We start from the raw sequence: 134,591 nt of genomic DNA, 5'->3' as shown, positions 1-134,591 counted from the left end.
CCTATAATCAGGTGATTATTTAATAATACCATTACTACAAAGATCAAAGATCTTTCTTTTTTCTTTTTTTTTTTTTTTGAGGAGAAAATTGTTCACGTTTGAATCCCCAAAAATGCGAACAACAGACAAAGAAACCTGAAAGTTAACAAAAAAAAAATTATGCAAATGCTGATTGAAGGGAAAAGGTAATAATACCTTAGTAAAACAGATCTCAGTTGTTTAATTACAGCAGGGGGACCAGGGGGGAAATCATTTTATCAGTCTCAGTAACAGTAACATCATTTTGTACTCCCAGTTGTAAGGAAATGAGGATTTTGTTATTTCCAGGCCTTCATCTTTTCCACTATATTTCTGTTCTGCTTTTCTATGGAAGCAGGCCTTTTACTTGCAGACTGTTATTGACAGTTCATTGTAATAACCCTTAAACCTCTTGGTCAGCCAAACTTGATGGAGAAGTAGGGGTGTCAAAGACTTTAGGATACCCAAATATATTTCTGCCCTCCATGATGGGAGTGAGCTTTTCAACCCATCACCTTTTGCCTACAAGAATCTGTAGCCAGTTGCCTAACCCATGTGGGTACCAGTGAGGCAAATTACTCACAAATAGTTCCACGCCAGCCATAGTGCATATTACTGCTTGCTAATCCAAAATAGCCATGGACAGCAATAGACAGAACACCAAGGCTAGGAAGGGGAAGAAGAGAACACAAAATGAAAAGAGGCAAGTAATGGTAGTTTAAGTAGGATGTCAGTTCGTAGTCACCTGATCTTTCTTGCACAGCTTACTGAATGGGCTTGGTCCTTGCAAAGCATTTTATGAGACCGCGAGTCTACAAGTGTATCTGCATGCAAAAAATGTAGACCCTCAGAGGACTGCAATGCTTTATTTAGATCAGGAAAATCTTGTTTAAAGACCACTTATTCATCATAGTTTTCACACTTGGTTCTACAATAATGTCTGAATTTTAAAAAGAGAAAACATTTTCTGTTCCATTCACATCTGTGGATGACAGTACTGAGAGGAAAATGGAACTTTATGCTTACAAGCACTTTTCCAGAATTTCATTTAATCCTGTTTGGGAGACTTGTCTATCGATGTTGTAGCATTTAGTTGATTTAGATTTAGCACAGTGACTGATACGGTATTGCTTGGTAACTGTTCGGGCAGTAAAAACAATATAGTACAAAAGTAGAAACGTGTAGTAAACTAGTTTGGTGTATACAACAGCAGGAAATCCTTGTGAGTGTAACAACTACATGAAGTAGATACCATAGCAAAGAAGCCAAAACAAGGGTAAATATTTTGTGGTGATTTCCTTCTACAAAATACGTAGGTCAGTTGTACTTTCCAATGATTAAGTCAACAACATTTTTTTTTCTGAGGCTGGCAGTGACAAGTGGTTATGCAAAGAGGTGTAAGCAAAATATAAAATACACCACATGGAGTGAATGGGTTTATTTTAAAGAAGCATTTCTATGCTAGGACTTGCTAGGACTAGGAAATGCTAGGAGCATTTCTATACATAGGACTAGTCTTTACACTTTGAAATGAGTATTTTTTGTTCAATTAGTTCAGTTCTAAAAAAGTGAAGTTAGATTTACACATAAGCATGCCAAATCATCACAACATCCTTATTTCATGGAAACATTAAAAACTAAGCCATGGTATACAAATGTGTATGTCTGTACTTACATAGTCTGGGCTAGGGGTTTTACAAACTGTTGACAATAATTCTTATTCTGATTATAGGTTCTGAGAACATTGTGAACCACCAGTCTGATTTGGAAAAATAAGACCAAAATACCCATATTATCAAAACTGTGATTGCCATAGTCTCTAAATTAGGAGAATTTCTGCTGTTGGTTTGCATTGTTTCCTCCTTTTTGCAGTAGTATCAGTAAACACACTGTTAATCATGATGAATTCCTTTCTGATCATAATGAACGTGTTTTTCTCCCCATCCTCAAATATAGTGATATAATCTGCTATTACCAAAAGCACAGAAAAATCCAAGAAATCTTGTCATATTTCTTCATTGTCTCCATCTTCATGGAAATGTTATTGCTGCAATCTGAACTCAAATTTCACTGAGTTTGTAACCTCTATCAGTTTTCTTTTGAAATGAGTATTAAGACCTCTTTTACACTAATCAGATTGATTTTATCATCCAAACACAAGCCTTCCTTATAGAGCTTCAAAATGTCTTTTCTTTATAACAGTTACCTAAAATTAAAATGGTTAGTGTTAATAGATGTGGGATGTAATACTATGGAATACCTATTCCGTATGAAGAAAACAGATAGATGTTCTGAACAAATAATTCAGCACTGTAGCATTAGCTCTTCTTTGGGTTCAAATGAAATTTTACAAGTACATGCACTTTCAAATAACACTTTATCTATATTCTATAAAATTTGAACATCATGCAACTTCAAACTGAGAAATGTTTTTCCTGTCAGCTGTAGTGAGAATAATGTACAGGAAAAGGTGATGTAATGATCATATCACTTACATTATTCTCTCCCTAATGAATAATCTTCTACACTAAGGATGAGCTCACTTACTGTTATTGGAATCACATCTGTAAGCCACAGTACAGTGCTGGATCTACCAGAGTTTTGGTGCTGTAAAATCTGCCTGTAGTTAACACTTTTCATTAGAATTGCAAAACGTTATATGTACTACATATGGAGTAAATCTTCCTCATGAGGAAACCAACAGGAAAAAAAAAAAGAGAAACAAAACATTTATATGCAGCATTTGTACTTGGGATTCACACCCTTCCTAAGCACAGCTGTATCTTTCTTTGAAAACCAGTCCCAAACTATTATTAGTTTGGAACATCTAAAACATGACAAGTGTTTTCTGTTCTCATTAAAGCCAGAGCTCACATGACTGACACAGTAGTCTAAGTTTAATTTCAAAGTAAGGATAGAAAATCCTCTCTATTTCTATTCCTATTTGTAGTTTCCATGTAGACAGTGTGCTCAGTTGTGAAACTGTGTAACTTATGTAATGCGCTTTCTGTAAATGATGAATCATATTCTTATTTAAACCTGGTAGAATGAGTAAGGCTGGGAGTCAATTTCAAATTCAAGAAATAACATAATTAGAGCCACTGACTAATGTAATTCGGTGTTATAAATGCCTTGGACACACAAGTTTTTATTAATATTAATGAAGCAAGAATGGACAGAGAAGAATGTATTGTGTGCAGAAAGTCACATCTTCCCCCTTAGCTAAACAGCCAGTGATCTCAAATCCAAAGCAATGGATTTATATGCATACCCCCATGTGCATAGACATACATCCATATATAATCACTATTTACAAATTCAAGATTTAAAAACTTCTCATATTTTGAAGATCATCAGGAAGAAAATTATTTCCCTCCCATTCATCACTTTTCATGCACATTAAGGGAAGCCATGTGATCTCTCTTCTCTTACACTTTCTCCACCTTTTTTCCCCTCTGCTTTTGCTTCTCATGAGCTCCACAAATGTTGAGCTTGGATGGGACAGGCTGAGAAGCTGGAACTCTGCTGCCCAGGCCTTGTACATTCTAGCCACCTACTCCATCCCTACTTCACCCCAGCTGTGTTTTATGTTTCTTTAGCTAGCCAGCAAGTTAAGCTGACTGCAGGCTTCTGGTTTTCTGCATTATTCTTACCCTTGAATTTATTATTTCCAGACTAGTAGACAGTTCATTGCCACTATCTCCTCTGAAATTGCTTTCTTCCTTGTTCAGAATACTGTGATTTATAGAAGAAAAAAAAATAGTAGTAGAAATGAGTGAAAGCAAAGGGATTATCATGTGAATCATATAGAAAATTAAACATTTGAATATGTTGGTAAAATCTCCATATATCCTGCCTACCACGACAAAAGGAAAAGAATGCTCAGTTACAGATATAGGCTAAGTGATAAGTTTACCTGCCTGGGTATTATTAGCCCATTATTAGCTCCTTGAAAACTTCATGTCATCTATCCTATGAATATCTGCAGAAATTGGTATCACCACCAATTGGTATTAGTAGAAGCTTGTCACGTGTAGAGATTTTCACTTCCTTATTAAAATTTAAACTGGGCTGATTGCCATCCAGCAAAATTTTGTCTTCCCACCCTACCTTTAACTGAAGTTTTTCTTCCACCAGTGTAACAAAACACTTTAAACTTTAATTTTGAGGATGTGGAAGTTTATTGTAGATTTACAAGAATGGGTCTGCAGTGCTCATCTTGATACATTTCATGAACATTTTTGATGTTCTGTTTCTATCAGTTCTCTTTCTCCTAGACATCTGCCACACCCTTCCCTTTGAGAGGCATCAGCGTTGTTCCCCTGGCCCGCTTCAAGACCTGAATAATTCCAGAAAATTAAGGCATGATGTCATCTACAAGCAGAAATAAGCCATTATGTCCCTCACCACTGTATTAATCATTGAATTATTCAGCTCATTTTCAACCTTCATACACATTTGATAAAATTTCTGTCAGTTGATATTTTTGGTGGATAAATGTCAGCCAGCTAAATAAACATATTCATTCCAGAGTATGAGACAGGAAGAAGGAAAATACATTTGGTTCCTTATATTAATTTCAGTTGTCTAAGTATTTTTTCTCAGAGGTTGTGTGCAGTCTTTGCCCATGTAACCGTATTTCTGTTAACCCTAGAACAGATCAGTTTTATTCTCTGCTGTGCAATGCTAGGTGAAGCATCAGTTCCTAAACTGAGGAGCTGATGAGTAATTTTCCTTTCAGACTGCAAAACATTCAAGAGTATGTGTGCATACATACTCTTTTTTTAAATTCAAAATAGGAAGCATATTTCTTCAGGGCATTTTAAATTTCTATAATTGCAGCAATGGGCACAAGGTGCAATAAAACAGGAGTATAGAAGGTTACAGCTTGCACAAAGTGAATGAGACTTTGTTTCCCCTTTGTACAGCAGATAAAGAAAATACACAAAACTGCTTTGTCAAAAGCAGACCTTTTAGCATAAATGCACAAACTTTTACAAAAAAACACTTGTTTGATTTTCTTATTCAGTCAGAAGGAGAGTGAATATAATGGACAATAGAAATAAATTCTCTGTGAAGAAAACAGTAAAGGAAAAGAAGCCTTTCAGAGACACTGATCAGACTACCTTTTTACTCCTCAGTCCTGCTTTAGCTTTTACTACTGTGCTTCATTTCGTATCTCAAAGCTGAACTCTGTTCTACAGCAATCCTCAAAGGCTGGGGTTTCTTTCCCCCTTGATTTGAACATTTTTGCATCAATGCTTCTTCATCGATGTGATCAGAATGTGCTTCTTTGATATAGAACATCAAAGTATTTGCCATACAACCTGGAGTAATTTGTTTTGAAGACTGCTTACTGCCTGTCTCCCTCTTATGGCGTATAACCAACAGTCCGAACAAGAAGTAAAATCAGTGGAAGTGTGGTATTGCTGAAAAATAAGAGTGGTTCTTTCAAGCATAAAGATGATGGCTTTTTGTTTGTTTGTTTTTGTTTGTCTTTTTTTTTCTTCAGAAAGGATCCAGAAGAAGTAGTTTCTGAAGTAAATCTGAATGGTTTAGTTTGAAAATGAGATTGAAAACCTCGACCTCTTGTGTGATTTAAATGCTTTCTTGTTTCATTTGGTTTGACATGTCAAGAGAGACAGACACTTCTGTGTCCACATTTTAGTGCAGATAGCACACAAGATAAATCAGTATGTATATGTGAATTATCTTTACAGTTATTGTTAAAAGACAGCTACTTCCAGGTTTAATCATGGTGACTGGATATCAGTGCAGAGCAAAACTGTGTGACAATTGCAACAGAAGTAAGATTCAGCTTATTGGTGGAACACAGTTATCCAGATCAGTATTTCTCTATTCATCTTTCATTTAATCATATGTAATAGATTCTTGTTTTGTATCTTGTTCAAGGAATGGCACTTCTAGGAGCACAAAATTTGTGAGTTCATGACTTGGTCAGTAAAAAGAATAGCGCCACTCATTAGATAACTAATGAGAGGTTCATTTTTATAGCTCGTATTCTTGGAACCATGTTGTTACAACAAAATTAAAGTTTTCATTTAACTGGATAGTTTCTTCCTAATGGTTGACAATAAAAGAATGAAAACATGACACGGATTTGCTTCCTGTCATGAAGTCTGCTTTCAAGATAAAACAAAACTAATAAAACATTCTGGGAATCATGTCTCCAGTAACTCAGCAGTACTTTTTGCATAAAGTGATGAGAATTTCCCAACAAGCTCAGCTTGCAAAATACGCAGATGCATACTTCAGCATTTTGACTACATAATAAAAAATCATAAAGGAGTAACCAGTGCTGTTCCCTCTTGCTTACCAGGAGGGTATATGGTGTCCTATCACCACCTCTCCAAATGGAATAATTCCACCCCGGCAAGCAAAACTGTGAAAGCCTCCTGTTCTGGTGTGCCCACGACTTTTGACCGGTCCAGTCTGACTATGCAGTCATAATTACATACTGCTACAAGATGACTCCTTTCTCAATGTGGGACAGATTATCTTGCATACATAAAATCTGGTGGACCAGAACACGAGGGATATAGTGTCCAGCTCAATCACGTGATGATATTCACCATAAGAAAATTGAAACTCATCAGCAAGAGAGGCATAGTTTTCTCAACAACCTCTCTAAAGCATCTAAGAATTATCACAAATCATGCCATCCTTTTTTTCTCTGTTCAAAATAGCCTTCTTGACCTGACCTCAGTCATATAAGTATACAAGGAGATACAAATCAAGAGGCAAAATAGCAAATAGATAGTGAAAATTTTAACAAAAACAATGCAATCCACTGCATATAGTACTAAAAGTTAAGAAACTATCACATTTTTCAATTCAAGGCATATAAAAAAGTGTAATAATGCACAAGTAGATTTCTAAATGAAATAGCTTATTCAAACTACTTATTCAAACACACAAAACCTTGTGAATTAACATTATTTTTAAGTTCTATTTTTTTCAAGTGCTTTGAGATGCATTGTCTTTATAAAGACTAAGATGTATGGGTTCGAGAGTAAGCCTGTACATATAGCCTAATGTATAAATTTGTTCTGATTTTTAAGTGTCACTACAGGTAAACGTCTACCTGCCAACTCTGAGATCAAGCATTTCAAGTTTGATGTCAAGATACAGCTGAAAATTAGCTGTATTTTAGGTGTGTGATACACATCTAAACCTGATGCACCAAAAATAAAAATATTCATTTTAATTGCTGTTAAAATTACCTGTATTAGAGATTAGTAATCCAGTGTGCTTTTGTATTTATATCATATATTTTGATTAATGGAAATTTAAATAGTTAGATTTCAGTTACCTTTTTCATTTCATGTTCCCTATGTTATAACTCCTCACCTCTGGCTGAGAAATGATTTTGGAAGCCTTGCCCAGCCTTGGCTGGTAGGACAGAACTGAAAACCATCCTATTATCTCTAGCTGCAGAAGCTTATTGCCTAATCCCAGAGAGAGAATAAATCACATAAAACTGACAGTTAAGGACCTTCTGGACAATGTAGGAAACACTGTCAGCCTTTCCCTCTGCCCATGGGCTCCCTGCTGATGCCTGTGCCAGTGGTCTACCTCAAGATCCACACCAAATGCAGTCAGCTGGCCTCATGCTCGGGAAGGAGGTGACACAGAGAGCCCATTTATCCTGCTGCGGAGCATGTGGGCAACTCTAACTACCCAGGTGGGGTCTCCAGGCTGCTCAGAGCACCACCTGGCAGCTGTCCGGATGATGTGAACCCGGCTGGTGTTTGAAACAACTTCCTTCTTGTTCCACCATATACCCTATTGTTATGATGAGGCATCCATCATAAGCTGATGTGAAGTCCAAAGCTTGTTTGGTGTCACAGCAGTAGCAGCAAACAGTTTATGAACTTTTTTCCTGCCTTTTCTGAAGCTTGAAGGATGCTTGAATATGAAGCTGTCAATTTTCATCACAACCTTTGATAAGTACATAGATGGATAGGTTTAAGCATAAAAGATCATTTATTTTTAAAGCATCTAGGAAAGCAACTGGCTAATTATTTATCACTTTTTGGTTATCATAGTTAGCGTGGCAGCTAGTAGTCAAAGGTGGCCCCGGTGTAGTTCTGCCCCCATGTCTGATGGAACCTTGATACCAGAATGTGGACAGAAGAAATATTTTCATCACTGGGCACTAACGTCTTTTAAGAACCTTATCTTTCAGCTTTCATTTTACAAGTCAGTACTGTTTTATAGAATGCAATAACTGCAAGGAGCTCTGAAGATGCTTTCTCTTACTGTAACTTCTTCTAAGGTATGCTACATTATGTAGTACTTAAGCTTACTTGCGTAATGCCAAGTTCCCACAAATTCTAATCAATCCGATTGCTGTAGAAATAGGTATAATTAGAATAACAGGAAAAAGCATGATATAATCAGAAGAGAAATGAGTCACATTTGCTGCCCTAAGGTCTAGGCTGACCTAGTGCATGCCATTGTTCTCTCAAGGATCTTTGTTTGCTGATCAATTGTAAAACGCACCTCTTGGTACATCTGGAGTCTTCCAGCTGTGTGCAGTATGTGAAGCGTTAGTCAGCCAAAGTTGGTTGTGAAACTAGAAGGTAAGATTTTTAACTGAAATTTTTGACTGAAGAGTAACAAGAGTGCCAGTGATAAAACTGAGACTTTAAATACAGCGAATATTACAGTAGTCCTATGTGAAGCTTGAGACACAATTGCCTTCTTCAGAGAGCTGAAGTGAAGGCCAGAAATGCGGGTTTATCAACTCAGAATTTATCTGCTTGAGATCTTGCATCGAAACACAGGAAAATCTTCAGAGATATAAGTGCATTATGAGGCCCATAGGTAATAGTAGTCTCCCTGCAGACAAAGAAGGTCTTAATCTACCTGCATAAATGTTAAGGAAAAGTCCTGAAATGTTAACTTGAAACCAGAAATGTCAGCACCAAGTTTCTTCAGGCGAACTCCTAACTTTAATTTTATTCCTTGAATACAAGCTTCAGAAGTATGCTTTTCACCATGAGGCAGATCTAAGGCTAGAAGCAGCCTGTTATCAAATACAGTTCAGACATATTTCAATGAGATAGAAATCCATTAGAGTATGTACAGGGTTTACATCAAAATTCATGTAAAAGCTCTCAGGATGATATTCCAATATAGAGGATGATATTCCAATATAGTCAACTTCTGCCTCAATTTTGATGACAAATCTCATGAATTTCAACACTAACTTAATCCCAGACTGCATATACTTTCCCCTGGTGCCTCAGTAGAGTATAAACCATATATGAAATGCTCTTGCATATTTAGAGGGATAAAAGCCAGGAATTAGAATTGGTTGGCTCTACAAAGAGCAGCATTCTGACGAACTGCTGTCAAACTTCTTGTAGAGCTAAATCCTGTTACATTTCACTGCTGCTGGTGCACTTAAAAATAGACAACCAGAATCTTCCAGTGGGGTGCCAGGATCATTGACACAGACCTAAGCTCAGCCCCAGCCAGGGAGATCCTACTCTGCCCCAAGCTATGCATTTCCACAGCCTCCCTCAGGCCTGACGCTGGCAGATGAGCAGCCAGGAAATATGTCAGGTGACAAAATTAATCTGGCTAAACCCAACCTCACCAGCAGAAAGTAATCCATCTCAGAAAAGTAGTCGAAGGTAGAACCCTTTCTTTAAAAATTTAGATCATTTTAGCACAATAATGATCTCCTTGCTTGGACCGCCTATACTTAATGGATAATCGCATCCTGCCTGCTTTTTAAAGAGCAGATCTTCATATTAAACAAGCATGCTGTTTAATTATTGCAGGAATGGAAGCGTGACTAGAGCACAGAACAGACTATACAATAATTTTTTAATCTAGTCATGTGCTGGAATTTTGCAAGAAGAGGATTCTCTTGTGAAAGAGGATTTAAGATTTTAATCAGAAGGTCAAAGCTAGTGAATTTTTGTTCTGGCCACTAAAGTCTCCTAACTGGGTGGAACAGAGAGCAGTGGCTTGTGAGTAGATTCTTATTTTGAGAATGTTGTTGCTACATACATTTGTTTTACACAAAAGTTACTGCCTACAGAGTTTTTAAACTGTAAATAAGACAGCATTATGCAGGGGCCTATAAAAGCACAATTCACAGGACAAGTACTTCATTTGAACTAATGCAAAAAATAATCTGCTATATTAGGTCATAAATGAAAATGAATATATAGTCTATTGTCTCCAGCTATTCCCATCACCAGAATATGAGATACTTTGACAGAGACGAATGCAAAGAATAATCTCTCCTCAGAAAAGCTCAGGACAGCGATAGTGGGAATCTTACAAGCCAACAGTGGGAATAGACTCATCAGTATTTGTGTAGGCACGCACAGAGTCTGTCTGTGCTGAGCTTGGCTGAAGCCACTGCTATGAGTCACTCACAAATTTAAACAAGAAGTGTTGTGGAAGATTAAACAGAGACCGAGTAAGGAGTTCACAGCCTTCCCTGTGTGTATTTAAGATCCTGTTCATTTTACTACAGATTCACAAAATGAACAAAAAGGGAGCATTTAACAAGTGTACAATGTTTTGGCTTCCTCCTCATTCCTCCTTTTACTCCCTTGAGCAATTTGGGAGTATCTAAAATAATTAATTTAAAACATACTTTAAATAAGTGTTTTCTCATCAAAAACTCTCTTCAAATTTCAATGCAGTTAGATGAGCTATGTTGCTGTAATAGAGATAAAAATTTAAGCCGAATTGTTTTGAATGTTTGTTGACAAATACTTTGAATGTAAATGTCATGTCATGTTCCTTTCTGACTGAGGAAAACAAAGAATTTTGAAAGGGGAATCTTCAGATGTGTTTGTGGAAAGACAAAGTCAGACTGGGGACATTTCTGCCACCTTTATATAAAACAAACAGGTAGAAAGCGATAACAATTGATATAATAGCTGTTATTATTCTGTTATTGTACTAGAAAGTACTGGTGGTTTCTAAAGGGCATACAAACAAATGGATTGATTTTTCACCATACCTATTCTGGTGTTATATACCTCTGATGTTCAAGGCCTCTATATTCATTTTACAAAAAGAAAGGTTTTATATATATATATATATAAAAAAAGTTGTACTTTAAGATATTATGAAAAGGATCCCATCTTCTTTGCTTTTTAGGTGACTATCATGTTAAATTTGTACATAAATGCTGGATATGTTTATCAGCTGCCCCTCTAGAAATAACAAATGCAGGATATTGTTCCGTTATCTTGAAAATTATATTACATGCTAGTTAGCAGAGATGTGACACTGGCAATGTACTGCAGCATATAATTCAATCTGATTTCTTTTTTTTTTCATCTTTGTGTGCCACTCGTAAAATCCAGATGTACTGCCAAGCTCTTCAAACACATTTCCAGCCGCAACATGAGCTGAACAAGAGCCTCTCATTCCTTGACAGACTCCTCAGGCAGCTGCGTGGGTGGCTTTGGAGTTTCTTTGTGGTCTTTCATGTGGTTGAGTTGCTGATGGGCTGTTTTGTCTGCTTTGCCCTCCTGGGTATCAGTTCTCTTTGATTTTGAGGAATTTACGCATCTTTATCCATCTGAGAATGCAGTTCTGTGTAAAACTTCTGAATTATGCAAACTGTGCTTCTTCATAAGAAAAATATATCCTATAAACCCATGACCTGGATTGCAGTTAAATTGCATAAAACCTCAAATTCTGACATTGAACATCTGATTGTAATTACTTATGTATTTATATATAACAAAGTGCATTCTTAAAAAGCAGAACCTGATGATAGTTCATGGAATATCAATAGAGAAATAAAAAGTAGAAATTGAAAATTTGACTGCAAAATTTCAAGCTAAATTTTGTGACTGCTGCATCCAAACAAGTCCTGTGTAGAAGATACCATCATGTAGAAGCAATGGTACTGAACTGTAGTTTAAAACAGGTTCCCCAATAGTTCCAAAACTGGCAAAACTGTAAGAATTCTCTTATTCTCCCTTCTCTTTGATCATCTGCAACTCCTGTCTGTGCTCCCAAGAGATTAGGATCACTGTTCATTTTCTACCTGTTTGGAAAATAGTATCATATTTAATCACATTAGCTCTTATATTTGCTTGGAAAAGTGTATACTATTTCCGCATGCATAACAGCTAACACAAAGCTAGACTCCGTAGTTAATAGGTTAATGAAGAAAAGAAAATAGTTGTGGTTAGTCCTAGGCTCCTGAAAATATTTACTTCAAACTGCTAACCCATGATACTGTTAGATGTGAAGTCTTTGAGCGTTTATTGCCACCTGCTAGCCTATTACCACTTGCTACTGAGCTGCAGACAGTTCTTTTTTTTTCCCTTTAGAGTGGATATTTATTAAAGAGAAGCTTTATCGCAATAGGGTTCTTGCCATAACAATATTTGCCATACAGTAAGAACAAATAAGTGCTCATGGCATCTGCAGATAAATACAAAGAACATGAACAGTGATGACAGGAGAATATGATATTTACATTAGTGCAGATAATTAGTATGATTAAATTAGAGACAGATGGGATAAACTACAGCATGCAGACTGATAATTTTTTGACTCTGAGTTATTTTAATTCAAATGATCTTTGAAGGAAAATAGAAGAAGCCTCCAGAGTGAACAAAGCACACTGCTATTGTAGGTAGGATGACTTAATAAATCTTTTTACTACTGTCTTAACTGCTAGGCTACATTGTTCAAAGTCTTTATGATCTAGGGATACAGTAGCTCCCTGACAATATAAATGGTAGTGCTAGGCTTGTGAATATGTTTATTTCTGCCTGGGAGACTTGCTCTTGTCTACCAGCAAAACTCTATTTTGCAGGTATTTTGAAATTATGATCCCATAAAGTGTTTTATATTCCAGGTATGGTTTTTTGATGTACTGTTTAAAAAAAAGACAAATTAATAGTAAATTTAAAAAGTACTAAAGAACTGATTTTATGAATGTGTAACAAAGCTCTTCATAATAATGGCAATCCCAAAGCTCATTCAGTCCATCCATTGATTGTATCAACTGGAATTTGTTGAAACGGTTGCAACAGAAAGATGGGTTGCAGGCGTGCTATGATATGCCAGTGAAACCAAGGCTTATCCCTCTCCATCTTGCCTGACCCACCTCATATCATTGAAACATTTGTCTGGTTAGGTGAGTACAGGTGAGAGCTGGCTAGCCTAATTCTAAGGTAATGCTGGTCTGTTGGAAGGAGACAAAGATGAGGCGAGAATGGTATCCATTTCTCTTGTTCCCCGTCTGGATCGTTTAAGATCTTCAACAGTAAAGGAATGACACTCGTTTCAACAAAGGCTTATGTTCTGTCTGTATCTAATCAGAAAATAGGAATCAGCATCAGCCTGTATATCTTTACCATTATCTACTCATGGATAGATTATTGCGATATGCTATGTGGGAGCTTACTTCATATATCAACACAGCAGTGAGGAACTGGTGCAGAAATTGCTTGCACTGTGTTCGGTTAGGCTATGTCAGTCTTTAACCAAAGTCTGAATTAAAGATATGACAATCAGCAAGTATTGTTTCTCCTCTGGCTCTCAGCAAGTAGACGAGCAGAGGGGAGAAATAAAATGAATCTTGGTTCTGCCTTCTGACCAAATATATCAGCCAAAACTGTTGAACTGAGCAGAGCACATTTATTGTGATTTGCTGATTGGTAGGCATGGTTTCTTTTCCTTTCATGGAGCAATGAAGGGAACAGGGAGGAAAACTGTGCTCTAGAACTTGTACCTCTGAGTGAAAATGCCTCTCTGATGAAATAAATCAGTTTCTACTCTGCCCACCCACCTTGATAAAGGGAGGAGCCCTGAGCCACCCTCTTGGTCTGAAATAGGCAAGGCATGGATGCTCTAACAGATGCAGAAGCTGCTTCATCAGAAAATGAAAAGGAATTAGTAGAAATTTTATACTATCGTAGTTCTATCTGTATTGATGATAGCTTCACCATTTAATAGACAGACTAAAGAAAACACTTCTTCAGTAGTGGTATGTGTGCAATTGGATGTATCTGTCAAATTAGTGGCTGTATGTGATGTTCAGACACGCAGTCTGAGTCTGCATTTTTCAATTTGGTTTGTGCTTTTTTTTTCTTCTTTTTTTTTCAGGCAGATGTTGTAAATTGTCTATAAAAATATTAAAGACAGGCACAAATTGTTTCTGGTAGATTCAAGTTTGATGTGGAATCCGCACAGGCTTTAACATTTTCTACGCAGACACTGAAACTGATATGACTCAGCAAAGATCCTGAAGTGACTCGAAATGATTTTCTGCTGCCATTTGCCCACTTCTTGGCACACAGCGTCAGCCACACATCTTATTAGCTTCCCAGAAATCTGTGAAATGTTGAGCTCTGATGTTTTCTCTCAGCCACAAAGAGACATGAGTATTTTAACCATTAGTCTCCTTTAGCACAGCCAAATAAATACAGTCTGGTGAATGTAACAAGAAACTTAGCAACACAGAGTTGCAGCGCCATGGCAGTTTTAGCTCAGAACTAAAATTCCTATGATGTTTAGGATGTAACGAAAAGATAGTTAAAATTTTGCTCCCTCTTTTAAATTAACTTGCTTCATTTGCATGATAATTAATCATCGAGTTATCAAGTGTTTCTTATCGAATCTATAGAAGATAAAAGATTGTCTCTACTTATGGTAAAAGATGCAAACCATTTTAATCGATATTGAAAGTAATTGTCGGGAGGATTTTAACTGTATATGCTGACAGATAAATGCACATGAATAATGCACACAGATATGCTCTTACTGCTCTGTCAACTTTCTAGTGCATAAGCATGGATAGAGGTAATAGCAAGTCGTGGTGCAGTAAGCAGTTGCTCCCATCATCCTGAATTGCGTGTGTATACAAGTCTAATAAGCACACACAAACCCATGGTCCTCTATTCAGCAGCTACATCAGTGTGGCCATATCAGTAATCAACCAAGTTCGAGCTCTGTGATAGCGCAATGCAAATTTGTTTCCAGACTTATACCCTGCAGCACATTACGTGTGTGACAGCCAGTGATAACCTGGTACTAACCAGCAAATTCCCCTTCCCTCTGTCATCACAGTAAGTTGCTGACAGGCTTTCTTCATGGTCTCTTTGAAGTAGGAGAGAGGTAAGTCACCTCTTCTCTCTGGTAGGTGTCTCTTAAAGCTCAGGCTTTAATGACGTTGAGATTTTTACACGTGAGCACAAGGTAATGTCAGTTTCTATTCTGGGGTCAGAGAACAGGATGTAACTGGAGAGTGCCAAGTGCTTTGCCCTTTATAACCGAGGCCTGGTGCTCAGGAGAAAGGAAGTAATGCTAGTGCTGCGTAGTAAACATGGCACCCTCGCTGATACCAGTCAATTTTTTTTTTCCAAAATTGCTTGTTTGCTGCTGTTTTTATGACAATTCTTCCAGATATTCTTAGCAAAATGGACAATTTCCTTGCTATTTCATTCTGTAAGTGGGATAATTGTTGGGAGTTGACTGTGGCTAGAGATGAAGTTTACTCATGTACTTAGAGCAGGTTATCCTTTGAGAGAATGACAATAGTATACTTGCCAGATAGCTCAAATATTGTTGCTTGTAACATACCAACTAACGGACAAGCTGTAAACTACACCCTTGTGGGCTACTAAATTCCTTATTGTATGCAGCTGCTCTTATAAGTGACTGTAAAGATATGCCTCTAAGGAATTCTTTAGTAAAAGTAACGATCTTGCAAGAGGTCAGTCTTGTCTTACAGGCAGAAATCAAAAGCTTGCTTTGGTAAGACAAATAACTGGAATTCATAACACAAGGGTTACTTCCATTGAGTCAGCATTTGCCATATATATATGTCACTCAGAAGAGATGCATACGTGATCTTCGTAATAGTGTTTCTTTTAATGCATATCAAACATTGTTATATACTCAGGGACGCCTGTCAAGCCACGAAAGCCCACTTAGGAGGTACAGCTGCTAGGAAGCAGGAATGTAGCCCATCTGAATGGCTCCGAGAACCTGTGACAGGTACCCAGTGGAGAACAAGCATCATTTCGGGACCTACCCGGGTTACTGTGGTAACAGCATGAGCACAGCCTGTGCTTTGGTTATGGGATGGGGAATGTTTGCCCAGCCCCCTGCTTAACACCACTGCTGCTGTATCAAGTCCTAAAAGTACCACAAGACCACACATTTTGGTTAGTAATACCATCTCTTCCATACAGACTTTACATTTAACTATGTAAGGCAGCTGCCATGGCCATTCCAGACCATAAACGTGTGACCAGGATCATACATTATCCTCCTGAAAAACACTTGCTAAATCCTCAATACAGGCCATGTCGTAAAACAGCTAATTTAAGATCCTAAAGGCTGCTGTTGTCATGTATTTCCAGAATTGAAATGTACTTTTTTCTTTTTTTGTAGTTAGTTTGCAACTCTTAGATACCGATTTGCCAATGAGCTTCTTTATCTTGCAGCATGTCAGCAATCACAATGACTTTTAAACATATCATGGATACACGTTACTTTTCCCAGTTATCAGTCTCCTTTATTAATGATATTTTTTACATAATTGCCTAAGAACAATACGTTTGCCATCTGAAGTATTTATTACGTAAAAAAGGAATTTTCTTTATAACAAAAATAGTGAGGAATTTTCTGAAAATGGTGTCTAAATTCTGCAGTGATTGAAATGCCACGAGCTGGCTGCAAAAGAGATTTTAATATAATGTATTATTAGCAATTGTTGTTATATTTCTGTGGTTGCTTGAGACTGGAAGCAAAGTCTAGTGGCTTTTTTAATTGGTTGGAAACTGAAATGCAAGGTATTAACAAGACTGCCTCTTCTTATCCCTGCCAACAGGCAGTTTCAAAGAATGTTTATCAGTATGAAAATAGCCCTCTGTGTACATATATACAAGCCCTGCGTGACAGAGCTAAATGACTTGACAGCTATTTCTGTATTTAAATGTGTTTCTGATACCACAGTTCACTTTCAATAAATGTACAAATACGCTTTGTGTTATTCTGCGATTTATTCAGTTCAGTCAAAGGTAAGCTCTAGATAGGACTTGCATCCATGAATATTGTCTGAAGTGTTTGTTTCTCTCCCTTTTTAAAACAAACTCCCTTGTTTTGTGAATTGGCATCTTAGATAACAACATGAGTCAGAGTATAAAGTATTTTAAATGTCACTAGCTACAGTAAATCTCATACAGGCTTTTAAAACATTTTGCTGAATCAGAGAGAGAGTTCTCAGCTACGTTACGATTAATAAGCTTTTCACTCTTGACATTTCGAAGCATGCCAAGCAAAACCCACCCTTGCTCTTCTGCTTGCTCTCTTTTAGCTTGTTTGTAGGAGTTTATTGAGATGTTTTTCAGTGTATTTGTGCATCTGAAAATATTGAGGTATCTGCTTGGCTGTTGCAGGTTTCACCTTATTGCTGTGGTTTGGAAGGTTAAAGCTTAGTGTGTTTGAATATATACCCAGTAAGAGAGGAGTCTGTTCCTAGCTGTTGCATTTGTACCTACTCCTACTTTTTATGTTTCTCATCTTTTTTTCAAAACCAGTTAAGACATATGAGTGCGTATTTATGAAAAGGATGAAACTCATTAGTCATGGAACACTAGTATAAATACAGCTGTGTCCTCTGAGAAGAATACAACTTTAGGACGTCAACATATGGGTTGTTTATGACACTAATTTCTTTATTTGTTTTATCACTTCACTTTTGACTTAATCATGTGGCTTTTAAAACTTCTTGCCTACATAATGTTACAAACAATAAATGCTGTTGGTTAAAGTCTAGCACAGTTATTTTCCTGAATAAGCAGTAAGACTAGAAAATTGTACGTCCTAACTGAAACAGATAACTGTATTTATGACAAGCTCTTTAACAATATTGATATTTTAATTGATACTGATAGGATTCAAGGCTAACACATAACAGTGACTGTGCAAGTTTCTCTAGACACTTCTGTACATGGACTTTGTGACTATTGATAACAGTTTAGATCAGCCTCTCTATTTGCAGATGGACAAAACATTCCTTATGGCTGTGCACCTGTATCTGGCTGACAAATTTTCTTTTGCTGGTTTTTCTTCCTTATCTGTCTCTGACCCCCAGAAGCAGTCCAGAGGCTTTTCAAATTCCTGCAGTTCTCTGGCTCAGTTTGAGAATTATCCTAGGTTCTAGCTTGTTAACAGAACTGCTTTTTATTATTTTTTTTAAAGTTTATCTTAAAGCTCCTTACTGTTTCATATGTACATAGACACAATCACTTTTGTCTTCATTATAAAATGTTAACTGAAGTTTATCAAAGGTCAGCTAATTCTTTAGATACTTAAAACAGGAGGAGGAACACTCATGATCTTTTTTCCAGTTTGTTTGCTCTTGGTTTTACTCTGAATTTGAAGCTGATAGATTTTAAGAATGGGTTGGGCACCTTTCTTTCAAGAAGGATATAAGTTGTATTGTTTCTCTGGCAGTGGATCGAGAGGGCCTCTTAAGGCCTCTTCAAGGCCTTCTCTTTTAGGGGTTCCTGAAAATTGCAGTCAACAGTTTTTAGAACAAGACTATGTAAGAAAAGAAGGGATTCTTTTTATATTCTCCATAATTGAACCACTAAAAATATTTTTGTTTTAAATAAGCAGCAATAAAATACTGCTGACATAAATTAAAACTCTTCACACTGCTCTAGCTGCGAACTCGAGCTTTTGTGTTGAGAACTGAGAGATTTAAACCATTATCTTCCCACAGATTTTGCAGTGACCCAGACAACAATAAAACTACATATGGCTCTGAAAATCACACTCTATGCTTGCCCAAACAGTGCTGTTGGCCAGAATAGCTATTCAGGGTAATTGTGCGTATGTGTGCTGTCTTCCAAAATAAATCAATGATTTTCTGGAATTAAAATGTCACAATAGGGAGTCATTCCAGACTTAAACCATCAAAACTATTCCAGAATAGCTACACTATTCACTTTTTGCATGCAGTCCTGCAATGGTGTCCATGCTTTGCCCATGTCTTGTTGGTTTGTCTGATAAAAAGCTTCTACTTACTCGTATAAACTAAATTTTAAAACAAAGATGGGTATTAGTGGGAGCTCCCAATCACATTATGCTAACAACAGATATTAGCTGAAAGGCTAGGTCACTGAAAAACAGTGACATTCTGAAATGCTGCTTCTCTCTTAATCTTCATTCTATATAGTGACACTTTTTTTTTTCCCCTAACATCTCTCAGTTATGTATCTCAGGTTGCATGGTCATTAAACAAAAGGTGACATTGCACAAGCCAGACTGTCAACATGATATGAGCAAAAAAAACTTGCTTAAAGTTTAAAAAATACCATCTTACATTATAAAAATTCTCAGTATTTTCACAGTGTGTGATTTTAGTATATGAACTATATATATATATATATATTTTAAGTATTAACATGGAAATGGGAGGTTACCCCAATACAGAAGCTATGGAAAGCAACAAGTATGGCTTATGACACAAGCTCCGGTCTCTGATGCTGAACCTGGAACATAGTTAGGGTACCTTAAAATTAGAGCTACTCACACAAAGACAGACTAATGCATGTAGTCTAACTTCCTTTTAGAGCAACAGTAGACAGTTAAAAATGGTTTGGATATAGACAATAAAAATACAGCAAGCATACAGTGATATTTGGTTGTTAATCTTTTGAGCCAGTCTGACATCACATTCAAAACAAGCTGGAAATTTAGGTGAGCCTTGCATCAGCGTACTAGAGCATTCCAAATCGTTCATGAATGTTGCCCCATTCAGATAGTGTCAGCATATGATGTGCCAGTACAAACAGGGTCATTACATGCTGGATTTTGCAATTAATTCAGAAAACTGGTGTGCCAAGGCCAAAGGGAACCCTGTAAGATAAACCTGACTATTCATGGTCAAAACCCAGGAAAATGATGACCATGGTATTCAGGACAAATGCGGAAATGAGATGGGCTGATCTGTGGACATATTTAACTTCATGTTGAGATTTAGTTTTCCTGTTGGTTTGCATCTTGCTGTTGTTTGACAGACTGTCCAAGAATGTGCAAGATCTGAGTTGTTTTGTTTGTATTTTTTTTCCCCTCACCCATCTTGGCTGAGGCAAACTCTCAGGACAAAATCCATGAAGGAGGACCCTGTGGATTCCAAGACATTTCATACTTTTGTGCTTCAACCTTGCCCTGATGCATATCTGACAAGGATACACGCAGAGACATTTTCAGGGTCTTTGTGCATTCCCTTTCTGCATAAAACTTAATAAGAATGTAATTGCCTTGATACCACCCTCCGTTCTCAAATTTGGCTGTAGTTGCCTGACTGATACAAATGTTATTCAGGTTTGCAGAAAGATATGTGCAGAGACAGTGTGATGATAATGATTTTCTTTCCATTAGAACAAAATCTAAAGATAGAATTCAGTACTAAGACTTCAGAAGGTCAGGAACTCTGCAGCTTTCTGAGACCCATAATGGTAAAGGAAAGTATGTAATGTATTAATGCAACATACCTATCTTTTACCCTTTCTGTAAAGGAAGTTGTAGCAATATAATCACAGATGACATGAGGAGAGTGGTTCAGCCTAAAACCAGCATTCCATTACTGAGGTAAAACCAAAAAAGATGTTATTTTCAGATTGTGCCTTTAGCTCTGTACCCAAGGAGGGGAGTAATAGATTCTTGATGAAATGGGAAATACTGAAAGTCTAGCAAATAGCTGCTCATCTGGAGTATGCTCACCCCACATGCATCAAATTGATTCCTCTGTTGTAATAAAATCACAAGTTGCCCAGACCATGGGTCTACAGCTAACAAAGAGGATGTGAATGTACATGCTATGAGCGATATGTAGACATGTAGTGCCTTTCAGGAAAGCAAGGTGTCACCATCAGCGGCAAATATAGCTTACTGTATTTGAGAGAAATGGTAATTTATCATGGTCTAATTTGGGGAAAGAAAAAATAGTCTAGAATATGTCTCTAGAAAGTTGGCAATCCTAGTCCTCTTTAACCATATCGGTATCCTTTTCAAGTTATTGATCAGATTATATTAGTCCGCAGTTCTGGACGAGCTGCTTTAGAAGCTTTTTTGATCTGACAGCAAAATCATTAAAATCATCATCACAATTATTACCTTTACTAATAGTCAGAGTAGGATGATAAAATACCAGCTGGAAACAGAAGCTAGCATTTTGTAGCTTCCCAAAGCCCATGGCTGCCTAGCCTCTCTAATTTGTGAGGCCTGGAAGATGCAAGAGACTTAGTCTTTCTCCTTAGGAAGAGAACCTTGAAAATATGGCATGATTAAAAGAAAACAATCACTGAATTTGAAGACTGAAGATTTTTCTGCAAGGTAACAGGTGATTTGTAGTACTCTGGCAGAAGCTTAGCTATGTTTTTCATTCCAGAACTATATGCCATGGGATTGCAGGAAGGGCAATCTGTGAAGCCATCTATGAGAACGTTAGGCCATGACAAGCTCCCTGATAGGTACCAGGAAGAAGCATCTCAGAAACAAGACCCAGTTTGACCAGGTGGGGCAGGCAGCTCCAACAGTAATGACCTATGCGAAGTTATACATGCCAAAACATTCAAAGGACCTACCATCGCATCAAATACAGTATTACTGAGAGTGTAGAAGAACACCAAAAGGGAGTCACGAATCAGTTTATCTTCCACTTCAGCAGCTATTTTGGAGTAAGTGAGAGCAGATCTGCAAACTTTGGCTAGTACACACTGAGGAGTGAGTTGTGGCCAACATAGCTGGGCAGGCAGAAACATCCATTGCTAATGCAGTTGTGCTCATTCTGATTGTGAAAGACCAGAAGAGAAGATACGGCTAAAGGTGCAGTTTTGCAGGTGTAAGCTTTGACTGCACTTCATCCATGTTGATAGTATTGTCTCTATTGTAACAGCAAAGCCTTCTACAGATAGATCTGGCCTATGGTCTCTCCCAAGCATATGTTCTGTCAGTGAGTCTAGCCAAGTGCAGGAATGCCTGATCTCATATTTTCCCTTAAGAGATAATAAGCTAGCTAGAAAACTAGTTTTATTTCATCGTGTAGTATTGAAATCAATATTGATGTCCTCTCCTGCAAAGATTTTCTTGTTCCAGACAAGTACTCTCACTGCCGGTCCCCACGTGGTCACTGTAACTTTACCTGACAGGGGACAGCAGAAAAGTTGGCTTCTCACTTCTAAAGCACCAGCTGAGGGAAGGTACCGGTATCTGTTGTAGAACTGGAAGTACAGCAGGTAGAGGAATGCATTCTATTGCGGACAATATCAAACACTACAGGCAATTAAGATTTATAGTTAATAATCGAGAATTCAGCTGAATACGTAGGCAGCTTCTCTTCACCTTTCACTGCTGTTAGCTCAGGCCCTGGCTTGTTTGGAGACTTGTCATTTGAAAATATTATGTATGCCAGCAATTATGGCAAACTGTTCTGTCAGTAGCGTGGATCAAGTAGTCGAAATGATGCACCGTTTACTAAGTGCTTAGCTTCTCATTTTCTTGCTACGGTATATGAATAAACATCAAGTTGTGGTCTGCTCTGAAGAAAAACTTTCCCACAAATTCTTAACAGTTCTAAGCTGTGTTTGTGAAAGAGATTTAAAAATCATTGGTGGTGTGTAGCTTCAGCTCTGGGGGCACTTTGCACTTGCAAAGTGTTTATGGGTCGAGGAGACGTTTCTTCACTTCGTTTCCACTTCAGGACCCTAATGTCTCTCAGGCTTTGCTAACAAAAGGGTTTCCTTTCAGCAGCACTGTGGGAAAAACACAACTGCATTTGAATATTGTCTGTATGACAGCTTCCTCGGGCTCCACAGCTGACAGCTGTACTGATTAAGAGTTGCAGGTTCAAAAACTCTCACAGTAGGCAGGGCCCTGCTGGCTTTAATAGAAGTTACTCACATGATGACTACAAAATCAACGTGATTATTTTTCCTGTATAAAGACTTGTTTGAGAAAACAGGTCTTCAGGAAGACTTATTTAAATACAAACTAGGTATTAGATTATTATTATTTTTTAAAGTAAGCTACTGAATTCACACTAGCACAGAGTCAGAACCATTTATTCAAGGGTTGTTTTTTTTGTCACTAGAACATTAGGTAGATTAGTGAAACAAAAACATTCATAGCTCAAGGTCCTTTCTGCCTGTGGTAGCTTTTAAACAAACCCATTGCTGAGATTTTCCTTTGCGCCTTTTCTCTGGACTGATTAGCCAATGTTTGTAGTCTGCAGTTTTGTAATTTCCACTTCTTGGAAGATATGCAAATTAAGGAAACTATTATCTTGGAGCTTTGTATTATCCTGAAAAAAGCAAAAGGCTTACTGTTAAACTTATGTGTGAAAAGTCACCTTCTCATATGTAAAGAGCTCAGCCTTTTGTCTTTGTTTTGATGTGGGTGTGGATCAGCTATTTAACAAAAAGTGTCGGTAAAGTTCACACCACTTAATGCTTTGTGGAGACTTGCTTAAATACAGACCTTCTAAAATAAGATGTATTTCGGGTCTTCTCAATAAACAACATTTTCATTCCTTATATAGTTCATTGATAGTCATGTGGGAGCCTTTGCTCAATTTAAATACTGTCTACATCAAAAAGCATCCTCTCTTCTATATTTGAAAGCTTGGGTGTTTTTTCCTATCCTAATAGTTGTTCTAATAAAAAACATTACCTCTTCCTGCAAACTTTGCTTTATTATAATATAAAGCATAGCAGAAATAGAAGGAATTAAGGAGATTATTATGGAGAGGAATGATAGACGGAAAAGATCAGGATTGTTTTAGAGAGGGAGCCAAATACCTGACAGAAGTATAACAAATCAAAAAAGAAAGGCATAAAGAAAGTAAACTGAACACACCTGATTACCTCTGGCACTCTCAAAATGGCAGAACAAAGGTTTTACAATGAAACTGGAGAGGAAAAGTACAAATGTTTGTTTTTCTCTGGGGAAAAAAAAAAAACAGATATTTTTTTCCTTCTGTGTCTTTATGTAAAATGCCCTCTGTCCTTAATGCCTATTAGCTTCTGGTCTCTGTTGCAAGAATAGATGAATTTTAATATTCATCTTTTTTTTTTTTTTTGCAAATATTTTTTCAAAGGCATCAAATTTAACTTTATCCCTCAATATCATTTTTCAATTGAGTGCTGGAGAGGCCATCATCCAATCCCATGTGCTGAGTGGAGGTTTGCAGTGGGATTTAATAGGAATATGTGGTTCTAACAAGTAGCTGCCTCTCTAGGGAATGGCATATCAGACTGCACTCCAGAGTGTGAAAAGAGAAGGCATTGTCCTGGGTGCTTGCAGTCCTACCCATGTTTTCAGATACATACTTTTTGCCTTGTGTTCTATTATTTTTTAATGTAGTCTATAGGTTTTATACTAGATAATGTGTGGCAGAAGGAGTAAAGAAACAATTGATTTGCCATTTCAGAAAGCACTAAACTAGCCAAAAAATAAAAGCCTTTTGTATCTCAACTTTCGAACTTTGCAAGTGCAAGACTACGTAGGTCCTTCAGGGTGACCCACTGTCACCTGTACTGACGACTGACAGCTATTTTGCCCTGATGTTTTTTCACTGCAGCAGCCTCTAGCCTGGTGACCAGATCAAGGTTTGTGTTCCCCGTATTTATATTGCATTGGAAATGCTGTTTGTGTTATTTTAATCTTGATAGGATAGCATACAACATTTTATTTAAAATAAGAGAGAGAAAGATTTTTACAAGGAAGCCTCCATGATTAGAAAACTCCCATGAAAAAGAGTTTTCATGGTTTTCATGGAGCCATTCTGTTCAGAGTCAGATTGCATATCACTTGCCACATCTATGTAACTATATCGTTTGTACATAACGTACCTGGATAGGACATCATAATTTGTAACTAGGACATGCTTTTGGACCCAGGGAGGTCTTATTTTCCAGCGCCAGCTCTGCCACTGATTCCATGAGTAATTGAACTTTAACAGCAAGGAGTTGACAATTTAGCCTTTTTTTTTTTTTTTTTTTTGGTGGTGGTCTTTAATAGGAGGGAGAGCTAACCTTGTCTTACTCACACATTTGATACCCACGTGGCTGGTGACTTGTAGGATGAGAGTGTTGACTCCTGGGAGTATCAAAGTGTTGCCCTGTGAGGATAGCTTTCTGCAGCATGTAAAGGAATTCCATGATTTCTAGCAATTCTAGTGCTAAGGGCAGTCAGAGGATGAAAAATATTGCATATAGGGCTGGGAAAATAGGAGCATGTATTATTTTTTGTGATTTACAAATATATTTTTTTAGAAGTTAATATCCATTATTTCTAACAAGAATTATATCCATAGTTCTCTGCATTAAAATAGATTTGTAGGGGAAATGGGAGTAGTGTGTTCAGGTTTTTCATGTTTGCCAGGCTAACCCTATCTGCTTAATTGCATGCCACAGCGTCCAAACTGCAGAATTGTGTTTCTGTTTTGTTTTTTAAAACAACTAGCTTATCCTGTGGCATTTAAAATGTATCTTTGTAGAGCCCAGTATAGCAAACACTTTAACCATTTAGTAGTTATCTAGAGTAATTAACTGTTAACTGTTCTTGGGAAGTGTGATATTTTGTTAATGTTCTACAGGAATGTATAAATCGAACCAAGGGAGAAGTTTGTCATGAGTGTCACCAAGATAGCTAACACAGAGGAACAGAGGTAGATTGCAATGGAAGAGAAAAGGAAGTAAGATTAATTATTTTCCTGACATTCACCTTTATTGTCTCAAATCTTGTGGTAACATCTCTCCTCCAACCTTCAGAGAAATATTGGGGTCTGACTGCCTTGAATTTAGTGGGTTGGCACCAAAGATGTGTTCAGTGGGTAGCATTTTGTGTTAAAATGAAGGAGTCACTTCTAAGTTTTCAGAAGCAATTGCCTTTTTCAGGTAGATGATTTCCATTTGACGTAACTAAAATGGAGTTATTTTGCTAACTTAGTAAAAACTCTGTAGGAACTGAAAGTAATATTCCTGCTTCAGTCTTCTGATACTGACTGCAGCCCTGTTTACAGGATATTCCTCTGACAACAAGAACAAAAGGATTATGGCAAAGCAATACAAATCTCATAGACAGCTTTTAAGCCCCGGGACACTGTCTCGCTAAGGACAACACTGCATATGCCAAGGAGGGCACTGATCTTATGTGCATTTCAGTCTTCCACTTTTGTTGGGTCAGGGTATCACCTCCCCAGGGATGTCAGCCCAATATTTGAAGAAGCTTTAAAGAGGGAGAGGAAATAATATGCCTGTCCCAGGAGGGGAGAAAGGGGAAGTAGAGCAGAGGGAAGGGCAGCTGGCTGGGGAGAGTATAGGACAGTAGACGGCACAGTAAGTTGAAACTTACTTTTGGTCATAGAAAAAGTCCTTGCTTTCAGGTGACTAGAGATGGAGCAAATGGTGATGAGGGATCAAACATGATGTTAAAATGCTAAGTGCAGAGCTCTGTTGCTACTCTGCCTGTGATGACAGCAGGCACCCACATTGGATGGGGGTAGGCGGGAGAGGCTTGCCTGGATGAGGATGGAGGAAGGGCACAAATGTTCTTTTCAGCCTTTGTCTTTTCCCTCCTTATTTTCTCTCACTCATCCTCTGGCCCCTCTTCGCCCTACTCCAGATTTTCCTTCCTTCTGGCAGTTTTGTGAATAGCGTCACGTTCCTACCAGCCTCCTCAGGATGGCTGGAAAGGAGACAAACTGGGATAAGGGCTGCAGCTGGGGCCGAGCCACGTTCTGTCCCCACAGCGGTGCCAATGGACTGGGAGGAAACTGCTTCCTCCTGCTCCATGCTCTTCCCTCTCCTGGCCCAGGGTAAGCCAAGCTGCCGCCGTGCTCGAGGCCCAGGGTGCTTCCTCTTCTTGCAAGAGCCCCGGCCCGCCAGTTTGCACAAGGCAGCTGTGCAACGGAGCTGTGAAGAGCAAGGCTGTAGGGCAAGAGGCAGTTGTCTCAGGAGGTGTCTTTGCAAGCAGAAGATGCAGGTATTAGGGAAATGAGGGGAAGGCCCCGGAGGCAGCGCTTTGATGAGGCTCTGCGGAGTGCAGAGAACCTGCTGGAGGTGCAAGGGGCCCCTGCTGCAACATGGGGAGTAGGGATTGAAGAGCTTTGCCTGGATGGAGCCTACACGTACTTTGCTGTACACATTTACATGCAAAGACTTTGGGGCAGGGAGAAGAGAAAGTGTGTGCTGTTTCACTCAGAAAACTGGGAGACCTTTGCTAGGGCAGACAAGGAAGTGGAGCTACAAATAAACAGGAACAGAACAAAAAAACATGCTGAAAATGTGAACAATATTTTTAAAGAACAAACAGGAGATGGACAACTTTCCAAAACTGAACTGATAGTCATCTAAAGGTTATATCAGCCTGGAACTCCTCTTGTCCTCTCCTTTCAGCAACAGGTGAAGACTGTTTTGGGAACCAAGGGTGGAGGTAAAGAAATCACTGACCAGTAGCTAGCTTAACTGGAAGAAGTGGAACAATTTTCTGGCTAGCTAGGAATGTGAGAAGCAATTTTCCATGCCTTTGTTGCCCCAGAAATGATGTTTGCTCATCTTAAATTAATTTGCAATAAAACCTTTTATGTAAGCAATGCACCAGTGTGACCTCCGTCCAAAGACAGCAAGGACTTTGTCTTGTTGCAAGGTTGTTTCTCTGTGTGATACAAAGTAGTTGGGAAATACACTCCCTTTCTTGTAAGGCAAATCAGTGAACAAATGCAGCTTTTTAGAATACCCCACAAGACCTGCTTCTGTGCTATTTAAAATAGATCAAGTGGTTCACCTGCCTCAGTGGGCTACTATGCTGTGGGAGTAACAGCCAGTGGCAGGAGCAGAGGAATGCTTTATGCCAACTTTTCTGCTAAGTCCACATAGCTCCATCAATCTGAAATCTCTGTGATTTAAGATCCTAAACTACTCTTCACTAGTGGCTAGATTAGAATATTTGCAGGTTCCTCAAAATCACTCCTTCTTACTGACATCAGTTTCTTTTGAATTTGCAAATTGCTTTTCTCACAGTCACTAATCTCTTGCTAATACTGTTTTCCCCATTGACTGTGTCTATTTCTAAGCTGAAAATGCAAAAGCATCATTCACTGGATTATCAGGTTTCTTGGTAAAATTGGTATTGGCCTGTGGAATCTCCCGTTCTTTAGATATGCTTGGATAAAAGATCATCTCTGAGAAATGTGCTTATCTAATACCATGAACATGCTACTCAAGTTTGCCTTGTCAGTATTAGAAATTCAGACCATGTTAGAGTTCACAGCCCAGCAGGTAATAAATTCACCCCTGTATTATCACAGCAAAGGCAAAAGTGGTTTGGGGCAGAGGGTGTAAAGGAAAGGGGGGATCTTGAATCTTAGTGAGCTCTGTGTAGTAGAGAGCTAGTTATAGAAAACTCTCTACTTCCATCACTGTCTCAGCCATCTATTCTGCCTCAAACTTTGAATCATTTCCAATATATGCTGTATGCTCGTATTCTGTTTGTTCAGATCACTTGCCCACTAAAAGACTAGACACCACCTTTTTTATTTTTTTTTCCTGGATCAGTTTTCTACTAGATTAGCTATTTGAACTGACTCATAAGACAGGTCTGACAAGCTCTGAAGACAGAAACAGTGCAATCACCCTGCTGGGAGAAGAGCAAGGAGACTAGATGAGCAGCAATGGTGAGCTGTGAGCTGCTAGATCCTCTGTCCCCATCTTGTGTGACTTCATTTCCACTAGGGTGTTGAACATTTTTTGGAAGGTCTAACAAAGCAAAGCTATTCTGACAGCATTGGAGGCCAGAGAGAGGTTGACCCTTCTCTTTCAAGTTCTGCTCACAAAATAAGTCCTGCTCATATGGGTCATGAAAAGGCAGAAGGTTGTATTGCTTGCCTAGGTGTCTTGGTTTGTCTTGAAGATGTTTTGAGTTGCCCCAGCCTTCTTTCTTGGGAGACACAGAAAAGAGACATTGCTCAGAGATGATTGAACAGATCTATGACTTTAGCTCCTCCCTACTGCTGAAATAGTTAACGGGGTTGACATGTAAATTATCCTTACTATGCGTTTAATAAGAAGCCTCGTCTCTCCTGTCCGAATGAGTACAGTCCACCCAAGGAACCATTACACAAACGCTCCAGGACTTGCTCCCAGCTACTTGGTTGGTTAATTACATGCCTCACCTCTTCCTTATCAGACTAGGAACCCTATTTCATCATCACCAAAATGATCACAGACATAACAAGGGCAGCAACGGTTTGTGAAATAACTGCAATCCCTTCACCTAACATTCACTTTCAAAACACTGTTGGCCAACTCATTGTCGGAGCACACCATCACACTTGCTATGTGCAAATCAGTGCTATGGCTATCTGCCACTGTGCAGATTTCACATGAGACATACTATTTGGATGTGGCTTCTACACAGCTCACATACTTTCCAGTTGCACTTGTCAGCCCAGCGACCCTGGCCCAGAAGACAGCAGTACTGGGAAAGGACCTCTGACACTATTTGCAGCTCCTGTACCCATCCCAGTCAAAGGAACAGCCACCTGCCCATGGGCTCCTGCGGTACTTCTGAAGCCAGTTTAACTGGTTTGGATGTGGCACGGGCTGCTCTGCCAAAGCCAATAGTGCCTGGGGCACCCAGGACAGCCTGTTATGCCTGTTGGTAGTCTAGAGGGTGCTTTGCTCTTGCTCAGCGGCTTTTCTTTTCCATGCTGGATGGTCGTCTTAAGGTGGTCACACCTGATTCGGGTGCCATTGATTGTTTTGTGACTGTTTGGCTGAGTCTGGGCCTGTTTTAAACCTTGGTTTGTTGAAAAATACAGAATGTCTGCGTAAATAACAGGATGGATGGAGAATTTCTGTTATTTAGACACTGTTACAAACTCTGACATCAAGCTGCCCATTTTATGGCACAATGCAGGCCATTACCTCCCCCAAAATAAAAGGGGGCAGCTGGAATATTTTTACTGTGTCTGAATCCAGTTATCTACGTTGCAGTGTAGCCCCGTGAACTGGCAAAACCGAAGGGACGCGATGCCTCAGCACGAGGTCAGGACAAACAGAAAGGAGATGCTGGGAGCTCTAGCAGCTGGCAACATCTGCACAGGGAGCCACAGTCTCAGACCTCTGGCGAGCTGATGAAGTTAATTTATGTGAAGCCTTGGTCAGTAATTCAACACAAATGAAGCTGTAGGTGTAATGATGTTTTGAATCAAAACAAACTAGTTCAAAATTTAAATCAGTAAGAAGTGCTTCGAGCTATCATTCAGGAGAGGAGTACTGCTGGCGTAATGGTGTACATTTCTGAGATGCAAATCAGTGAGCCTCTCTGAAGGCCATTTGCTGGGCTTCCTGTGAAATTATACTTGGCTCCCGAGATATATGAGAAATTATGTGTGGCTCCGGAGCTTTAATGCAAAATGTATATCAGCATATTCTTAACTGCAGCTGTGCAAATTGCTTGCTGAAGCCTTGCTTACCTACGTGGCTGAGATGAGACATAGGATGTAGTTTCACAACACTTTCAGCTGACATAAGCCGGCACTGCTGCCAAAACAGTGCAAGGGTGCAGTTAGGTGATCCAGCTGAGCCTAACTAACAGGTCACTGCTGCTCAAAGGGGCTGGCTCCTCCGTGTGTCCCCCAGACCTGCCTCCCTGCTGCTGGCCGTGCACTCCTTGTACTCCTCCTGCACTGGCTGTGCTATTCCTCTGATCCTTTGGCAAGCCATCTCAGCTCCCATGCAGTCAAAATGCAACAACAGTTGCCCAGTGGTTTAAAGGGCTGAGCTGCAAGGTTGCTTGGGCACAAGGAAGAAAGTCCTGGCTCCTCGTCTGCAGGCAGGTCCAGAGAAGAGGGGAGGAAGGTGTGGGACTGATGTTTTTTTGGCAGCAGGAAGCCTTTAGCTTGGCTGCATCTTTTAGCTGCACCCAGAGCTAGCCCTGCTGCAGACCCACCTGGCTTTTGTTTTCCGTTTCCCCACCACCTCCCTCCTTGTGCCAGTGCCAGCACTTGCACAGCCAGCTGATGAGCTGTCTGGGGAGCTGAAGCCCAAGGAACAAAAACTCTGTTTAGCTTTAACCAGGGTCAGCTTTAGAGACGAGTGTGAGGGGGGCAGGAAGGAGCGGGGTATGGGAGTGGAGGGGAAAACTGGCTGTGTTTTTTTTCCAGTGGCAGTGACTGCAATAAGGTGTTAGTGAAAGTACATGCCTGGAGGCCTGGTGCTGTGGTTGAACCCTAGAAAATGAGAAGTACCGAGTTTCCAGAGTGTATTTACATGACGCTCAGAGGGGAAAAAGGAGCATTTCACGTTTTGTTCACTGACTTCTTCCAAAGGGTAACTTGACCCAGTTATCCATCCTGGGAGATCCCAGATTTCTCCTCCAAATAAAATCACTCTGTGATTTACTAAGGAGCGTGTAAATGAATCACCTTGTCAAGCAAGAAAAAAAAAATACACCGTCTTTGGCTTTTTGAAATACATCTAACCTGTTTGGTTGCTAGATATGTTTTAAAACATAATAACTGTTATTACTGCCGAGACAAACACAATACTATGCCAAAAACTAAACTGGATTCATTGTAGATTTTGCATTTTTAAATTCCAGTTACCCAGGCTGTCTGTTTTCAGTTCCAAATCATCGCAAAACAAACAGCTTTAACTTCTCAAGAAATGCTGGATTTACATGAAAGAACTTTGTAGATATTAAGAGGTTGTTGGATGTGTTTTAATGTTGGCTGCAATGGCTGAAGCTTAAAATCTTGAAGTTTAGATTACACGAGGCTAAGGATTGCAGAGGAAAAATAGAAAATCTGGACTGATGATGTTCATGTAGCCCATGCATTGGCTGGAGAGCTGAGTGCACAATCGCACTTTCTTAAAAATAACTCCAAAAAGCTACCCCACAAAGTGATGTCATTGCATGACTGAGGAGGCAGTGGAGGCCAAGAACAAGGTAGCGGGGTTGGAAAGAGGAATGGGGTGAAATCCAGGGCCCTGAAAGAAACCTCTGTGTAGCTGTGACCCGAGGGGACATCCTGGTGGGCCACAGCAGAAAGAGAGAATGAGTGGTGACATGGAGGGTGAGAGCAGAAGCAGCAGTACGCTAAGCCTGCCACCACGTGCTATGTTTAGGGACACCTCACACCAGCTACAGCCTTATTTACAAACATTTAGGTTAACTACTCTTCTGTTTGTTGTTAGAAAAAAAAGCCCTCACTTTGCCACATTACAACCTCTATGCTGCTATTTGATGAAAAGTTCACAATAAAAATGAAACCAATTACTGTAACCTTCTTCTGGTTCTGTTTTGTTGGTTTATTTCCTCTGACACTGAAAATTACATTTTATGCACATTTATAATGCCCTTTGATATCTATTTTATACAAATGTTTAGCTGGCTGCTATTGGCCAGGTTTTAATGGCACTGTTTTAATGTGCAGATATTTTTTTTCTGTCATACCTATGCTTGGATGTGAAAATAATTTCAGCTTCTGCTGCTCTTCTAGCAGGACACTGAAATTTGTTGTCTGTATGCAAGAACAGCTTCAGTGTTCTTGGGAGGAAACAAAAAAGAAGGGTCAGGAAAAAGGATGAAGAAAATTCATTTAAAATTTAAATTCACTTTAGATTTGTATTTATTTTCTGCAATATTCACATTACCACCTTCCTCTGCTCTAAATGAACTGCTACATTAATTGAATTTGTGTGCTTTCAAATTAACGCTTGGAATCACAGACTAGGTGAGTTCACAGGAATTCAAAGATTTATTTTATGAGAGTCAGAGCTGCGGCTATCATCCCAATGAGATGCAAGAATTTAAGTCCATCCAAACTGGAGACGAGTAAGCCCAAATCCTGAGTATTTGTTCTGCCTACAGACCTCATCCTTGACATCAACCTAAGCCAGGCTGGCCCTGTACATAATAGGTTTTTAGTGTGCTATAAAAAGCTTTTAGGAACAGGTCGTCTTTGGGCAAGGCCCACTCTGTTATAAAAAACAAGAAGTACTTTTCTCACTAAAGAAAGAAATATCAAGTGGCAAGCTCGTATCGTCACATTACTACTAATAAAGATGAAAATAATACTGTGTGGTATTCGAGCTAATTAGAAAATATATTCCCAGTCAGAACAGCTTACTGGTTTCCTTCAGCAAAGCTGTTAGATGACTTCAGCCTCTGTGTGCTCTGGAGAATTTAGCTGTACCATATTGTCCGCTGCCAAGCACTTCCACTCCCTGTCCTCTGCAGCACTGAGGGCATCAGCTCTGTACGCTGGCCTTTTTGTACGTTAAAAGCCTTATTTTTGGAAGGTCATGCCGGCGGAGCAATGCTGAGCACTGCTTGCCAAGCAAGGCTCTGGGACGTTGTGGCGAACGAGTTCCTATTTGCACCACTGCGGTTCCTGACTCTTTCGCAGCCCTGCGGCATGCTCTGGCCCCGGCTGAAGTTCTGCGTGTCCTCAGCAGCAGCAGGCTCGCCTGTCTGTATTTTGCAGCGCCCTTAGGCTGTCTGCTTGGGCTGAGCAAGTTCCTCCTGAGCTCTGCCAGGTCACTGAGGACCTGCATGCTTGACACATGGCTGAGACCACCCTAATTTCTGAGGGGAGGCTTTCCTGCTGATCAGACCGTCTCCAAACCAGTGGCTCCGTGAAAGTTTAATCCAGTCTTACCACTGCAGCCCTTCTCTCTTGCACTAGTGCTGACGTTTGCCCCAGCTGTTTCTTTATGCTAGTCCAGCAGAAAACAAATGCAACAGAAAATAGTTTTCTGCACGTAAGGAGTACCTTGATTACCATTCACACCTGTCACCCCTATTCTTGTTTAGCTGGTTTCTGCAGTCCCCTTCTCTACTCTTCTTCATGTATGAAAATGTTATTTGCTTGCTGTAAGGTATAAGTCATATTGGTGACTATACAGAGGGAATCATGTGGAATTTCATCCCCTTGCCTAATGACTACACACCAAAGTTGACTTTTTGTGTTTGTTTTATGCCTGCATGCATATGTGGTTGTTTGACTTTTGGTCACATATTTATGGCTGTGCGTCCTTAAATCTTTTAGTACATTAAAATTGCATCAGTCTGTGTTTCCCATTTGGAATGTCACTTTTTTTTTTTTTCAATCTAAAACCTAGTTAGATACTATAGAGACATAAAAGAATACAAAATTATTATGAATTAAAAGTTCAACTGTTTAAAATGTGGGCAAAGGCTATTGCATTTTTGTTTGCTTGAGTTTCTTTTTTATACAAGCTCAGAATATAATTTAAGAAAAACTTGCATATTCTGTAAGCATGGGGCAGTAACTTACCAATATCCCACTGACACTTGAAGATTTAGAACTGTATTATTCAAGACTGTTATACTTTAGGGATTTTAGTACTTTCTGTCGCGTGCTGCTGAAATAAGGGTATGTTACACCTATGCAATTTCATCACCTTGTCATTTAGACTGGACCACAACACAACCTGAGACGGTGCAGGCAGGGGAAATACAACATACCACTCATTTCACTAGCTTGCATGCTACATGCTGAAAAATGTTGTTACTCCTGTTGAATAACTCTGTCATGCGTATTTCTATTAAGGCTTCACAGTTTAGTCTTCGAAAGTCACTCGTGCTGAAAATAATGAAGAATCGTGAAAATGTTGTATGAGCTAAACTGTCAGAGTCTCTCTGTCCTCTCACAGTCTGCTCCCACTCTGTTGCTTTTGCTCACATGTGGTGTTGTAAAGCAATTAATATATAAAAAAAAATCATTTTGCTCATCTCAGAAGTATGAAGTTTCATAGATCTATGCCAAACGTATTGTCTCATATACTGTAGTTCTGGCTACCCATGTTTGGAAGTTTCAGAGCTCATCAGAGGGAAATAGATGCAGTTTTTTGATGACACAATGGAGCAGGCACAATGTTGGACCAATATTATACCTGTCACAGTATTATACCTGTGTCCCTTGGTAGTATCTTTGATAGCTTAAAGACCCCAAGTCCTTCAGGGAGTGTCACAAATACATATTCTGTCCCTTTGTGCTAGATTTTTATATTTATATATCTGATTTAGTTGACAGATGTGAAACAAGCACATGAAGCCAGATAACTCCCTAGTAACTACACAGCTGCAGATGTTGAAGAGAGCAAGTTATTCTGGCTAAGGTCAGTATTAATTTATGCTCAAAACTTTCCTTCCAGACATGCCATTTTTTGATGGTATAATATATCTTACTGTTATTTTGGGCTGATCCCTCCCACATTGATCAAACTGCTTCCCCATCTGTGGCCTCTTCTAGCATGAAGCTGTAAAGCATTCAGAGCCCAGTATTTGCTTTTCCTGGGTGAGAGGAATAGACTTAATGCACAGACAAAAGCGGCAGTAGGTTAAAAAAAAGTCTAGAGACAGCAAAATGTCAAGGCTTGACAATATCTTACATCTGTGACAATTTGGAAAAAGTTTTTTCTCTACCTTCATGTTGTTATTTCTGCTCATAAGGACAACACAATCTTTTCTGTTAAGAAAAAAAAAATCTAGTTTGCTTTTGTCACTGGCCAAACTCTGAATTTTCATGTATTTTTTCTTCTCTTTGATCTGTTTGAAACTCTTACCAAATTCCTACTCTGCTATGACCCCAGGTTTGGCAGAACCACAAATTCAACTCTGTGTAATATAAACAGATAGTGTAAAATACAGTGCTGCTTTATAGTTGGTTGGAATTAGCTAGTGGTCATTCACTTTGGGGTAACATGGTTGCCTAATGCTTTAAAATTTGAGGTAGATTGGTTAGCCATGCAGTTTAAGAAGCTATTTTTAAACTATAAACTGACCTCATTTAGCTTGGACAACTGCCTTTCCCATAAAGGAGAATATTAGTTTTAATTTTTTTGAAGTATATTTTAAGAGATTCTAGGTTAGCAAAGGTCACTGAGAAGCCTTAAGGCCTCTTCCAACATCCCTCTGAGTTTCATAGGAGTCTTTCCACTTTTTTCAAACATCCATGGATGACGATGAAGAACAAATAGCTGGCCTCTGATGGGAAGGCTTCAAAGATGGGATGGTACATTGTGGCTGTGTGCCTTTTTGCTATGAACTAGCCAGCAAAGTTATAGAGCTATGCTAACCTGGCACCGGTTGTAAGCCTTTCAGCAGTTCTTACTAGGTTCAGCTCAGCACCATGACAATGAAGCAGCAAGACTTCAGGTCAGCTTGGAGCATGAGTTGGAGCAAATTGTCACCTGCACAAAATATTTTCTATAGATATACCCAAGAAAGCTTGCCCTACAAACACATTTATGAATGCCAAATGAACGTGTTACTGTAGGGGTAGTATCCCAGCAAATGATCTTATTGACCCTTGGAGTAGAGCAGGAGGGATTCATGCAGACAGGAGTAGTTTTGGGTTCAGAGAAGAATTGCAAAAGAAATGCCATAACCTACTGAAGCAGGCTGGTAATAAGGCTACAGCTCTCCATGGTATTATTTTGTAGAAATGAATTGTGCCTTGAGAAAAATTTATTTCTTGGGTGCTTATTCAGTATTTATTTACTTATTTAGTATAAGTAAGGAGTGTTTGTTCAGGGCTAAACCCTATTTTACAACTTTTAATGTCATGCTGCAAGTTTAATATCATGCAACAAGAGAAATTTAAAAGAACTTAGAAGTAGCTCATCCACTTTTGTTATTACCTGCGGTTTCCTGTATTAATATTGTTTTATATAGTCAAGCTACTTCTGATGTTACATGATCAGTGAGGTTAGACATCTTCCTCTCCCTAATAACCATTCTGGGCTGTATCTAAATAATGCAGAGGTGACTAAAGCAGGACTTGGGCAGACTTCTTTCTAAAAGCATAAACCTGGAAGCAGCATACATAATCTGGGCCTCACTTCATCCAATGGAGCCCCAAAGCACGGTACAACACAGCCGTGCTCCCTTTTGACTGTGCCTGGGCCTCTCCCTTGCAGTCAGGCAGCTTCTCTGCTGCAGCTGGGAGAGGGTAAAAGACAACTTGGAGCTGCATCCGATGTCAGACCTTGAGCCAGCAGAGAGATTGCAGATGATGAGGAGAGCAGCAACAGTGGCATCTTTTCCTCAGCTTCCCACTAAGAAGTAGTCATGCCTATTCAGGGGGACTCCAGTTAGTGTGAGTTGAGGGTAGGCATCTTACTCACAGCCCTAAGTAAATACCGTTGAAGAGGAGAGGGTTTTTAGAGGTATGCCGAAGCCTCAGCATTTTCCAGCTAGATATCTCAAGACAATTCCCTGGTTAGAGTACTGATTTTTTGTTGCTGCTGTTGTTCCATGCGAAGGCACCCATGAATAAGAAGCAATAGTACTGTTGCTTTTGCTGCACTACAAGGTATGAGCCAGGTCTGCTTAGAAAGCAGGCAGAAACATAGCAAAAAATAGAAAGCTCTGCTGAAAATGCAGTGGATATAAAGCATATATCATCCTACTGAGAGGATGTCCATGCCAGAACTGACACATAACCTGCTGGTTTAAGAATGTGGGCAGGTAAAACATGGAAATGCTTATGCGTGTGTAAAATATGTCCTAATTCTTCCTTCACACAGTGCAGAAATATTGTGTCCCTCACTGAGAAGTCTCGGTATTGGCCCATGATCATGACTTATTTCACAACACAGTACTGTGGTGTTTGTGCCTGGTTTGGGATATAGCTATTTTGTTTCTGCTACTTACCACTGTTGTCTGCAGGTTTTCCTGCACACATACAAAGGTTCAGTGTTTGCATATTAGGCAATGCAACCAGATTTTTTTTCCTAATAACCACTTGCACTGGAAATAAATAAATAAATAATCATAGGAAAAACATTTGGTCTCAGGAAAAAAAAAAAAAAAGCTTGATTTTGCAAAATTCAGATTTTGGGGCCAAAATATGAGTAGGCTGTTATCTTTTATTAATTCAGGGACTTTGGTTATTTTGCTTTGTATCGTCAACACAAAAACAAAGTATTTACTTTTTTGAAATAAAAAAAATCACCCCGAGAAAGCTCTAAAGTATTAAAAAAGGAAAAAAAAAGTGTGGCTCTAAAATGGATATATCCATCACTTGCAAAGGATCTGATCTCTGTAAAAGTCACTGGAACAATTCCTATTGATTCCCACTGAATTAGAGTCAGGTCTCAGGAAACACCAGCTTTGGTTGGTTTAACTTCTTTCCCTTGATAGAAAGCTGTCCCATGGGATGGAGCAGATAGTAAGAGTCACTAAAGTAGTCAGTAAAAATGGCTTGAGTGACAAGCGTGCTCATGGTCTCCCAGTCCTCTAGACCAGGGGCCTGGCCAAAGCATGCTGTGGTTGCCCCTCAGCAAATGCACCAGTGTTTCTTCCCCCGTAGTGACAGACGAAGTGGGAGCCTGATGAATGCCCATATCTCACTCTGGTATGCGGCTTAAATGTTTGGGAGTGTTCTGGGGGCTCGAGATTGGTATAGGTATTGTGATCTTTGGAAACAATAAACTAGCAAGTTATCTCAGTGGTTTTAGTATAGTGGTAGCCCTTTGCATTCTTTGGATTTTGTTGGTTAAAGTAAAGCAACTACATATACTTGCAAGACACTCCCTAGGTCCGCCTCAATTTTACTGGTCTCTATTGCTTATGCCTGTGATTATATTCTATTCTTAGAGGCGTTACTTTGTCGATGTACACCATCCCTTAAAATCACTCTTATTTATTGCCTACAGCGTGCATGCAGTACCCATCTCTAGTAATTTGCAGCTGATCTCTGGGAAATGCTGCCAAGATTCCAGGCAGGCTTCAGGACGGTCTCCTGTACTAGCTGGGTGCAGTGTTTAGTGGCTGGCCCATTTCACAAATGCTTGCCACGTGCTGTCGGTCGTGCACCTGCTGCGGCAAGAAGCCTGAAGTGGAGCCGCAGCTGCCTTCACGAGGCAGAGCAAAGCAGCCCCAGCCCAGCAGGGAGTCAGGAGCAGGCGTTTTGTAGGAGCAAAGCCTTCAGCTTCAGCTGAAGCTGAGCTGTGATGTGCCGGGGATCTCCTGCCAGAATTAAGGTTGCCTGTTCACAGTATAGACATGTCTTTCATGTTTGAAGTTGTGTCTAAGGAAGAACCGGAGATAAGACAGGTACTGGCAACAGGAGAGAGGAGAAGGGAATTTCTACATTTATTAGTCTTGTTGTTGAAGAAAGAGGAAAGGTTTTATATCACGTCTGCCTTGCTGAAAGCAAGGCTCTGGGTTCACAAGACCTGCTGGTAACAGCGTGTAACTGTGCCTACTTTCATGCCTGCTAAGGCTAGAAGGCCAACACCGCTTTCCTTACAGCAAAGAGGAAGAAAGTTCTGTTGTTGGGGTGTTTGCTGTATGTATGCCCAAGTAGGCATGACCAACAGATGAGAATTAAGCTGTCATTTGTTCTAACCTTTCAGAAAACGTGACTAAGAGGGAACACAGCACTAACCAAACAGAGATGGGAGGAAAGCAGGGCTGAAATCCTCCCAGCTGCCCACAGCTTGGCAGATGCCTGCCTGGTAATTAAAGAACTGATCATGAATGAAAGGCAGACTAATGATGCAAAGAGAACTATGGCACTCCTACTTAGGGCAAAGCCTTTAATAGTTTTTTTCTTTTTATTTTTTACTGGTGAGCAAAGCACGGTCTCTTTAAAAGCCTTGGCCTCCCTTCCGAAGTGTTATTTCTCTGCCCCACCCCTGCATAAGCAACACCTGCGTACCTGCAGGGTGCTTTCTTCTTGATGGCTTGTACACCTTGATAATTCAGGTTGCTGGAGTGGTCTCATTAGCACAGCATAGCCATCCCTTTAGTTAACACAAGGACATTGATCTGACCTTGTCCAGATCCCAGTGATGCAGTAACTTGCTGTGCTAGTAGTCCTTTTGCTATATTTGCATTCTTGGTAGCCACTGGGCTGATGAGTTTTAATAGGAGAAGGGAGCCCTTCCCATCCAGGACATGTACAAGGAATAACAGATGGTAGCAAGAAGAGCACCAAACAGTTGTGGGTAGTTCTGTGCTGTGGGACCAACTGCAACAGGCTTCTCAGCAAACCTCTAGCGTTTCAGAGAGGTTTCTCAGTGCTGACTGGCTGCTTATGATGTATGTCAAGCTTAACTGGGGGTCTGTGCCATTGCCCTGGGTGTAGAGAAATGTATAACATGCCTTGGAATCCTGAAAGTACAGATCCTTTGGGGTCTGAGGAAACCTGATGGATTTGAAGGAGGAGAGAGGCATTTGGGAATAATTAATTAAGGAATAGTTAACTTCCAGAAAAACTGCAGAGGCTAATGTTCTTTACCTCTCAATAACGCATGTTATTGAAGTTACACGAGGGAGTAGAGTGCTGTGCTCAGGAGCAGTCGGTTTACTAACAGGCTTGGGGCTACCTTCAGCTGCTTCTGCTTGTCCCTGGTAGTGTGGAAGGCCTGTGACCTGAGCATTAGTGCTGCACACTGATGGTTTTCTGTTTCTGGTAAGACCCACCAGAACAGAGAGGGCATCCATCCTCCAACAGGTATTTTGGGTCCTCTGGCACACCCAACACGTAAGCAGTGTATTGATAGATTAAGGTCACATTTCCCTTGTTCAATGGAGGAATAGGGAACTCAAGGCCATTGTGTTTTCAGTTTCTTACACTTCTAAAATGTAATGAGGTAAATAAGATACTCCTTTGTTATGATGAGAAAATGAATGAGGTCTTCTTTATGTGGGAAGGAAGGAGAGAAAGAACAAAATGTTAGGAGTGAGAGCAGGGAAGCAAATACACAAGAGAAAAATAATCACAGAAGCAGAATAGGCACAATGGAGGCTGCAGAAAGAGGCAGGGGAGAAACAAATGTGGGGCTTACTGGGTTAGGACATCAGGAGGCAGAGAGGTGGCTGGCAGAGGAAAAATGGAGGCATGTGCTTGCCCGCCAGAAGGACCTGCACAGGTATCAGCAGGGAGGAGCTGCTCTTACCGTGCTTTACAGGATCAAAGAGCAAGTGGAATATTTCTGTGTACGTTTGTACAGTGTGTAACACATGCAATTCCAGTCCTGATTACTATGAAAAGATAGCATAGATAATTAAAAAAGCGTCACATACAGGCCCAGGTTGGAAAGACAAGACAAGGGTTGGCAAACCACTGGCTGACCTAGCCTGTCACTCCTTATTTTATTCCCATTTATTCATCACAGAGCTAATTAGTGGCATATTATGGAACTGAGGTCATTAAGACTTAGGCTTCTTTGCATCTACTCCAACTAATTTTAAAATCAACTAGAGTGTTTTGGTACACTTCCCTTTTGTGGACCATGCCTCTGTATCCCAACCCCCCTTGCCCTTTATTTTGGCATTTGCATGTGGTCACTTCCTTTAGTAGGGCTTCCTTTCAACATAACGCAATGGCTGGAGATTTCTCAGAGAAGATGTGCTGCTTTTCTTCTTTCTGTACTGCAGTCCTTGCCTGGAGCAGGTGGGAGCACTGTGCCAGTTCTGCCCCATGCATGTCACATCAAAAGGACCTCGCTTGGTGTGTGCAAATTGAAGACTGAGCTGCACTAGGAAGAACTTCAAGGATGACAGCACTGGAAAATCAAATCAGCTTTAAAGAGAAACACACAGCATTTAGCTGGCTCTGCACTGATAACAAGCATTTACAATCACTAGATCACGAGAACTGCACCATGCAGGGATAATTGCCTGTTATAAATGGCACTGTAGTAACGAGGAGACCAGTGATCTGTATTTAACAAGATTATACACCACAAATCAACGATAAGGCAGGCATTGCTTCTCTGATTCACTTTTGTCAAAGATGAATGAACACAAGGCAAGGTAAAACAAAAATCGAAACAAAGAAAGCACAAAATATGTGAATGCTTTTCAGGCTAAAAAAATACAGAAATTAATTCTTCTGTAGACTGATACAGCCAAATGCAACAGACATAGAGAGAATGGGAGGTTTATAAATTCATTTGGGCCTCAGTGATCCCTCTGTGGGCACAGCATACTGTGAAGGTGATAGGAGCCCTGACCTCTTGGAATTACCGGAGTCCTCATGGGCATTTTACTCACGAGCCACTGGTGTCATTTTGTTGTCCCAGCTAAATTTCAGTTTGGTTAATTATATTCTGACTACTTGATTCCCCAAGAAGCATGGTTGTCGCTGTCTTTAATTATTTGAAGATGAAACTTTGCATGTTTTGTTAGTGTATGATAGTTATACGTAAAATTCTACATGTATGCTCTGTTTTGCAGGCAAAGATATAGGATTGGAACCAAGGAGCTTCAAGCAAACCTAGGGATGAATGCACATTAGAACAGAATCTGTGGAAATCTGTTGAGGTAAAAGTTGCTAATTTGTAGTGTGAATGGGTGGGAAATATGAATGTAAAGGAAAGGGAATGTCTCTGTAAAGGAATAGGTTATGTAATGTGCTTAATTTTTGCACACATTGCTAGAAAGTTCTCATGATGCTTACAGTCTTACAGCAATTCAAATCTCTTGCTTTTGGATCTAATATTGAATGGCTTTAGAATGGGATTTTGAAAAGAGAGGGCTGGCAGGTTATACCAGGATCACAGAAACTGAACGAGCTCCCTTTCTCTATTACGTTGCCTCTGAAAATGCCATGTCCACAAGCAAAACCAAGAGTGATTTATTTAATTAATCACAAGGCATGACTGTAATTTTATTTCTCATCTGAAAAATGAGAAACATGGTCCCAGCAATACAATGCCTCTCAACCATGACAAACCAGGACCACTCTGGGCTACCTCAGACATCCGTGAGTGTAGCCTAAAATTGGGATAATGCCTTAGCAGTTCTCAGCTGAATCCTAAATCTGAATCCTGAACTGTTTCTTTCCCTATCTGTGTTTTCCCTGGCGTGTATCTTATCTGAACACTGACCAAGCCTGACCTATTTTGTGCAAGATTTGATGAGATCACAGTGCAAGACTGTCTAACTGCAGGCCATAAATTGTACTCCTCCATCTGGTTGCTCTCTGACAAGCGTATGCTTTGCTTAATCAGGGTTGTAGACTCCCTATCAGTGCCATCTTCTAGGTGCTGAAAGCCTTAGGAACATGACCAACTGAGCTGTAGGGGTCACCTGCTGTGCGACTGGACTTTGCAGAAGCTGGACCAACTGCGCATTGGCTGTGAGGCCACTTCCTGGTTGCAGGTTTTCAGCTGGAGTAAGGCAGTATCACTGTCTCTTGCTATTTGCAGCTATCTGGGGACTTCCCGTGGTGATATCCATACTGAATATTTGATCCTTGTCTGTAAAAGCGATACTTTTCGGCGTCCAGATAAAATGCTTTACACTGAAAACTACTTTATACCTGATTGTGTGCAGAGGCACATATGGGTACCTTAGTTTTCTATTTTTTTTTTCCCTCCCCTGTTTTAAAGAATCATTGACTGTGGACTTTTACAAAACAGCTTTCCTAAGTGTTAGTAAGCCATGTAGTCCTTTCCCTTCTCTCTGATGCTTCTGACAACAGCAGAATCTCTGGGTATGCATGGCATGATTCGGTCATGAATAAAGACCAAATAAATATAGAAAAAAATAATAAAATTACACAAAAATAAAGAGTAATAAATTGATTTGTCAGGGCTGAAAATAAGAGAACCTTTTTTGAGAGGCTGTAGTGCTCCTGTCCAATTGGGAAGAGTCATGACATTTCTCAGGGAAAGAAGAGATGAGTTTTGTGTCAAGAGATGAGCTATGAGCTGTAAACCAGCACCAGCTAAGTCTCAGTTTTGCAACTAAGTATTGAAAATGCACTTTGCATAATGGTGAGCTGCAACATGAACCTGGGGGAGAAAACCACTATTAGTTCTGTTTACTGAATGAGATGGGTCTTTTGGAAAGAATGTATACGAGCATGCAATCAAAGACAGGTGTCAGGATGCAACTCAACTGAATACTTGATTAACATTATACCAACAACATTGATTTTGATTGGTGACAGCTTTTAACTGTTTAATTTTGCGATTTTTATTTGTAGTGAGGATTTATAGATGTGACTTGTGCAATAATATATGAAGTTTAGAGAGGGTTGCTTTTAAATCTGCTCAACTTGTTTGTCATAAATGTGGCTATTTTTGGTCAAGCAAGAAAAGAATGGAATTTAAAATTGGTCTCAGTGCCCTTGACATGCAGGCAACCTTTCCAACACTTTGTGTGACTGCCAGGATGTTTGAAATTTACAAGCTAATTTCCTCCTGAAAGTGCAAACAGAAACTGATACATGTACATTTATTCTCATGGCTATCATTTATTGAGAACTCACTAAGAACTCATTGCCTTTGGATTACTAATTAAATGCTAATTTACTCACACCAGCTCACTGAATTCCTCAGTCCAATCACTCTTTCTCTTCACATTCTCTTATTCAGCAGTGAGCCCAGCTCCTGTGCTTATCATAGTTCTTCTAACACCATGTTTGCAGCTGTGCTCAGAATGAAAGAATTTTTCATTGCTTAAAAAGAAGCTCGCTATGTCTATCGCAGTTTCATAGCCACTTTAAACTGGCTGAAGCCAACAACAATATTAAAAAGATAAGTTCTGCCCTTTCTTCCACCTCAGCCCTGCCCCTGTACAGGCTCAGCACAAGGTTTTGGACAACCATACTGTGAACAAATCAGGGAACTGATTCAAATTAAAAATGAACTTGGGCCCTTGGAAAAACATTTGTTTTTCCCAGCCAGATCAGTTCCCTAGGCCTGTTCAGTTTGCAGCTGCACCAGCAATTGTGCCAGCACAAAGGGGGTGGGTGACATGGGGTTAGGGATGAGCAGCAGTTGTGCAGGAGGAAGGGGGGGCACTGTTTTACTGCTGACTTGTGCAGCCAAAAGTGACACTGAACTCTGGCAATGTGAGTTAGACTTGCCCCAGTTCAGAAAAATTGAAAAGAGGTTTCTGAATTCCTCAAGATTTATACTAAGTACCATTTATGTGGGGAATGAAAATGAGGCACAATACCTTTTTATGTTTTTAATCTCTATATAGAAAGGGCTTATTATTTTGTCACAAAATATTAACAAAACATGAAAGTAAAAGGCTGCATTTAGATGCAATATATGTGATTTTGTTAGTCTTCCAATGGTGTAATTTAGTTGTCTCCTCTTTGGGTATAAAGGAGATAGATCTCTGTCTCCAGAGAGTTACCACTGTTCACCAAGCCTTCATCCATCACCACGATCCAGTCCCACCCCAAAGCTGCTTTAGCCTATGGGCAATGGTGTAGCAAGCTGTGACACACAGCTGCTCCCACAGCACCAGTTTTTAGTGCAGCAGTCATATGGTGCAACCAAGTGAATCTACTTTCCAAAGTTTCTAAACAACCCCAGGCAAGACCCAAAGGGAAAATTTCCCTCTCTAGAAGAGCACAATCCTGGTGCAGCAGAGCAGGCAGCAGAACTGTGCTTGGTGGCAGTATGCGATTTGCTGGCAGAACTGAGCAACCCAATATTCCTCCCTTCTTCACCAGTAACATAATATTGCTGGAGCAAAGTCCTTACATCAGAGTCTACAGAGAAAAACACCAATAAAGGAGATAAGGGAGCACCCTGCTTAGTACTTTTTCTCAGCCCAAACCTTTTGGATTCATAACTTTTAATAAGGATCTTGGCAGCTTTAGCCAGCTACATTAATCTTAGGCAATTTTGGTCTGAATCCCATCATCTCAAGGGTGGAAAAGATGAATGACTGCTCAATCTGATCAAAGACTTCTCTGGCATTTTTAGACAGATTTACAGCAGAAGCTTTATTTAATGCAACAGAGGAAAATACATATAATAATCTTGGAAATTATCAGCTCCACATTTATTCTATATAAATCCCACTTAATCATGGTAGGCAGTTTAGGAAGAACTTCTAAGTTAGAGTGAAATGGGTTCTTTGTACTTTTGCATATGTGAGTGAGTCAGGAAGCAAAGGTAGGTCCCAAACAGACTTTTGACTCTACGGGGACAAACTCATGAAGGGTTCATTTTAGTAGATGGCTGGACACACTGAAGAAGGCATATAGAAAACCCTCACAACTTCCATCTTCAAGGCCTTTATAGCCTACTTCCTTTAGGTTTCTGTGCAACCTACACAGTGCCAGCTCAAAGCTTCTCTTCAGGGTAAGCGAAGTTGAATCTTGATGCTTGAGGATGTGGTAAGCTCAACCTCTGGCACAGAACAGCTGCTGAGGCACTGTGCTCCTTCTCTTTCCCTGCCCCAGCTGCCCGCAGGTGCCAGTAGAGTGCTCAGCGGGGAAAAGGGTGGAGAGGAGGGCCACTGTGTCCTCTTTAATGGGGACAGGACGTCAGGTGAGCAGCTCAGCGGCTGCCATCATTCCGACGCCCCATTCAGTTGGCCTATGGATGGCCACAGTTCATCCACGCTATGTGCACCATACCACTCCTGCTGCTGTGCAGGGATGAAATATCCTGGCCCAGCTCGGACCCAAGCACCTTTCTCGGCAGTGGAAATCATCTGCCAACTCTGTGCTACCAGGGCTAGCCAGTGCCTTGTACCCAAAGGGGTTTGGAAAACTGTACTGAGCTCTTTGCAGTTATGATGACCTCTTAAAACTACTTCTTACCTTCTCCCACATGCTGTCTTCTGCCTGAGGCATCTTTCCCAAACAGATCTGTGTAACTGCTGAACAGTCTGCATATCCACTTTTAATAATGCTGTGGTGGGAGGCTTGTTTAATACCTCACCTATTTAAAGAAGAAAAGCTGTGGAGGACAGAGGCTGATAAGTACTGTTTTTACCAGCCAGCCCAGTAAAGAAGGAAATTATGAAATCAAGTATCCTTAGAAAGCCATTATTCTTCCTGACAGAACTCCCCTCTTCTCAGAAAATACCGCTCATATTTTCCCATGCTAGGGCAACACCGTAATGGCTAAAAAGAAAATCACTCTAGTGATTTTAATGTAAATAATAAGTTATGTGTTTGATACAATTTAATTAGCCACGAAGCTCTAGTTTCTGGCACAAACCTGGTGAACATAAAGGTGAAGCAAAGTTACTGTGTTTGGTGCTAAACTGTCTCCAGAAGGCACTCGCTAGCCCTGGAACCCCTGTGAATAAGCCAGATGAAACATATGCTGCCTGGCTGAGGTTAACAAGAAATACTAAATCATAATCTGCATATAAACTCTGATTTTAGAGGATGATTGAAAGCTAATAGTGGAGGTAGCAGTTGTCATCATAGTATTTCTTAAATATTTGTTATGTGATGTAATAGAATAAAAATATGTGATATAATGAGTGTCTTAGCACTGTGCCTTCTAATAAGCTGTTTTTGAGAGGCAGATTTTAAAGGTGATTAGGCAGGTGCTTGCTGAGATTTTAAAAAGTGTCTAAGAGATTAATGTTGCCTTTGAAAATCTTATTAGAAGTTTATCTGCATAAGTGCCCCAATTCCACTGAAGTTCAGGCTTATGAGCCTTAAAACTGATGGTTTCATTTGATTTTACACCTGATCTGATGAAAAGTCAGACTGTTTCCAAAAAAAACTGTTCTTCTCCTTCATTGCTCCTAGCCCCATGTCATGTTTTCTTGCAGCAGACTGAACACTAATGTCATTGCACAGTAGGATATGAAAAAAGAAATAATGTCCTCTGTAACATCTTCAGGTAGCACAATTATCTGGCCCAATGCAGAGGAGGATCACTGTTGTAGGAGAAGCATCAAGCTATATTCCTGGCTATATGTGCCCTTGCGCTCTCTACTTTCCATTTTCCTCATGTTATTCAGAAAGGCTAGTTAGATTCTAGTGATGTTTAATTAGGGTGTATTAAAAGTAGCTGATGGAGATGGAGGTGCTGAATGTGCAGAATCCAGGTAAGAAAGATACTTGTTGATACTACTCACAGAGTAAGGGGTTTGGACAGTCGCCTGTGAGTTGCATGTCTTAAAGCAGGCAGCAGACTTGCAGTTTTGGCTTGGTTGTGTACAAAGGCAGCCCTGCCAGGAATGGCACGCTGTTTCTGCTTGTTCTCAGGTCTTCTCTCACAACTGATCAAGCCAGCTCTGACCAACCTTCTGACCAACCCTGTCCAGAACAGCCGTTCAGGTTATTAAACGTCAGCAAAAGGCCACAGCAGGCTATTTTGTTGCCCTTTATAGGTATAGGAGCATATTAATGCGATCCTCCCCAAGCCTCAGTCTAAGCAGAAAATAATTTAATTCTCTCATACTGAAGCGAACCAACCAGTCAACCCTAACAACAACAAAAGAGGTAAAAATGCGGTTCTAACAAGACACCTGACAAACTGCAGTGCTTCCCTAATTATCGTCTTGTCATATCTGCTTAGTGTGAACCATGCACTGAATAGATGCTCGGAGCCTGCTGCCCATCCCAGGCCTTCTCCACGTATTTCTCCGTGTGAAACTGGAGCGCTGAGGTGCTGCCAGGCTCTTGGGGCAGTCACTACAGCTGCACCCAGACACCTGGCCCTGATTTCAGTACAAAAAGAGTAACAGCCTCTTGTTTCTTCTGTGCATTGCTTGGAAATGTCTTCATTACACTGATAATATCTCAGTTACATTGTGCTCCTCCTGACCTTGGGCAAGCCATTTCAAATCTGTTTCTTTGGACTCCTCACACACCTGGGAGGATGGATGTGCCAAGCCAGGACTGCTGTTGTTCCTGTAATCTGCAGGGTCTCAGTCTCGCTGTGCTTTAAAATGAGGTTAATGCAGTACAAAGGGCTTCCTATGCACATGAAAACGTACTGGTGTAGGTGATTATGTGTGAGGTGATTATGTGTAGGTGAGATGTGATTATGCCAGTACAGATGTATCATGCATGATCTTTTTTCATGTAGAAAAGTCTTCCACTTCATGCTTCGCATCTCCTTCCAGGAATGACAACTGGGTGAAAGCCAAGGTATTTGTTAAAAAAACGTGTTTCAATTCACTCATACGTGCGCTGTGCTCATCTGAGTAAAGATTTCTATAGCCACAGTTGGTAGCAAAGCTCACCTTTCCTCGAGAGGGCTCCAAATGTTCAACTGGACTCACTTCAGAGCAGATGCGTGTGAATTCAGAGTTTGGCTCCATTTCAGAGGGCCGCAGGGGTGAGACCTCGTTCCCCTACACCTAATCACACAAGAAGCCTCACGCACCTTCACGGGTTTCCTCATGGACATTAGGAGTAACTGCAAAAGCACGCAGAGCCAGGATGAGGCCCGCACGTACAGCACCTCGGGCTGAAGCGGTGTGTTACTGGAAGGTGTCACTAACTCACCTTCAGCATTAAACACGGACTGAGCAGGGGCTAAGGGAGTGAATCCCTTGCGAGAACCAGAGGCAGGCCGAAACCCCGGGCAAGCAGCGTGCTGCCAATTACTCCAGCTAATTGCCAGCCTGCCGGTGCTCGCCCTTCTCCTCGAAGCCCAGCCGCAGCCCGCGGGCTCTCGGCCGCCCCGCGGGGCGAGGGGCCGAGCCGGCCCGGCCCAGCCCGGGGGCGGTCACTGGGAGAGGATCCCTTTTGCCGGTCCGTCCGTCCGTCCGTCCGTCCGAGCGGAGGCTGGGCGGCTCCGACCGCCTGACGCCAGCCAGGCCGGCTCAGCCCCGGCGCAGAGGCAGGGCGAGCGCGGGGCTGCCCGGCGGCGGCGCAGCGAGCGGGGAGCCCCCGCCCGGCCCGACCCGGCCCGGCCCCCTTCTTCCCCTCAGCCGCCAACAACTTGGCGGCCCCGAGCCTCAGCGAGCGGCTGCGCCCTCCTCGTCCTCCGTCCTTCCTCCCCGCGGGGGTCCCCGGGCAGGGCGAGGGGCCGCGGCGAGGCCCCGGGGAAGCGGCTCGGTGCCCTCTCCTCGCCGGCATGATGGCGGCCCTCCCCGCCGGGGCGCGGGCTCCAAGTTTCTGGGTAGGTGCCGCTGCCGCGGGCTGGGAGGGACGGGAGGGAAGGGGACCCCGACCCCGGCCCCGGCCCCGGCCCCCCTCGGGACAGGGCAGACTCTTGCCTTTGTGTTTTGCGGGGGAAAAAGCCCTGGGGCTCGGACGGACCGCGGCTGGCCCGCCTCGCCGTCCTTCTTCCCTGCCGTCCTTTCTTCACGATGCCCCCTCCCCTCTTTTTCCTCTTTTTTTTTTTTTTTCTTTCTAATTAACGTTTAAAATGAAAAATCTCTGCTCGGAGGTCAAGGAAAGTTCACTTTTTTTTTTTTGGCCTCCTCCGTGTTTGGATGCCCGAGATTTTCCCCTCCTCCGTCTCGTTTCTTCATGTACTCGGGCTGTACAGCCGAGTCCTCTTATCCTGAATACAGCTCCCTGAGGCTGCTGGAAACGTCCTGGTGTGGAAACACTCAGTCATGCATTCAAAAAATGGACCAAATCCTGATTTTTTTTTTTATTTTTTATTTATTCTTTATCAACTGAAATCAGTGGGAGTTGTGACTGAGGAAGGACTGCTGTGCTTGCTCTTTTGTTAGTAGATCAATCTGAAGAAGATATGGGGTCTGACCTTATACTTTGCTTTTCCAGTATACAAATGATCTTTAAGAATAAGCTGTAATTGTTATTTTGGTGTATTTTAGGAAAAAAAAACTGTGTTCGCTGCATGTAAAACAAGGTATCAGCTTTATTTGGGGAAGGAGAGGTATTGTTGGATCGAGGTGGGGAGGAGTGCAAGTAGATGTGTATTCCAGATACAAGCAAATGGAAAAGATCGCTGCCGTGAAACATGGCATTGTTTAATGGATGTCAGCGCTTAAAGATACCGCATCCCGAAACTAACGTGTTGAGAGAATAGCTCTGTTTCACACGTGTCATAACTCATACCTCACATCTCTTTTGCACGGAGGAAAGTAGTCAAAAAGAGAAAACTTTGATTCATTTTTTTCCCCCAATAGTTCTGCGTGTTTTTAAGCAGCACTCGAGAATAAGACTAAAAGCTGCAGCTAACCCAGCCCACAGAGACTGCTTCTCTCCCCAGGCGTGTGTCTGTAGCACATTCTGCTGGTCCTTCTGTGGCCGCCTGCACCTTGTCCTGTCAAACAATAGGAGCAAATCATGTGAGGGAACTTGGGGTGTCAACATTGACTTTATTTTTTTCTTTTAATTGTCTGTAATTGCTCGGTTGAATTACAGGAGATTAGTTTGTTAGTTGCAACTGATTAATGTTCATTTTATTTTTCCACTGAATCGGAGAGCAGTGCTGTGAAGCTTATTAGCGGTTCCCGTTGGATTTCAGTGTGAGATTGGAGTGCTCGCTTCTTCGCTGTGACTGGGAGATCATCAGTATGACGATGAAAGCTCTCTAGCCCTTTTTGGAGTTCTTGCCCAGGTCAGAGGGATCAAATCCTTGCAGCTTACTTCAGACTGTAAGTAGGAGCTTGAGAGAAATTTCCCTTGAGTTGGGTGATCCAGAAGCCTTCCACAGCTAGTGGAAAGGATCAGTTCCAGGCATGATCGGGTTACCCTAAGGGTAGGGATTTGTCCTTGCTTCAGTTTTGGCCCCATCAACCGCTAGGTATGTAATCAAATACATTTTTTCCTTCTCTGTCCTGTTCAGCTTTCCTTTTTGTCTACCCTTGAAGATGTGATGATCCGGTACGTTTGAGAAAAGTGACTGAATAAGCAGATGGAGATGTTTCTGTTTCTGGATAAATATTAAGTATCAAATCAGATGTTTGAAAGCTGATGAGTTTAGTTTTGGTGTTCCTCTGTAGTCTGAACACAAAGTAAGGAGTTGAATGTACACAAGAGTAATACAACGGTTCAGAAAAGTATTTACTGTGTTTTAGAGTACTGGCAATATATTTGGATTAAGTCGTGAGTTACATTGCTTGGTATAAAGATTTAAATTTCAAAAATGAAGGGGTTGTGACTTTTTTTTTTAATTGAAGCATGAATGCGCTGTATATGACATATGGCCAGTGGCGTGCTCTGTGAAGTCCAAGCTGTGTGTGTAAAATAAAAGCTTATTTGAGTAGTCTTACCAAGCCTAATGGAGGCATCATCTCAGCTTTATAAATAATGTAAGTTGTGTATAATGTGGAGTCCCCAGAGACTGCAGAGAAAGCATCATTACCAGCCTTTTCAACCTGCTGGAGATCTTAAATTGATTTACAGCACTGAACTGGTGCAAAATGATACATCAGGATGACACGGGGTCAACCTGTAAAAGTCTATGATGTGAGCCCGTTAGTTCAGTCATCATAATTAAACCGTATTATGAGGGCAGCAAAGCAAGTGTCTGTGACACGTCCCATTGTGCTTCAGATATGGGTGGTTTAAGAATCAAATACAGAGAGCACCGTATTTATTATTGAAGTTATGCAAAGAGTAGATGAAATTAAAGCTTGTGGTGCTGTGAAGAATAAATACTGAACCAATTTAGGCTGACTCTTCACCTCTTTCTTGTAGTCGTTAGCAGCTGAAATAGATGAAGGCATGTGCAGCGTGGAGGTGTGTGTGTGAAGAAGTGATTGTGAGTGAACGTCTCTGAATTTTATATATTCTTTCTCTAGTCTCAAAACCAACTAGACTTTACCTGCAGACTGCAGACAGATAGCAAATAGACAAGCAGGCAAAAAAGCTAACTTTTTTTTTCTTGTATTTTTGTCCTACTAAATGTTTTAACTGCCTGTGGAAACATTCTTGCAGATCTGAGTTCTTTTATAAGACATAGTAGCATAGTCATAACTTGAACTATATGACCAAACTTATTTTAGAACAGAGACTGTAATTTTGAGTATGGGTTGGCATAGATCACTCTACTTTTCTTAGTGGAGGCAACTGCAAGCTTCAGATTCATGTTTCTGCTCTAGATAGCTTAAAGTAGTGTGTCACAGACAGTAAAATGTTTAATGTGTTACATATTACACATCTTATGTCTTGCCACTTCTGCTGATAAAATCACTATGAAGTGTTTTGGGGAAAATCCTCCTAAAGCTCCTTTTCTTTTTTCCAGGAGTCAGTGTGGTAGTTGGAGATTTGAGGGTTTTGGGTGTGTTAGTAGTTATACCAACTTTTCATACCTGAGTTGGTGTGAACTCTGCTCTACATCTCTTGAGCTTCTCCCCTCCAAGAAAGAAACATATCTTATTTTTACTTGCTGATTTTTACTCAGGGGTAACTAGAAAGCTAATTTTGAGAGAAGCAAAGAAAAGTCACTAGTGGCGAAATAGCTGTTAGCATTCATCTTCAGTTACATCGCAACAAGATGTGCTTTAGCTGAGATGCTTTCTGAGCAGTCAGTAAAAGAACTGAAACTCGCATTTGGGTGCAGTGTCTTCTAACATGTGGGTATGGAGCTCTCTTCTGCTGTGTCAGTGCAGGTGAATTAATGGAGTGACCTAACTGAAAACAAGGCCATACAAATCTGTGAAAAAGAAAATTGGATTTCATGAAATGCTTTATGGTTAATGAAGTGGTTCTACTGATGATTTATTTTTTCTTTTTTTTTTTTTTTTTTTTTTAATTTGTGGCTTAGGTTTTGATGAGAGGCTCAGTTGTGCTTGCAGAGCAGGGAAAAGTCTACTCTCTCCTCAAAAAAAGTTGTTTCCCTCTGGTATTTACAGGCTGTTATTGTTCCACAGGCCTTACATTTATTCAAAAAACAGAATGTGTACAAGTCTTAATAAAGAAGATACACAGTTCCTAGAAATTTACCTTTGAAGTTTCTTTAACAGAAAAGTTGCATTTAAACAATAAGCACCAATTCGGCAAGCGTAGCCTGAAATGCTTGCGATTTAAAGGCTCGTCTACACAGGCATCTTACGCTGCTCCTTCATTTTGCACCAGCTGCAAAAGTGTAACTTCAGAACAGCATAGAAGATTTTCATGTTAGTGTTTTTTGCTTGGGATGGGAATCAAGTTATTTTAAAGTGGTACTTTTTTAAAAATTGATAGAGCTGTATCCACACAGACTGCTATATAACAACTATTTCCATGAGAATGTGGCTGTTCTTCAAGATTGCAAACAACAAGGGAAAATGTTAGATTAGGCCTTTTGTGAAGGGCTTTGCAGTGGGTGGGTTCAGGGGTGATGAGAAGGACACTCTGAGCTGTTAATGGCTGCCACAAAGATCTCTATCCTCCTCCGAGAACAAACGTTAATTTGCATTAGAGAAGCTTTTTTGTTTTGTGTGTATTTGAATGGGGGTGTCTTTGTTTTTTGACAGGATAGAGAAGCCAAACATTTCATAAAACAAACAGGCTAATTTCAAGGAATGCAAAATGTTTTCCAGAGTGAAGCCAGGTTGTGCAGGATCTGTTCCCACTTCAGCTTTTTGCCTGCATGTGTTGGCTTTGGAAGTGCCTCCTTGCTGAATAGGAGCAAAGCTGGAGGACGCTACTTCAAATTAGATTGGGTGAGGTAAAGTATTCGGCACACATAACACTGAGCTCTACTCAGTTGTGTAGATAGGTCAATTTTTATTATTATTTTTCCTTCTGTAGAAGGAGGGACTTCCAATGCGGAGAACTTCACAAGTACAGCAATTCTGGACACTTGCACAATGTGGTCATGCTGATATAACTCTGTAGTTGGTCTGGGCCAATGTCACTTTTATTTTGATATAGGCTACCCACATGGGAATGCGATGTTAGAATAGATGTCGCCCATCTTTCTCTTTTTGTCTTCCCCCACCCTTTTGCCTAGCATGCAGAGGAAAGGTCTGGAGTACGAGGAGGAAGACAAATTATTTTTAAACATGCCTTTATATAAGTCATTATATTTAGGCACTGTTCAAAGCAGTGTCATCCAAAGGCAACTATTATGTTGACTTGGCATGTAGGCAAATCATTAATGTGGTTCACCAGTGATTTTTTTTGAAACATTATTTCATATTTCTGTGCTTATAAAGGGAACTTTTCCCAACATGGCAACAGATACGACTGTCTAAATAGCACTTAATGGTATTCAGAAGTATTTAACATGGAAGTTTTTGTCATTACAAGCATTAAAATGCCAATCCACATCAAAGTGATATGTGACTATCAATCCAGTATTGGATAACTTGGAAATCAGATATCCATGATTTTATTTTATTTTTTTACAGTGTTAGAGACAGTGTTAGTGCTATAGACAGAATCTTGAGTGTCTTCATTCTCCTTGCTTCTGTGCCCAGAAGCTTCTGTACCCATGGGCGTAAGAGTCATGTGTGCCTAACAGCTTCAGCTGGTGGACCTTATTTCAGTGTGAAGAAATCTTGTTAGAGGGGAAACTGAAAATGTATCATTTTAATATGTACTTTGTGCAAGAGTTGAAGTTGGATTTCAGGATTTACCACGTTACGGAGTTTCTTCTGCAGCAGTTACAAGACTGTTTAAAAACTTGTCCAGGTAGGCAACAAGAAAAAAAACACATATATGCACACAGAGCTAACACTTGACACTTATGCAGCAGCTCAAAAAGGGCTTTATGAATTTAAACAAACCTTTATGTTCAGATTCCTTAGGTCGTGCAGTGACCATAGTTGGTAATACTTTTGCTTGCTTTTCTTCCTCTGTTTGTTCATATTGGGAATTAGCATTTTCTTGTTTTGTGTTTTCATGAAGCACTGATTTACTGGGGAAATTTTTCTGATAAATCACTTCTGACTTCTGGTTTCAAGTGTTTTAAGGGATTGCCAATAATAGCAGCATTCTGTCTGGTGTAACGTGCTGAAACCAGGACACGACTCTTAAAGATTCCATATTCTTACTGTGGCATATATATGGGATTATTCACACTTGATAGGTGTGCTCTATTTGCATGTGCACATATCAGTGCCTAAAATAAAATGCACTGCTGTTGGAAGTTAAATGATTTGGACCAGATAAAGGTAGAGTAAACCAATATAAAGTTGAGTAGAGTCTGCTAATTTACTAAGGTACGTGCATATAATAACTATTTGAATATAAATACTTAAAAGCTGCTTAAACACTTAAAAGCATAAAATCATTGGAGTTTTGGTTGGAGATGAAGTAAATATCTGGGGAATCAAGTTGCAACAAACTGTGGCTTTCACTGAAATGTGTTTCTGAGGGTGATAGAAGGAGGAAACATCTGCTGCTTGGTCAGATACTGTTAATGCGTTGCATATTTGACTATACTAGCAATGTATTTCACCTTTGTATCTGTTAGGTTTCCTTTGAATATTAATGTGGAAAGAATTAATGCAATGCACTTGCTGGCTTGCGTTTATTTTAGTAGTAGGGAGTTTCATTCAGCTGACATGTTGAGGAACAAAATATGTGGCTTTTAACTAGTTATATTTCCTGAGGCAGTGGAAAGAGGACTCTCAAAGCTTTTCTCCAAGACACATATGGAAGGGGAAGGTTTAGTGTGGAAGCGAAAGCAAGTCCATCTGGAACTGACATCTCCTGCTGTTTCACTTGATAACTTCTTTAAGGTTACAAACATAGTTTAATTTTTCGTGGTGTCCCTGTAAGTTACACAGTGGATAGCAAGTGTGTGAGAAGGTTGTTTTTTCTTAAAGTCTTTGTTCTTTTCTTTCTAGCCCTCCCAAGACATTGCAAAACAAACTCTTTTGAGTGTTCCTGTGGGATGAAATGTTGGCAGAACACCTCTGCTTGCTGTTGGCCGGTTGTCTTTTTTTTCAAGGGTTTCTGAGCTGTGTTGTATGAAACAAGAAAGCTATTTCCAAGTCAGGCCACTAGCCCCAGCTTAAGAGTGTAGGTTCTGCTCACAGGTTTGGAAAGGTTACTGAAATATGATCATTAATAAAACAGTTCTGTTTCTTGAAGGGTCTTTCTCTTGATATCTAAGTACTCTGTTGTGTAATTTGACATATTTTTACCACTGTTGTGGTTTCCTTTGGGGAAAGCAGCTTTGGTTTGGATTTAAACTTATCTATGAGTTATCTGACTTCTCTTCTTCTGTTGCCCTTACTCCACGTATTAAAATAAGACAGCCCATCTTAGCTCTGCAGGTAGCTTGGGAGGTGAACACATGGACATGACAAGGGTTGGGCATGGTTGCTGAAGATATCAGGTGCTATAGCGATGAGTATGGTATGGGACCCTCTGCAGGTCAGTACATTTCAGTAGCTCAGAGACTGTGAAAGAAGTGGTGGAAAAGTGGCTTCTAACCAGAGCTGTGTTAAACAAGGGCGACAGGACAAATAACTGGTATTTTAATGGAACAGAGCCATATGTGAAGCAAACTTCAAGGGTACAAGGAGCAAAGGAAGGATGAGTGAGGCAACTCACAAGACTTCTGGATGCTTTGAAAATATTTCAAATGTCTAAAATTTGAGGAGGGATATTGTTGTTAATATTTTTCTGTGCTTTGCATTCTAGTGTATCTGATTTGTATTTGAAATTCTTGAAAGAAGTACAGTGAGGTCACAGGGCATTTTAAATAGAACTTGAAGTGGTCAAAATCAGGGAAGCAAAGTGATCTGATTGTGATTTTGATCATAATTCATGAAAGCTCGTCCTTCGTAGAATTCTGACCAAATCTGCTATCCTCTGTTGAAATGTATGACTTTTGATTAACAGTACTGAATCCACTGAGTTTGTCTTCCTGGTGAAAATGCCATATTACTTTAAAAGCCAGGTCTCTTGTGACTCTGACTGTGCAAAGCAAATGAAGCTCTGTCCCTACCCCTACCTAATAGGCACTTGATGTGGTTTTTGTATTTGCACTGAAGCAAGCAGGCTTCTGTCTAATTTTCCCGAACTAATTGTTTTTTGTTTTTATGTACGTAGACCAAAGTATTGTTGTTTTCAAATGATTATTAGGTGGGTTTGTTTTGAAAACTTCTTTATTCCAGTTGTCTTACAACATAATTTTTTTTTTGTCAGAACAGCCATGAAAGTGGTTTTGAAATGTCTTGCCTAGACCTTCTTGTAGACTTGATAGCACATACATGATGACTTCAGGGATTGCAAAGTGCATGAAGTGATTACATTAGTTTAATTTCACATGTGTAGTCCTTCAGGAATCTCAGACATCTAAGATGGGTGCTTTCCTGCACAGAGAGGGAAGAGGGAGGTGGAATAAAATCAAGTGGCATCATTGTGGTCTCCTCCATCAGTCTCCAAAGTTCAGGACCAGAGTTTGGTCTCCCTTCACGCAGTCTCTTGGTCATTGCTCTTGCCATCAGATGCTTTTGCTTTTTCATCACTGAGACTAGGAGATGGATAAACTGGGAGTTGGTTGTGTCTTTGTCTCTGTTTTGTTCATTACCTGGTGAATGCAGTGAAGAACTATACTGTTTCAAAAAGGTGTGAATTTTGATCTTGCTGGCTATCTAGGGAAACCTGCCTATATATATAGGTTGCCATCTCAGCTATTACAGTTTCCTGTTCTGTGTTTTAGCCCACTGCTGGCTTTGCAGTCTGGCATATTTAATAATAGGCCTTTTATTTTAGCCATGCAAGTGTCAGTGTTAAGTGCTTCCACTTGGGTGTAGTAGCCAAAGGAAAACTTTGTCCATATTAACTTAAAAACTTGAGATAACTTAATTATAGCTTCTGTAACATGTGGTATTAGATTTCATCTGGGAAACGTTCTATAAATACTCTCAGCTAAAAACGCTGTAGCGCGGGGTTTTTTTGGACAGATGGGTATGAAATCACTTTTCTTTTTTCTTAAGCTTGCTTGAAGTGCTTGCTAGACCCTTTGGTTGTTCAGAACCAGCTGGGGCAGAGCTTTTTGCTCTGGGGATGAGACAGGGTTGTGCAAATGAGCTGTATGCTGCAGAGACTGAAGTACTTGTGTTGGAGCTAACACTAAATCTTTGTCCCAGATATTGTTTAAAATTAGGGAGGTGGCAGTTCCATGAGACGGAAAGGACTCTTAACAGCTCAGCTCCTCTCAGACCAGGCCACAGATTTCTTTGCTGGGGGACTTTGGTGCTCATCCTGCTCTGAGCTGATTGCACTGCTCTGCAGAAGACTTTCTGTGGTTGTTCCGGGTTAGGAAGGTGAATGGGCTGACAGACTGTAAGCAGAGCATGGAATTATGTTGGAGTACCAAAGCTGGAGCAAGGAAATGAAGGGAGACTTTTTTTCTTTTTGGGTGGGAACAAGCTGTCTGAGCTGCTCATCTGCTTGTGGACCTGTGACCTTGCTGGCCAAAGGCAGCTGTTGGAGGTAGCCAGTTGTAAATGAGTACTGTAGTACTCCCGGATGAAGATTTCCTTAAAATGCTTGCCAAGGAAAGGTCTAATTTACATTTTTTTTTCCCAGATACTTATGTTGGTGATTAGCATGGTGAGGTTAGGCTGCCAACAGTTACGTCAGTCACAAAACCCCAGTGTAGTTATATAGGCAGCAAAATGACAGTGATTAATGATGTAGCTTATTTTATGGGGGGTGAGGGAGGATGGATGGGGAGGAACACTTAAACAAGCTTTTCTGGTCAAGTGCTGTTTTGCTGCTATAAACTGCAAGCTGTATTGGAAGTGTTTTTCTAGTTTAATGTAACTGCATGAGCAGAACATCCTGTATAAGATAGGACAAATGTTCTTTTTCTCACGGGGAAAAGAATGTCCTCCAAGTTTAACTTCATGGTAGTAGAAACTTTTTTCCCCCCTCTTTACAGTATGAAATGTGAAACAACCGGCAGACCATGTACTGTTCATGTCTTTTTTTTTCTTTCTTCCAGAAAACATCACCTAACATAACTGGCATAAATACTCCAAGGGCTATTTACTAAGGTTTCCTGGCTAACTTCCCTTTGCCCTTGCCCACACTAGTTTATCAGCTATAACTCATGACCAGATGCAGTATATCTCCTGGAGTCTGTGAAGTGGGAGCAGGCAAGTAGGTAAAGGTGGACGTCAGAGTCCTCCTGGTGATACCTCCACCTAAGCATTTTCTTTTATTGAAGGAGTAACTGAAAGCGTAGGACTGTAAATGTGTGTCCTCATCTGCCTGATGTGAAGACATGCCTGTGTGCCATCGTGCGTGCCTCAGAGCCAGCTGGAGAGCTTCCTGCGCTTATTTTGGCTGAAAAAAGTTGATGAATGCTTGTGTGTACCACTCTGATCCTAGACTAGAAAGTGGTCGTTTTGGGAGAGGCAGAAAGTGGGCAGGTTAGATGGAAGTGGGAGGTTTAAATAACTTAGACTTTGTGTGCATTGCTGCAATTTGGAGGAGATACTGAAGGAAACTTCCAGGACGTTCATCAGAGTGCACATCTGCTTAGTAGATATCAATCAGTCTGACATGCCTCGTGAAGAAGATTCCAGTGAAGTTCTTGCTGATCACACTGGTCTGACTGCTGCTTGTCCCCACATCTCCATCCCATGACCAGGTATTGGCGACAGATATGGTACTGGCTTTTAGCAGGAGTAGCATTGTCACTGAGGCCAGCGTCCATGCTACTTTGGGAAATAGGCCTAGTGCCCATGCAGTGCTCATCCTGCTTGCAAGGAGAGGAGATGACACTGGGCTGACTCAACCACACTGTCTGAATAATATGCCTTCCTGGCTGTGGTGGTCCTTCGAGAAATTCAGCAAGTGACCCCCTGCTTCTCTCTCCACTTTACTCCTGTGTGTGCATAGGAGGGAGGAATTTCAGCACCTACACTGCAGGAGCTGAGACTGGGGTGTGCTGGTGGCAAGCTGCTTTCACTGAACTTCAATAAACACAGTTCTGCATTTCTGACTATAGGCAGGTTTCCATCACACCTTTGCCTAGCTTCTTGCCTCCCCGTACTTGGGACACAGGGGTCCTCAGCCTTACAGGCCAGCCAGCAGCCTGGGTTTGAGTCTAAAGTTTTGTTATCAGGAGAACCTGGGAGTCCTGGTTTCAGCCACAGAATTAAAGGCATCTAGATTCTCAGCTTAGAGACAAGGAATGTGAAATTACTGTGTGCTCTTTTTTGCTCACTGGCATTTAGCCTAGAAGTAAGTAGTCTTGGAGAGCTGCAAGTCCTGCAAATTCATCCTGGTGTTTCTTTGCAACTTATTTGGGGGCTGGAGTCCTCCTGTCCTCTCTACTGGGACAGCTACAACTGTTTATTCAGTAGCAGGCAGCAATGGAAAGCTTGGGAAGCATTCTGCCAGGTTTTTAGCTAGTTTGCTGCTGACCCCAGAGGGCATGTGTTGGTCAGGAAATGCTGTGTTTTGGTGTCTGAGCTGTAAGGGTGCAGTGCTTCAGTTCTGCAAAGCCCCAAGTGTGTAACTTTAAGCTTGTCTTAGAAAATGATGGTGGAATGAGTAAGTTCCCTGAATTCTGTATGCAGAATTGTATAGTCTCTGTTAATTAAAAAAAAAAAAAAAAAAAGAACACCTCTCAGATAAGAAAAGGATATTGAGTGATTCTTTATATGTGGCTTGATTCCTCTTCCAAAGTCATAAAAAGCTTGCAGATAACCAGGGGCCCAGATAGATAGATAACAACCATTTTCGCTTGTTATAAAACTTCCGTATTCCCAGTAAGCAGTGTAGGAGGCTATCTCCCACTTCCTTTCGAGTTGTGCAGTTGGCAAGTGCTGTATGAACCATCAGTTCCTATCTGTGGGCTGAGGCCTTTGTTCAAAATCCTCCAAAGCCTTGATCTCAGGAATAGGAGAAAATAGTTTGACGTGAGATTCTGCAGATGTTCTGACTCAGGGCTGTGACGTGGTTTTGTTTCATTCTGCAGCCTTTTGGACCTCTTTGAATCTTCAAACACGGGTGCGTCCTCGTTTTGTGCTTTTAGAAGGGGGAAGATGTGTCTGAGAGTAAAGGATCCGTGCATCTCATTCCCTGCCGGCTGTAGTTGGAGGCCCTTTGGTTGGCTGAGATTGATGCAGTAGCACTGGAACGTGCTTCAGTCTCGGTCGTGGTGCCTTGCCCTCCAGATTCTTGCTGAAAACTGTCTTTCTTCATCTCTTTACCTCTGCACTACCTTTGCAAGTTCTGTTCTCCGTTTGTAAGTGGGAAAACCGGAGGCTCTAAGCAAGGAAGTGGCTTGCCCAAAGGAAATAGGATTTGTCTTCTGAGCACCAGCCCAGCACCGTGTGTGACGGTGCTCATCCTGCTGATGAGGTTTTACAGGCTTAGGGATGCCAGGAAGAAAACATCACTGATAACAAATTAACAGTCAGTTGTCTACTTGGCATAAAAATGCTCCTAAGAATGGAGCCTTTAGATTTCATCATTGGCCTACTTGTCACCAGTGAGGTTGTTGGCCTAGTTGGCAACCATGGTGGTGCATGATCTGCTCTGTGCCAGGTGTGCCTGCTACTTTGGTTTAGAGTAACAGACCACATAAATGCCTTGATAGTTGTGTGTTAGTGACTTTATTCTTCCACCAGTATAGTTTTTAATGTTGGTGGGAGCATAGCCCATGTTGAGGTGTTAGTGGTGTGTAGTTGAAGGTAGTTCAAGGTTTTGGTGTGGACAAGCTCAAACGTGTAACTCACGTGCTGGTAAAGGCCTCCCTCAGTCTCGATCTGTGGTGTGTTTTAAATGGGCATCAAAAACTTCCTGACCTGATCTCAGGTGAATCTCTAAATGCGTATTTACCTGCAGATCTTAACAATTCTCATTTCCTTCTGTAATAGCTAAAGAGACATTTCTAAACGCTGTGATCTTGGCCTCTTCCATTTGCCAAGGGCCTGGCGGGTTCGGGAGGCTTGGCAGATACGGAGCAAGTGCCGGGGAGTGTTTGTGGCCCGGTGGTGGGCTGCTGCTCACCGCCTCTTCTGGGGACCAGGGATGGGAGGAATTCGTGTTGTTGAAGGTCCGGTCCCGGTTTTCAGAGGGCTGCTAACGGCAAGCAGTAATTAAACAGTGCTTCATTGGAGGGTGGAAATCTGGCAGATCTGCTTGTTTGTTTCTGGGCTGTGTAAACTTGGCTTGTGAAGCTGTATCATCGTTAAACGCTTTCTCTGTCCAGAATGACAGTCGTGAATTGCAAGACGGTTTGTGAAACTGAACGTGGACCTTTCACTCTGCATCTTGTTGTTTCAAAGAGATGCTGAAGATAGTGCTTTGAAGGCCATCTAAAGGCAAAAAATACTTCCATCAATTTTGCAAATCAGGCAAAAAGGAGGAAAACTAGAGGAATCCTTTTTTTAAAAGTAAAGCGTGCATCTAAAGAAGTGTGTACTTCATACATCATGAAGAAGTCTTCAGTAGTGGCAATCCAGAGAGGCCATTCTTATTTCGAGTGTATAAATGGTGGGTGGGGGATTAATCTGTGAAAAGAACTACTTATTTTAATGACCTTTTTTTTCTTGGTTTAATTTTCATCAGCCTGCTTTTTACTGAGGCTTGACCTAATAACACTTTCATTAATGAATAAATAATTTTTCCTTCTCAGTTTTTGTTGCCTCTTTCATTGGTGAAACATTCTGCTTTAAAGCTGAGGATTTGGAGCTGTAATTTAACATCTTTACTTAATCTCTGATGAATGAGGTCTGGGTCACAGTCTTTAAAAGTGGTTTAATGCAGCTGATGTAACTGTATCAGTGCATGCTCTTGGTAAAATGAATCATTTGTTGGAGCACTGGCTTGTATAAGCTGAGCATAACTGGATTGCATTTGGTGTGGTTCCCTCCTTAAAAATACTCTGTTGTAGAGCTACTCTAGATGAGGCGACAGCCTGTCGTGACTCCATGCAGTCTGTGCCATCCTGTAAAGACAAAACGTCTTGCATTTTATGGGCTTTACTCAGAAATTTTGAAAACTGGGTGCTGATGGGCATTTTTCAAAGATTTTTGCTTTATGTTGCAAATGTATGTTTTAACTACTCTTCAAAAATAAACACAAAGCCACCCTGAAAGTGACATGTCAGTAAATTTTCCCCATCTCACCTGTGAAGGAAGTTCCTCCTGCCCTACCCTGATGAATTGGAGGGAAGTGCTTTTTTCAGCTGATAAAAAGAAATAAAATTCCATGCCCTTCCCAAAGGAGGAATTCAACAATTGGACAAGTGGCGTGGGACCATGTGTCGGTTTGTAAAAGGATATAGTTTGTAAAGATGTTTCCTTTGATGCCTGTGATGAATATGGATGCGTTTCCGTTGGAGAGGGTTTTGATTAAATTATGCAATTAGAGCTGACCAGACAGATCTAAATATAGGAAGAGGTTTCAGTTATCCTGCCTTTGTGTGTAGTAACACACCCACACAGATGTGTGTTTGTTATTGTTGTAAACAACACCTGTTTTCTGAAGACAGTTCAAAAAGTCAGGAAAGGGAATGCTCTTTGTGGAAAAAGGGAGTTGTACTAAAGTTTTATGATGAAAGGGAAGGGAAGCTATTTTCCACAGCTTTCTGACTCTTTAGTGAAGGACTTCTAACGTAGATGGCTGGGCTGGTAATGGCATCTTTATGGATACACCATGTTCACAGAGCTGTAGGCAGTGGTCCAAACGGGGCTACAGGCTGTTCGGCATTTTCAAGACATGGCTTGTGACATCTTCTGATGCTGACTGAGTTCCTCGCCTTCTCCTGTCCTCCTGCACACTTAAGGTGGCTAGGGGGGATGATGTGGTGTGTACAAGCAATGTGGATAAATTTGCCCAAAGATGCACAATAAGATACTCACTGTGATGATAAATGCTTACTGCGACTAGTAATTCATTTTATCTTATCACAATTATTTGTTTCAATATTTTTTTCTTTTGAATATTGGGCTTCACTTGAAGATTTCTTTAAGTGGCCTTTTGCTTGGAAAGAGTATAGAAAATGAAGTCGTCTCCCCCTTTACAGCATTTAAAAAAAAAAAAAAAAAAACAACCTCATGAACACCATTCTGTCACGGTTTGTGGTTCACAGCATTGTGTTCATCTTACGAGTTATTTGAATGAAGCTCATAGCTTTGTAATCCTGTATGTGCCAGAACTTTAACTGAATAATCAAATCACAGTTCCTTCCTGACTTAAGTTAAAATATTAACTTGCGGTTTTAGAGATAATCTATGATAGCACATCTGAGTCAGTCCAGCTGCTTGCCGACACCAGAAGGGGTTTCTCCACACCTGGGTGTATAGTTTGGTGCATCCTACTTGTACGAGCCCTCCTGTGCACTGGGCTTATCCGGCTTCCACTCCAAGTTATTTGGCAAACTTGGTGTTAGTTTTTTTTTAATCTGTAGTCTTGGCAAGATGAAGCAGTGCAAAGAGAAGACCAGCTGATGTTAAAGGAAGAGATAGATGGCAGTTTGTGGCTTCATGGAGTCTCTGAACACAGGAGTAAGTAAAATTCAGCAGTGCAAACTAGGAGTTTGCCATTGTTTTTTTTTAAACTTGGTTAAAGCTCCATGGCTTGAGGATTTGATGATTGTTTAAGAGGCTGTACATGTTAGTGTTTCTTGTAAACAGGGAGGAGTTGTGCTCTAATTAGGGTGTAGATAAGCTTCTTGCAAGATGTGTTGTTCCAATTTGTTTTCAAGTGTACAATTTTTAAATGTCAGAACAGTTACAGAGAACAGTATCTGGCATTGGGAAAAGCTGCTCTTAATGAAAAAGGGGGGAGCAAATTTAATCGATGATGCATCTGTTAAAATTGGGAACATGCATTTGCTGTGTCACTTCTCACAATTACTTGTTTATTTACAAAGTCTCTTAAGGCATTTTAGTTGGGTTATAATACAGTATTCAGTTTCTAATGCATACAGAAATGGAGCAGTAGTGAAGTTACCTTAAGTCTTTCAAATGTAGGAACCAGAAGCTGAGTTGGTAGGAGAACGCAGGAAAGTGTACCTTTTGGTTGGTGGTAGAAACCAGCCAGAGGCTGCGTATGTGGTTTGAACCGTGGTGATCATTGGCAAGGAGCTGGCAGATGCTGATGGTATCAGGTTTATTTCATCATGCTCTGGAGTAACTGAGCACTGGGGGGTTTGTCATTTGGGTTGCTGTCATGTGCCCCCCTCCACCCCAGTACATAAAGCGTCTCTTGGGCTCGCTTCCTCATTTTGAGTGAGCGGTGGATCTGCTCTTTGGTGCTCGGGTGACGTTCAGAACTCCATCAGTCTGACTTGGCTTGTTGAATGAGGGAGAAGTTGTGCAAGTCCTTCTAAAGGCAAACACTATTGATAGCCATATGCTCTGTTGAGAACTGCTGGATGCTTCTTGCAAAAAGCTGGCACTTCACAAACACCCTTACGAGCTGCTGTACTAAGTGGTGCAGGTAGGTGTCTACAGGGATTTTCCCTGGGCCGAAAAATGGCATAATGGAGACTTTCTTGAAAGGATAATCAGTCCCTCATTCAGATACAGTGAGCAATTAGTTGTCCTAGTCCTCTTTATGGGCATGGTGCTTCGGTCTCAGGAACCGAGAGAGGCTGCCTTACGGGACAGGCTCAAAGTATCTTGCTGGCCCTTGCTGGATGTCTAATACAGTGCCAGGAAAACAGCCTGTGCAGTATGTTGAAGTATTTTCAACACCAGTATTGAAGTGCTTCTTACTCAAATGCTTGATACGTGTAGGTATGTATCACATACTGACACCTGTATCAGTACAATGCAGAGCAGAAATTAACGCGATTGCGTTTTTAAATTTTTTGTTTTTCATGCCAAGAATACATCCAAAAGAGTTAACTTTCTTTCTTGGTTCTCCTCATCCTTTTCAGAAATGCAAGGAAAGCCAAGTTAGGTTCTGTATGAACTCTCTAATGAGTTTTACAGCAGTTTGAAATGAAACTTGCTTTCTTTTTGCATGTGTATTGTAATGCTCTTGAAGCTTTTACCAGGTTTCCGTGCATTTTTTCAAGATGAACCAGATCTGATCTTCTGCCATAAGAAAGTGCAAAGAAAGAAGTCTTTGGTTAAAAACGGAGTAATTCAGCAGAAGACTTCAGACTTCTTGTTTTACAAGTCACATTGCATGAAGAAGGAAATCAAAACTTTTTGCTGCTTTCTCCAAGGATAAGGAGCCAGAGGAAGCTGGTGCACAAATGGTGTAACACATTCTAGCATTACAGATGTTTGGACTGCATACTTTTTAGTAATACGTGGAAATAGCTTTTGCTGGGAGTAAAGTGACAGCTCTCTGGCTTCTATGCCAAAATTTGATATTTTTTCTTCTGGACCTTTTATTTAAAAAAAAAAAAAAAGTTGTACTGAGAAGAAACATGAATTGCTGAAAAGTTGTCTTTCAGAGAAGGTAAATGACTAAATATTTTTTAAGAAGCAAATTAAAATTTGCTTGTTATTTCTTTATGTTGTCAATTCCTAATGGACCCTTAGAGGAGGCATGCTGAATAAAATAAGATAAATTGAATTTTAAGAACATAGTCAAAGAATAGACAGCTCTCTCTGTTAACAATTACGTAGATTCTCTTCCCTGTGGTTCCTGCCCCTTTTTATGTCTAACTGTTCTGAGCACATATTAAAAATACGTAATAGGATCCTTTCTACCTGCATCACCGAGCCTGTAATACAAATAACAAAATTAGTAGGAGAGTTAGAGCCACTTCTTGTTTGCCTGAAACTCAGGCTAGGAGTTGTTTCACCTCCCTGACAGCGAGGATCATCTAATTGTCCTAACCCTTTCTCCACCCACCAAAAACAATCATTTATGCAAAGCAGGACAGTTTCCTATGGGATCTCCTGTGGGAATTTGAGAACAGTCTCACTGAGTATTTTACTGTCTGCTTCGTGTTGCTGACAGTGTAACCGTCTCTGCTTTGAGGGCTGCAGAACTTCACTTTTAGGCATTTTGCCTAAGTACATTTGTTTAAATCCAAGGCTGGCTAAACAGCTGTATGTATAATGCTCTTTTTTTTTTTGTTTTACAGCCTCCTCACAAGCTGCATGTGGGTTTGTGTGTCGGTCCAAAGATGACACAAAAGACAGCAGCAGTGAAGGAGGACAAATAAAGCAGTGCTGGTATTGAAAGAAGTTTGTTGATTCCAGCTCATCCATCAGCAGACAGAACATGTAATAAAAAGTGCGTGGTTTTTGATGTGTAAAGAGTGGCTGATAAGTGGGTAACAACTTGATTTCCTTTAAACTGATTCCAGGCTGCCTTTTGGAGGGTGTCCTGTTGTTTGGACCATGTTTTTATTTCACTGGTAGCTTGTGAGTAAACGTACCCTTCAAGGGCTGGTGGCCACTCAGCTATTGGAAATGCTAGCTCCTGGTTTCCCAGAAGGGCATGTGTATTTAGGGAAGAAAGACTCAGGCTGTGTCATCTGCTGACTCGTGGTTTAATCTTTATTGTGTACTTCCAGCTGATAAGACCACTGTGCAAAAGTAATACAGGAAATGATGCATTGCAAAAACCAAAAGTGGCAGAAAGGGAAACGGAATGTACTGGCAAAAGCTTGGCGCTATGGGCACGCTTTTGACTTCTTGGAAATGAAAAACTCCACCTACACGGCCTTTTTTTAGTTTAATACCACCATTGGAATTCGGTGTTAGTGGTATACAGCAGCCTGTGGTTTTCTCTTTTCTTTCTTTTTCTTTTTTTTCCTTCCCCCAATCCCTTTGCTTTGTCTTCTGGCCTGATCAGGGCTTGGATGTTCTTTGGGCAGGCTGGGCTTCAGCAGTAGTCCCAGGACTGGAGGTTAGTGGCAGGCAAAAATGGGGCTCGTGTTGCCTTCAAGTGTATCTACAAGTACTGTGCCTAACGTTCTCCATGTGCTCCAAGGCATTTCTCACTACAGCAGTTGCTCCAGAGGTGCCAGTTGTTAAGATAACACCTTTGACTGTGATGATGAGTGTTTTGGAACGTATTTATGGGAATGGGAGACGTGCATGTTACAGGATTTGAGCCAAGAATGTCAGAAAGCCTATTCCTATGATCTATGTACTCGTGGCTACATCTGAATGTCTTCCTAGGCTTTGCAGAGCTTGTGTGCTAGCACATGTTAAACAGGTTGTATTTCCAGGCAGTGGTATAAACATACAGTTTTTAATAGGCAGGACTTGGGAAGGGGAGGATGGAGAAGTAGTTTGGCCATTCATTTTTAAAGTAGCTTAGTGGAAATAGGTCGTGCCTAGGTAGAACTGTGTCTGCGTTCATCACCAATGTTGACAGAAGTGTGGATTGAGATTTAGAATTTGTACTTTCTTTTTCACTAAAACTTCAACTCAAGTCTTTTAAATATTCTTGTTTTAATTCTAACAGATGTGAAGTAGAAAGCTTGACTTGATTGCTCTGTGGTGTACCATTGTGCCTTGTACCTCTTGTGTGTGGAACTGGCATTTTTTGTTTGAAAGGTGCAGGAGAAAAGATATATCTGCACATTCAATGAGATACAGATTATGTATGAGTTACTCTTAACTCAATACTTACAAGCACATTTGAAGCATACACACTGGGTTTCTGATAAAAGGTTCTTACGCTAGGACAACATTTTAATAGTGCACTTTAGAATGCATGTAGGGATTAAATATACACGGAGTACAGTCAGCGGCAGTAATGGAGTTTCAGTTCAGTCAGCAGTATGGCACGTGCCCAGCTAACAAAATAAATTCTTAACTTTGCCCCAGGCTCATGCAAATCTTGCATCACATTGACGTTATTTCAGATAGAAGTCTTAGCGTAAAAGGAATGGCAAGTTACCAGTACGAAGAGCAGGTAGACATGGTCTCTGTTAGATCATAATCATTATTCATATAAATATGGTTTATGCTTTCAGCCTAATAAAACCAAACCTTTGCAATTAGGTAATTGTTTCAGTGACAACTTAATTTGAACCAAGTGGATGGTTTTCAGCTTAAAGCACTCCAAGTATAGTGGCACACTATGAAACCAATTCATGACAGTCAGGACGGTAAGCGTGGCATGGCATTTACAATTTCAAGATCTGCAGTCGTTTCTTAGTCTAAATAATTCTGTCTCATGCGGCTGCACTGACACCTTCTATCCTGTGTGTGTATGGGTTATTTTTTTTGGTCTTTCTGATGGTAACAAAAACATTCGTATCCTCTTCCCCTTCCCTCTTCCTCTGCAACCTGTTGGTATCCACTCCAGGATACGTTTCCTGTCTGTCTTCATGCTGTGTTTGAAAACTGATGGTTTAGTGCTCTTTGCCTATTTTTTTCTCCCCCTTTCTGCCGCCAGCAGTGGTAAGCTTTTTGCTTGCTTCCAGCTTGGGCAGATGTGAAACTTGCTGCTCACAGCAGACCCTGCAGCAGGAGCAGGGGCTTCTGCCAGCCTGCGTGGAGTTCCTCTCCTACCTTCACCCATTGTTTCGTCCCTGTTCCACGGCTCCCAGCTTGGGACCTCTGTGCCATCTGAAGCCCTCTTATCAGTCGTTCCTCCTACCCACTCCTTCGCGTGTCCTTGAGTACAGCAGGCTGGCGTTGCAGCGGGAGGGGTCAGGATGTAATCAGTGCAGTAAGTTCATGATCGCAGTCTGCTTAGAAACTGAGGGCTGTTTGGCGGGGTGGGAAGACGGAGCTTTGCTTTCATGCGGGAGATCACTGAGGGCAAGGTTCTTTCTAGTTTACTTTTTTTTTTTTTTGGTTTGTTAATCAAAGTAACTCAGAGGTGAAGCTGCACTGTTTTTTTTTGTCTCAGGTTGTGATATGTGCAACTCTGGTGCAGTGATTTTCGAGCAGTACCGCTTGCGGAGGGCTGGGTGGCACAGTGCTGTTGGGGCGTATTGCTTCCAGCTGCTCTTTGAAAGCAAAACAAAAAGCGCTGCTCCTCTTGTACGCCTTCCTTGGGACGTTTTGCTGTTTGAGGTTGGCACCGCTGATAGATTGCGGTGAGTGCCCTTCACACTTAGCAGTGGAAGATGAAAGTTGAGGGACTGTTTTAGGCTGGATTTGGTGGGAGCTGTGTTCCTAATACAGAGCCCTTGCCCTTCTGGCAGGTCTGTGTGGGAATACAGCCATGTCTTTTTGTGCTTTGTTTTTTTCCATCCAGCTTCTCACAGCACTAACTGAGGCTATGTTTGGGCACTGAGCAGAAGCATTGTTGGAAGCTGGCAAATGCAGTTGTGGTCCCCCTTGCTGCATGGCACAAAAATCACTGAGGCTATGCAGCAAGTTGTGTGGGGGACCTGAGCAGGTGGGGGAGTCGTCCTGCTACGTTCTTCATTTCTTCACCCCTGTCCATTCCTTCCACCTCATCCGAACTCCCCCAGCCATCTTTGACTTTGTCTGTGCTGCTTCACTATTTTCCAGGGCAATCCCCTCATTTATTCAGGACTATTTTGCAGGGAGGGACATGAAAGCTTCACCAGCAAGTCCTGCTGCTTACAAGTCTGTGTCAGGCTGTTCTTTGAGTCCAGTTCTCAGTCAACACTTTGTGTTGTGGTGATTTTTTTGGGGGGTGGGTTGTTTTTTTGTTTGTTTTGTTGTTGTTGTTGTTCGTTTGGTTTTGGGTAGCTCAGATCTTGTGGGGGGGAATGTTTCTAACTGTTGTTGGTTAACTTAAAAAGTAAAATCTGTTTTCCTCTCCCACTGTTCTCCTGCAGGTTCTCAGCCTTTAGCACAATGAGAAGGTCACGTCTATCACGGGGGAATGTCAGCATTGCCGTTCTGGGACGGGAGGACTGAAAAGGCAAAAGGACCAGAATTATTTGGGGCAGACTGCATTTGACTACTGATACAATCTGCTGGGTGGTGGTGGTGGAAGAACGGGACGGTCTTTCCTGCTTGGTCTGTGGTGTCCAGCGTGACCAAGTGGGGTCACCATGAACGTGACAAGTTTATTCTCCTTCACCAGCCCAGCGGTGAAGAGGCTGTTGGGATGGAAGCAGGGGGATGAAGAAGAAAAATGGGCAGAGAAAGCTGTTGATGCATTAGTGAAAAAACTGAAGAAGAAAAAAGGTGCTATGGAAGAGCTGGAGAAAGCGTTAAGCTGTCCTGGTCAGCCCAGCAACTGTGTCACAATTCCTCGTTCCTTGGACGGCAGGCTTCAGGTTTCACACCGGAAAGGGCTGCCACATGTAATTTACTGCAGAGTGTGGCGCTGGCCAGACCTGCAGAGCCATCACGAACTGAAACCACTGGAATGCTGCGAGTTTCCTTTTGGTTCAAAGCAGAAGGAGGTTTGCATCAATCCCTACCACTACAAGCGGGTAGAGAGTCCTGGTAGGTTCTTCCTTGTTTGTAGCTTCACACCTTATCTAAACAATGCAAAGTATGGCAGTTAATCATGTGACTCATCAGCTTAAATAAGCAAAAGTGGCTGTTTACACACGTCAGATTCTTCCTCTGCGATTTATCTGGATGTAATCATTAATTAGCAGTTCTCCCTTTCACAGGATGAGTACTCGACATGTGTAAATGCATTTCATCACTGCATGGAGGCATAGTCTCAGCATATGCCTCAAGCTGCTGGGTCTGGTGTCACCTGGCTTTGTTGGTGGCCACCATCCCTCAATTCATTTGTTTTTTTATTGAACTATGCAGATAGAATGCATATGAAACATTGCTATGTAATGATTACTGTAGCTTGTGCATGAAAACTATTCTGACGAGGTTTTACAATTTCTAAATTATTCACTTCTATCACTTCTGTTTCTTCATCCTCCAGAAGATAATACTGTCTTTAAGATCTTGCGTAATTTTGGCCTTTTGAAAAGACTGATTTTAGTCAACAAAAGATACCCTTTCACCTGGAAACTTTGATAGCAAGCGTTATTTTCTGCGTGAAGTTTTACTTTCAGATGTTCTGCAAATTGGGTTGTTAACCTGTTATCCACTTCCCTGCTCATTATTATTTAAAGAGCAGCCCATTCTCTCTGTCTTCTCTTTAAAGGCCAAGCCCATCTTTAATAAATCCGTACTTAATTTTGCTTATGTGAGTTTATTATCAGGGAGTGTTTCCGGGACTAAGATAAAATGTGCTTGAATATATCTGCACTAGGCTCTGGTTACTTGTGAGGTGGTGCAGGGACATGTGCAGAAATGCACTGCAGGTGTGATGGGCTTTCCTGGTTTAGGTTTGGGAAGTGTATCTGTGTTGGGCATTTTATAAGCTGTGAAGCTGTATCTGCAGAGTGGCATGGATAGCTTAAGAACTACAGTGGAAATAAGGTTGTCACAAGAGTATTTTCCTGTGAATGGAAATTGCGTTTGTTGTGGATCTGCAACACTTAGTGCATATCTAGATCTTAAATATTTCCCTTTGATGTGTTAGTATGAATTTGGAAATCATGTGAATGGTACCCATAAAGTAAGGGTTTTTATGCAGCAAATGCTTAAACAAAGGAGTCTTCTGCCCTGGAAAAAGTTTTAAAAAGTTCTTAACAATTCTGTGTTAGGCAGAAGCAGGACAGTAAAATAAATAATTACGTCCTTGTGCTGCTAGCTTTCTACACATCTGCACCAGGTGCTTTTGTTCAGTATTCCAAACTATTGAGAATTAAGATTCCTGAAAGACATCTAGTTCAGTCAGATTGAGCAACAGCTGAGCTCTTGCTGTTACTGTAATTTCAAGTGACATGTTACAACTCATTTTGCTTTAATCTTGGAAACGATTACTGAGTTTGAGAACACTTTCATTTGGATCACTTATACCATATTTAAAATAAGTTTCTGTAAATGCCCTGTCACTTCAATGAGATACACAAGATAAAAATAGCATATAACTTGCAAAAGGTGTCTAACTAAAACACTCATTTTGGCTGAGTACTGCTAAGTAGCTTAAGTGGTTGGAAAGCTGGGGTTTGGGTGCTAAGTCATCTAATACATTTTGTACTTGGGAGACAGCAAAAAGTTACTACCTGTAAGCCAAAATTCTGGATTGCTTTTTAATTGGTTTTGTATAAGGTAAAATTTTTCTAGGTGCTTGTAGCTACAGAATTTTTGCTGGGGGGAAAAACAAACATTCAATAACTTGAATGAAGTTGGAGATGGTAGAAATCAAATATTTCCCTTTTGCCTGGTGAATGCCTTTCTTCAGGAAAAACTAGGTATTTCTGATCACTTGCTTAGTTGGCAGCTGGGCAGTTTTCTTGTAAGTACCAGTGCTGGAGTCAGTTTGATGGAGCTGGCAGAAGTATTTAGTCCTTCAGGAGATCAGTGTGTTGCTCTAACCAGTTGAAATGTTCTGGAGGTGGCTGGTAACTAGGAGCTAGCTCCACTTCTCTGTAGATGCTCTGTTAAATAGTGGTTTGGAGGTACAAATTTATAGGTTTGTTGAAGTTGCATCTTAGGAACTTCTCACAGAGTCCGAAGTGCACAAGTGGAGGTGAAGCCTGATGTGTCTTTGCTGAGGTCTCTGGCTGGGTATGTAAAGGAGGGTTTTGCATTAGTTAACCACAGCTCTGGCCTTGTTTTGAGAGATATCGCATGGAGATGAGTGGTAAAGCATTTACCTCTGGAAACAGGCGGTAACTGAACTGCCATTTGGCCTGGAGATACGTGCTTCATAAGTTACAACTTCTTTTTTCCTTTCCCTTCCCTGATCTCTGTGTCCTCCAAGCATCCTCTTTTGTCTTCATTTCCTGACAGTCACTCCCAAATTCTGCTAACCGTTTTTTCCCACTTTTGCCTGGACATTAAATTAAAACACCATTATTGCTGCCTAAGTGCTTACACTTGAAGATTAGTAGGAATTCAGGCATGAGTCACCATTTCCAACAGTCTACAGACTCGAGCAGATACCACGGTTTGTTTCCAAGGTTATCATTGCAGTCAGGAGGGTTGGAAACGTACTTGACAAAACAAAGTTGGAAGCTTAGATAGCGTCCGATGGGCGGTTTGTGCAGACAGTGCAAGTACGTTGTGAAATTCTGGCTCTGCTCGGCAGCGCGGTTGACACCTAATTGCTTCGTGCAGATCCAGCTACTTGGGAGCTGGTGCATAGGGCGTGTACGTGGGGTGGGATCTGTGCAGTCTGTGCACTTTCCTGTTTGTCGTCGTGTGACTTGTTTCAGTGTTGTGTAAGTTTTGAAGAGTGGATTAACGGTAAATCCTCAGACACTTAAAATCATGTAGTTCTCCCAGCTGGGCAATTAATCTTATGGATGCTTCTCAGTTTTCACGGTGCCAGAGGGATGCATGGGTTTTCTGCCTTGATACCTTGCTCCATCCTTGCTTTTCAGCTTGGAAAATACTGGAGTTGGCATGCTGTAGTCTGAATTCAAGCAAGATTTTTTTTTCTGTTAGCTAGGCTGGATAGAAGCTGTTTGTGTGCAGTCCGGGGGAGGCTGAGAAGAGGAGAACTGCCTGTAGCTTCGAACACAGAGCCTCCCAGGCATCCCTGACCGCTAGTATCTGCCAAGAGACTTGGTGTGACGTGGAGGTGAGGCAGTAACTCAACCTGTCTCAGAGGCTCTGCGCAGGTGCCGGTACCCGAAAACCGAAACAGACAGAAACCTACTTTGTGCCCTGGACTTGTCAGGAGAGGGCAAAGCCAGTGTGGGATGGAGGAGAGTTCTCCCCTCCCCTGCTGCATCATTGCTCAGGCTCATCAGGACAGCACTGTGATTCCCCTGCGGGAGCATCCGTGCCCACACAGCCCTGCGGGTGACCTGTGGGCAGGAGCAGAGGTGGTGGGAAAGGAGTGGAGAAAGTGGAAAACTTGTTTGGTTGTAGGAGGTGGGAATACGATCTCATGCCGGGATGAAATATTTTCTGGAGAAGTGTTATGGTAGCTCACTGATGCTGTTTCATAGGTCTGCTGGGTGCAGAATTATTTCTGGTGCAGGGCAGTTAATGGCTGTCAAATTTCTCCCTTGGCAAGGCAAAGCAGAGCTTTTAATTAAGGAGGGCAGGGTCTGAATTTGATGCCTTTTAAAAACTGGCACGGTCAGCTAAACTGGTGTGATTACTTGGCTGGATCTTCTTTTTCTCCTCAGTTTTAGCTTTTAGTTTAGAGATATCTGGATACCAAGCTCCTGCCTGGTTTGGGATTCTTAAGTCTGATCAAGACACGAGAAGTAACTGGGCATGGAGACTGGGAGAGGAAAAAGCAAATGTGTTGTTCCTCATGCCTGTCTGAAAATGCCACAAATGACATCTCTGGTCTTGCTGGAGGACATGTGAAATGGCCTTCCAAAGTCTCCCCTGAGATACTTCTTTCTCTTCTTCTGTACCTCTTATTTTTTTGTGGATGTGTGGCCTGTGTTCCTTGCTGCTGTCCTCAGCTATGTCAATGGGATCAGATGAAAGATGTGACCTAGAATCTGGACAAACCTTATTTTTGTTTTAAGCCTAGATCCAGTTTCCTGTAATAGCAAAACAGGGATGGGATAGGGGGCAGGGAGGATGAAGAGGTGCTTAAATTGACACTGCTATTTAAAGAAAGAAATAAATCACACTTCTAACACAGCATTAGGGGAGGAGGCTCAGTTCTTTTGCCTTAGCTAAAGGGAAGGAAGGAAGATGGAGAAGCTGAATATTTCATTGTTTCATACTCTTGGTGGATACCAGTTGTGGGTTCCATCTGATGCAGAATAATACTATATGGCCTCTGCTAGGTGTCCTTGCTCATCCTCCTTCTAGGATAAAGAAGCTTTGAGTTTATATGTTACAAAGAAGGGAAAAGAACAGCTAATTTGTCTTTTATGCTTCATGTGTAGAAATGGTTGATGGTGCAGAGTACTTATCTATAGGGTACATACATGCATCCAACTAAATGCTGTCTTCTGAGAGTGAATGGCATGTGTCCAGAATCTGCTGGTGTCTTTACAGAGATCAGGCTCAGAAGAAACCTACTTTTCATTGATCTGAGCAAGCTTAAACCTGGCTTGGGAAATGCAGGTGTTACTTCTTGCTATTAATTTCTGGAGGTGTTAACTGATGCTCCTCTGTGCATCACCGTGTGATGCCAGGGAGTAGCAAAGCTGATCTGTCCAGAACCAGTTGATCTGTCGTCCAAAATAACATGGCTGCATTCATCAACCAATTAGTGCATCCACTTGGAGATAGAAAATAACTGCCCTGGTTCAACTTTTTATAATTACCAACAAAGTGTGGATAAAAAAAAATGATTGATTTTCCTCTGTTCAGCTTCTCTTCTCCTTTGGAGAGCACACTGTGTTCTGCTGTACATCAGGGAGGCTTTTATGGAGCTGATGTTGCCCGTCTTCCACCCAAATTGCACGATGAGCAGTAGCTGCTTGTTTGTGACATGAATACGCTGTCAGAATGGCTGAGCTTTTAATTTTGCCTAAGGATCACAATGTTCCTTTCCATTATAAACATGAATTTAAAGTGGATGTCTGCTTCAACAAGCTTGTCTTCAGTGGCAAGAAACATTTTACGTGAACATATAGGTGCTTTTTGCCACAAGAACAGACCAAGTCCCCAGGCTCTGAGAAGAGCAGTAGGTGTGCCATGCTGGTTTTGCTCCCAGCACGGACTCCTTGCCTATGACTTTAACTTGATTGTTTTCATACTTGCCTTTGATCTTCTCTGCTGTTTGCTCTGAGTGAGACTCCATCAGGCTGCACATCTACTTGTGTGCACCAGAGCTGCAGAAAGGAACTTGAAATGGTGGAAGTCCTGGATCAGGCAGGTTTAGATTTGTGCCGTCCTGGAAGTAAATGCTCCTTGGCTGCTCCCATACCCAGTGGTGCTGTCTGGTCCTTAGTAAATGAACAATAATACATGTTTAAAGGAGCTTTTGAATGCCATTTGAAACCATACAGTTGTTTGATTGTATATATTTGTATGGTTGTGCGTGCACTTGTGCTAGCTTGTGCTTGTTTGTGTGCATGCTCTCTGTGGAGGTACTTTTCAGAAAAATGAAGTGGGTCTGTTAGTCACCCCCATCTCGTTCCCCGGTACCCACCCAGGCAGGATCACTGTGCATAAAACCAACATACCCGAGCTGTTACCTGGCAGATGGCTGAAATGAGCGCTTTTTAGATAAGCAGCAGGGTTCAAACACCGCGTGCAGCTTGTCGTAGGCCTCGTCCAACAGGCAAGGGCCGTAATTCTGACAGGGCCAGGAGGGAAAAGTGGGGGTGAGCAGTGATTCCCTGCGGGACTGTTGGCTCGCAGCTTGCCTGGGCTTTCAGGGGCCTGAGGTTTGCGTGGTCCCAGCACCTGGGAGGACCAGAGAGGGCAGGAAAGCCTCCGGCTCGCATCCGGCCAGATGGAGAGGCTTTGATGGCCTGGCCTCCAGGGAGCAGGCGGACCAGCTGCGTGCGGTGCTCCCCCGCCGTCTGGCCTTCTGGAGGATGGTGCTGTATGGGGAGAGACTGCGGGGACACTGGGAACATGAAGGGGAAGTTGCTGCTTCTCTGGTGTGGGGAGTCTAAGGGGGAGGAAGCTGGGGAAGGAGAATATACGTGAAATGGGAGGAGGAGAGAGAGAGGAGGAGGGGGAAGTGGAAAAGAAAACGGAGGGAAAAGAAATTAGAGCGACAGAGGCCAGCAGCTGATTTGAAACAGGGAAAGAGGAGATCGTACACAGAACCAATCTACAAAAATCTGCTCCTTTATTCCCATAGCAGGGTTTCTGCACCTCTGCAGGCTTGGGGGTGCATGAGCATTGCAGGGAAGTTTTGCCTTATTGCTGTGTAACCCTGCTGTTGGGCGTAACTTTAAAAATAGCATGCTACAACAGGTGGGTACAATTATAGGATGGTTCCCCAAAATAGCAAACAACTGTCAGTTTGTTTGGCAAGTAGTGGGAAACTTTCCTCGCTTCAGTTTTGCAGAATTCTCTTCTAAAATTCCCCACCAGAGCTGAAATAGGGAGACAAAAAGGAGAGGATGGCCTAAATTGCAGGGGTTTTTGTCCAATCTCACCATACGTCAGAAAACAGAGCTATGATGAAAGGATAGAATTTGTCAAGAACAATGTGTTTGTTTCCTTTTGTTTTTAATTAACCAGATTCAGATGTTTTTTCTGACTTAGAAGACCAGACTTCCATGTTTTAACCTATTCAGTAGGATGGTGACTGTGGTTTTCATACAGGTAATTTGAACTCTGGTCTGTGTAAATGTCCAACTTAATACACACTATCACACTGTAACTTCCTCCTGTATCAGGACTGCTTCTCCCTCCAAATCAGCTTACAAGAACTCCCTCACTAATGTGCATACAATTAGTACTAAATTCTGAAATTGGCCTTGACAAATGTCAGTTTAATCAAAATGTTAGCTTATCAGAGCATCCGCAAGTAAAATCTAATGTTAGCTGAATATTGTAATGCAGGAAATGTACTAATATTACTTGCCAAATGCATTTAGACCAGATGTCTGATGTAAAAGTAAAGTCAATAAAGCAACAACTGCGGGGTTTTTTTTCTCCCCCTTCTGTTTTTAAATACAGTCTTCAGTTGCAACTATGTAAAACGACAAATCAAGCTGTGAGGTCTACAGAAACTGCAAAATAAAGCGAAGAGTTGAGAAAGCAAGGCAGCTCTCAGCTTTCTCCCAGAATAGAAGGTCTGGAATGTTTGTCTGTCTGTCACCCGGAGCAGACTGCTGGACAGCTATTACTGAGCCTTTTCACTTGCAGCTACTAGAACTTAGGTTTGGAGCAAAAGTCCAAAAGGCTGGCACTTCTGTTTTAGAGAAAACAATAAAGCAAAGGTGTGCTACCACAGCCTTGCTTCAGCCAGGTGCTATTGGAACAACATGAAGTAGTGAGATTCTTGGAGAATTGCGTTTGCCACAAGAGCATTAATTATTTTTAACCAAGAGTAAACTCGAACCTAAGCGTAGACATGTCAGTGTCTTTGTATGTGAGAACTTGTCCTCTGGTCAGAGAATATTCAATTTTGCCAGGTCTTGTTTCAGGCAACACAAGAAAACCTAATGACATTAAAACTTTTCTTTCTACTTGGTGTTTTATTGTTTACAAGCAAGATCTTGGCAAGACATTTCAGTCAGCATGCTTCAATGACTCTTTAATGCTAGAGACAGCAAGCAGAGCTAAGCACGCTCAGCTGGGTATGCGCTGGTACCTGCTCTGTTCCCACCGTGGGACTGGGCTGCTCACCAGGATGCCACAGCCGATTTCAGCAGCTGTGGCGTCAAAAGCAGGAAATTAAGCTAAGAGTCTTTAGAAGGATTGAAATTTGTTAGTTTAACGCTGCTATGTTTTGGGGTTTTGTTGTGTGTTTTTTTTCCCTTGTTTTCCTGCCACTTCCTTTCCTGCTTTGTCTTTTCAGGGTACAAGCCTCAAGTTCCTCCCCCAGCCCCACGTTTTCATGCCCATTTCCAGACAGCACCAACTGCTGTGTGAGGATTTCCCTCCTTCCCAACCTGCAGTTTTATTTTTCCCGTAAAACACGAGTGGCTTTGCATAAATCCATATGAAAATACAGCTATATGACGCTTGGAAATTAAAGTGCACCATCTAATGATAGTGCCCCTAGGCCTTCATAAGGGTTGAAGGCCATGTTTTGGTATAAGCCTGCACAAACACTTGTACATAACATACATCCACTAAGTCGTCATGATTTTTAAGAGCAGAATGGTTGAAAATGCAGCAGCAGTTGCTCATCCTTTTGTTTCGTAAAGGTCACAGAAAGAGTGGAATTTACTTTGGAAAGAAAGGGTGATCAAAGCTTCCTTTCTTTTATATGGCCCCTTGGTTTATTCCAGTATTTGGTCTTTGAATTTCCAGACGTGGAAAGAGATACCCTTACCCAAATCTTCATGTAGCCTTCAAAGGGGGAAAAATAAACCCTTCAGAGAAACTAGCTGTCACCTTGTCTTATGTAAGATAACTATACCCCATCCAAATTGAAAACAAGTTACTTCGAAAGTACAGCAGGTCCTTTGGTGAGTAGGGTGTTTTGTTTTTTTTTATAGAGAGGCTTTAAAAAAGAAGTTGTAATCAAAAATTGGCAACTTCCTATGTTTGCTGAAATCGTTATCTCTGGAGCGTGAAAATAGAACAGAAAGGAAAACCAGAATCTTGAGGAAGGCACACCTGTTAGTTTTCTGAGGAAGAGGATGACATACTGGAGATACAAAGAGTAGAGATCAGTAGCTTTCTTCAAAGGTCACCATTACATTTTCATAAAGGCATTTCTTTCTTGGTGCGGTTAGTTGAAACATTTATCTGAAAAGCCAGGTTGTCTTTGGTCTATCTTGTATGTTTTTGGCATTCTTGGCTCTTAGATGAAATGGCCCTGTGGGTGAAATTGCCCTGTAGCTGTAATTTCTTTAATACATCTCCACTTGTTTGGTGCAGGCATACTCTGATTATGATTTGCATGTTTAAAAACAAGCTACCCAATTCCCAGGCTGTCCTACTCAGTTGACAGATACAGGCTCTCTTCTTTGCTACAGTTCTGCAAAGGTACCCAGCTTGACTGCCAGGTGGTTTACCTTCTTCAGCCATTAGTAGCAGGGTTACTACTAGTAGTCATGTATTAATACTGGCCTCCAGGTCCACATCTGCAGCGAAATTAAGACACAGTTTAGCCCCTTAAACCGTTAAATTTGGTGTTTGAGAAGGTACAAAAATCAAGCTGTCTGATGACTTAAGGCTCTAGTCCATTAAGTGGCTTGTTACAGTAGCTTTTTTAAGACAACAGTGTATTTAGTGGTGTGTTTCCTTTAAATGAGTGCATCATACTGAGTAGTGATCATTTAAAAAAACAGTCTTTCATTTCTGTTTTCCCTTCCACTAAAGACAGCAAAAAAGGGGGAAATTCTGTCTGCAGACTGTTACAGCATCATCCTGCAGAGATCCCCACAACAAAGATGTGCACCACTTCATTATTTTATAGCAACAGGTGTGCTGGCTTAGCACAGAATAACTTGCTCATGCATTTTCCCCTTCAATTATACCTTTTCCTGGAGTTGGCAGCTGCAGCAGAGATCGGCCTCCTCCCCTGCTGTACGGAGCCCTAGTAATTTGTTATTCCATATGGTTGAGGGCTGCAACCTGACCAGAAGCTCACTGCCTTACACAGGACGAGGGGAACAGGAACGGTATGCATCCCCCATTACACTTTGAGCTCCTGGCATCCATCCGTACTTCTGAACATATTTCTGAATGGTCCAGTCCCTGATCACATCTTTGTTTACGGGTGAGCGACGTTCAGATTAACTCCTCAGTGACTCCAAAGGGAGCAGCGAGGCAGCCAAAAAGCCCTTGAGCTGCAGAGAGATCAGGTCATGGCAGTGAGCGATTGTCTCAGCGTTGGACTAATTGGAGTGGTCTCTGTCCTATCTGGCGTGGCCTTTGGGGCTTTTTCTCCTCATTTAAGGTTGTAAGCAGGGAAGTGTGAAATAGGGACAGTGGCCAAATACATTCTGTAGTGATATTTTGGAGTCTATTTAGGTGGTATCAGTACCAGTTGTTTTCTTCCTTCCCTCTCCATGTGTATTTTGAAGAAGTTGACATTTAATTATTTTAGGTTGAAAGACTAGTTGGAGGAAAAGTGTAGGGAAGAGGAGATGGGTTCCTGTCTCAAGTCTTTCTAAACTTCACCAGTGGTTCTGCCCAGTAGGCGAAAACATGCATATATTTTCCTTGGGGAAAATCAGGCACAGCCTTATTTTAATTACAGAAAACATACAGAAAATATCCTGTTCTCCAGCTATTTTAGAATGCTATAAATCGCATGGCTTCCTGTGATGTCATGTGTGTCATTGTTTAATGTGAGGTTGGGGATGGGAAAGGTAGGTGATGTACTTTCTGCACAAATTAACTTTAGAAAAGTTAATGGTTTGACCTTCATCCGCAGGAAAGGAAGAGATAGGAAAGCTGTGTTTTTTCTAACGGTCAGAAACGTAGGGAAGAATCATAAAGACAGGAAAGGGAAAATAGTTTTTAACACATGATCTCATTGTTAGTTTTTTCACTTCACTTGTAATTTATGAGTCCATCAAACATTGGCCATACCAATTAATGTGTTGCTTGACCTCACTGCAGAAGAACTGTTAGGCTTAACAGAACACGTTTATTTCGAAGAGATCCTAAAATTCAGAGAGACAGGGTTTGACACTTGCTGTGTTGTGAACAGGGGGATTTGTGATGTCCACCTGAATGCTTTTTCTTTGGTGGCCTTTACCAGCGACCTATGAGAACAGTTGCATCAGAGGCAAGAGGCAGCTTGCCTGGCCGAGGGAGATGCAGCTCCTCCTGGGGTGTTTCGCAGTTGGGAGCTTCCAGAGTGCGGTAGATGGATATGCTTTGTTTCAGAAAATGCTGTAATTAGGAATTTTGTATATTCCTTGTAAGATGGAGTTGGTTAAAGTTTTCATATCTAAACAAATCTCCTTAGGAATGACATCTGTCTCAAGTACTTGAGATCCGTTGAAACTCAGTGAAGCTGCTCTAAGAAAGTGAAGCATCAGATTAAGTCTTGAAAACCTGCTTTTGACACTAACAAACAGCCTTAATTTTTAGTCATGAGGTGTGTCTTTTTTTTTTCCAGTGTGTCTGTTCAAGGAAGGTTTCTGGGATCAAACCTTTCATGCGTTAATGCCAGTAGCAGGGAAAAATCTGGTGGATAAATTTCTCTTTCTGTTATGCATAAGCAAAAGAAAAAAGTGAGGAAAATCTGCTTCTTCAGTTAATGTATGGCTTGCTCTCAGAATAGAGAGCAAGTTGTGTGTGTGGCATCCTTTCGTATACAGTTTAAATGTGGGCCTAGGCCTTAGGCCTGGTCTGTGGGTGGAACAATATCGTGGTGCTCTCAGACCCCTGGACACTGAAATAAGAGCCTGAATACTTCTGAATAAGCCGAGTGCTGGAGGAGTAAAGGTGTCCTGATGCATTGGAAGAACCTCTTTATCAAGATGACTTTTTAACATTTTGTTCTTGTTTTGCAATGAGTTTATAATTCGTCTTTTGGTGAAGCAGCTGTCTCTGAACACCTTTCTTAATAGTAGTGATACAGTTTTGGCTGTGGAGGCTTTTCCTTTTCCTTCTGTTTGTCTCCCGTGTGGCCACCAGGTTTTGGGGACAGGGCAGGAGGCTCAGGGAGAGGGCTTTAACACTTTGTGGGTTTTGGCACCTTCCCTCGAAGGCACACATGGGGTTTCCTCTGGTCTTGTGGGGCTGTGGAGTTGGGAAATAGAGATAGTGAAGGGAAGGGGCAAGTGTGGAGGACAATAACTTCTCATTTCAGTTCTGTGTGCATGGATCTCCTTCTCCCTGCCTTTCTTTCTCCTCCGCTTCCTTCATCATCCCAGAATCTCGGTCTCTAACAAGACTAGCGCTTAATCTTTTGAGCACCTTGGACTTTGCTGTGAGGCATTCAAAGGTAGAGGCCGAGGCATTGGAAAAAGATCAGTTTCTTTTATCTTGGTGTAGCTGGTATCATGTTCGTGTGCCCAGTTAGAGAGACCTTTGTTTTCCTTGGGTGAGGAGGCCTTGAGAGCGTGGGGAGACCAGCAGTGTCTGATGTGCGTTTCTCTGATCCCGTAGTAGCATATAGTTGGACCTCAGTTGCAGCTCAGTTTTATTATTATTTTGAACTAGATAATTTTATTTAAATTACGCTTGTAAACTGATTTGAAGGGTTAATAACCATTTTAGTACTAACTGGTAAGAGCATAGCCTAGGTTAAAAATAAAATTACAGCTGTTGGGACCAGGGTCAGTTCAAGGCCTATATGATATTGGTATTGTCTTCAGAAAAAAATCCCTGTTCTTATTAGCAAGTTTTTGGGTTACAGGCCATTACGTGATTAGCAGGCTCACAAGTGCGGTAGAACGACATGCCCGTCAGCATTGCACTGGGACTGCTTCTCAGCATTTCTTTGTGCGAATAAAACCGAAATGTGGAATTGCAGCTCGTCCTTGGCTCTTCTCCCCTGGCCCTCTGAAAACAAGCTCTGGGCTGGTGAGCAGGGCAGCTAGCATGATCGCTACAAATTCAAGCTATGCAGTAACCGGATATAAGGAAGAGAGTTCTTGCTTAGACATGTGTTCCTTGATTTGACTACCTTGTTTTTAAGGCAGCTGTAAATTTGCCCTAGGGGGTGAAGAATGTTTTTTTCCAGGTATAGCCTAGTCCTTCAGAACTGAGTCTCTAATGCTGTGGCTCTTTCCTTTTTTTTTTTTTTTTTTTCCTCTACCTTTTCAGTTCTTCCTCCAGTGCTGGTCCCAAGGCACAGCGAGTACAACCCTCAGCACAGCCTCTTGGCTCAGTTCCGCAACTTAGGACAAAATGAGCCCCACATGCCGCACAACGCTACTTTCCCGGACTCATTTCAGCAACCCAACAGTCACCCGTTCCCCCACTCGCCAAACAGCAGCTATCCAAACTCGCCTGGAAGCAGCAGCAGCACCTACCCCCATTCTCCAGCCAGCTCAGACCCAGGAAGCCCTTTCCAGATGCCAGGTATGGTCAACTTCTGTGACTCTTGAGAAGTGACAATGTGTTGGACATCACAGGTATCTTCATGTTTTTGTGTAATAATACTTGATTATCAGCCAACACTTGTGTTCAATAGTAAGCTGAGAGGGTAGGTAATAAAGGCTATGTAATTGGTTTGTCTATGGTGGTAATATCGAGGTTTTTAATATTTTTCCTCTTTCAAACACAATTAAAATGTTAAGGTTAAAACTGTTCTGCAGTGGTGGATGGGATCCAAAACTAGGGATTTTTCTGGGATGGTTGTTTAACAGTGTAGCCCATAGAGCATAACACTCAATATACAAGAAGAATGCTATGGCTCATTCTTCCTTGGGAAAGAGGTCATCATAAATTCAGCACAGAGATATAGTTCTGCAGAAGAAGGATGTTTCTCAAGGAGATCACGTGGCTGCTACTTGATAAAACTTCTTCACGCGATGATATTATCTCAAGAAACAAATACATTTCAACTGTAAAACAGTTCCTTAAGGCCCCCAAAAGAAATCTTCAGGCTCTTTTAATTCCTACAGTCAAAGAAGTAGCAAACTTTTTATTTGTTGTTGACAGCTGTTTGTAGCTGTTTGTTTCTGTGCAGCTGTCTTTTTTTTACGTCTTTGTATGCAAATTGGTAAAAAGGAAAAATTGCAGAAAAGCCTGTGAGAGATCTCTAGATCTAAATGCTAGAAGGACTCTGTGCAAATGCTTATGGATAGCCTGGTTGCATGTTTTCTTCAGGGGCTGTAGGAGAGCATGTGTAAACAAAAGTGGCAGACGTGTAAAAATCTGTTTTCTAAATCTGTTTTCTATTAGGTAAAATTAACATCCATAGATTTCTGCTACTGATAGGAGTTTCTCTTGAAATGTTTCTATCATGAATGAAGACTACTGAACTTGCAGAGGCAGGAGGGAAAGAATTTTTTTTTTTGTTTTAAAATGTGAAAAGTTGAGGTAGAAACAGCTGTCTTCCCTCTGTGTTTTTGTTTTGCTTTAAATATGATTGGTGTGGTTGGGTTTCTTCCAGCAGGCAGAGGTAAAGGCTTTTCCAACAGGAAGGTCTTCCTGAACATTGGCGTGTGGAAGCTCACTTGATCTTTGAGGGGTTTGTTCTGTCCACATCTCCATAAAGACGTGTCAGCGCTGCAGTGAAGAAATTGAATTAGAGCAAAGTCAAGATACTGATGTCCTTCATACTTAGTTTTGGACAATTGTCCGCTGCTAGGGAAAGAGGAGATTGACTTGTGGAAAATACAAAAAAAAAAAAAATTGTCCAAAGATCTTGAAAACTTTCCAGATACAGGTTAATTTGTTGCATATAGCCTTACAGTCCTGTTTCCTTATCTGTGCATCACCAACATGTTTGCACACACACGAATGCTGAGGCTTAGTAAAACAGGAGGCTTTTAAATTCCACTGCAGACTGTTAAGCTTTTAATGCAGTCCTGTAGACATTATCTTCTCCCTGCTGCTCACTCCTCCAACCGAGGGTATTCACGTAAGGGAATTAGCAGTGTACCTGCCAGTGCTAGACATAAAGCTCACAGGAGAATATCTCCTAAGTAACAAGCAGTGAATAAATTTCGTTAGCTTGTGTTAAAAAGAGAGAAATAGTTACAAATCAGTGGTACGGTTCTCCTGCCTTTTCTTGGTACTGGTTTGGTTTTTAGGGTTTTGAAGGCCCCAAACTACTGTTGTAGTTTGCAGTCAGTGCTCTCAGCAATGGAGTAAACGTGGGACGAGCAGCAGCCGTGTTCACCAGAGGTAGAACAGTGGTGATCTAACCCCAGCTTTTGCAACAAAAGCTTGCAGAAATTGGACAAGGGTTTCTAAACTCTTTTGCATGTAGCTCTGTGCAACTCATGTGGAAGAGAGGGTTCTGTGGTGTACTGGGAGGTGGTGCTATCAGCGGCTTCCTGCAGCTTCTGAGAAACCCTTTGGGAAGCACCATAGGTAGCTGGAGAGCAGCACAAGTACCTGGTTAGGGCACTTCGAGCAGTGCAGTGGCAGTATTTTAGTGAGTACGGTCAGAGTTCGCGAGATGGTTTTTATGCTAGTGATTCAATTCTGAACTGGCCAGTGCAGCCAGTAGGAGACACAGGCAAGTAAATTCCAGACCCAAAAGTTATTATGTAAAATTTGGGTTCCTCAATACTTTCTACTGTTTCCTCTCTAGGGAAATGGAGCTAGATTGTAAAGCATTACTTTGCAATAGTAATAATAAAGTCGTGGATGTATCAGGGGTGTTTGCATACTTTGCTGGTGGAATCATGCTGGAAACAGAAAAGCTGGAACTGAAAGCTTTCTGCTCCAACTTCTGTTCATATTTACCATATTCAATATTTACTTTGGGTCTGATCCTGAGAGCTCTGTGTGTTAATGTCTATATGGCACTTCCAACTTGCAGAAGATGTGGACTGGCAACGTAGCTAAGCTTTCTTTTGTGGCTTGGTGGGGGGCAGGGAGTGACTTGTTTTTATAACTGTTGTGCTTAATATGCACAGTAATTCTTTGCTTTCCTGAATCAAGGTCCATGATTGCTTTCTCAGATTTCTGGTGGGTGAAAGTTTATAGCTGAGTCAGGCTGGAAGCATTTCCAGGCCGAAACTGTTTATGTGGGTATGTGTATATATATACTTTAAAGAGAGGAAAGGGTTTGTGTATCTCTGCTTTTTCTATACTTAGCTGATACTCCCCCTCCTGCTTACCTGCCTCCGGAAGATCAGATGACACACGATACCTCCCAGCCAATGGATACCAACATGATGGCACCTGCAATCCATCCTGACATACACAGAGGAGGTAAAAATACTTCCTTCTCATTTGCTGCTTTGCCTCTTAACAGTGAAGTACTTCAGAACTTCTCGGATGCTGTTAATAATTGACTTTTCATATTGTGTGTGTGTTGTTTATGGAAATTTTTAGCTGTAGAAAAGAGGACAAAAACACAAACAACTTTTTATGTCTTACAGCAACAGGGAAAAATAATAAATCTGGAGATGATTTTTAAAAAGTAAATATTTATTTATAACAAGAACATAACTCATTAAAAATGAAAGTATGTGGGCTTTATTACTTTCTGACTCCCAAACAAGTCATGACCAAAGTAATTTTTATATATTTTCTGTCTGGAAATTATAATCCCTGAACAGCGACAATTCTTACAGTGCAGCACATTTCTACGTGCAGTGCTGAAATTATATATGTGCAAGGAAAGGAATCTCTGTATCTCTTAAATACATTAATTTATTGGAACAGTACAGTTAACACTATACAGCGCTTACTGAATTGTGGATAACAGTAGCTATAGTCAAGCATAGTTCTCCAAACAAAGACTTGATCAGAGGATGGGTAATACTGTCAATTATGTAAATGCCCACAGACGTTTTTCACAGGCAACTGGAGTATCTGTGTTTTTTCCTCTGAGACAGTACATGTCATAAAATGTCTGTTCTCATTATGTTTTTGTTTTGAATTCAGTTCTTAAATTAACGTCCTTAGAGAATATGCTCTGCTTCAAATAGTTAACCCTTCTCCTGGGTTTAAAAAAAAAAAAAAAGCTTTCTTTATTTTTACTTCTGTCTGTGTGTGTGTGTGTGTTGTTCCATCCTCTCCCTATTTTTATTCTATCTTTGAGTCTGGCAATGGCAGCACATAGTTCAAAACTCAGAGCTGTCTGCCAGAGCTGGCATTGCTACAGACTTTGAAATTTATAATTTAAAAAAAGTATATATCCTATTGCTTTATGTACTATGACACAGACATCTTTTTACACATTGCTTTTTAAAGCCTTTGCAGCCAGCCGTGACTGCTGAGTAAAGGATTTAGTGCATTCGTCACATTGTGAGAAATAGCCCCTTTAGAGAACACATAAGCTTACACAGTTACTGACCATGCCAAGAAAGAGCAGCAAGCTGAATGCTGTGCCAGAATGATTATAAAGATCACAAGCGTATGAACAATTTAACTATTGTTTGAGTTTTTACTTGTTTTGTTGCTAAGCTTAATGTCTGGTTTCAGGAAGTATATTTACTCTCTTAAAATAATTTGGATAGGTTCCCTGGTAACCTATTTACTCTCTGTGTGGAATGAATCTTGCATGTGATAAACCCCATCTGTGTAGCATTTCCAGTTTTCACTGATACGATACACTGCGTGTGTGTATCTTGCTGCTGTTGAAGGCCTAAAGTAAATTTGCAATGTTTATGCCTGACTGCAGAGTTTTTGCATGTTTGCCCCTCTTAAAATACATGTGTACCATAGAGTTCTTCCATTAGTAAGAAGAGGTTTTGCATTTTTCTTCTTCCCTTGTAACGTGCAACCATTCCAAAATAAAAAGTATTTTTCCCTCCTAATAGTTTAGTACAGTGGAGTCTCACCTCTGCCCCTTCAGTTTTAAAGAAAATAAGAAAACAACAAAAACTCGGTATGCCTTCCTGTGTTTGTTATTTGTGTGTGTGTATGCTGTAATTTCACCACTTTTACAACCTGCATCAGACTTTTTAAAGAACAGTTTTTAGTGTAAACTTACCGCAGCACTTCTCTTGCAAGGTCTTAGAAGCATGTTCTTCGCAGTGATTTGTTAGTCTTAGGAGATTTGACTTAACAAGCTGCATCCTGTCAATGAAGTTGGGTAATTTCCATTGTTGGCCCATGCTGGGAATAGAGAGACTAAGCGCACCTGCTCTGCATGACTTAAAGCAAATGTAAGGAAGTTAGTATGAAATCTGTGTGAGAGAGATATGATTCATTCTGGAAGAATGGCCAGCTGGCAAGATTTCTTCCTGACTTTTGAGAACTGGGGTAAAGCTGCAGCTTTGATAATTGCTGGCATCTTCATGCGAATTCAAAGTGTAGTAACCTCTTACTAATAATTAATGACTGATTTTTCTTATTTTATTTTTTAACAATGACATGAGAGGATAGAAAGTAACAAGGGTATCAGGAAAGACCAGCTCCTTTTTGCCACTGTTTTAAGTAAGGTATTAGTCAGCAGTAGGCATCATGCTCAGAAGTTTTGCACAATGATGTAGGATGTTACCCTGCTTTCTACTGTTTGCCACCTTTTGTATCTGTTATATAATGTTTGTTTGGGGAGGAACTTTTTTTTTGTTTCATTTTGCATGTCAGAAAAATCATAGTGGTATGAACAAAGGGAAGTATGAACAGGAATATGAGGGAAAATATTAATTGGTCTTAGCTGGCTGATTTCAGTTAAGACTTGGGGTTGGGAGAAGGAATCCTCTGGCCAGAGAAACAAGTTTTCCTGTAACACCAGTCTTATTTTCATGTTAGCACTTTGGCCTGTAGTTAGAGCTTTAATCTGCAAAGCTGGTATCTTAGCAGCAAGTCCAACTGCGCTAGGCTGAGGAGGGAAATAGTCTCCTTCATCTAAAAGAAACCACATAAAGCAACCACATCCCTTCACTAGCCTCCTTTTATTTGGAGGCAGTTTAATAATTTGTAGCTGTATTTGGCACTTGAAAGAATGCGTACTGGGTGGAGACATCTGAAGAAGCCTGTGCTGTTGTTGGACACCCACTGTGAAACTCCCTTTGGTAAAGATCTTCTGAAGAAACTTTTCCCAGTGTAGAGTCACAAGTGTTACCTCTAGACTACCATGTGTTCCTAGAGCTTGTCAGATAGACGTTGCGAACCATGGATTTCCTATCGGCATTCTGCACAGTTCCCAGCTTTGCTTAGGAGCTGCTGAGGAGGAGCTTGTTGCTACCAGAGTCTGCAAAAACAAGTCCTGAGAAGTCCTTGCTGTTACTCCAGAAGTAATTCTTTTGTTGGGGAACAGTTGCAAGTTTTTTATTTGCTAGCACTTGATGAATAAAAGGTTCCCATTAAATAATACCTACCTTGATTTCATCTTCTCTTTAGTCCAGCATAATTATTAGGATTCTGTGTGTTAGGCCCTTGTTCAGGGTTGAGATGTATGATTGCAGAAGTGTTTCTCTGCTTTCCGGGCCTGCACCTTAGCATTATGTAGAAAATGCAGCAGGGTTATTGGGGCACTGCTTGGTATGTTCTTGGGAGCTTCCTGCACTTTTCTGTGGATATCTAGTGCCAGCCTTTTCCACTTGTGAGTCTCGTGCAAGTGAAGTTGAGGTAAAATTATTCTATTGTGTGTTTGTGGTAATGAAAAGTTCAAAAATAACTGAAGACAGAAGAGCCTTTCTTTAACTGCAGCTGCTTATCCAGATCATCTTTCAGTGATCTTCAGCCAAAATCTGCAGTTTTATGAATCTTTAAATCTCAGGCCTGTGTTCCAGTGCCGCTAGACTGTAACATTTGCGTGGTTGCTTTACAGATGTTCAGGCAGTCGCTTACGAAGAGCCAAAGCACTGGTGCTCCATTGTCTATTACGAGCTGAATAATCGCGTTGGGGAGGCATTCCATGCTTCTTCCACCAGCATCCTGGTGGATGGCTTCACTGATCCTTCAAACAACAAAAACAGGTTTTGCCTGGGGCTGCTCTCCAATGTTAACCGCAATTCCACCATTGAGAACACGAGGCGACACATTGGCAAAGGTGAGTTTTAGATCTTTGCATCCTTCTTGGGGAGTTTCTTTCGCAGGGATATTTCCACTAGGATTGACAGCCTGGGCCACTTGCTTCAAGAGCAAGCTGCTCTTCTCAGTATGTGGGATAAGTGCTTGTTAGAATATTGGTAAATATATAATTTTCTGGCCAGGTCTTATGAGCACGGTATTGTTCTTACCTGTTGTGTAATTACAGGAAATCTTTATCCCTAATCAATTCTTTATTGCCCAAAGCCTATCATAACTTTAATTAGAGCAAGAGCTTAAGGCATTTTTTTTAATGAAGTATCTTGATTTATCTTGATTATTGGTGCATATGGAAATCCAAATGATAGTTCTTGGCACAAAATTTTTAGCTGCCTTTAGTTCCAACATAAATTAGCTATCCTAGCATGTTTTTAGAAGGACAACTTGCTAAAATAGTTTTCCAAATGCATTTTTAAAGAAGCCGGTGATCTTTTTTCAGTGGGAATCTTGTTCTCTTCTGTGGCTGTGACAGCGTCCTGCAAAAGAGAAAAGCTTCTGGTTTGTGTCTGTCTTAATACAGTCCTCTTTTCTGAGAACTTGCCCGTAATGCAGATGAGATTCAAATCTGACATTGGCCCTGCAATGGTGTATTCCTGCCAGACAAAGTTTTCAGGAGCTTACGTTATTAGCAAATTTTCAGAGACAGCTGGGGGTTGAGCATGCCCAACCTGTGGTTATGTGGAATAAGTGTCAATTAATGAAGTATCTTCTTCCTTAAGAGGAGTAAAGAATTGAAACTGAAGGAACTGAAGGTCATCAAGTTTTTGCCCTTAGCCTGGAAAACTTTCATCTACGGGAGGACTTGTGCAGCTCTCAGCAGTACACCCCACCTGTGCTGCGCCACTCAAGTCCTAACACTTCTCCCTTCTTTTCTGCCCCATCCATCTTACCAAGTATGAGGATATTTATTTAACACCTCATTCATTTTCCCTTTAAAAGTAACCCAGCTGCAAGCAGCCTTCTGCTGAAGCACTTAACTGTATGTGTGCCAAAGTAGAGCAGAAAAGACAGGGAAGCTGTTGAATAAGTGTATGTATATAATTATTGATGATGTAGAACTGTTAGTCTTTGAGGAAGAAGGAGTAAATCCTAAACTTGAAAGCAGCCGTAAACTGTTTTGCTGATCAGATGGTGTTATATGTGTTCCCACACACGTACACACATAGACGACAGCGAAATCTTACGTGACAGAGCACAGTCAAGGCATTCTGATTGGATTTCAGTTTAGTTTTTAAAGTCTGTGTGTTTGCTTCTTTGACTCGTAACATTGTGAGAGGTGAAAGGTTTGAGCAGCAAATAATCCATTTCTAAACACTAAAGGCAAATTTTCTTGGTTTCTCAAAGCCTTTGGAATTGAGTTCTCCCAAGCACATTTCCACAGAGGTTCCCTGTATGTCACGTTTTTGGGCATTGCTGCCACCAGTGATGGGTGAAGGAGTGGGAAATAGCAGTGAGGACTGGGAAGTTGATATGCACCCTCATTTGACAGACACATGAGGAATATAAGGGACATTTTCTTTTTCCAGCTTTCTGGAAAGAAGGCATTGAAGTGAGCTGAAAAAAGCCTCATGCTAACAAAAATAGCATTCAGGACTTTTTTGAGAGAATCCAGTTTGAGGCTGTTTTAGTATCTGCTCTCCCCCCCCTGCATTTCCAGTTACTGTTTCACATAAATATAATGAGAACAAAGTTCAGCTGGCCAAGCCATCCAATTTACAGCATCAAAATTACTGTAGTACTTGCTGGTTTATTGCTGTTGAATATACAGCACATTAAAATACAGCAATTACTGATTATCCTTGCATATGCATACCTATATACACACCCTCCTTTCAAATCATGTACTGATGGAACATTAAAAAAAAAAGTTTTAAGGCAGAGTATGGTCTGATATGCAGTAAGTGTTAATCTCTTTAAGCAGAAACATATGGAGACATACCATGAAAAACAGATGCGTGGTGTGAATTCATCTAACCTCTTAATGTCAACATTCTCCTTCCAGGTGTTCATCTCTACTATGTTGGTGGAGAAGTGTATGCCGAATGCCTCAGTGACAGCAGTATTTTTGTGCAAAGTCGGAACTGCAACTACCATCATGGTTTCCATCCGACCACAGTGTGCAAAATACCTAGTGGCTGCAGTTTGAAGATTTTCAATAATCAAGAGTTTGCTCAACTTTTGGCACAGTCAGTGAACCATGGCTTTGAGACAGTGTATGAGCTTACTAAGATGTGCACTCTCCGTATGAGTTTTGTAAAGGTATGTGAAAATTTGCTTGAGGTTATTTTGTAAGCAAAATAAATATTTTTTTTTTCTTAATGTGGTGATTCTGAATTGTCAATCGCCTCCCTCCATCAACCTGTTAATAATTTCTGAGTTTAAATGTTTATAGAATAGTGTTCTGGAAGTGTAAGACAGATCTGAATGATACAAAGTTGTCCACAGACCAAAGTCCATCTCCTGATGCATAGACTTTGAAAGCTGAGGTGACTTGCAGATGGTCTGTCTTCAGCTTTCTCTCTAGTTGCTTTCTGAAGCGTTGCTATCATGTCTGTTAACTACTCCAGTTTCATTGAAATGCCTCTCTTAAACATAATGATTCAATTGAATACTTCTGTTTAATGTGTATAGAGATTGTGTGTGTGTGTATAATTATTTTCATAATTACTCTAGATTTATGGGGCTTGTCTTTTTAATTTTGGGGGGATATGGCGTGGTACAATACAAGTAAGCTTTGAGAAGAGAGTTGAGTGGTCAATTACTTGGCCTAAAAATGTAAAAGCCACCAATTCATTACATAGCATCAGCTTTTGCCCCTTTAAATTACACTGCTATGGTCTGTGCCGACTCCTGTTCTCAAAGCTGTTCAGCTGAACTTCATGCTTCTGTTCCTGGCTGGCATTTTTGGAGATGGGAGCTGGGACAGCCGTGTAAGTCATTGTAGTGGTTGTGGGAATGCAGATAGCATAATCTTCTAAATCTGTCCTGATCAGCAGCTAGCAAATCAGGAGACACAGTAACTATTTGGAATAATACATGTACCTTTCTATTTTAAGGGGACATGTAAAGTCAAGATTTGTTATGTAGCTATGAATATCAACATGTGTACTGATTTTTAAAAAAAAAAAAAAAAAAAAGAAAGGGCTGGTCACACATCAGAGGAGGATGGAACTTCTCAGATGTGTTAGGGTAGGGACTGCTAAAATGGAGTAGGATGTTTATAGCTCCACATCCTGTAGAGTTGTACAGCAGTGCTGTCTGAACAGATGCACAGGACCTCCTGCATATTGGATGTTGCACTGCACGGTATTTGGAGCTGCTGCTGCCAGTGTTGGGAGCTGACTAATTACTTCATTAGGGGTTAATGCAGAGCAGCGTCATTGTGTTGTCTACAGACGCCCACCAAAAACAGTTCTCTTACAAAATGATTTTGAATGCTGTTTAAGTATCTGTTTATATCCTTGGTAATAACAGTTACTAGATTGGATATGAGCTGAAAGAAGACCTATTGGCACTTGTCTTAACTTGGAAGTAGCCCGCTGGACAGTGATCATGCCTTCTTTCTCCTGAGAGTAATGTTTCTGATCTATCACTGTGTTTGTCCTGTCCGTCCTGCAAAACATGCTTTGGTTCTTGTCAGACAGATGCCTCACTTCCAATTCCATCATGTCAGTCTATGAGCCCATTTTTTAATTCGTTGATCTGTTTGTCAGCATTTTTCCCAGTTTTGTTCTATTTTTGATCTTGGTGCGGGAGACTTGATTGTCCCTCTTTTCAGAAAGTTTATGGGTGGGACATCATGTAACTGGTGGTGGTGAGGTGTGAGGAAACTTTGCGTTGCCAGTAGTTATGTCTTTGAGAACTTAGAGTCTCATTCCAAGAGATCACAAAATGACACTTCCAATTTTTATTTTTTTTTTTACTTCAGATTCGTTTGTTGAAATGTGATAAATGAATGTCATCCTGCTGATAATCACTGTTGAAAGCTAGATTATTTCAGTAAGGAAGAAAACGATTCACATGTGCTTCTCACACATTCGTTATTATAAAATAAGGTGATTTTTCTTCTTTCCCCACTTATCATTCTGTTTCCAGGGCTGGGGAGCTGAATATCATCGTCAAGATGTAACGAGCACTCCATGCTGGATAGAGATACACCTTCATGGTCCCCTTCAGTGGCTGGATAAAGTACTTACTCAGATGGGCTCTCCTCATAATCCTATTTCTTCGGTGTCTTAAAGGTCCCAAGCTCCTGCATTTTGGAAACAATTGAGCCTTGCATGTACTTGAAGGACATATGAGTCAGACACACACTTCCCCCTCTGCCCCCCGAACTGGCAACAGCTGAATAAGAGCCATGAAAATACTTGACTTCTGTGACCAACTGTTGGATTCAGAAAAAAAAACAACACAACAACCCTTTGACATACTGTTGGTGTCAAGAATTTTAGTTTACGTTGTAATATTCTATTGCAAAGTTGATTTGTAGGGCTTAGCATAAGGGGGACAACCAAGCCCAAACCACAATCTGTCGGAGCGAGTTCCTGAAGGATCATCCTGTAGTTGGCACTCTGAGATTTTTTTCTTTCTTATGTCCATTGCTTACTTTTTTTTTCTGTGTCCTCTGGGGCTAAGAGCCAATGTTGAAGTCTGCCTTTTGCAGGATTTCTGCAGTCCATTCTAAAACCATTTGTCGAAGCTGATAGTTGCTGTTCTCTTTAAAAGACAAAAAAGGTTATGTGGCTTAACCTCAATAACTGTGTAATAATCTTGGAAATTGTGTCCTGACCATACTGCTGTAAGAATGTTGGTATGTTTTTGCTAAATGTATGTACGGTGTATTTGAAAGTTTAGAAATTAATTAGACTTAGACCATAAAGGAGTTAGGAATATTTGAATGGGGGGAGGTGGGAGTGGGAAGGGAAATGACAACTGAAATGTAGAATATATTGTAAACATAGCTTGTTAGTTTAAACTGAGGTCTGAGTTTTTGCTGTGTGTTTCATTTTTATAGTGGCTTTGTCTTGTTAATTCTGACTATTTTTGCCTCTTCCTTTTCCCCAAAACAGTTGTGCAGCTGGTTAATTCTTTTACCTGTGAAGAGGACGAAATGACTAATTCCTGCAGTTTGAAGGCTGCAGCTCTGTGTATTTCAAGACATAATTGTACAGCGTGCTCTTTAACTATTGAGCAGTTTTATACAGTGTATGTAACAGAAGTAGGCTTTTAATTTTGTAAGAGAATCTTTTTTTGCCAAACATAGTAATTGTTAATTGTTTGGAGGACTTCAAAAGCCCTGTGTGGGTCTATTTCAAACTTTTTAAAAATATATATTTTTAATTTTTATTTTTTTTACTGCTTGGTTTATTTTTTTCTTTGATCTTTTATATTCACATAAGCTGTAGTACTTTAAGTACCTTTATCCCAAATCTTAGTGGGTCCTCTTTACTGGAAGTTTTGAATAAAACCTGTTGTTACTGCTTACATTTGATTAAAACTTTGTCTTGTCCACTTCTTAGTAGATTTTTTTGACAAACCAGATGCAGATACAACTTGGAGAAGGAACAACCAGAAGTGAAGAGACACATTATCTCTCATACTGACTTCAGTAATAAAACGAGCTCTCTAGAAAGACTTCTTAACTAGGCAAGATTAGAACGGATGTAGTAACACAGAAGTATCCTAACCACTTTGTAAGAGATCTTTGAGATCTGATCATACGATATCTGAATGAGCCAAATTTCTGTGCTTTTACAGCCTGGTAGGTGTTTCAGTAAAACTGTGGAAGTAATTTCTAAGTAAGCACTGTTGCATGCTTACTGAGTTCTGAGAAACACGGTGAGAAATGTTTCACATAGGAAACATTTCCTAGAGGAAGTAGGTACTCAGATGAGATCTGGCCTCATCTGTTTGCATCTTTATCTGTAGTTGTAAAATGTATGAGTCTCATCTCCTTTCTTGAAAAATGTAGAGGTTTCCATCAAAAGAAATGCCTCCCTCCATTACAGTATTTTTCATTAGAATTGTTTGAATGCCTGTGTTCCACGAGGAAAGTATTTGGAGAGCACTTTCGCGTACCAGCCTTTACTTAGTCTCTTGGCCGTTTGCCTTAGGCAGGTTTACCTTGTGGAGGATGTTGCTGCCTCCCAGCTCTTTTGCTGGAGACCTGCTGAAGATGAAGACTCCTCCTGCTCCCTGCGCTAGTGGCAAGCCTCCCCGCTCCTTTCCCGACACCTCTTTGCTCTGGGGAGAGGTGAGGGAAGGACCGTCCCTTTACACCTGCAGTGTGCCACTTAGTTGGATGATGGAGTTTCAGAGTTCGGAAGTTGACTGGAAATCCAGCCCTTGGCCCTGGCTGTAGTGGGTTGTGGATTGGTAACAGGAGCATGAGGGAAAGTCGAGCAACTGAGATCCACGTGTGTTCAGCCACACCTATGCCTGTGAGTGTCACTGTAATGAGCGGTAGCCCTTTTTTGGAGATTGAGTCAGTCCTATCTTTTACAAAAATCTTAATCCCATTGCTTGGTCTAGTAAAGGTTTTTAAAACTAACCCTTCTCCCCTTGTAAAGTGGGAGGAAAAAAATCCATGTTCAAGTTCCATATGTAGGAGAACTTGGTTAGGGACTTTTTTTTTTGTATTTTTAATTATTAATTGTAAGCTTTAAGAACAAAATTAACTTTTCTTAATCTTAATTCATCTTAACTATTTTAGTAGTCACGGCACAAACATAAGTCTTAGAAGTACATAAAGTTGAAGATGACAAAAAAAAAAAAAAAAAAGAGAAACGTTTGCTCTTTGCTCAGTCTCTGTTTTTTGCCTGCAACCCCTAGTACATTAACTTTCAGCTGTTCCCAGCCAGGTTCCTTCCTTTTGTTGGAATACAGCAGCAGTTGGGTAGTGACATCTTTTTTAAAGTGCTGTTACCATCAATCATGCAGGCGTTAAGAAATAAGAGTGTTTCTGCCTTTCCATATTGGGATGGTCCTGTGAAAGCTTTAGTAAACTTTGAAATAGCTTTGGAGTAAGTAAAGACTGTTTTGTTGCAAATGTTTTTGAATGTTAGTGTCTTGTATGTCTTGGGCTGCAAGGTGGGGAACCAAACCAATAAAACCAGCTCAGATGCCATAGTCTGACCATTCTCATCCTCAAGAGATGCTGCAAAAGCTCAAATCTGTTAGTATGTATATTATCTTATATTGTTTGAGGTACTGTTTTTTTGTAAAATTTCTCTGAGATTCATAGTTTGATGCAATCAGAAAAATACTGATTTATATTTCAAGAACCACTCTATGAATGTATTACCATAATTCGTCTCTTTTATTCTAAGTGGGGATTGAGATCAGCCAATACTAACTCTGTAATCTGTCAGAAACTTTGTGGGGTGCTAGTCTTTTGAAGTTCTCTTCCATTTTGAAATTTTCTTTGCTGTTGAAGTGCAGTGTACATAATATTTTCTTTATCTGTTATCCAGCTCTTTGTGTTGAGGAGACATTAAGTGTAAGGAAAAAGTACACCTTCATGTGATGGTACAGGACATCCCAGCTGGACTTTGATAGATGAGCAGAGTGGATTGGAGTAGCACTTGAGACTAATAGCCAAAAAATAGGAGATATTCCAGAAATTACCTTGGAAGAAGTAACTGCTAGCTTGAGGCTCTTGTGAAGATTTTTGGAGTGGCTTGTAGAAATTTTCTTACTGATTTGCCCTGTTCTGGATAGTTGGAGTCAGAAAGTCAGCAAAGGCACAGGACAAGACAGGAGGAAAAGAGTTTTTCTTGCTGACCTCGCAGAAAGCAGAGAAAGATGGGAGCTAGAACCTCCTTGGGAGCCTACAATGCCACCTCTGTAACCAGGTGAGTTCCTGTGGGTCAGTTGGTGTTATTTCCCCATATTTTCCTGGGTCTAATCTCCTGAATGACCAAGCTAAATACAGAAGAGACTATTTTATGGAAGTATTTGCTCATCCTCTCCTAATAGGAATGTCTTTTCACTTTGGAGTTGAACATGTTTTGGCTTTTTAATGCTAGAGAGAAAATAAGTCTTCCAGGATGGGGATGACTTTTAAACCATATAGAAGCCTCTGGTGAACCTTAAAAAGGCTCAATGAAAGCTAAGGGAGGTAGTCACGGTTACTTGTGTGGTTTTCAGGAACTGCTGGAGAACAATAATTCATATTTTAACATATCCTGTTATCAGAGAATCATGGGCTTGATCTTTGAATGCTCACAAAGCTGGCATTGCTGTATAGTTGGATAAAAACATTCCCTTACTAAATCACTTTTTGCTAATGCAGACATATTTTCACAACTGCAGATTTTTCTAGGCTCCTCTGTGACTCTATCACCATTTTAAGACAATAAATTAATGCAGAGATGTCTGAAACTTCTGTGGCCCTTTCTTGATGTGCTTTTTCTCTTGATTTTTCTGTTGTCTTGCCACACTTCAAGCCTTTGAACATCCTGGAAGCTAGCTCTGTTTTGGTGGTCTCATGTATTAATTGCTGCTGGTTCGTTCTGTTCAGTAGACTGTAGCCTCTTATTCTGCTCTTGAGATTCATGATTCATAACTGTGAACTGGCAGTCACCTTTTTCTGGATTTGTGCCTAAATATACAATACGACTCTACCATCACCAGTCATGGTAGAGCAATATATTTTTTACATACATCATCTCACAGTTCATTTTCTCCAAATACATATATAATTCTGTGAGGGAGAGAAGTGAAAATGGCTCTTATTTTACTCTGTCCCATTCTGCCCTTGACTTAAACAGTTCAACCAAGAGGCACTCCCTTGTCATGGTATCCTTTTCGGGTAAACTAACTTTCTTTACTCTGAGTCCACCTCCCCAGCTTCTGCATTTTGATGATGTTCCTTATTTTTCCTAACTCTTTGCGAATAGCTTTTTGTCAGATTCTTTTCTCATACCTACTGCATGGTCTATGTTTCAGTCAGAAAAAAAAAAAACAAACAAAAAAAACCACCCTGTAACATATGCTTGCCAAAGGCGGGTGAAGAATGAGGAATTATGGATTGCTGTAGGCCCTAGAAGCCACCCAAAAAGGTAAGCATGGTTCACAGGCTTTTCCAGCCCCTGCCCTCTCAAATGGTACATTTTTTGGAGGAGGAAGGTGAATGCTATTGGATGTCAGTTTTGCTTGGGATTACCGTTTTAAAGACTTTTTCAGTTACAAGATGCACCTCACTCCTTTGTATGGAGGTATGTCACATGGTTTGCATCTGACTGAAATTGTCAGCCAGGCTTTGTACTTTGTGTCTGTGTTCTCCGACTGTTGCCATTGGCTTTGTAAGCAAGCACTGCATGTGTTCTTGCCTCCTCTCGCCGAGCAGACTCCAGAATAAACAAGCTGTCTGGCTTGTAGAATGAAGCTGATGTACTCTCTGCTAGCCCTGGTGACCCCGCCTCAGAGGGGAATCCTCTGCAGGACAAATGAAGCCGTGGCATTACTTTGTATGGACCGCTGATGTGTGCGGGCTGGCTGGAGCAGGCCCCTGCCCAGGGGCTGCTGACCTCACGAGGTGCCGTGCCTCTTCTGAGGCACTGCAGGCCGCTGTCCTGCTGCAGACCACCACCAGTTTGTCCCCGTACGTTCACATGCTGAGAACTGCTGAGGTAGAGGGCTCTGATTTTCCTACTCCTGTTCTGTTGAGGTAGCTGAGGTGGCTCCTATTTCATTCATCCCAGCTGTAGGAGATAATGATCTCTTCAGTTGCAGCAGCTCAGTCTGATGAAGTGGTGATCAAGAAGCAGTTGCAATGGAGAGAGAGCCTCCAACACAACAATAACTCCAGTTTGTGAAACAAACCAAAGTACAAACAGTACAAAAGTCTAGAAGTTGATGCAGTCGTCTTTCAGGAATGTAAGAATTTTTATTCTAGTGAGCACGGATTCTAGCGAGCACATCTTGCCATGAAGGTTTGAGTTCAAAGATCTGCAACCTTTCTTCATGATCATCCTAGTTTATTTGAGACTTTAAAACTTGAAGGCAGCCACTAGGTAAATTTTGAAGGAGAAATGGAACCTTCATGTGCTTCAGATTGTAGAGAGGATTTGCAATCTCTTGTGGTGGTGATAAAAACCTGCTACTTACAATTCTGTTGTAGTAAATGGAAAGTGTGATATAATTGTTATTACAGTGGGTACTCTGTACTTGCCAAGCAGGCTTTCCCTGCTCAGAGTTTGGTTTAAGTGGGCATACCACTTGTTTAGACTTGGTGGAAGCTGCTGCTGGTCTTTATAAAGAATATTCTGATTTTTGTATTGCAGCTTCTTTCTTTCCCCAGTATGCCTGTAACATGCAGCCGCATTCTTTCATATGAAGAAAAACAATGTCCCTAAATGCTACTTCCCTTACCAAGAAGCCCAAGGTCATTACAAAAGTTTTCTTTTTCCTTCAGTTTACCGAGTCCAGCTTAGAACAAGCAGGAGAATGAGTCTGGATGTGTGCAGTGCTGCACTAAGACTATTTCCCAGAGCACTTGGTTCTTGGCAGGAAAGCAGTCTGTCTCATTTCTGAACCCTTCACTTCTGCCTTTTGGTGATACTTTTGGGATTGGTAATCCTGAGCATTTTCAGATACATGTGTAGAGACTGAAAGATGGCTGCTGTCCCATCAGATATTTCTTCAAACTTGTGGACTGGTCTCCTCAAGTCAAAATCACCATAGGCCATGGTGCTGGCAACAGCACTGTTTTAAAAATTGATCCAAACATGGCTTTGTTTTGAACGTGACTCAGGCAATGGTTTTACTACAAACAAACTTTACAAACCTCTCAAACACAGCTTGATGCCTGTGTCTGTTGGATTTGGTCCATGCCACTTTCTAAAGCGTTATAGAAAGAAGCTACCTTGATCTGTGTGCTCTGAAGAATTATGTTTCCAGGAGATGGATTTTTATGTTGTGCCAGGAGAGGAGCTTTGTAAAAACTCTTTCATGGAGTAGGTTTTAATTTGTGTATGGGGTTTCTTTGTGCCTCTTCTCGTAACAGTTAATTTGGTGCTAATTCAGAATACAATGTGTGCACTGTGTGACCAGTCTGTTTTCTTGACCCATTGTATTCCTCTTTTTATTTCAGGAATCGTGACACTGCAGTAAATGTTCCCATGATTTCTACAAGACACAGGAGAAAATTTGAACAGCTATATAGCAGTAGGGTTTAGTTTGAATTGAATGAGTTCGCAGTTATAGAAAGAAGCATTTGCATTTTTATATTCAAAATATATATAAAAAAAATCTCCAAAACTTTTCCTAGAATGTTGACAGGGCACATGCAGCATCATAAAGAGTTACTGGAGGTAGGAGCCTCCTGCTTGGGGAGCCTGATTCTGCAGAGCATACTTCCAGTGAGGGGGCCATGTGTTTTGTCTTGGGGGATCTGTTAGTGCCGTACAAGTCCCAGATTAATCTGGATTGCAAGTGATGAACAGAAGCAAAAAAGGCATGTATATAGCGGGAAAGGAAAGGTCGTTGAACTTGGTGAATTTTTTTACAGGCTGGGCTGTTAGGATTAGGGCTACACAAGCAGAATGACTCTCCTGATCTTCTGCCAGAGGTAGATTTAGGGTGTATATACCTCCTATGGCTGTGTCAGGGAGGAGGGAGATGATCTGTGGTGGTGGGACTGATGAAGCTGGGGAACCAAGTGTGGAAGGGCAGGCAGAAGTGGAGTGACTGTCTGAGAAGGTACAGGCAGATGTGTTTGCTGACAAATTTTTCTTACGGTCACTTGAGAACATCAAGGGAATGTTCCTTTCTGTGCCAGCAGCTGTGGGTGGGTGGTGGATACACATGGTTGTGCAGTTGCATGAAAAGATCCTAGACGTGTTGATCAGACCTGGGGCTTTACAGCTCAACATGCGGGAGACTGCCATGTATGTGAGCATTGTGCAGGACTGGGGCAGGGAAAGGATGGCCTGATCATTATGAGTAGTTTCATTATGTGTGCAGTGTTTCACTGTTGTCTGGCATGGTTTTTCTTTCAATAGTAAGGTGGATGAAAGAGTATGTGGCCTTGCCTTTGTTCGTCTCTGTGCTCTGGTCACCCCTGGTGTTTTGTAAAACACTGCTGTGCTTCCTTGCATGGGAAATCACCGTGGCCTCACATAGGTGTTGTATACAAGGAGCTCACTCAGTCAGAATTCATTGTATCTACAACTGTGTGTAGCATGCCTGAAAATGTGACGTGCCTGTCACATAAACAGGAAATGACCCTTGTGGGGGACTGAGTGTAGCTGAAAACCTAATCTAAATAATGCCGTTAGTCGTCTCCATATGGTAACCTTTCATTGCCACGCAAGTTTGGAAAACATGGTTGTAACTGGCTTCCACATGCTGGGTGGATGCACAGATACCAGATGTTGCCTTACATGTTTAAGTCTCTATCTAAAATCAATCTGAGGCACAAATATTCTACGTACAGCAATTGTGGGTGAAAGCCTGCATGTGTAAAAGTTAATATTTACATGGGAACGGGGCTGGACCTATAGCACTAGAAACAAGGTTGAGGTTTCTTTGATCATCTGAGTTTCTTATAGCAATAAATAGTTGAAACAAAACAAAACAGAGAGGTAGCATACTTAAACCATATTTGACGATATGTTTTCATTACGAAGATATAGTCATAAAAAGATAGAATAAAATGTGTTTTTAAGTGCTGGCTAGTACATCAGTAAAGGCTGGCTTCATTTCTTAAAATCGCCAGAAACAATACCATGTAATTTAGCAGTAGATTGACAATATCCTCTTTAGTCATATAAAATTTAGGCACTCTCAATTTCTGTGCTTTCATGTGTATAATCTATGATCTGTATTGTGTCTGTTTTTCAAATGCAGAACCAGAATGTGCTTTGTGAAGTTCCTGCCTCGTTCCATGTAGCCTGCTCCCTCCTTCTGAAGTCTTTGCACCTCCAAGTTCTTATGGAGTTGCTGAGAGCATAGTAAAAGGGCTGGTTAATAAAAGTAGAGTAAAAATTACATGAGGTACTGTAAGAAGGCATTTAGCATGTACCTGGAAAAACAACAGTTTTATTTATATATGTATATTAAATAAAAAAAGTATTCTCTTTATTGCTTATGGGAAGCAGAACTTCCAGACTGCAAGTCTGACAAATTTAATCTGGAATTGCTGGTTTGCTACTGAAGTAAAAATAGTGCATTTGGAATTACATTTTAAATTACCTTCCTTATGGAAGGCAAACCTTATAAGACGTTATTTTCAAGGCAAAGGTAGGAACAGAGAGCAGTGATTTACTTTGCTCAGCATGGGTTTGTTGTGCACCAAATTTGTTTGTACTCCTTTTAAAGTCACTTTTCACAGGAGCGCCGATTTGAGGATAACAACCAAACAAATGGGTCTGTGTGTTTGTAGGAGCCAACTGTGCTTGTTGCTGTTCTCTAGCAGTATCTGTTGGGAGTTGCGCATGCATTTTCCCTGAATATCAAAATAGAGGTGTACCTAAAAATTGCTGTACCTGAAAAATGGAGCTCAATCCTATCTGTTTAGTACCCAGTAAATTAGCTACCAACTGGCATAGCCATGTTGTAGGGTCCAATTCTTCATGCAATACAGAAGTTATTTCACACTATAGGTGGTTGTTCTCTTTACATATAGCACCTTTCAGTGATAATCATGTGGTACAATGTTGGAAATACACAATGTTAATGACAGAACCAAGCTTGGGGTGCACAACACTTTTTTTGTCTCATCAAATGTGCTTAAGTGACGATCTCATTCTATTTTTGTCTGGAAAGTTGAATAAAGAGATGAAAGGAAATGAGAGATCATAGTCCTGATATTTAAAAAGAGAAAGGAGGAAAAAAAAGTACAGAGATCTGCTTCAATTCTTTCCACCCCATCTTCTAAACTAATTCTGCCTCTGAGGAGCATACTGGAGGAAAGGGAAAAATCTGGATGGACTTGCTACATGTGGTTTCCTTCTGGCTCAAGCTGACCCAGCAACAGGGGGAGATCTCACAGTGGAACAGATGTTGTGTTCTTCAGAGAAAGTATGAATTGCTTCCTCTAAACAGATTGATCTAAAAGTCTGAGGGCTATGAGGCAAGGGGAAAACATTAAAAAAACAATAGCAACAGCAAAAACAGTGCTTTGGAAATGTAATGCAGAAAGGGAGCTCAAGAACTCTGTAGGTCATTTGCTTTGCCTCTAAGAAAATGGTTGTTCAGGCTCTGGCCTTCCAGCACGTCAGCAGTCCTGCTGCTGCTTGTTTTCCTGAGAAGCATTTCAAGAGCAAGCTCTCAGAGGTAAGTTGGGTCTCTTCATCTTTCCTGTTGCAAGAGTGCTGGTATGCTTTTGTCCATGTACCCATTTGTTCAGGATGGTACAGCAGGGGGCTCTTGTTGCTGGTAGGACCCAACCTGTGCCAGCTTTCTGATCTGGGTTTGAGAAATGCTCCTGAGGGAGAAGGAAGCAAAAGCAGCAATGGATGGGCAGGGTGAATTGTTGGGAATAGTGGCAGCCCTCTGCTAGTTGCCCTATTTTTGCAAGTGTGCTCTTCAGATACTGTCAAGAGGCTGCAGGTGGAAAATGCGACTTTTTGGTGCAGGAACAGTTGAGAGCAGTTTTCATGAATGCCGTATGTAACAAGTTTTTGAGCCTTGTACATGTTATGCATATGGAGAAGTGCAGTAAATCCCAGTCAAGTGGTGGGTTGGCTGCGTCATGTGCTCTTTCAGGCGGTATATGGTATAGACGGAAGGACTGAGTATAGGGATTGGATAAAAATCAAATGGAAGATATTTTGCAGTCTCCCTGTGTATCTTTTTCTAGTTCTTTATCATCTTTGTAGTTAGAAAGTTTGTTCTACTTTTGGTTTAAATCTGCCTTTCAACAAATGAACCTGATTCCTTCTTAGTCTGCCTTTGTTGGTGATGCAGCAAGTCATTCACTGACATCTTGATGATGCCTATGAAGATACGTACATTCCTGCCCCTTGCCCTACTTTTCCATTTCTCCTTTTTTCAAAAAAACCTAATTTTTAAAATGCATTCTTTTTTTTTTCTGCTTTTAAAGGCACTTGATGAAGTTTTTTCATCTGGATTCCAGTTTGCTTACCTCCCTTCTAGTAAGGTGCCTGAAACAGCGTTATAGTCTGGTTGAGATCTCACCAATACTTCAAAGCTATCGACTGGAGAGCTGAGTAAAGTAAAGTAATTACTTCATTTCTGCCTTGTAGCACTTCTCTTCATAGATTTTGGGACTGCATTTTGCAACATCATTTCCAGTCTGTGGTTTTCAAGCCTTTTTAGAAGGATGAGTGCTTAGCCAAATAGTTTTGTTTTATGGGGGTTAAAAAAAAAATATATATATCTTGCACTTACCTATAGTGAATGTCATCTTGCTAGCAATACAGCAAGGTTCAATCCTATTTTCCTGTGAATCTTGACAAAAGGCTAATACTCGTGTGAGAATAAGCAATGGGGGAGCGGTGGGGTGGGGAATTTGGCCTAATTCCTGGATTCTTACACTCATAATTGGGTCAAAATACGAAATTTTGTATATTCTGGACATTGAATGTGAGGAATATCCAGATTTAGTCTTTAGAAAAGGTTAATTAAGCTAATTGGCAAGGATAGATCCTTTGGATGAAACTTTTTTGTTCTTACCTTTTCTTTTTTTTGATTCTGTTTCTCTGATGCCTTTTTCAGCTAAAACAAGTCAAGTTTTTTGGTAGGAATTTACTGTTCTTTCTCAAGTAAGTGTTAAAATATTTATCCAACCAGCATCTGAGGGTCATTCTTTAATATTAATTAAAAACAAAACAACAAAAAACACATTCAACAGTTATGTTAAAGTGAAGGAAGGAGGCAAAAGTTTTTTCCCCCTTTTATTTCAATGGAAAGTGCATGTGCTTTCACCTTTTTTCATAAATCAAGAACAAAAAAGAGTAACAAATTTCTTTTGCAGGTTAGACATTAAAACTTGGTCTTTGCAGATTACAATCCATGAATTATGAAAGCATGTAGTTAGATAACTAACATTAGGTCTGTATTTGTAGCCTTCATCCAGAAAGACAAACCATAAACTTTTCAGAAATAACCTTCACTAAAATACATGCTGCCCTGTTGTCTGAGCTTCTGAGACGCTGTAGTCATCATTTAAGTAATCCAGGAGTATTTGTGTGCATGGTGGGAGAATCCAGTTAGGACATTGCCCATCAGAACTCAGAATGCTTACTGTATTACTGACATTATTTATTAAATGTTTTATTCTAAAATATAACTGTAAATAAATATGATATAAAGTTAGCTGAAAAGGTCAGAGGAATGGATCTATGACAAATAAAGAAGGTTTGATTTTTATATTTATATATTTCTCTAGATATAGTTCTGCTTGCTGAAGAATATCAAATGAGGATTGTACTTGCTTAGTTGGAAATCTTTGAAGGTTCTGGTTGGTGGGGTCTGCCTCTGAACTGAAGAGACTGGAGACACTCTATTTTAAGGTTAAGGAACTTGGTCTACCACCTGTCTTGACACGTAATACTACAGTTACAAAACCAAACCAGATTTAACTGTTTAAACATAAGTACCTTTGTGGTCTACACGGCTAGTTTTGTGTAGCATACTGGAATGTCTCTGTCCTGCAGAGTCAGGGCTTTGACTAGCGAATTTTTGCTGGCTTCTCTACTTCCTGTGGTGTAAAGATAAGATGTCATCTGCCATATAGATTTCTAGGGGGAAAAAAAGGACAATTTCTGATGTTAAAAGTAGAAATAAGATGGGGAAAAGGGAGACAAGCACCTTTATTATTTTATTTTATTTTATTTATAGTAGTAACAAAGACCAGAAAAGATAGGCGTGAAGGCCAGCTTTTCTTCTACTTAGCAGAGTCTCAAAGCCCCTGAGGTACTGAGACAGGTAGCTTCATACGTGGGAATCACGGAATCATACAATGGTTTGTGTTGGAGGGGACCTTAAAAAATGCCCGTTGGGAATAGCACAGGTGTCCTTGATGTTTTCTTGGATGCTTTCCTGCTCTGTGCTGTGACTGAATGTTTAGGGCCTGGTCTGAATGTTTAAGAACTGAATTCTGTCGGAGATGTCAATGTTGAGGAAGTGGTCCCTTAGTCACTTGAGCATATTTTCATGCTTACTGAGACAGATTGATTTAACATAAAACAGGCAAAAATATTTTCCCCTTCTGCTCCTTGTTCCACACGCCTATGAAGTTAAAGTGAAATTGTGCTACAGTTAACAGATGTAGTCGTTTGCACAGCTCATTCTAGTGACAAGCCTCGCTTTCTGCTGGAGAGTGTGTTCTGCTAATAGCATTTAACCCTCAGTAGGAACGGCTGGAGTATGGATGCCTGATAGGAGACCATCTGGAAAAGAGCTCTTCCTGAGGCTTATCAATATTCCAAGCAGGAACCTACGGGGAGTCTTTGCTCTCAGAGCAGCGAGACTGGAGAAGTGGTGACAGCTATAATGGCAGGGCACTAATGACTTTAGAGAAATGTTACTTTTGTAATTGGAAATGATACAAACAGTGTCATTAAAACAGATTGTTGATGCAATTTTTATTCTTGTCATAAGCTTAGTTCTAAGAATGGGTTCACTCTACGGAGATGACAGCAGAATTTTTAGGCTTTGCACAATTGGATGGACAGATCGTGAGCCTTTAACTCACAAAATGCTGTTTTCCAGAACACCAGTTAAAACAAGTGAGGCTTTGAATGACTGACTTTTCCTTCAGTTGAACAGTAGTGCAGAAGAGGTGAAATGTCATTCTTGAAGATGTGGTTAAAGAGCTGAGAGCTTCGATTTGAACTCTGATTGTTTTAATTATTATTATTATGTTTTTTCTTTAAGCAGTTGCACTTTAAGAAAAAAAATCTTTATAGTCCAAGATTTGGCAGAAAATATGAGAAGCTTATTTAAAGATAAAATCAAGATATCTTCCTTTACCCTTCAAGAAACATCTCATTCTCCTCATAACCCTGCTGCTCTAATGCAGAGTCCCCACCCATTCAGTCTTTTTTTAAAGTAGGCACACAAAGTCAGCAGAATGGTGGTGGGGAGAGACACTTCAGTGAAGGAGACCTTGAATACTTTTAATGCAACACTTCATTTTTTTGCTTGTTTGTCATATAAGGTAAATTTTTAATATCTAATTGGCACATAAGGTGTTCTGTCAGACCTCGACTAGTGGTGACTGTTGTCCTAACTGAAGTATTTGGCATCTGTTTACTGTGTTCTAGTATCAGTCTTGTTACATGAGAAGATAACACTAGGAATATATTCTCCTGGAAAAAAAGCAGCAAACAAGGACAAAGAATGGTATGTATATATGTAAAACAGCATTTTCTTTGTGTATTCCTGCATTCATCTTTGAATGTTTCATCTCCTGAAGATTTGAATCTGGCCTGGCTGGACAGAGTTGAGAGTTGGAGCACTCCTGGGAGCTGGTAGAGCTGCTGGCCTTTCCAAAGCGGGCAGAAAGTCTGAAACTACATCAAACTAGGGACAAACAGATACAAAGCTAGAAAGTCTGGAAAGAATTAGGTACAGCTTTTGACGTCTGACTACTGTTTTCTTTCCACGGCAATGTTAGATGCCCTTTCTCACTGTGCTTTAATCAACAAAATACCTATTTCTGTTTAAAGCTGATGTGCTGAAACAGAATATTTGTTCAGAAGGAAAAGTTTCAGTCATTCAGTCTGTACTTCCTTTGCTTCTAAAATTACAAAATAAGTACAGTTGAATCTGATCTCAAAATGATGAAGGGTGCTGATGACCACAAATCATCTGAGGTGAATGCTGCAGTTTTCTGTTTCATTCTCAACGGTAAAACGCACAGTCTTCGAATAATGACTTGTGCTATAGGACAAGTCTTCATACCACTTATATGAAGTTTCCAGTTTCTTCTCCACACTGATTTTCTGAATAAGTCTCTTAAGACAGAAACAGAGCCACTGGTTAAAATTATGCTTTGTATTTTGTTTGTCTTTTGTAGGAAATAAGATGACATTCCCACATACAGTGTATATTGTAGGGACATCCCTAACTTACTGCAGCAATCGAGGAGAGGCCAACAGCAATTCTGCTGGAAAGTCCAAAGCTCACTGTAAAGGACTCCCAAATAGGGTTACATCCACTTTCCACCGGTCTTATGTCAGTAACCCTTCAAAATAAAACCAAGGTGGGAACTCATAATGGCAGAGGTGTGACTTCAGTATGTTACATTCTGAATCCCACTGAATGTACTCCACATAAATGTTGAATGTGTTTAAGTTCCTCAGGTTGTTAGAACACTGCTGTAGCTGAATAGGATAGATTTATGATTGTAATGATGAGGTAATAATAAATTCCTTTGTATTCAGAATATGTCCAAGCTGTGTGACAAAAATACATAGCACTAGCTTCCCCTCCTGGCCAGAAGTAGTAAGTGATCTTGAAGGTGAGACACCCAAATTATTTCTCTTTTTTACCTTTATACGCGAAAGATAGAAATGCTAGTTTTCAGAGAACAAATTAATTAACTGCTAATAACTGCTAATGAGAGGGAAGGAAAAAAGTGCTGGTGAGACATCTTGATTGGAATCAGAGTACAATGATGGATCGAGATAGGGTTACTGTTGGAAGATGCAGTTCTTCTCTAAACGTGGGCCTAATTTGTAAAGTAACTAGATAAAAATAATAAATTTTGGACAGAAAAATTCCTGCAGTCCCTTTTAGACCCCTATTAGCTGGTGCTAGATACAAATATTTTACTGCTTTCCATATTTTGTATGCTAATCTTCCCTGTGCAGCTGCGTCTGTTATGATTTTAACTTTTATTTTGGGGTTTCCCTTTTCTTGCTTGCCTTTTTGTTTTTACAATAAGACATCTTTCTTTCATTTTAATTCTAGGGTACAATATTTTGTAGCATTAGCATAAATTTTGTAAATACAGATGTACTGGCATAAAGGTGTTTATTTTGTGGCATAAGGCAACAATGCACAATATGATCCAAAATGCTTTTTAAAAAGCTATTGCTAAGTTAGTTTGCCAGCCTCTTACAATGTTGTACTGCAACCCTTTTGGCTGGTTTGATTATGTAATATTGAATCTTAGCAGAATCTTTCCTCTTTGTTGTTCTCTTCCATCTGCTACAGCTGCCTGGAAAATTGGACATTTAAATCTCTAAATAATTTTGCATTGTAAGAAGACTGAAGTCTTGCTTTTGTGGGCATGTTGGAGATGAAGCATGCAAGTGCAGCATGCAGGCACATAGATGCATATGAGAAAAATAACTTCCTGCATGATAAATGACAGCCTCATGTTTAAGATGCTTACGTTGACTGCAGGAAACAGGCTTCTCTGTTTATATCAGGGGGGTTGGTCTGAATTGGAAATATTTAGGTTTTCCAATATCTCAGTCTTGAATCCCAATTATCACATTTATCATGGGCGTGGTCTTCCTCTTCATCTTGGCTGTAAGTGTCATCCTGGAACTGAAAATGTGTCTTGATATGTTTTGCTGCTATTGTTATATTCCTGTGGTCACTCCTGCCCACTATCTCACTTCCACCAATTGTCTTTTTCACCTGCTTGTGAACCATTCAGCACAGGGATGTTGAAACAAAGATCTCTGAGCACTTATGCTGTTAGAGATGCAGGGAAAAACATTTGAATGCATGAAAGACTTCATCTTTACTCTTAATGCTGTTTAACATTGTTGTTCAAAGTTGTAAACTGTTATGCATTCATCATTCATTCTTTGCCCTAATGTATGCTTTACTTTGTGAACTAAGGTTTTTCTTCTTGCTGTATAAGATTGTGCTAATTTCATACAAAGCTAATAAATGTTTTACACATTGGGATGGCAGGGGAGGGAGGCAGGAGGTTGTATTTCACTTGAAAGTGTCAGTCCTTTGTTTCCATCTTTGTCAAGTTTGAAAGAACTTAGGAACTGCAGCCGATCAGTCATTTCTTTAGGCACAAAGTAGCCGGGAATTATGATATCTTGTCAAAGTCAAGTGTCAGATCGTATTATCCTTTCTTATGTTTACTAATATGCTTGCTATGGTTTCATTGCTGTAATAAAAGTAATCAGGAGGAGGCAATTAATGATTTCCTTTTCAGCTGTGCAATAATGGACTACATGAGAAATATTTTTGTCATGAGCCATAGATGGCTATGGAGGAAAACATTCTTTACGCCAAATTTTTAAATACATTATTAATTGAAAGAAAAAGATAGTATTTTACTGACAAGTGACATGTCCTTGCAGGCTTATAATTTTAACAACAAATAAGTCTTGGAGAACATTATTTAATTTGCCTTTGCAGCCATTAGTCTGTATGAATTAGCATAGTTTTCTTGTCCATATAGTTATTTACAAATAAATTCACAGAAAACATAATTGCTTTTAGAAGATAAACTTTTTTTTATCTGTCCCTTTCACATGTCATTTTAGACCAGGCAGTTCATCATGAACTGTTGAAAAACTTCTGCAGAAATGGTAGAAAATTTTCCAGTAGTGATTGATGTCATTTCTCACTAATGTGCAGTCATTGCTCAGTTTATACCAAAAAGAAAATGTTGAAGTCACTGTTGTAAAGTTCTGTGAATAAACTTCAGCTCCCTTGCTTATAAAAATGTTATACAAATATAAACCATAGTGGTTTAAGATGCTTTTTTCCTCCTCTTTCTTCAGATACTCTCATAGGTCTCAGCCACAGTTCGGAGAGCAGATTTCTTTTTCCCAAGTTCACCAGGCAGCTCTAACAGCTCTGGCAACCTTACAGCTCCTCACCAGCATGGGTACAATGAATCTGTACAACAGTTGGAGTCATCCCCTATTTGTAGGTTGCTGAACCGGGAAAGCTGGGGTAAGGCTTTTGTCTCCAGACCTAGCCAGAGAGACGACTTACTGCTCTGTCCTAAAACCTTCAAGTGCCCCTACACAGCAAACACCTGCTTGTATAGCTGTTAATGAGCCTTTGGGGAAATTCACTTCTTTTATGCTGTTTCCTTGCCTGAGTCATGAACGTAAAACCCGAGTCCTGAGGTCATGATACATTTAAACAGGTAAACATTCAGATGTGAATATGCTTCCATTGCTTTTTTTCAGGTGTCCAGTTATCTTTAAAATGATGGGGAAGGATTTTTTTTGTTAGAAGTTCTGAGACTGTTCTTATTTAAAGGCTACTGCTCTTTACTGAAAATAAGGCTGTAATCAGCAGGTACCTTGCTTAGTGTTGCTCTGCAAAGCTCGGATTGATTCAGATTTTTCTCTGTGTGAGAACTCAAGTGAATTGTAGGGGTGTTCTCTGAAATAAAGGACAAGTGCTCATTCAGTCACCACTGTAGTTTCAGTTGGTACTGTAGCAGGGACTGTAGTTATTCTGTAATTTGCCTAAGCATGACATGCAGGCAGGATTTAATCCACACCACAAATAAACACTTGCTTATTGCTCTGGTTGGCAGTAGCAGGTTGCAATGGAAGAGAACCCCTCATTTCTCCTGTGCTCTGGGATGCAATGTGTCGGCTCTCAGCCACAAAAGGGGAAGTGCTGCATTGCTGGTTCCTGGGAGCTGGGGGACAGGCATTTAGTGTTTGCAGGAGGGAGCCTGACAGAGTTTGGATCCTGAGTTTGGATCTACATTATGTCAGCCAAAATTTTTAATGTAGTCTAAGGAGTATGACTTTTTCTTGAACTTATCATAGCAATAAATTATCATAGCAATAAAACCACTAGTCTGGTTGTAATCATACTAGCCAAAAGCATGCATTTGCAAGTATGAGGGTGGAGTATTTAGAGGCAGAATGGAGAAATATTCGAGTGAGTGAGTGAGAGTAAAAAAAGACCCAGTGCTATACTGCAAGTGCAATGTGAGTAGTCAGCATAGGAATTGCCACTGAATTTGTATTCCTGAATGAGAAGTTCTTTAGCAATAAGGCATAGTGGAGAAAGCATTTTGGGGGTATGGTAGAGCCTTAAATACCATGCCATCCTCACAGGGGGAGAATGAAGTAATGAAATAAAACCACATCTTTAAGAAATTGTCATTGCTTTTTGTAAGTGACATGCATTTCATAATTCTGGAACCATAACCAGTAACGTGTAGTCATGCCAGACCTTTTAACATACAGATGGAAGGGCCAATAGAGGTAGTTCCTAGATACAGAAAAATTACATCTTTACATATTTGGGAAAAAGCCAGTGAGTTTCAAGCTGGTGCTGTTCATTTGATTTCATCAGTTATTTGTCCTGTTGTAATTTCCTTTTAATATTTTTCATTTAGATCGTAGAGAATCTTACTTTTGTACTTTTGCAACATACTGCTTGTATCTGTATCTATGAATGGATTAAATAATGTAGTTATAATAATAATGTGCACAAGGATTGCTTCAGAACTTCTTAAGGAGATGAGCAGAGCAGTGGAAACTGGAGTGCTGCCAGAGAAAGGAAGCACTAACGGATGGCAAAGATGTTAATGATAATACTGTTTGTCTTGTGAGAAGTTACAGAAGTCTATTTTTCTATTATAACGATTGTGATTCAACTGAACACTTTGTTCAAAAGATCTGCACAAAGACTAGTGTATCCTCACACACCCCTTCTCCATGGTGCAATATTTTATAACACTTGGCTCAGAATGAAGACTGCCGTTTCACAAGTAACTAGCAGTACTGTTTTCTTAAACATCTGGGGTAGATTTACAATAAGGAGGTTAAGACCAGATCAGTTGCAGACTGTGATGATAACTAGGGGATACACATTTTTATTCTTCTAACATCTCTGGGGAAAAGAAGCAGGGGGAACACAATAGAAAGATGACTTTGAAATAAAAACAAATAGAAAATACGAGGGAAGCAAGCATGAGGCTGAGTGACTTTGAAAGCTACTGAAGGACTCCTGAATACCTCAGCTAGGATGTTGTGTGAATTAATAACAACTGGGTAAAGGAACACATGAGCCCGCAGAACTCCTTGTGTTGGAAGTGAGAATGCAGAAAGCCAGTTAAGCTGACCAAAATTCAGTGGGTTGGGTGTAGTAAAGACCAAAAAGATGCATGTTTGGTCTCTTACTGTATGTGACAATAAGGAAAACATGAAAACACTATAGTAGGACAGGATGCAGATCGAGGAGACTCAGGATATGGTACAGCTTCTAAGGAAGTCCTTTGCCTATTTTAGATGAGGTCAGAGTAATATAAAATCAGAGATGCAAGAAAAGCACATGATTGTGGGAAAGCTGCACAATCTCTATTCCAGTATACTGAAAGTATGTGTGTATATCCATTACAATGCAATAGGAATTCTTTCTGTCAAGTCTGACATTTGGAAATTATAGTCTTTAGAGAAAAGAAACTTACTTGTTTAAGATTGGAGTTGAGTGGAGGGGGAGGTGACTCGCACAACTATGCTTTTACTTAGTTGAGCCTCATTGTGTGAGTGTCTTACAATGGTTCTTGTATGAAAAGTACTGAAAAATACATACGTGACTTCCTCATGGTCATATCAGCTTGGCAATGCAGCTGATGAACCATATAAAATAGCACACTTTTTCTTAACTGCTGAATGCACAATTTAATATAATTCCTACTATTCTGTTCCACAAGATGATGGTGCACCAAGAACTGAACAATCCACTCTCCCCCTTCAGAGCTGCTGAAACGTGCGGTTTTGCATTGCCATTCATCTAGTCCTTGTAACAAGGTCAACAATGAAAGCATTCACAATGAAAGCGCACAGTCGAATGAAATGTAGGATCAACAATCTCTGATGAAACCATAGCGGAATGTCTTTGTTGCTGTTATTAATGGTGATGTGCTATCTAGGTTTAAGAACAGTGCTTGAAATGGCCTTAGAAAGTGTGTTTAAAGAAGAAATGATAGCGATTCATGGTAACTGATGAACAAAGGCATAGCTACAGAGAGAGGCTACGCAACGCTATTTTGAAATGGGAATTCCTGTCTCTTTCTGCTGCATCACATGCTGATGAGGATGCAAAACCCCACGTTTCATCAGTTCTGACAAGGAAAGTGGGGATTGTTCAATTCTCCATGTATGATCATCATATGGACTGGAAGAATACGAATGATGTTAAATTGTGCGTTTGGAAGTTAAGAACAAAATCTATGACATTTCATAGTCCATCAGTTGCACTGTCCCTCTCGCAGGACTGTGGACACCTCTAGTATTCCTTCCAGAATTGCATTAGCATCCTTGTGAGGTACTAGCAACAGTTCAGGTAGCAGCAGATGGTGTGCATTTCTGTTTATTAAAAATAAATGCATCGGTTTTAACACAAACAGATGCAGCACCAGGCTGCTAACATGACTAGAGAAATAAAAATAAATAAGGAGGACATTTAGAGAAATAAAAAAATGAGGGTATTTAAAAAGTCATGGTTGTTTAACTTGGTGAAAAATAGTAAGTATGACTTAATAAACGGTTGGGGGTTATTTCTTTGCCATTGTTTGAAATGAAATGGGGGACTATTAAACGGTCGTGCACAGATTTGAATTTGACATCTTAAAGATTTCAGAAGGGGAGTTAAAGGAGGTGTTGCTGCATCCTTCCTTATGCTGACAGGGCAGAGGACCTGTTCCTATCTCAGCACGAGACCGGGAGCAACCCGAGGCCGCCCTCCTCTACACTGCGGACGTGAGCAGCAGGGCCGGCCCCGCCTGCATTGGCTGCCCCTCGGCCGTGTCCGTTAACGCCTCACAGCCCCTCACGCGACGCCGCCTAACGGTTACAACGGCCGCGGCGGAGCGGGAAAGGCGGGGCGCTGCGGCGCACGCGCAGCGCTGCCTCAGTGGCCGCGGGCCGTGCCCCGCGGTTCCGTCTCGTCCTGAGGCCGTCACTTCCCCGGGGCGGGGCCGCGGTCTGAGGCGAGCCCCGGCCCACGGGAGCCGGCGGCGGCAGCGAGCGCGGCGAGCGGCGCTGAGAGGCTGCCGAGGGCAGAGCCAGTCCCCAGCAGCGGGTTTGAACCCCCGGCGTCCGCGGAGGTAGGAGGGGGGCTGAATTCGTTAAGCCCGGGGGGGGAGGGGGTTGATTGGTTGGGTCCTAGGTTTTGGGAATTCCGGGTTGTTGCTGGATTTTTGTGGGATCTTGCAGCCTGTATTTGAAAGTATGTTTTTATTTAATTTTTATAAGAATATCGTCTTCATTTGTTATGATTCTGTGTGATAATAAAGTGACGCCATGCTGATGAACATTCTATAATGTCTTTTTCTGTTTTTCAAGGGGAAGAGAGAATCACCTTTTGCATTTAAAATGCTGCGTTTAGATAAAATATCAGTACCTGCATACACGTTTCATTTGTGTTCTTGCAAAAGCACTTAGAGTACTTTGAAGGAAGTGAAATTTTTCTCTCTCTCTCCTTAGGGTCTATGCAAACAGAAGTGAACTGATACCTCTGGAGCGTTTAATTCCAAGCAAGATGAAGATCCCCTCTGTACTGCTGAGGTTTCCTCATTGTTATCTCTTTAGAAGAATGTATTTCAAGAACTTTCACTGCACTTCCAGATCAGATTTCCCGTGCATTGAGTCTCTCACGCCAGTGCGCCAGTATCATACAAAATGGATGTGTTCATCAGAGGGTTTGAAGAGAGATCTGTGTCACCAAGCTGTCCCTGACCAGCAAGCAGAGGGACTCTCTGACAGAGAAAACAGACTCATAGACAGACTTTACAATGGACTCATCCAGGGCCACAGAGCCTGTTTAGCTGAAGCTATTACACTTGTAGAATCAACTCAAGCTAGGAAGAAGAAAGTAGCCCAGGTGCTCCTTCAGAAGGTATTATCCTACCACAGGGAACAAGAAAAGTTAAATCAAGGAAAACCACTTGCCTTTAGAGTGGGTTAGTCCTTTTATGTCTGTCCAGTAGTTGCTTTGACAGAATTACAGTGTTCACCTTTCAGTATTACTGCTATCCTTTAAACATTGTGGTCGATAGTCTTTCATCAGTGGTTTCTTGTGATTTGTAACCAACCTAGATCGCTTCTGTTGTATGGAAGAGTTATGGCTTGGGCTGGAAAATGTTATTGAAAAAAATCAAGATATAATTGATGCTTCTTGAGTGGTTGGGGGACATTGGTTGTTTTGCTGTTTGTTTGTTTGTTTTTAATATGTATAACAAGATGAAATGTTAAGTAGTTAGCTGATTGTTACAGCTATCATCTACGCTTAGATAGGGAGGGATGTAGTTAAGTAGACACGTTCTTTTCATGAAGTGAGTGTTTTCTTGAGTGCATTCTGAATCCTTTCACTAATCCATGAAAGGAAGAATATGTACCTTCCTGTTTTATGGTGTTGCTTTAAAGCAGCCTACTTTTTGACTGAGGAGAGTTGAACCTGGCTCTCTTGGAAATTGTAAAATGTTCTTCCCTTGCCAAGAGCTGGAGTAAGTAAACTCAGTCGTGCCCAGCTGCTATCCCTCATGTGTGTACAGAGGTACTAAGAACAAGAACCTGGGCACAGGAATAAGAAATACCTAATGCAGGTTTTCAAACTAATCCTTCTGTGTATGCTTTGAAATGGAAGTAAATTGCCCATTTTTTGAAATATTAGCCACTCAGGGTAAGGGCTTATACTCCTAAAGTGTCTGTTGTATAAATCTGAAAAATATAGTTTTAGGATATTACAATTTAAAACTTTGTATTATAAACTAGTATAGATAAATTTTTTTGGAGGAGAGGAAATAAGGATAAACCAGATGGTATGGATAGGATGAGGGGTGGTGAAGTGAGCACTGCTGTCTTGGGTGAACCATGGTGTTGTGTTTCAAGTCAATTACAATTGCTCATTGGGGTACTTTTTCTGTGATCTTGTGCCAAAATAGGAATTATTAACTTAACTATCAAGTGTTCACATGATGTATAATTTATTTAATTAACAAGATCTTTTCTCTTCCTAATGTGATTATTAGGGTTGTCTGGTCCTCCTGGTGCTGGGAAATCAACTTTCATAGAATGCTTTGGGAAAATGCTTACAGAAAGAGGACACAAAGTGTCGGTGTTGGCTGTAGACCCTTCTTCTAGTACAAGCGGTGGTAAGTAGGACTTAATGTTTCAGGCAGGTTTCTAATACCTTGTCAAATATAAGAGTGTCTCGTTGGGGCAAATGGAAGAAAATTTTGGGCCGTATGAAATTATTACAAAACTGATATCGTATCACTTTTTCATTTTTTCTCCCCACACATTATGAAATTGAGAATTATGTATCAATGCCCTCATTTTGTCAAGTTTATTCCTTTCCAATGTTTGAATGCTGTTTAACATTTTTTTTTGTCTGAAACTTTGCAAAGCCACTGTTTTCTCTCTAGTTTTATTAACTTACTTAATGCAGTGTCAATGAAGGAGAAGAGCTTTCATTTCTACTTAAATTTCAGAAGTGACAGTGCTGATCACTGAGCAGGACATAAATGCTAATTTAAAACTATTTAGAAGATGCTGCAATTCGAATATATCTGTCAGGTTGGAGTATAGAATATTCATTAATTCTCTATAAGAATTTCTAGTTTTTTGTTGACTATATCAGTGTCATGGTTTCCTGCTGCATTGTCACTGACCATTAGTCTGACTTGTAGCATGGCCTGCTGATTTTTTTTAAATTTGAGATTCCTCAAAGTTGTGTGGCTGTAATGTGCCACTCTCAAACTTTTAGGGAAATTCTAGGCTGACCAGGCTTGATTAATGATATCTGTGACATAAATAATAGAACCTTGATTTTGATCCTTTTCTAATGGGCAGCTGTCAGCGAACATCATTCCTTTTTCCAGTATCTACACCATCGTAGAAGATGCTGCAATGTAACTATTTTGAAAAACAAATTTAAGCACTGCAACGACTTCGAGTTAAGAAACAGTATATTCTTGTATGTATACATTCAAGACGCCTGAGTAGAATAGCAAAATGTGGTGCCAAGACCGTACCAGTTATATGAATTGAGCATCTTTTGTCTTTTGGAATGTGCTTTATATATGTAGATCTCAATAAATTTGATGTAAAGTTTGTATGAATAATAGGAAGGCAGGAATGTATCTAAGTTTTCTTAAAAACAAGCAAAAATCAACAACAAAATCTTAAGGTAAAGATTTGTCTCTTTGGAAAGAAACAGCAAATATTAATTAATAGCTCTTAAAAAAGAGCTGTTCAGGAAGTGTGGAATCCATTCTGACCTAGATCAAATTCTTCATATTTGGTAGCAGTAAGGTCCACTCGTCAGGCCTTTCCAGCCAGACAGGAATTTCCTAGTCCAGAGCAAAGTCTTGAACAACTATTATTGGAATATTGTTTTATGACTTCTTTATTCCAAGAGATCTACCTTTTTCTCATTTGTTTTGGTGGGGGCAGGGAGCAGGGAAGCAAAGTCTAGCTGTTTGGCACGTTTGAAATAATTTAATAGTAAATGTTTAAGGTTCTCTGTTGGGTGATAAAACACGGATGACTGAGTTGTCAAGAGACATGAATGCATACATCAGACCATCTCCAACCAGAGGGACGTTAGGAGGTGTAACAAGGACCACGAATGAAGCCATTCTGCTCTGTGAAGGAGGAGGCTACGATGTTGTTCTTGTGGAAACAGTAGGTATGTGCTTAGGGTTTTCTTTCAGTTATCCTGCTGTGACACCTAAATCAGGTGTGTCGCTAACTGCATACTTTGTCTGCTTTCATCTTGGATTTTGCTCATGCTTTCTTGCACGGTCACTGGGTAAGAATGCGTGCCTGTTCTGTCAGTTTTCTAGGCCTTTATATTTTGTAAAAACACTGGAATGGCATGTTCCCTGTTGTGTTTGTTTATTGCTGGTGAGGCACTGGAATAGGTTGCTCAGAGAAGCTGTGGATGCCCCATCCCTGGAGGTGTTCAAGGCCAGGTTAGATGAGGCTTTGAGCAACCTGGTCTGGTGGGAGGTGTCCCTGCCCATGGCAGGGGGTTGGAACTGGATGGGCTTTAAGGTCCATTCCAACCCAAACCATTCTGTGATTAGTGGGGTTTATTCAAATCAGAAAGGTAGTGCAATACTATGATCTGATATTAGCATTGTCATAAATGTGACTGTGAAAGATTGCTGTAAACAGTGAACTCTGGGTTTAATTTTTCAGGTGTGGGACAGTCAGAATTTGCTGTGGCTGATATGGTCGATATGTTTATATTACTGCTGCCACCTGCAGGTGGAGATGAATTACAGGTATTGTTTAGTTTCTCTTTGTAATTATACTACCTAGGACTAGGAGAAATTTAAATCCAAGTAGTACGTCTCTGTGCAAGAAGTCCATATCAATAGTATTTTGTAAATTACATAGTTGCTATTGGAGTCTTTTCAATGTCTTATCAACATATTGCATAGTCGGGATCTGATTTTTTTTTCCAGATCTTGGAATTACTGGGATGTAAGATTTTGATACTCTCTGAGTAGTATCAGGGAGTGTTATTGTGACCTGTTTATTAGTTACGTATGATACTGGGAGTGGTTTTGAGGAAAACAAATCAATATAATTAGTTTTGTAAACTTGGTCATGTTTAAACTTAAGTCTCTATGCATAAAATAGGTTCTCGTGTAAACTCTGATATCCGTATTCAATGTCCCAGTGTCAAAGCAGAGTAATAAATGGTGATGACAGAGGCCACTGGTACTACTGCTGCGTGACTAGCATGCCTATCCTTCCACCAGCAGGAGCCATCAGAAAATAACAAAGCTTTCCTGACCTGCTTTCAGTGATGAAATCAGTGTGTCAATTATTCTGGATATTCATAATTTCTCTCCATGTTCTGTTCAGGGTATCAAACGGGGTATAATTGAGATGGCAGATCTAGTAGCTATAAATAAAGCTGATGGTGATTTAATTGTGCCTGCACGGAGAATACAAGCTGAATATGTTAGTGCTATGAAGCTGCTTCGCAAGCGTTCAAAGGTTTGGAGACCAAAGGTGTGTGTACTTCCCTATGGTATTCTTGATGGTGTTTTTGTTGTTGTTGTTGTTGTTGTTGTTGTTGTTGTTTTCACAGAAAATGTGCTGGATGAGTTGGGACTGTTATTGTCTCATCTAGCTGTTTTAGACTCCTTAAGCTCTTTTATAAAAAAATTAGTTTGGTTGTTTAGCTTTTTTACACTGTGTTAAATATTGATTGTTTATTGTTTAACATTCATATAGGTGGCACACATTTCTTTGCTTTTTAGCAGCCTGTGTGTTTAGTTCCTCACTGTTTAATGGCAACTGATACATCTGGATACCTATTTGTTCAGCCTGATAAATGTGACCCAAAACACCTGTTTGAGATCAGTGAGGTTGTCAGAAATCTGTCTCTGTTTCAGTGATGAGGACTTTATCCGTTAGGCTGGGGAGAGAAAGAGAAAGAGAGGGTTTTTTGTTTGCTTGTTTTTGTTTTTTTTTAGGCAGTTCCATTTTAAAGATGAAGTTGGATGCCTGAAATACTTTGGTAAAATGAATTCTTACTCTGGAAAACATATGCAAAAAGAAGTTTCAATACCTCCTTTCTGGAATATTTTAAGTGCAAAAGGGTAGCTATCAGAGTGTGTCTACCTGAATTGATAATTAAATCTATGTTTAAGTAAAATAGCAACACTGTACATTTTAGCTAAGGGTCTCATTTAAAATGATTCTCACTAGTTACACAAGCAGTTGGACAAACCCTATTTATCGCAAATACTGTGGATCTCAAGGTCTGCTTATAGTTGGTAGAATCCCAATTTTGAGTTTATTTTTTTTTCTTATTCTTTATGGAAAAAAGTGTGAGTGGCACAAAACTCCTTGGAGCAGCAGTGGGTGAGTGTATTGAATCAAGCTTGCCTTCCACATTTCCTAATTTTCACTCAATGTACTTGATTCAGTAATTTAACCCTTAAGCCCAGTAATTATTTGGCTTTAAAAATTCTTCTGAATCCAACAGGTAATGCGTATCTCTGCCAAAACTGGAGAAGGTATCTCAGATATGTGGGATAAAATGACAGAATTCCGTGACCTCGTGCTCACGAGTGGTGAGCTGCTTGCGAAACGACGGAAACAGCAGAAAGTGTGGATGTGGAATCTCATCCAAGAAAATATGTTGGAACATTTCCGGAGTCACTTGGCAGTCAAGGATAAGATTCCACTTCTAGAAGAAAAAGTTCTTAGTGGTGTCTTGTCTCCTGGGCTGGCAGCTGACCTGCTGCTGAAAGCATTCAAAGATGGTCTCTAAACACTGTAGTATACTGTGTTCTTGCTACATTCTTCATGTAAACATAAACATTAAATACAGATTTTCTATGTGTGGATTCAATTGTTTTGCTACAACAGACATTAATGGAATGCATATCCAGTAATCTGCCAAAAAAAAAAGGTGAAAAAATATTTGGGCACAAAATACTGTAGGACCCTGTATGTGCAAAGATTGTGACAAATGCAAACAGACTCAGAGACTGTTACAGATTATATTTGGACAAAAGCACATTTCTGAGTCTCCCATCTGTACACACCATGGATTTACTGGTCACAAATGTGTGCCTGTGTCAAAAGGGCTGGTTTTGAGAAAAGTTTGGTGTTGTAGAGTCTCATTGTGGAACCATCTCAGAGCTGATGGGCAGTGCAGCTTTCCATTCTGGTACAGTATCAGCTGTTGCCTTTTCCTTCCTCACCTTTAGTGACTGCAAGAACAGTGGGCTTCCCTGATAGAACCTGACACTGTCTTAGTTTTAAATAAATTGTGTGCATATAAATAGAGCATAGTGCTTGATAACTGGTTGGGAGTTACTGTACTATGTGCTGGGAGAAGGGGAATGTAAACCAACCCAGATTCTAAATAGACATTTTAATAAAAAAGCAAAGTTTAATTAGACTTTTTAAAATACAGACGTCAGATGGAACCAGTGCTATCTACAATGTTTTAATTGCAATTGGTTTTGTACTAGAGTAATTGATTTACTCTATTACTTTTTAGTAATAATGATTTGAGGTTCTGATCTGACTAAAGTAACTTTTTCAGCTTCAAACAAAATGCCCGGCAGATTTTTCCTATCTTGTAGAAAATGTGGCTACTTAGGACCAAAAGTACATATTTTTTTCCCCTTTTCCCTTGAGAACATGTCTGGAGGTGTCGTTTTCTTAATCCATGAACTAGAAAGCAGGGTTCATTTGGTACCTATTAAATAGGAAGAGTAACACGGAAAAGTGGTGATTTCTGGAGACTTGACAGAAAATTAGTAAAAAGCAGGAGATTTTATGACTATTGTTGCTTACATAAATTTACGTATTGCTAGTGATGATTTTTATAATCTTGATTTTCTGTACATGTACTAAATGGGATGATGACTTTCATTCCTTATTTAAGCTCAGTTTTACTTATTTGAATTCCAAAGTAGTATGTGTTTCACACAGCATTTGAGTTCTGGCAACCTGTGTCTGAATTGTTCAGGCAATTCCAGGGTAGCAATGAATCTGTGTAATTTGATCCTCTTTCTTTTTGCCTTCATTTTTTTCCCCCAGGGACAGTTTTTTTTTTCTCTTCCCTTAGCGCTGGTTGTTATATTGTGTCCCCAGCAAAGTCTACTTTTTTGTGGAAGACCTCTGTGCTTCAGAATTTTCATTCCAGTGTAGGTATAATTTAGCAACTATCAGAAAAGATGAATGAGTGTTGAAAATGCTGAGCATTTTTTTCCTTTGGTTTGTCAAAGTGGCATCAATTAAATACAGAAAAAGCCTTCATACTCAGTGCTAGCATTTCAGTTATTTCTCCTATTGTAGGACGGTTTCTGTATTGTTGTCCTTAAATAAAATTCTCTGTATTGTCGCTCTGCGAATATGAAGCATGACCAAGAAGTAAAATATGAAGTATTTTTACTTTACACTGCAGTTTACAATTTATAGCAAGGATCTCTTCATATATTTGCAGTGCAATACTAACGAAGTGCATTGTGTTGTTTTGCAGGATGTGGAGCTGAGACATTTCTTTTTAAAGAAATTTGGCACCAGTGTAGCTGGTATTAGTGGTTTCCACCACACAGACTGTCAACCTCCCCCACCCCCGTATTCCTGTTTCTTAAACTTTACATCGCAAATGAGTAATTTAAGATTGCTGTAATCAGTTACTTAAAAGTACCTGCAGAAGTGTTCAGGGGGTGCCAGAAGCAAAGGGATCTGATTGTTGCCTTGCTGTGTTGTGGAAAAAAATGTTTCTTTTCTATATAAAAACAGTTTAGGTCTCTAATGAATATGACAAAGAGTACCCCGAACCTAAAGTGATTTCTTTCATCCTCTTAGATTTAAAATTTAATTGTATTTTGGTGGTACCTAGTAGAGGAAAGACAGATGGATGGAAAATGAATTGATGAGAGCAGCAGCTTTTTAACTGGTAAGTTCTCAACTTTTTGGTAGTCCATTTATTTCAGGTGACAGTTTTTAAGATGACCTAATTTGCACTTATCTGATAGATCTAGTCTTCACTATTGTCATTTCTTTTTCTGTTGTCAGGGACTGCTTTTTTCCTTGTCTGCTATATGGCAGCCATCATGCAAATAAAATAGAACCTCTGGGTTTGTTTGAATAGAGGCTGTTCTAGCAGAATACCTTTTACCACTTCAGGATTTGTTTTCTGGACCGAGATCTGTCTATCTACTCAAGCTATGGCATTATCATCGTCTCATTTTGTTGCTTCTCTTGGAGTAGAGCTAATTTACTAACGAACTCCTAGAAGATAGTACAGTGGTTTAAATAAGTTCTACTTTTCATTCAGCTGCATTTTGCTCCTAAAGGAGAGCATTGAATGAAAATTACATTTGCCTTCTTTATGTGTTTGTTTGTGTTTCATGCTTCAGTAGACAGAAAAATGCCTTATACCAAAAAGGGTCTCCAGAAATGGCATGATAACTGACGGTCCCTGCTTTGTTTTCAGTGATTCCCCTACAAAACTGAAAAGCTGCACTGTGTGAACTATGAGCTGAGCCTCACATGTAAGAATCAACTTTTTTTTCTAGCTGGTAGAATATTGCCACAGAATGTTTTGAAGCCAACTGTTCAATTAGTTGTGCAGTTTCGTTTATGTCCTCACTGACATAAACAAAATGGGGAAGTGCATTGTCTTCAGAAGGACTCTGCATAGCTTGAGCTAGTAGGCTAGAATTTAGTAAACGATTCAGTATTTCCCAAAATGGGAAGTGGCATTTGCAGCTCATCACTTCTAACTCTGGGGGATTAGACGGGGTAAAATGCACTAAAACATTGTCACTCAAGTAAACAGGCTTCTGAAAAAAAAAAAAAAAGTAAACAAATCTGTTGAGTAGGATGTTGACGTATTCTCTAGTTTCTAGAGTTAAATTTCTTTCACATTAACATTTAAAACCACAGCTACTGCAAAGCAGTATAAGAAAATAACTGTATGAGAAAATAATAACAAGACTGTAGCTAGAGATGTGATGAACTGTTAGACAAATTGATACGGGAGGTGAGGAACAAACTTTCCACATGCACAAACTGTTGTGTCCTGTGAAATCTTGCAGTTGTATGTAAGTGTGAAACTTTTCCCCAGGTCCCTGTATAATAGATGTTGCTGCTGTTTCACAGCTGGAAAAACAAGTGTGGTGAGATCAAGTGATTTACCCAGGACTCTGAAACAGGTCAGTAGAGTATAAGGGTTACAGTTCAGTAGTCTTTACTCTGAGCCCCATGTATATTTACGGCCACGTTACTTAAGGTTGAAAAAATGCTCTTAGCAAGTTCATGCTCTCAGTGTGACTTACTCCTTTCATATCTAATCTCTCTGTCTTCAGTGACAGGACACAGTGACCCCTTCTTGACTACTGTTCTGCAGTAATGTCCTGCTTTAAGTAATAGAAAACTGTTCCTTGATAGCTAATCTGCCTTCACCTTTCTGTAAATTCATTGCTTCCTGTTACATATGCTTGCTCGCTCTTTCTGTTTTCCTCATGTATGTTGCTTATTTATGAATCTGCAGTGTATTACATGTCTTTCTGTGGGTTTTGAGATTTTTGGGGGAGGGGTGTTAAGCAAAGCTAAAGCATACACATTAACTTTTTTCTTTTTAATTAACCTTATGCAGCTCCCTTCCTAAAGTTTTCTTTCTTAAAGCAACTGTTCTGGTGTAAATATACTTACTTCTTCTTTACTTTTTCTTGCTCATTGTTCTGTTGTTCCCCCCTTGGATGCACAGTCAAGAAGTAATATTATCCATCAGTTAAAATGAGAAATGTTTTTACAGAGCTTAGTGGTTCCAACACCATTTTTTCTGGATGTTCTAAAGTAGCTATTATTTGAGACATGATTGAATAGGGGGTAGATAAAACATGCATGTAAAGCAAAATCAGTATATGTTCCCCTGGAATGTACAATTTGAACAATCTACAGTGTACAGTTTAACTAGTAACAGGATTCCTCTTGTAAAAAGTAGATCAGATACTCAGTGGTCATACTCCTTACAGTTGATTTACAAATAAGCCCTCCCCCACTTCTGCCGTATTAGAACATTAACAAAATTTGTGGATTGAGAACAATTTCTTTTCTTTTTTTCAAATGGAAAAATTCATAAGCAATTACAGTACATTTTTAAAATGGATGTACAATAGGCATATTCTGTTCCCTGCTGCCGTACCTAGGTATGGTTCATCTGATAAACGACGAAAAGAAGAGCTGACATTCATCGTAGTCAACGGAGATGATGTATTATGGAGCAGCAAGAAGGATGTCTACTATTTTCCTCTCATGAGAACATAAGAATTATCTCAGATGTTTCACTGGCAATTCTCACAAACTGATGTGATACGTAGTGTTTGCTGTGTGAGGTTTAAAGAAAAGATAAATTCAATTCCCTTTTCTGTCTTTTAGATTTGTTTGTTGAGGGCGACTACTTTAATAATGTAGACAGTTGTACTTTGGAATTAGGTGATTTTGTTTGTAATCATGCTCTAGGGGTGGAAAAGTTAATGTATTCAGAAGTACTTGTAGTTTAAGTACATGATTGTTCACCTGTAGCAAAAAGCAAAAGCTTTACTACTCAGAATGCACTTCTTTTTTGGCACTTTCCCTTCATGATGAATTTCCTGTATTTCTCCTTAAAATACTATGGCAAATTGACTTACATGCCATATATTAGTTACTTTCTGTTTCTGTTATGTTTAGATGTCTTTCACTAGTAGAGTATTATAAAAAAAAAAAAAAAGTTTCAATTATTTAAATTATTACTTTTAAAAATTATTGAGATAATCCCTAATTATGAATAACGTTATTTTTGTTTTGCTTCTTCTACTGAAAGAAACTTAGACCTAAAGATTCCGAGTACTGAGCTGACCTGCACTGTGGCTGGTGGTGATGGCTGAGGATATGTAGATTTAACGAGAAGATTGTCTCTCTGATTGTGTGGCTCATAGCATTACAGAGTCACACTGCTAAAAGTTTCTCTCAGTCCTGAATCTATGACACAAAGATCCTGTTTGTAGTTTTCTAATTGCAAGTGGTGGAAGACAAGCGTAATGTTAGTTCTTATGACTTGTTGCTTAGCAGCAGTGATCAACAGAAGTGCAACCTTTTCTTTTCCTGTGACCTTGGTGAACCTTGGCACGGACAGAGCTCACCAGCAGAAGACAAGGATTTCTGAAGTGAAACCGCTGTTCAGTGTCTGCATTTGTGGCAAACCATCTCTTCTTGACCCCTTCATTACCTTTGCCCTTTAGTCTTCTTTCTCTCTCTCTCTCTCTCTCTCTCTCTCTCTCTCATCAAGTCTTTGAAGAAAACAGGCACTATCCTGGGAAGGTGGGGAGATTGAAAAGTTTAGAGATGAGTCAACTGCACTACGACGTATTCTGCCACTTACGGGGGAAAAGGAGCTGAGCTAGTCCCCAGGCTGTCATGTCAGATGCTCTGCTGATGGCAGCAAAAAAAGCCTCTGTATGCTTTATTTCTGTACCAAGATTAAACAGTTTTTCTGAATTACAACGTTTCGAAGAGGGAAGGCTCCGTTTCATCTCTTGCAGGATGCACGTGGCTTTTAGTTTAGCTTCAGCCACTGCTCCCCACACCCATTTCCACTCCACACAATTCCTGGCTGTGCATTTGCTCCTATTGGAAATGGTACCATTTTTCTACATCCTCACATCAGGAAGGGTGGCATCTGAGCACGTGCCTCAGTGTGATTGAACAGGGGTCCTAGAATGCAAGCTGTCTGAGTTTTGTCCCATTAGTGAGTCAGTTTTCCACTTTCGAGGTAGCAAATTCATGGGCAATGAGACAGGAAATTTCAAAGGGGAACTGGAATAATTAAAATAATCTTGTTTGGTCCACTGCCAACTCTTTCATCTTAGAAAACATTGCTCTGGAGACAGGCACAGATCCTGTAAATGAATCTAATCTGGATCTCTCTCATCTAATGTTTTGAACGTGTTTTCCTTACTAAGCAGCTAAAGTGCAAGGACATTTCTGTGGGACAGTTTGAATGGTTCTGGTTTCCTAATTTTTTTCTTTATTGGCTGCTGCTTGAGAGTAAGACTGGAGTAAGTGGATCCTGAAGTTAATGTGGTGTTTTCTCATGTAAATTTCATCATAAAATCACCAAAAAGGAAAGATTTTTACAAACAAGACTTACACAACTTACAAAGAAAAATGATATCGCACTGAAAAGGCAAAATGCAGATTTAATTATTGACAAGCTGGATAGAATAAGGCTTTTCTGGGTTTTTAGTTTTATAGATCTGGAGTTTTTGTAGTAAACACCTTGTTTGCCTACCAAGAAATTGCAGCAGAGACAAACAAATTGCTAGAAATGTCAGGGGTAGATCTGTTTAATTTTATTCCTCAGCCAAATTCGCAGTAACTTCATTTACTAGGTTCTTCTTGATGAATCAGTGACAGTGATTTACGGAGAAAACAAAATCGGTTAGGAAGCTTTCTAACCGGAGAGCTAAAGGGCACACAATGTGACAGGGAACCTGAAAGCTCGCTGGGAACAGCTGCAGCCTTCTCGTCTCAGCTGCAGTATTTGCAGTAAGCCCTTAGATGGTGCTGTACAGCAGCGCTCAGCCCTGCCGTGCTCCTGCTGCATCCGGGGTGGCAGCTCCTCCGCAGGGTCACGCCACCCGAGGGATGCTTTTGCTTCAAGTCAGGGTCTGCCGTGATCACTTGGTAAACTTCCTGAGCAACTGCCTGACTTCTCGGCCAACTTATCTTGGACTACTGATAGAATTTGTTTTTATTTTTTAATGAAGTTTTCATCTAAAAGAAAATTAATTCCAAAATGTTGCTTGAATAAATTGTGGAAGCGAAAGTGACTCTCAGGGCCTGGGTGTTCCCAGCAGGATGTTCCACACAAGTCAGAGCTTTCTGCCTAGTAGAGGAAATGCTCCTCTTTCTCTCCAAAGTGTTATGCCCAGTAACTGGCAAGCTAATGTCTATTCCTATCCTTTGTTTTCTATATATCCATGGATCCGTAGCCCAGATCTGAAAATTTTGCCTTAGCTCAAGTCTACAAACATGGATAAGGTATCTCTGGGCACTGTTAATTGAAATCAGTAAATGCAATCTGTCAGTAGAGACATATTAAATATTAAATTCAAACATAGATTTCAGTAACTGCTATAATTTAATTCTTATAAAACTTGAACCCTGTCATGCTTAAAAGTGTGTCAGATATATTGCTGTCTGTCTGTAAAATAAAGTGCTTTTGAATAATAGCTAAAGATTTTTTGAGGGCATTAGAGGATCACCATGATCAAAGAACAGTATTCAGCCTGGGAACTTCCTCACATAAATGTGGATGTGGTACCAGGGCTTTCAGGTTAAATCTTCCATTCTGTGGAACTCACTTCATTCCTAAACAATTGTTGGATCTGGGACACAGATTTGGGGGTATGAGCTGTGCTGTTAATTGCAAAGAAATTGAAATGGAATTTCCTTCAGCGGGTTGGATCTCGAGCCACGAAGTTGGTTTTATTTGGAAGCTGTTGGTGAATTTCTGAAAGGAATTTGTTAGACAGCTCTGAAATACTCTAGCGGTATCTAGCCTTTTCTTTTATAGTGAGGCAGGAGAGAAGTGAGATGTTGAAAATAATTTGATCCCTGCACGTTGGAAAAGAACTAAGTGAGTGAATTTTTCTAAGTTGGGAGTACAGCCTTCCTGTAGTTTTACTGTGTGTTTATGCACATTCCTGTAATTTGGGAATGGATTGAATTGCTTCCCACCTTTTACCACAATTTGAGGGGATTAAGCCTAGGAGTAGCCTGCCAAAGCAAATTAAATAATTCATGTTTCCAGCATGACTTCATTTAGTTGTGACTTTTATTTATTTAGAGAGAGTGAGAGAGAAAGAGCTGGTGTTGTTACAATCTCAGTACTATTTTTTTAATCTCTGTAACTTCCTATAACCCAACCATTTTTTTTTTTGACCTTTGAAATGTACCACACTGCATAAACTGAGTATCCACTGTGTGTTCTGCTCATCCCAGTAATTTTCATCCTATGGTCTCTGCATGCTGTTATTTTAGGTGTATCTTTTACCATTATGCAAGTTAACAAGTTTGTAATGTTAACTTGCATAATGGTATCTTTTACCATTATGCACATTGTTAACATTACCCCAAATTCTGCGGGCACATAGCTGGGAACAAATACCAAGTCATTTTTCTTGTGTGTTGAGAAACTCTGTAACTGAAATCCCTGACAAGTTAAATGTTACTAGGTGGTGACTTGTAGCCTAAAACTGGTGGCTATAGGTTCTCACCTGTGGAAAGGGACTCCTGTAGCTGTGCTCAGTTATGTTCTTCCAGCTGCAGCTGAATTTCTGCCACGTTAAGATCCTTAAGCAGCTGCAGCAGTGTCACACTGATCTAGCATTTAGCTTCCTCAAAGCTCTGCTCAAATATTTGAACTCAGTAGAACACTGTGCTTTGAGTAGGTGAGTGTCACTACAGCTTTACAGAAAAAGAAACAGCCACTGAGAGGTTAAACCAGCTTTCCCTTACCACACAGCAAGTCAATGGTGGAGCTGGAATTACAGCTTGGGAGGTTCCTGGCTCTTGCTGCACTACAATGCTGTGTAGAAAGGTCACTTCCCAAAATAGTGCTGAAAGTTCCCATTTGTTATTGATAATAGGGCAACAAAGGGCTCTAGCTGTATTAATAGGTCACTGTAGAATGTCCTTAATAATCCATAATTAGCAACCCTGCAAAAATGGCAACATTGCATTTTGTTTGTGCGGTATCACTTCCACAGTTAGTTTTGTCTACTCTCAGTAGGTATTTTTATTTTGTCTCTTCTAAAACCACTTTATTTAAAGGAAACAGACACGTTCACAAAGTAGGTGTTAAATAGCCTCCCCGTTAACTGTCATGTTGGACCTTGTATCGGACTCACCTTCAGATCCATTCAGCTCCCCTTCCTCTGTGAGTACACGCTTGTCATGGCACTTTGGAGTTTGACAGTCACTTTGAAGCTATCAAGCAGACTTCTGTCTGCCTGGAAGAAAAATGTGGGCTGTTGGAGAAGGCTGTATATTACCTTCTATACATTCTGTGTATTACCTTCTCCTAAGGCTGATAATAGAGGGTTTTTTTGGTGGCAACATTTTCCCTGTGTTGTGTGACAACAACCCAGCACTGGCATACTTGGGCGGTGTAGCAGCTGAGATGCAAGCATGGAACTCCACAAAGGCACCAGGTTTGGTGGTCTCCAGGGCTTCCAGGAAGGAAGGCAAACCCCATCACCATACAGCTGGACAGGGGAAAGGAAGGTGAGTACTTGTGAAGTTATCGTCACTGAGATTTAATCACAATCAGACTCAGTTCCTCCAGTGTACCTGGAGCTGGGGTGCTTGGTAGATATTGCTTGATTTTTTTTTTTTTTTTACTTTCCTTGTTATAATGTTCTATAAATCCTGAACTGGTAGTGGCACTCTAACTTATTGGCTTCAGCAGTCTACTACTGAAAGTTTGTGTTTCTTGTTTTTCCTCTAAATGAATTATTTGAACTTCCAGGTTATTTAGCAAATTAAGAGGGGTCGTGGAGTAATAAGTACGAAGCTTGAGTTTGTTTTTTTTACTGGGCACCTAAATCTGTGCATCTGTAATTGACAGAAGAACAAATGGTGTTTTATGCTAGCCAAGTCTGAAAAATTCCAGTGAATGATGGTGGGGAGAGCGGCATTCACAAAACAAATAGTTATTGAATCAATTTATTCAGCCCTGTTTTAGTTTGAGTTAGGGTGAAGTGTTTCCAAACAGGCAAACCCCAAGAGAAAAACGAAACAAAACAACACACCTCCCCCCCAACAAAAACAAAAACAAAAACCAACATAGATTGATGATTAAGAAAACAAAATGTGTAAGGAAAGTTAAGAAATCAGAGCATGTATAGCATAGGGAAGTGGCAAGGGTGCTGTTCTCTCATCTTTATATCTGCAGATCTATGTATTTGAATTAACAAAGCAATAAGAGCTTTATGTGCTGGATTTGCTTTTTAATGCGTGTTGGTTGAAGTAATTGGATCTATTGTTGTGGGCAGAGGGAATGCCAGCTTGGCTCTTACAGTCACTGACTTGTGAACATGACCTACTGGAGGTCGAAACACTGGAGAGCCTGCTCTGTTTAATTCTCAGAGGTAACGGTCATAATAGTTACTGCTTTGAAAAAACAATCTAAGTGATCCCTGCCTCTATCTAGTTTACCGTTTGTATTGAATTGTTTATATTTTTTATTTTTTTCATCTCTATAAGTGAATTCAGAATCTTTTAGGTTTTTTTTTCTTTCTTTTTTTGAAAGCACAATTGAATCTTCACAACGGAAGTTTGTTAAATAAATCATCATAGATTGAACTGTAAATGCTAGTGGTTTTGAGTGATATTTTGGTACTTGTTCAGCCATCCTGCTTTCATTCCTCCTGCTGATCAAGCCAGCCAGACATAGTCAAACAGTCCTGCATACGAAAAACAGTGTACTTTCAGCTTGAGGAAAGAAAAAAAAAAAAAAAACTCATGTGA

The 134,591-nt window shown here is 40.5% G+C and overlaps 2 protein-coding genes across 10 annotated transcripts; both read left to right on the top strand.

Moving 5' to 3' along the window:
• The first annotated feature begins 49,622 nt into the window (after positions 1 to 49,622).
• On the top strand, positions 49,623 to 99,355 carry SMAD1 (SMAD family member 1). 9 transcript variants are annotated; one of them, XR_007708221.1, is made up of 11 exons: positions 49,623 to 49,907; positions 51,193 to 51,360; positions 66,648 to 67,039; positions 67,674 to 67,825; positions 71,310 to 71,928; positions 84,799 to 85,056; positions 87,751 to 87,867; positions 91,382 to 91,603; positions 93,644 to 93,900; positions 95,737 to 98,081; positions 99,114 to 99,355. XR_007708221.1 is itself a non-coding variant. In XM_035549308.2 (8 exons), exons 3-8 carry the CDS (start codon positions 71,529 to 71,531, stop codon positions 95,878 to 95,880), a joined length of 1,398 nt encoding a protein of 465 aa, XP_035405201.1. In that variant the 5' UTR covers positions 49,623 to 49,907; positions 51,193 to 51,360; positions 71,310 to 71,528; the 3' UTR covers positions 95,881 to 98,224. The 9 variants fall into 9 exon arrangements, 1 of the variants encoding a protein (XP_035405201.1); XR_007708218.1 differs by lacking the exon at positions 66,648 to 67,039; XR_007708220.1 differs by lacking the exons at positions 51,193 to 51,360; positions 66,648 to 67,039.
• A 6,476-nt stretch (positions 99,356 to 105,831) lies between these two features.
• Positions 105,832 to 123,878, top strand: MMAA (metabolism of cobalamin associated A). Its single transcript, XM_035549167.2, has 8 exons — positions 105,832 to 105,921; positions 117,207 to 117,625; positions 118,005 to 118,480; positions 119,549 to 119,671; positions 121,039 to 121,209; positions 121,725 to 121,810; positions 122,400 to 122,549; positions 123,532 to 123,878. Exons 1-8 carry the CDS (start codon positions 105,832 to 105,834, stop codon positions 123,817 to 123,819), a joined length of 1,803 nt encoding a protein of 600 aa, XP_035405060.2. The 3' UTR covers positions 123,820 to 123,878.
• Positions 123,879 to 134,591: the final 10,713 nt, after the last annotated feature.

The sequence above is a fragment of the Cygnus atratus genome, chromosome 4 (assembly GCF_013377495.2).
Source record: "Cygnus atratus isolate AKBS03 ecotype Queensland, Australia chromosome 4, CAtr_DNAZoo_HiC_assembly, whole genome shotgun sequence".
Classification (NCBI taxonomy): domain Eukaryota; kingdom Metazoa; phylum Chordata; class Aves; order Anseriformes; family Anatidae; genus Cygnus; species Cygnus atratus.
Note: the sequence above shows the minus strand (reverse complement) of the source record. Positions and strands in the feature narration are given on the sequence as shown.

Bases quoted from the DNA above. Each gene is read 5' to 3' on its own strand.
- SMAD1 (XM_035549308.2), top strand. From the start codon at position 71,529: ATGAACGTGACAAGTTTATTCTCCTTCACCAGCCCAGCGGTGAAGAGG. The intron at 87,868-91,381 runs GTAAAAATACTT...GTTGCTTTACAG, and splicing joins TCCTGACATACACAGAGGAG to ATGTTCAGGCAGTCGCTTAC. The intron at 91,604-93,643 runs GTGAGTTTTAGA...TTCTCCTTCCAG, and splicing joins GAGGCGACACATTGGCAAAG to GTGTTCATCTCTACTATGTT.
- MMAA (XM_035549167.2), top strand. From the start codon at position 105,832: ATGGTTGTTCAGGCTCTGGCCTTCCAGCACGTCAGCAGTCCTGCTGCT. The intron at 105,922-117,206 runs GTAAGTTGGGTC...TTATGCTGACAG, and splicing joins TCAAGAGCAAGCTCTCAGAG to GGCAGAGGACCTGTTCCTAT. The intron at 121,811-122,399 runs GTATTGTTTAGT...TGTTCTGTTCAG, and splicing joins CAGGTGGAGATGAATTACAG to GGTATCAAACGGGGTATAAT.